At 39.6% G+C, this 144179-nt stretch overlaps 1 protein-coding gene across 1 annotated transcript; it reads left to right on the forward strand.

Annotated features, from left to right (window-relative positions):
- The first annotated feature begins 19015 nt into the window (after positions 1 to 19015).
- Positions 19016 to 71574, forward strand: TRPA1 (transient receptor potential cation channel subfamily A member 1). The gene is made up of 27 exons (XM_045898994.1): positions 19016 to 19126; positions 25475 to 25634; positions 28259 to 28434; positions 33292 to 33399; positions 36501 to 36609; positions 36782 to 36927; positions 37341 to 37477; positions 40134 to 40182; positions 42134 to 42233; positions 42888 to 42988; positions 44184 to 44353; positions 44439 to 44603; positions 46658 to 46772; positions 47659 to 47825; positions 49195 to 49288; positions 53463 to 53522; positions 54475 to 54573; positions 57243 to 57313; positions 57832 to 57994; positions 58782 to 58871; positions 60391 to 60560; positions 62088 to 62217; positions 62615 to 62797; positions 64982 to 65050; positions 68921 to 69031; positions 70619 to 70716; positions 71364 to 71574. Exons 1-27 carry the CDS (start codon positions 19016 to 19018, stop codon positions 71572 to 71574), a joined length of 3363 nt encoding a protein of 1120 aa, XP_045754950.1.
- Positions 71575 to 144179: the final 72605 nt, after the last annotated feature.

Consider the following 144179-nt stretch of genomic DNA (forward strand, 5'->3'; position numbering starts at 1 on the left):
CCTACGTCAGACCCCCTGCTCAGCGGGGAGCCTGCTTCTCCCTCTGTCTGCCTCTCTGCTTACTTGTGCTCTCTGTCAAATAAGTAAATAAAATCTTAAAAAAAAGAAAATATGGGTAATAAGTTCTCCTTCCCACAATAAAAAATAAAGCCAAAATTTTGGGGGCTAATCTCTGCTTGATATTGATTGGTTTCTTCTTCTTTGAGCACCCAAGAGACATCTCCCAAATTTGTGCCATATTTAATAAAGGTAAAAGAGTAATGATAAGGACTTTTTGTTGTTGCTGTTTTGTTCTTAGCATGAGTTGCTAGTAATTTTTCTATGTCACCATTAGCATCCCAATGAGAAATTGGGAGAGGCCTTGTATAATTATATGCATTTGAAGGACTGTTTTTAAATGCAAGTAAAAGAAAGCCTTTATTGTTTTATTAAAAAAAAGCACAGGGAAAAGGGGTTCCAGGATTGGTTCTGTAGCTCCATGATTGTGTCGCAGATGTAAAATCTGTTCATTCTTCTGTGTCATCCTTATATGCCATCTTCTACTCAAGCAGTTTGCCTCATGCTACAAAGTGGTTGCTGCAGACCATGGCATTAAATCCTTACATGACAATGTCCAAAGCTGAAGGAAGGAGGTAAGTAGGAAGAAAAGGGCTTTTCATTATATGATTCTCTCCTATAATCAAGGAGAAAAATTATTCTCAAAAGCCCACTGTTCCCCAGCCAACCTCCTCATGTCTCAAGTTCTAGATGTTCATACCTAGAGGGACTACCATGATCAGTTTAAACATATTATGGCTTAGTCCCTGACATTCATTGAGCAAAACTCAGTATTTTCTTTTCTTTTTTTTTTATTTTTTTATTTTTTTATTTTATTTTTTTTAAAGATTTTATTTATTTATTTGACAGAGAGAGACACAGTGAGAGAGGGAACACAAGCAGGGGGAGTGGGGGAGGGAGAAGCAGGCTCCCCGCAGAGAAGGGAGCCCGATGCGGAACTCGATCCCAGGACCCCGGGACCATGACCTGAGCTGAAGGCAGTCGCTTAACCAACTGAGCCACCCAGGCGCCCTCTTTTTTTTTTTTTTTTAAAGGTTTTTTTATTTATTCATTCGAAACACAGAGAGAGAGAGAGAGAATATGAGCAGGGGGAGAAGCAGAGGGAGGGGGAGAAGCAGGCCCCTCGCTGAGCAGGAAGCCCGATGTGGGGCTCGATCCCAGGACCCTGGGATCATGACCTGAGCCGAAGGCAGACGCTTAACCAACTGAGCCACCCAGGCGCCCCAAAACTCAGTATTTTCAAAGAAAAAAAGTAGAATGGACATCAGCTAGGCAAGGAACAACATCTGTCCTGGGCTGTTTGCTGTGCACCATTGTGAACAAAAGTCTTCACCGAATTCGCTTATGAGATGCCAAATGTAGGTCTTATATGCCAAATATAGGTCATTAGAAATCAATATGAAAAGCAAGATATAAAACAACCTATTTCTTAATATTTTTACTGCACAAACCTAATATCTATATGTATTTTAATGGTAGGCTCATAAGTAAGATCACATTGGAATGCAAACTTGCTCTAGCTAAATGAGTAAATTGGAATGATGATAATATTTGAACAGATATTTTCAATCCTACAATAACACCACCAAGAACCAGTAGAAAGAAATGCTAGTAGATGAATGCAAGTTCATCACCACCATGCAAAAATAATTACAAGCATAGGAACCTCTGATATTTCACCTTTGTACCCCAGAACAACAAGTTATTTCCATGAAATCAAAATAAAAGAACACTGGGAAATGTATCCAAGAACCTCAAAAGTTAGCCCAAAGTCCACTGAAGGAAAAATCAACAAATGAAGATGTAGTTTATATAGTGGTTACTATTCTGGAACAAACACATCTGAGTTTATCTTCTCCCCAAATATTTATTTCACTTGCTAAGATAGTTTTCCTAATGTTTTAAATTTTTCATATGACTGAACACCCTTGTGAATAGGCAACAGCACTGTAAGACAGTGATATGTCAACTTTACAGAAAATCAGACAACATTTGGCAATACAAACACATGACCATAACAGAAGATTAACATCTGTGCAGAAGGAAAATTAGCCGTTCAAACAGGGCATCAAAGTCTGTGGTGTGCAGTGCACCCTTTGTACCTCTGGTTGGCCATGTTGGCCAGCATCTTGTGGGAACATGTTCCACAAGAGGAGATTTTCACTGTTTGAACAGATGGATGGAATTGGATTAGATTATTTCCCTGAAATGGACTGGAATCCTTATTAAAGGATGCTCACTCAAGAGAAAAAATATTACTCTGGAAGTGCAGGGTGCAGAAGAAAAAGTGGAAGGAAGACAACAGGAGGATAAGACAAGAGAGAGGATAGGATGATCCCCTTCTTGTGGAGATTCTTGGATGGTTTTAGGGGGCTCCTTCTTAGTCCAAGCTATTACTTTGTACCACAGTCTTTCCTCTCAGTGGCATCACTTAAAGGGGCAATGCATCACACCCACATGGTGGGGTGCAGGTGGCATTCCCCAAGACATCAGCCTTGGCTCTCCTCTCTCTTTATTCTAGATATGGCCCCAAAAGTTTTTGGTTTCATTTGCATAGTCCTTCTTCTTTCCCCACTTGTTCTTGTTCTTCCCAATTGCCCTGGGAGGTGATTCTTGTGGGCTCCTTTAAGGCTTGCTCATGGGTGTGGACAAAAGACACCAGCAGAACATTGAAGGACCTCAGGAGAGAAAGTCAAGTAGTTCTTTCCTGCTTCCTCCCTCTTTCAATGCTGTCTATCTGGTGGTGGCCTTGTTCCTGCCAGCAGGTCCTCCTCTAGTACTCTGGGTCCCGGTGGGCTCTGGAAGCTCTAGTTCTTCTTTTCTTTCTGCCTTAGCAGGCTATCATGCTTCCCAGTGCATTCTTGCTAACTAGTGGAAGCCTCACCAGCCATTGTTGGTTTCTTTATCCTAACCTGCCTCTATAAGAAGGCCTTTTATTTCTCTACATTTGAATCATCTGGCGTTAATTCTGCTTCCTTCTGGGCCTTGACCACACAGCTGCTGTCTCTTAAAATTGGGAAATTGCCTCTTGATAATACCAGGCTCATATTCTTACATCAAAACAATTAGAGCAGAAAAAACAATTGGACCTTTTAAATCAGTGCTTCCCAGACTTTAGTATGCCTGAGTATCCATTGGGAATCTTGTTAAAATGAGTATCAGGGTATAGTAGCTCTGGGGTTGGGTCTGGGATTCTGCATTTCTAACAAGCTTTCAGGTAATGTTAATGTTGACAGTCTATGAACCACATTTTTGAGTAGCAGGACTTTAGACAGGATGTAGTTACCCACACTTGCCACTCTCATTTATGTTACTTTCACAATACTTTTATTTTCTCCACCAATGCTCGCTCATTTATGATACAATTCTGGCTTGTAATCTTTGTTCTCTATCTATTCATTTTGTTTGATTTCCTTTACTCTGATGATCTCAACCGTCCCTCGAGTTCAGACCTCTCTCTTGATCTTTAGATGAATGCTACCACTCACCACCCAGAAATGGAGTAATAAGAAAAAAAAGAATCCCCTTTTCTCTACACACATTCAACTGCTTAGAATTTTTGCTGTTTCTGTCTCCTATAAATCTTGTCCATCCACTCGGCTCTCTATTTAAATTTCTACTGCCCCCCAACCAAACTCTTATCATCACCTGCCTGTTAGGATTTCCTAACTGGTCCCCCTGTCTTTAAGTTTTGTGCCTTCAAACTATTCTTCAGACAAGCACCAGACTGATATTTTCTAAGAAGCAAATTGAATGTTGTCCCACATTTTTTTTTTTTTTTTGGTATTTCATACAATCTACAGGATAAGAAAGCCCTTAGCAATCTCGTTTCTACCTTCTGATGCAGCCCCTCACCTATCAATTTTATGTTCTGAGAACATTGAAAAACTTACATCAGACTTCCAGTCCCTCAAGCCTTTGTCCATGCTGTTTCTTCTCCCTGAAATGCCTTTGCCACCATCTCTTGACTCGTGCAAACACACGTATGTGCTTTCCCTCCCAGGAGAAGGCCTTTAGGCCAGAAACCATGTCTTGTGATTTTTCTTTTTTCTTTTCTTTTCTTTCTTTTTTATCTCCAGCATCTAGTCCAGAGGGTCTTCAGTAAATGTTAATAAAATAAATGTATCATTTAAAATGGGAGATTAATGTTTGACCATGTATTATAATATTCTATTTCAATTTATACATTAAGATTTATTTTAAATGTCGTTAGATATAAAACAAAACTGTGATATTTCTCTTGATGTTTTCAATAGTTAAGGAAGCAATTTTTAAAGAACAAGGCTAATAATTTTCACCCTGGCTCTCCATTTGGCCTTTATTAGATAATAAGTAGTTATCTTCCTTTGATCTGTGCTTGGAATCTCTCAATGAGGGTGACAAATGATTTGTCCAATGCAGACCCTAATTTGGATTAACTTTGTATCTTACTGAGCAAGTAAGCAATTGTATTTTGTTTCTTTTTCTTTAACCACAACACAGGAAATTTATATCTGGAAGGATTTCCTCTTGGGCAGGCAATCTGCCTGGAAGCATTTATTGAGCACAGTGAGGATGAATCAGACTATCAGGTCTCATTGTTTCCAGATAAAAATAACTTCCATGAGTAGAGCAATAGAGGGAGTATTTGAGACTTGGTGATGCATAGAGATCATTAAATGTTAGAACTGACAACCAAAGATGCTACAGAATCTCTATCTGTGGCAGTCCTTAAAAGCCCTATACATTGACTTGGGAAAGTCACTCCACCATTCCATGACTTTATTGCCTGATTTGTAAAATGGACAAAATAAAGGACCTACGTCATAAGTTGTCATGAGAATTCACTGAAGTAATAAATGTGAAGCACTTAAATGAGATAATAAGTATAAAACCTGGCTCACTGTGTTCATTAATAAATGTTACTATCAATTTAGTAAACAGTGTCCAGTAATTATTGTAAGTATCTTGGTGACTCTGGAATAAAGAAGCATAAAGCATTATTTCCCTTTTATTACAATGACTCAATTAAAGAATCACTCTATAGTCATTTCCCCAAAGGCTCATCATATTCCCAAGAACCACAAAGAAGCACCTTTGACTTTTGAAAAGTCCAAGATTTAATGTTTCTCCACCTGAATGGCTCATAAATGTTTTGTCTTGCATTGTGCTCCTAATGCATTCTCCTATTACTGATCATCAGCATAATAAATAAGCATTTTGTAATGGTGCTCATAAACCCCAGATGATTATGCTGCACTTTACAGTTTAATCAACATTTTCTCATACACTGCCTAATTTGCTTGTAACAACCCTAGGGAGGCTGGTTTTACTATTTCCATTTTGTGCATGAGAGATGAGAAATTCAGAGAAATTACATGACCAACCTAAGGTCACAAAATTGCCAGATGGCCAGTTGGGACTCAAACCTTGGTTTTCTTACTGCAAATTCCATGTCATTGCACGAACTTTTGGTCTCTTGGCCTGGAAAAGATAGGTTTAGCAGAGCATTTGTGGAATCTTGTGTGAGTAGATGGTACTTTGGGCATGGGTTTGCTGATTTCCTACTGGGATGACAACCAACATTTGTAGTGTCCTCTATATTAGTCCATAGCTGTTTTACTTTCCATTATGGAATTACTGCATTTACTTCATCCCTGGTGAGTCCACAGAAAAACAAAACCAAAAATAACCAAATGTAAAAGGCAGGTTATTTATTTTGTTTTTTTTGTAAGAACTCATCATATTGTAAGTTTAAAATAAATGCACTTAATTAAGTTTTTGAGCTTCGCATAGAATATATAGAGAAAAGCGTGCTCCATCTCAGTTTTTAAGAGTATGTGATTGTATAACCAAATACATTTTATAGGTCAATTCCACACTTTTATTTCTTTGAGACTTTGTTATTTCAGATAATGCAGTACTGCATTCTCAGTTTTGAGAGATTTTCCATTCTACCAATTCCAGTTTTGCTAATTTCTATAAGCTATTTTTTTATCCTTCAGAGATTTGGTATTGCATTGAAATGTCTGTTGTTAAAATGTTTATCTTTGATAATAAATAATAACTAAAGCATATTATTGGCTATAGGATTTGAAAAAAATAATTTTTGATTCTGCATACCTTGAAATTTTGTTGTCATAAGTTCCAGAAGTCATCATTCTTGCTAATAGCATGATCTTCTATCATTTTTATATTGAACTTAAAAAAAATATTGTAAGTTACAACACTCAGCATGACATTTTAGTAATAATAATCACATGCATTATCATCATCAAATTTCCCAACAAATTTAAGCAGAGATGAAAGTCTTCCATATGGAGACATGCCAGGGTTGGAACTACAGTAATTCTGTATAGAAATAATCTTTTTTATGTTCAAAGCATAATCATTCATTTTAAAATTTGTCCAATATCATTGTGATAAACATCAAAACCCCTTCCTATCTATAATTGAATCACTTAAACACTAAACTAAGCTGTACTATTATTTATCATAACAAATGTGATGTTATTTCCAAAGTTATTAAAATGCTTAGTATTAACCAATAAATTTAAATGTTCATACTGCTGTTAGCAAGGTCACCAGTGAGAATCTAGTTTCCACACTGAAAAATTACCCTTTGATTCTCATTTTACCATTTGCAGATTTTGCAAAATTAAATTTTTCTAACATTTTGAAATCTCTCATCTCATGGCCTTCTGGATGGCAGGATTTTTTCTCTCTCTCCTCTCTGAACACATCTCACTTTTTCCTTTCTCTGTCTCCATCTCAAGGAAACCAGAAACCCTGAAGCCATTCTACACTCTACTTTCACTCATCTCACCCCCAAATTGTCCTCCAATGTCTGTAGTGTCTATATCCCTGACGTCTAATAAATCCTGCCCCCTCTTTATTTCCATTGCCATGACTCAGGACTTCTTCTTTCTCAACTTTATGGCCACATCTCTACTGATTTTACTTTCTCTACTCTTATCCTGCTTGCTTTATCCCTACAATATTGTTAGAGAGACACACACAAAAAATGGAGTTTTATACCCTACAAAGTGGACAACCATACTACAAAAACCATCCAAGGCCCCTCATGCTCTCTTTTCCTCCTATTCCTTCACAGGAACCCATGTTCTTGAAATATGATCTTGCTCACATGCCTCTTCCTTCACCACTCCAATTTTCTCCTGGTTAGCTGCTACTCATCAAATCAGATGGGCTTTGCTTCCTTCAGAGAGCCATCTTTGACCAACCTTCCACCAAGCTGCAGTCCCAGAGCACCTGCAGAAGGGACTATCAAGAAACAAACGCCCTCTTTCTCCTCAGCACCACCTTTCCCAGCCTCCTTTGCAGTTATTACGGTCATATAACCACAAAGGACCTAGCCCAAAACAATACCCCTGGAGCTGCTCCATGCTTTTTTTGTCTTCCATGGCTGGATACAAATAAACAAGGCAACATGGGAAGCCCTGAGATGAAGATGGCAGAGTCACTATATGAGATACATGAGTCACTATCCTTGGTTTCTGAACTATCACTTGAAGAAAAGTTTCTGGCTGATTAGGAATACCTATCTTGGACTTTGATTAAAGTACCAACTTTTATTACCACAGGTAGTTTATGCTAATACACTTTGTACACTCTAGTGAAAACATCTACTTGTCTAAGCGGGAAGCTCTCAGGGAAAGCCTAATACACTACCTATTACACTTACTACTCAATGAGTGTTTCTAAATAATAATTAAATGAGTGAATAAAAATGCTTTTGGGACAGAAAACAGAATACATCAGACGGGACATCTTTTTTTTTTTTAAGATTTTATTTATTTATTTGACAGAGAGAGCGCATGAGCACAAGCAGGGGGAGCGGCAGGCAGAGGGAGAAGCAGGTTCCCCAATGAGCAAAGAGCCCAATGTGGGACTCGATCCCAGGACCCTGGGATCATGACCTGAGCCGAAGGTAGATGCTTAACCAACTGAGCCACTGGGACATCTTTAATCAAGTTGTCATAGTTGATGTGCAACGTTAACTTAATTTTTAAATATTACAGCTTTTTTTTTTTTAAATATTTTATTTATTTATTTGACAGAGAGACACAGCAAGAGAGGGAACACAAGCAGGGGGAGTGGGAGAGTGAGAAGCAGGCTTCCTGCGGAGCAGGGAGCACGATGTAGGGCTTGATCCCAGGACCATGGGATCATGACCTGAGCTGAAGGCAGATGCTTAATGACTGAGCCACCCAGGCGCCCCAATATTACAGCTTTCATAAGGTAACTTCATAGTTACCCCCTTCAGAAATGCATTTTTCTTCAAATTGTATCTATGATAGACACAGATATATGCTTATAGTATGAGGTATCTATCATATTTTATTTTATTTTTATTTTTTTAAGATTTTATTTATTTATTTGACAGAGAAAGACACAGCGAGAGAGGGAACACAAACAGGGAGTGGGAGAGGGAGAAGCAGACTCCCCGCCGAGCAGGGAGCCCGATGCGGGACTCGATCCAGGGACTCCAGGATCATGACCTGAGCCAAAGGCAGTCGCTTAACCAACTGAGCCACCCAGGCGCCCTATCATATTTTATTTTAGATAATTCTCCTTGGATAGGCCAGTTTTATCCCCAATTTACTGATATGTAGATTTTAACAAGTAAGTGATAATGCTACGATCTTTTATTTACTTTTCTTAATAATCTTTTATTCAGTAGGAATATGGTAATTAGTTTTCTAAAAAAGCTGGATAATTCTCCTAAGCCTACCATTGTTAACTATTTTGATTTGTGGTACTGCATTATAAAGGGGTCATGGCAGGTGAGATAAACCTACAAGCAATAATTAGGTGATTTTTTTTCAGTAGCTAATAATCAAATTTTAAAGCTGAAATTCTGCAATCTTAGTGTTTACCCATCATTTATATAAGATAGTCTAATAAAAAGGCATAATATTGACTCTTAGAATGAACCACCCTTTGTATAATTATATGGAACTATAAAAGTGGGTGCAACCTATTGACTCTGTCAGGAAAAGAACAATTCTTTACTTGGACATTTATACTTGTGTAACATCAGAAACAGGATGTCAATTTCTGTGAATGACGGTAAGCATAATTCTTACTATCTTGTAACTTTCATATTTTTAAAGGATAATGCATAGATTCAGATGTTAGATGAGTCAAGTTTTCCCATGTAAGAAATTAGTAAAATTTTAATACTAATTATATATCTGAAATGCCAGTTTGGGTTTCAACTGAAAGGAATGTAGGCTCTCATTTTACATTTGATGTTATTTAGTTTTAATCTGACCTACTTCCCATCATGCACTGGATAAAAAACTTTATTTTACAACTAATTCAATTCAAATTGTTTAAGCTATTGTCCAGAATTCGTTAAGAAGCTTAAGACTTGGGATCCTAAAAACTTTTTCTCTTCACAGACTGAGATAAGTTAATACATCCTTGAAACAGTAAACAATATCTCTAAATACTAAAGACAGACTTTGAACTACAGACATTATTAGTGTTAGCTACTTAGGAGAAATTTGATAAAATGTTTTCATATTTTAAATACTTTAAAATTTAAATAATTTAAAATATCCTTGGACTAAAAACATTCCATATATAATAAAGTTGTTAAGGTAAATAGCAGAGGTGCTAAAGAAAAAAGAGCTTTCTTTTGTATTCTTACTGCCCTAGTCTAAAATGATCTACATATAAATTGGTTAAGTGCATATCAAGTAAAGTTGTAACCTACAGGCCTTTTATAATCAGTAGGAAGCTTCAATTGTACTTTCAAATCCTATAAAGGAATACTACTACTATGAGAAATCTGCCATTATCTCTCATTCACTGGCAGATATCATGGCAACATTTTAAATTTTGTCTGTTGCCTCAGGTTAAATAGTTAGAAATAAAAATACACAATGTAAAGGTTAATCCCATCATAAAATTTTGGCTATCACTTCAGGTTAAATAGTTAGAAATAAAAATTCACAACATAAAGATTAATTCCATCATCTAAGTTATGGAATAAAAGTTTATAAGAATACAAATAAATTTTGGGGCACCTGGGTGGCTCAGTCGATTAAGCGTCTGCCTTCAGCTCAGGTCATGGGATCAAGCCCCACGTCGGGCTCCCTGCTTGGCGGGAAGCCTGCTTTTCCCTCTCCCACTCCTGCTTGTGTTCCCTTTCTTGCTACGTCTCTGTCAAATAAATAAGTAAAATCTTTTTTTTTTTTTCAAAAAAAGGAATACAAATAAATTTATATACCTAATTTTATTCCAAAATTTGAAATATTATTTGGCGTGAGCCAATTAACTTTTAGCAAGGTGTTCCTTGTCTAGAAGGCCAATTTAATTAGCTTCTTAAATATCTCACATTTTAAATAATCTTATCAGATTTGCATTTTTATTAACTGCTTCAATAATTTCTTTAGACTCTGGTTGCTAAGGGCCCTGGGAATGGTGCTGGTTTAGATCATCTATGTACAGAAATTAGTCTTCAGGGAAGTAGACAGAGCAGAATTTGCTTCAGGTTTCTCTGTAACAAAGCACACAGAGTTTCTCTGATTCCCTGGTAGAAAAGAGCATTTCATAGGTGTCCACAGTAGTGTGTGTGTGTGTTTGTGTGTGTGTGTGATTTATGTCACTATTTATCAATATTGAGCAGTTTTCCATGTGAGACTGGCTGTCACGCGACTAATGACACAGCCTGGTGAGTAGGAGCTCATGAATATTAGTTCCCTCCCTCCCCGCCTTACCCCGATCCTTTTCTAATGTAACTTAAACATTTCAACACATGCTTTATGAAACATTTCTCTTTTCCACACAATTTGGCAGAAACAGGGTAGAATTTTTAAAAATTATGTAAAAAATAAGAGAAAGCAATTGAAATAAGATAGTTGTCTGAGTACACATATTTATTTTCCTTTCCATCTGAAAACCTATGAAATGCCAAAAAAAAATTTTAATAAGGAGTAAAATATAAACAAAGGTATGAAAACAAAAAAGCAATGCCCGGTGATGGGTATTACGGAGGGCACATATTGCACGGAGCACTGGGTGTTATACGCAAACAATGAATCATAGAGCACTACATCCAAAACTAATGATGAAGTATGGTGACTAACATAACATTAAAAAAAAAAAAAAAAAAAAAAAAAAAAGCAATGCCACCTACAGTCTAGAAATGTTAAAGAATTCTGGAAAGATAGAAGGTGGGCAAGATCACATCTATAGAGATACAAATAAAGGAAAACACTGTGATGGGAAAATGACAGGGGAGCCAGGCCACAGGATAAAAGAGGTGGTTTTTAAGCATTCCTCAGAGCAGTTGCTAAAGGGGGAGAAATGTCAGAGTAAGCCTAGTCTATACATCTCCCCTCTCTAATTTGTAGTAAGCAGTGGACAGCAATGGTGTTTCCCAAAGCTGAAAGTGGAGTGTGGGCAATGCGGCCCAGGGAGGCAGGGCAATGTTCAAAAAATAAAAATTTCTTCATTGGGGTGCCTGGGTGTCTCAGTCGGTTGGCTCAGGTGGTGATCTCAGGGTCCTGGGATGAGTCCTGCATAGGGCTTCCTGCTCAGCAGGGAGTCTGCTTCTCCCTCTCCCTCTGCCCCCCACCCTCACCCCTGCTTGTGCGCAATTGCTCTCTCTCTACTCTCTCTCTCAAATAAATAAAATCTTTTAATAAAAATAAAAATTTCTTCATGCAATTAAAAAAATATATTTGAATGATAGACATTACTGGAGAGCAAAATAGTGAACTGGAAGATGAAGTCAAAGAATTTTCCCATGATACAGTGTAAAAGAAAAAATTATATATATGTGTGTGTGTATATATATATATATGCATACCCATATATATGTATGAGTATGAATTCATACATATAAATGAGTGACAGTAAGCTTAAGATGCAGGGAAAGATGGATCAGGAAATGTTAATATGTAACCAGAAAAATTAAACAGAAAGAAGATATATAAACATCTACACATCCAGCTGGAAATAGACACTTAGCATCAATTCCTCCTTCTTTTGCCAAGTGTACTCCAATTGGTGTGGTGGAAATGATCCTTCCCCCATTCTCAGTCCATGCAATTCAGTTGACTCCAAGTATGACTTTGACAAAAGGCATGTAACTCAGATCTGAATAATCCGATCATTATTTTTCTGGCTATGGTGACTAAGATATTGAATTTATAACTTAATTAGAGCCAGTGGTACATCATGAAATTTTGTAGAGCTGGTAGAAAATTCAGTGATTATACCCATAGATATAAATTTGAAAGATTTCAGCCAGGTGCTGCTGTAGGTGAGCCTTCAAAGAAGTGGAGAAATCTCTTGCTCTTGATGTAAAAAAGAGAAAGAGAGGAACAGCTTAAAAAAAAGATTTTATTGGTTTATCTGAGAGAGAGTGAGAGAGCACAAGACAGGGAAAGGAGAAGCAGACTCCCCACTGAACAGGGAGCCTGACTCAGGGCTTGATCTCAGGATCCCAGGATCATGACCTGAGCCAAGGCAGACGCTTAACTGACTGAGCCACCCAGGTGCCCCAAGAAACAGCTTTGATGACATTAAGTCCCGGATCCATCTGGGTCTTAAGCTAGTTCTACTACAGACCTTTTTAGTTTTGGAGCCAATTAATTCTAGTTTGGGTTAAGCCAGTTCTGGTTGTGTTTTTCTATTAGTTGCCATGAAAAGATGCTTAACCTATGTAGAAATAAATAATGATAGGGGCGCCTGGGTGGCTCAGTCGTTAAGCGTCTGCCTTCGGCTCAAGTCATGATCCCAGGGTCCTGGGATCAAGCCCCTCATCGGGCTCCCTGCTCAGTGGGAAGCCTGCTTCTCCCTCTCCCACTCCCACTGCTTGTGTTCCCTCTCTCGCTGTGTCTCTCTCTGTCAAATAAATAAATAAAATCTTAAAAAAAAAAAAGAAAGAAATAATGATACTAAACAAAAGAGAAGAAAATTTCCCAGAGTCCAAGAAAGATAATCACTAGATTAGAAGTGACCACAGAGTACAGCACAAGATAAACAACAGAAAATCCCCACTGAGTTACATGATGGTGAAATTTCAGAACACAAAGAATATAATAAAAGTCCTAAAGGTTTCAGAGAAAAAAGTGAAGTACCAAGAAATGAATGAGAAATAGCTTGACATAAGACACTTTATCTGCAAATATTGGATGGAAAAAAGGGAACAATAAAGTTAAAATTTCTGAGGGAAAATGACTTTGAAAGAGTTTTGTATCTATTAAACTGCTATCTAATAGGAAGCCAAAGTAAGGAGATTTTTGGACATGCAAGGACCTAGGCATGTTACCACCAAATAATACTTTTCTGGCAAAATTACTTACATATAGAATCTAGAAAAATTAATATGAATCCAAAAAAAAAAGAATTACAAAGATTGTGAGAAACAACAATTTACAGTTGTCTAAATATTTTATAAAGTTTAATTTCTTAAAAATCAGAAACGAAAATACTGGGTGTATTAATATGGATAGAAGAGACACTCAGGGAGGAGAGAAATGCAAGCATGCTAAGCTTATTATATTGTAAATGGGGAAGATATAGACAATCATTAACTTTTGAGGTTAACAAAAATCTTAAGTCATTTAAACAAGTAACAACAATATGATATTTTGATGACTTCTCATCAGAAACAATGGAGGACAGAATAATATTTGAAGTCCTTAAAAAAAAATAACTGTTAAACAGAAGTTCTCCATCCAGCAAAAGTGTGCCTTAACATATTTTTCAAGCAGAACTGCCTTACAAAAAATTCCAAAAAAGTCCTCCAGATTGAAAAGAGAGGACACTATACAGTAACTCAAATCTATAGGAAGAAATGAGTAGTGGATATGGTAAATACAACACTATATTTTGGAGTGCATAACATAAGAAAATAACATTTTAAAAACCTACCAATAAATGAGAATGGTTTTCTAAAAGAATTGTTGGACACAAAAGAAGGCAGTAAAGAAAGAACAGATGGTAGAAAAAGATAGGAGATGTAGAAAACAAGTATCAAAATATAAGTATCATAGCAACAATTACATTAAATGTCAAAGACTAAACATTAATTAAAAGGCAGAGACTATCAAGCTGGATAAAAGAGCAATATCTAACTCTACTATATACAGGAAACACACTTTAAAGACACAAATAGGTTAAAAGTAAAAGGATGGAAAAAGATTTACTATGGAAACAATAAATATGTGATATCTGCAATAGCTATCTCAGACAAAATCGACTTTAACAGGAAATATTACTAAAGACAAAAAAATCTTGTAATGATAAAGGAAAAATACAACAGGAAACCAATAATTACAAATATGCATACATCTAAGAACAGAAAATCCCCAAAATGAAGTAAATACTGAACAGAATGAAGAGACTAGACAATTTAACAATTATAATTGAAATGTTAATACGCCTCTCTCAGTATCTGATAGAAGAATAGACAGAAAATCACTAAGAATATAGAAGGCTTGAGCAGCACTATTAACTAACTGGACCTAATAACCTATTGAGAAACTTGACCAAACCACAGAAGAATACACTTTCTTTTCAAGTAATAATCTCCAGGATAGACCACATGACAGCCATAAAACATGTTTCAACAAGTCTACATTTGAATTTAGACAGACTAAAATCATACAAAGTATGTTTCCTGACCACAACCAGATTGGATTAGAATTCAACAACTGAAAGAAATTTGGGGGAAACCCCACATATTTGGAAATTAAACATTACGCTTCCAAAAAATAACTTATGAGTAAAAGCAGCAGCTACAAATGAAAACAACAACAAATTAGAGTTTATGGGATGCCACTAACACAATGTTTAAAAGTATCTTGTAGCTTTAAATGCTTACAGTAGAAGGATGAAAGATCTAAAATCAATAACCTAAGGTTACATACCAAGGAAGTAGAGAAAGAAGAGCATAGCAAACCCAAAGTAATTAGGAAGAAAAATCAGAGAGAAAAAAAACAATGAAAACAATGAAACCTAAAGTAGAAAGACAACAGAGAAAAACCAATAAAATTAAAAACTGGTTCTTTGTAAATATCAAGAAATTTGATAAACCATTAGCCAGAAAAGAGAGATGACACGAATTATCAAAATCAGGAACGAAAGAGGGGACATTACTGCAGGTCCTATAAGAATTAAAAGGATTATAAGGGAATTTTATGAATAAACTTATGCCAAAAATAGACAAATTAGATGAATAGATAAATTTATTGAAAGGCACAAATTACCCAAATTTACTCAAGAAAAGTATAAATTCAGAAAAGACCTATAAAAAGATAAGAAAAGTGAATTGGTAATTAAATATATTCCCAGAAAGAAAACAAAAAGCCCAGACAACCCAATTTATCAGGCTGCACTGGTGACTTGTAACAGAAATCTTAGAAAGAAATAACAATATTATGTGTACTACTTCAGGAAATAGAAGGGAATGGTTCTCAACTCCATCAGTGAGGCCACTTACACTGATAACAGAGCCATACAGAGACATTACACAGAAGAAAAGCTACAGACCAATATTCTTCATGAATGTAAACACCAAATCCTTAACAAAATATTAGCAAACTGAATTCAGCAATATATAAAATGTTGACTTAATATTAGAAAATCAATTAATGTAAAATAGAATAAATGAGAAAAAGCACACAATCACCTCAATAGCTGTAGAGAAAGCATCAGATAAAATTTAACACTCCCTCATGATTAAAAACTCTTAACAAAGTCATCATGGAAGATATGTTCCTCAACCTAATAATAGGTAATTATGAAAATTCTAATATTAACATCATACTCAATGGTGAAAAACAATGCATTTCCCCTAAGACTGGGAAAGAGGCAAGAGTGGACACACTCTCTGGACATCTATTCAACAATGTCCTGGAGCTTCTAACCAGTGCATTATGGTGGAAAAAAAAGAAGTTAAAGGCATATAGTTGGGAAAGAAAGAAGCAAACTGTCCTATTAGAGCAAAAGACATGATCTTATATGTGTAAGTTTCTAAGAAATCCAGAAAAAAAAAACTATTAAAGTTAATGAGCAAGATTAACAAGGTTGTAGGTTATAAGAGCAATATAAAAATTCAAATTTTATTTTTATATTTATTTTTTAAAGATTTATTTATTTGACACAGAGAGAGACACAGTGAGAGAGGGAACACAAGCAGGGGGAGTGGGAGAGGGAGAAGCAGGCTTCCCACTGAGCAGGGAGCCCTATGTGGGGCTCGATCCCAGGATCCTGGGATCATGACCTGAGCCGAAGGCAGATGCTTAACCAATTGAGCCACCCAGGTACCCCTATCTTTATACTTTAACAACAGATAATCTGAAAGTGCAATTAAGAAAACAATTCTGTTCAAAATACCTTAAAACTAATAAAATTCTTAGGAATACATTTAACAGCAACAAAGTATATGACCTGTCCATGGAAAACTGTAAAACCCTGCTGAGAGAAATCAAGAAACATCTACATAATAGAGAAAAATGCCATGTTTCTGGATTAGGAGACTTGATATTGTGAAGATGGCACTTCTGCCAAACTGATATATAGACTAAATGCAATTCCTCTCAAAATCCTTGCAAGCTTTTCCATGGAAATTGACAAGCTGATCCTAAAATTTATAGTGCAAAGAACTTAGAATAGCCAAACCAATTTGGAAAAAGAAGAACAAATTTGGAGGATTTACACTATCTGATTTCAAAATTTACCATGAAGCTACAAAATCAAGACTGTGTGGTATTGACTTACTTATACACAGACTTATCAATCAATGGAATCGAATATGAAGTCTAGAAACAAACCCATATATTTATGGTCATTTGATTTTTGACCATGGTCCCAAGGCAAGTCTATGAAGAAAGCATAGTTTTATTTAACAAATGGTAACAAGTGAATATCCATATGCAATAAAAATGAACTTATACCTCTACCTCACACCCTATACAAAAATTAACTCAAAATGAATGTAAGAGAATAAAATCATAAGCCTTTTTATTGTGAACATAAGCAAAAATTGCTGTATATGACACCCAAAGCACAATCCATAAAAACTAATTAGACGCTTACCAAAATTAAGTTTCACTTCTCAAAAGACACCATTAAGAAAATAAAGAGAAGCCACAGACTGCAAAAATTTGTGAATCCTTCATCTGACACAAGACTTGCATCCAGAATAAAGAACTCTTACAACCTAATATTAAGAAGACAACTCAATTTAAATAAGCAAAATAATTTAATAAGCATTTTGTTAAGAAGATGTATGAATGGCTAATAAGAAACAAGAAACAAAAAACAGTATCATTAGCCATTAGGGAAATGCCAATTAAAACCATAATGATATACCACTATATACACACTAGAATGATTATAATCAAAAAGATTGCTGACACCAAGTTTTTGTGAGGATACAGAGAAACTGGAATCTTCATACAGTGCTGGTGGGCATGTAAAATGGCCCAGCAACTTTGGAAAATGGTTTGGCAGTTTCATACAAAGCCAAACACATACTTACCATATGACCCAGCAATTCACTGCCAGGTATTTAACCAAGAGAAATGAAAATACGTGTCCACAGAAAGATTTGTATGAAAAACTTCATAGCAGCATTACTTATGATAAACTAAAATTAAAAATAATCCAAATACACATCAACTGGTAAACGGTGATAAACTTCAATATTATCCTTCTAGGGAATTCCATTCCATGGGTGGAATTGATGGCAATCTGCAAAATCTATTGATAGATTTTTTTTGGGGGGGGGCGGAGCTTCCATAGTCCCAAAATATAATCATGCCACATTACCTGCCCTTATGTTCAGCCCAGTAGCCCCTAGGTCAAGTAGTCCACAAACCTTTATTTAGCACAGGATGTATGCCAGGTCCTGGAGCCATGAGGGTCTTAAAACAGGTGCTGGAGATTGCCAGGTGATTATGACCATCCAGGGCCTTAAAGAAGCACACAGATTGTCCCAAAACAACAGACCGCTGAAGCTAAGTTTTGGCCTGTGCAAAGTGTAATCAGTTTTTGAAAGAAGTTTTTTTTTTTCTTTCTAACCTTGTAGCCTAAACATAGTTGCTACAGTTTCAAAGCCTCCACTGAATGAAAAGAGAGAAGCAGCCTCTTCAGCTGAGAGGAGACACCTTCCACTCCACAACTTACACCCATGCTGTTGATTAATAGATGCAGGGCAGGCCCATGAAGATAAACCTTTCACAAACAAAGCTGAGGGTAAACAAGCCGGCCGCAGTCAATATGATTTAACCTTTAACCTAACAGTCATTTTTTTAGCCATTCTGAAACACCAAATCGTGAGATTAGTATTGGCATCCACAGGAAATGGGACCTGAGCTTCAAAGGGACCTGATCTAGTTGCTCAAATCAGTGCTAGGATTTAATCTCTCTCCCTATTCTTCTGGAAAGAGAAGTTTTCATTAAAATCTTATTTCCAACTCAAAGAGTCTAAAATGAAAAGGGAAATCCAACCTCAGAAGCTCTTGGGGGGGAAAATCCTAAAAAAGAAAAATCTTGCCAACGGACTCCGTTATTCTCTCCTTCTCAATTCCCCCTCCCTTCCCTCCGCTCCCCTCCACCGCCCGCCCCGGTCCTGCAGGTGGGCGGTTCTTACTGTTTTTATTATAAAAGACTCCAGAGACCTTGGATCCACCCAGACCTGACACCTTGACTCAGGGGGTGCGCAGCCGAGCCAGGCAAGTCGCGCGTGTTCTGGGCCCGAAGCGGCGAACGGGGGACGGTCTCGGCGCGGCCACGAGGTCTGCGTCCCTGCCTCCTCCCCGCGCCCCTCTTGCTTCCTACGCTGCCCGCAGCCCCGGACGCGGAACCCCTTCCAGAAGTTCTCTCGGCCTGGGGGAGAGCGAGTTGCCGGCAGCTCCCCGCGCTCCCTCGCCTCAGGTGCCCGCGCTCGTAGGGAGCAGCTGGTGCAGGTGGCGCCGGGGTGCGGTCGATGAGGCGCAGCCTGAGGAAGATGCTGAGCCTTGGGGAGCAGGAGGAGCCCCAGGGCGCAGTCTACCAGGGCGTGGAGAACGACGTGGACGACTCCAAGGACTCGCTTAAGGTACCCCGGGCGATGGGCGGTGGGGACGGGTCCGGAGCCCGGGCGGGGGGCAGTGCTTAGCTCTGCCCTGCGGCGTTCGGGGTTGGCCAGCCGGCAGCCCCGGGACGGCAGGACGCCGGGCACTGGGGACCTTCTCAGAATTGGGGGGGTGGCGGTGGGCGCGAGGGGCCGCGTTAGTGAGGCGCCCCAGCAGCGCCTGCTGTGTCCTTTCTGTTTGCCTGTGGGTTTGCTCAACCTGCCCTTACCCCTGCGGGGGCACCTGCAGTCTGAGGAGACTTACCCCAAAGTACTGGGCCTGGCGGGACTGGCGGGACTGGCGAGTTCCTCCAGGGAGTGGGGGCGTCAGGAAGGACTGTGGAAGAGGAGGCCCTCCGACGTTGGCTAGGTGGTCTTCGCGAGGCGCTGAGGGCTAGGGTGGGCTTGAGTCGTTTGAGCGGTTCCCGGGACACCCTGGCGTCCGGAGAGGCACAGTGGCCCCGGAGGGCACGGTCAGGGCACAGAGGCTGTTGAGGGCTCAGCAAACCCGCCCCTGGCTTTCCTCACACGGTCAGCGTCAGCGGGAGGAAGGGTCTCTCTCTTTTTTTTTTTTTTTTTTTAAGATTTTATTTATTTATTTGAGAGAGAGCACATGAGAGGGGGGAGGGTCAGAGGGAGAAGCAGACCCCCTGCCGAGCAGGGAGCCCGATGCGGGACTCGATCCAGGGACTCCAGGATCATGACCTGAGCCGAAGGCAGTCGCTTAACCAACTCAGCCACCCAGGCGCCCCAGGAAGGGTCTCTTTTTAAACGTTAAAATATCACGTCTTTCCAACCTACCCCCCCCCCACCTCAAATCCATTTCCTGAAGTGGAATCAAGTTAACAGTGCCTCATGTATTTTCCAGAGCGCGGGGGAGGGGAGTTTGCACAAATACACACACCGTGACTTACAAAATTATATTTTAGAGTACTTTAAAATTCACCTGGAGATGTACCTCACTCTTTTTTGCAGCTTTATAGTATTCCCTTGTGTGAATGTATCATGATTTACCTAATTAGTTCAGCATGAGTAGACACTTAGGTTGTGTTTTTGTTTTATTTTGCTATCACACATGTGATTGTGTTTGTGAGTGTGAGTACAGCTGATTCTGTTAGTATATTAGTGAATATGTATGCATGTCAAAGTCTTAGCAGGACCAAGAGGTACGTACAGCTTTAATTTTGATAGAAATCACCAGATTGACCTCTAAATAGGTTGCACAAATTGCCAATAGTGTGAGTCAGGCATGTGTAGTAAATCACACAAACTGACAAACCAGACTTCTATTTGCGCATACAGATTAAACACTGGCTTTTTTTTTTTTTTTCCCTCCCCCTTAATAATAGCATATTAACTAGGGTCTTTTGGCTTAATCCAAAGAACTGAGATCATGAGTTGACTTTAAGTGCCAGGATAGTGTCTTTGGAATTAATATTATGGACTGTAAGAAAATTTTACATTTCAAAAATCTCATCAGAAATACTTCACTTACCAATGTGGTTTTGTTTTCAAGAGATATTTGCTGAAGGATTTCTGTAACACAGAGTCTCAAACTTCATGTTTTTAATTGTCTTCATTTAGTTTTATGGCCTAAGTCAAGTAGAGCTATTTGTTATTTAAGGATTTTAGAAGCTACAACAGAGCTTGTAGTTGGAAGGGTTTATGTATTTTATTACCTACAGTAATTATAGATCATTCTGTAGGAATGTCAGTGGTGAGACTAATTACAAATCAGTACCATAATACTGTGGAGAGTTCTGATTCTAAGGATTTCCTGATTAAAAACATATGGTATATAGTATTTTCTCCAGCATACACACACCATGTCAGGAATACTAACAAAATCAAAGAATGGAAGAAACCTTAGAAGATGAGAAATGTGGAAAAAGAACCATCTGACTGAGGCCTTTACCTTTTTCCATGACTTTCTTTCAAGAGTTAATACTTTAGCATTTTACTCTTCATTTGTTACAATCTTTCACCTAGCTTCCCTCTTTTTTTTTTTTACCCCATTACTGCTTATATGTATTTCATTAAAGCAACCTAGAACAAATGTATTTGATACCTGTTTTAAAGTGCTTAGAATTAGCTTCTTTAAAAGTGATCTAGTCTGTTATGTTCTGTATCTAGTCATATAGTTTGGAATCCAAAAGAATCTGAAGTAACCCTGTGACAATAAAAAACTATATTGAATGAATATATAATAATTTTGTCTAAATGACATCCTTGGATTACTTTCAGAACTTTAAGAAGTCTCTTCAGGGGGCGCCTGGGTGGCTCAGTCATAAAGCGTCTGCCTTCAGCTCAGGTCATGATCTCAGGGTCCTGGGATCAAGCCCCACATTGGGTTCCCTGCTTGCCAGGAAGCCTGCTTCTCCCTCTCCGACTCCCCCTGCTTGTGTTCCTGCTCTTGCTGTCTCTCTGTCAAATAAATAAATAAAAATCTTTTAAAAAAAAAAAACTTCAAAATCTGACTTAACATGTCATGTACTGAATTCAGACTGTTTAACACATCTGATGAGCTTATATAAAGTACTTAGAGGCTCTTTTGTCATTGTGAATTCAGCAGTACCTTATGAGCATCTGAACCTAGTACTTGTTCTCAAGAGTGTGTAATTGGGTTTGTGTTGACAGCACATCACTGAACAGACCTGTAAATTGTTCTCTCTGGCACTGTGGGGTGGGCAGTGTAATCCCTTTCTTATCACTGGGAGAACATCAAATTCAAGTGCTAAAATACTTCCAAATGTAATTAGACACTTTGATAGAGTGAGACATTGAGAAATAGCTTATTTCTGTAAGAACCTCATTTTTTTTTTTTTTCTTTATTTGACAGAGAGAGAGATAGTGAGAGCAGGAACACAAGCAGGGGGAGTGGGAGAGGGAGAAGCAGGCTTTCTGCTGAGCAGGGAGCCCCATGTGGGGCTCGATCCCAGGACCCTGGGATCATGACCTGAGCCGAAGGCAGACGCTTAACGACTGAGCCACCCAGATGCCCAAGAACTTCATTTTTAATTTATTACTGAATCTGTTTAAGTTTGGAAATGGTTGCATGCTCATTGTTCTATCCTTCATTCACTAAAATTATGTGTAGTTACAAAGAATTTTGTAGTTGAAAAGTGATACATGTGTATTTAAAGACTGTCATAGAAAAATGATTTCTTTGGTACTATTCTGTGATAACAGCAAAAACCAAAGTTCAAACTTCTAAGGGATTTTGTTTTATTTATTTCAACCTGGTATTTATTGAATGAATCCTTTTTGTTGAGTAAATCCTAATATGCTCCATGTTTATTAACTATATTAAAACACATTAAGTACTTTAACACTTAATTTTATTTCATATGTGTCAAACATGACCAGTCATAGCCAAAGGTAGAATTAAAGCAAGTACCTGGATCATTTGTTTGGAGGAGGTTTCTGTATTTTCAGGAAGTAGTTACTTTACGGTGGTTTCTGTGAAAAGCTACTGTCTTGTAAAATGTTTTTGTTTCATGTAATGAAATATTTGATAAGAAATACCTTCAGAAAAAAATCAGGTGTATTATTTGGTCACATACTTGCAAAGCTGGGGGCAACACTGAGAAATAATTTTAGTCTGTATATTAGCATAGCCCTGGAATGATGTTCCATTCCTTTTTCCCACTGATTTTTAAAAAGGTAGTCTGGGGAAATTCTAGTGTGTCCATATGGCCCAACTGTTGCTCTGTAAGAGCTCTGGATTTTCCTTATTTCTCTCTTTCCTTCACTCTCTCTTTTTGGAAAACCTATTTACATATATAAAGTATCATGCAAAACAAGTGCACACATTCAGCACAGACAGTGTGAGGAATGAATTAGAGAGTGTTTCTCAAACTTTTTCTGTGTCTTAGAATCCCTTTAAACTTAAAATTGGTGATTCCAAAGAATGCTTGTTTATGGGGTTAAAGCTAGAGACAGAAAGGCTAGGCTAGAGAATGGCATCTTGTAGCTCTCGTGAAAGCCTCAAGGAGGAGGGTGAATTTAGGAGGGCATCAGGAAGGTGGATTGGAAAGGAAAGAGAGCAGGGCACACTTCATTCAGGTAGACAGCCTGGTATAGCTCAAGGTAAGCACTACATGAACACGGCACAGCATGGTGCTAGAAGAGGCTGGCTTCTGGAATAAGAACACTTGTGTGCAATTCAGGGACATGTCAGAGTTTGGCTACAGCCTCAGTTTTGGCCCAAACTCTGCAATTCAGCTTTGGCAATCAAATATCAAAATATCTAATTCAATGCCATTTCTGGTGTCTTTGGACTGGTGTGTTATCAGTGATACCATCATATCTAAACAATATAAAAATGTTAGCAATAGAATAAGGTATGTTGTTCATATTTGTTGATAATACCTAAATACTCCCTTTCAAATATAAGGAATTCTAGAAGCAACTTTGAATAAGACTCTTGTCAGTCCATTGAAGTGTAATTAATAAATATGATTATAATTACTTTGAAGATTTTTTTTTCTTTTTAAAGATTTTATTTGAGCGAGAGAATGAGAGAGCGCACGAGAGTGGGGTGAGGGGCAGAGGGAGAAGCAGGCTCCCCCCTGAGCAGGGAGTCCAATGAGGGGCTTGATCCCTGGACTCTGGGATCATGACCTGAGCCGAAGGCAGACACTTAACCAACTGAGCCACCCAGGTGCCCCCAATTTCGAAAAGTCTTAATTTTTTGTATAAAACAGATACTAAGAATTTTCAAGTAGGGAACTAGAATAGATTGTCAGTTAATATAGATACTAAAAGAGAATACTTAATTTTTAGAAAAACAGTATACTTTTGATCTAAAATGTTTATGAAAATTTAAATGATGCAAGGCAGGATAATAGAAGCAAGTTCATCACATGAAGATTTTTATAAAATTTTGTTTGCAATAGTAACATTAATATCAAATAAAATTATTTTTAAAGAATAATTTTTAGTAAGTTTATTCTGTTTAGGCCATGAGACTTTCTAGAAAAAGTTCTGTTTGGGAATTTTTCATATCTTGTGAGAATGAATCAAAAGCAGAATGTCAATATTGTCACCCCAAAATTTTACAAGGAAAAGACAATGTCATTTATGATAAATCATCCTCAGTCCAGTCATAATAAAGAATATATAAAGCATGAGGAAGAAAAGAGAGTATTAGAGAAAAATAAGGTATTCAAAAAAAGCTCTCACTTCTCCCCTGACATCAGTGGAAATGAGCATGTGTTTGGAGCTACATTTTCACAGGCCAGTGACAACAGCCAACTGTGCCAAAAACTTACTGAACTGGCTTTCCAAAGGCTATTCTTTTTTTTTTTTTTCCATTTTTTTTTTCATTTTATTCTTATGTTAATCCCCATACATTACATCATTAGTTTTAGATGAAGTGTTCCATGATTCATTGTTTGCGCACAACACCCAGTGCTCCATGCAGAATGTGCCCTCCTCAATACCCACCACCAGGCTAACCCATCCTCCCACCCCCCTCCCCTCTAGAACCCTCAGTCTGTTTTTCAGAGTCCATCGTCTCTCATGGTTCGTCTACCCCTCCGATTTCCCCCGCTTCATTCTTCCCCTCCCGCTACCTTCTTCTTCTTCTTTTTTTCTTAACATATATTGCATTATTTGTTTCAGAGGTACAGATCTGAGATTCAACAGTCTTGCACAATTCACAGCGCTTACCAGAGCACATACCCTCCCCAGTGTCCATCACCCAGTCACCCCATCCCTCCCACCCCACCGCCCACTCCAGCAACCCTCAGTTTGTTTCCTGAGATCAAGAATTCCTCATATCAGTGAGATCATATGATACATGTCTTTCTCTGTTCCAAAGGCTATTCTTATGGTTTAAAATATTTTAGTCTGTCACACAACTCATTCTATGATAATGGTTTTTACCTCAGCTTCGGTTTCTCTCGTATGTTGGTTTTTCCATCATTGACCAGTCAGCCAAAATACATATTCCATGCATCTCCTGTTCAAGTTCTGACTTTGCCATTTACTGGGTGCCTTTGGGCAAATTGTGTAACCTCTCCGTGTCCTTGTGTCCTAGTCCTATTTACTTTATCATAAGCAGGATAAATAGTTTTGGATGATAGTAACCTTTTAACAATTAACTTGTATTGAGGTGCCTGGGCAGCTCAGTTGGTTAAGCGTCTGACTCTTGATTTTTGGTTCAAGTCATGATCTCAGGGTTGTGGTATTGAGTCCCACATTGGGCTCCACCCTCACCAGATTCTCTCTCTCTCCTTCTCCCTCTGCCCCTCCCAACTTAAAAATTACCTTATATTATTAAGTTTTACATATGCTCGTTGGAGGTAACAATTTTTTATATACTTCCAGGTGGTTTTTGAAGGAAGTACATATAGATTTAAAAACCTTATGAAGAAACAAAAGAAATTAAGCAAATATGATGATATGAATGCATCCCCTTTGCACCATGCTGCGGAAGAAGGTCAAGTGGAGCTGTTGGAGATGATCATCAATGACTCCTCTTTCGAAGGTCACAGGATGTTACAATGAATGCATTATAAGTCCATCATCCCATTAGATTCATTGGGAAGAGTGGTATGAAGTAATTTTGAAGGGCAGATTAGTTCCAGATTATAAAGGGCTTGAATATCTCACTCAGGAGTGTGACTTTTCCCTTCAGGCCAGTTTCCACTGAAATACTGCAAAGGATGGTTCAGGGATTTGGGACATTGCACAACATGCAGAGATTTTGTTTATATACATTTTATGTATTCTTCTTTACTATTTCCACTGAGGTCATTCTGTACTTAAATTGCATCATTGAACAAATCAAGGCTCCTATCCAGCTTCGTGCCCACACAGCCATGTTGGAGAAACTCAGCTGTAGTCACATAAGGAAGGGCGAAGCCACAGATTTAAGCAGTGAGATATTGTGATAAGACCTTTATTATTTAAGATGATTCCATCAGTATTGTGGGAGATGGATTGGAAGTGGAAGCCCAATTGAAAAGCTACTTTAGTAGCAAAGAGTCCATGAGGGTTTTGAGATTGCAATAGGGAGAAAGGGAGAGAATCAAGAGCTATTTTGCATGTAGAATGGACAGTGCTTGATAAGAGATTGAGTGTGAGGAGTAAGCAGCAAACAGTTGAACTGACTTTGAGATTTCTAATTTAGGAGATTAGGCTAATAGTGTAGCTATCCAGAAAAGAAGGCATATAAAAAGAACAGAAGAAAAGTGAGAGTGAGGTGTGAATAATAATGAATTTGGTTTAGTCATACTAAGTCTGAAAGGTCCAGAGGACCTCTACTTGGAAATATCCAGTAGACTAGTAGACTAGTAGCTAGTGTTCTAGTAGACTAGAACTCTAGAAGGAAGAGAGCTGCCCCCACAGGGCCATTGTTCATAGAAAGTATCTGAAGCTATGGAAGTACATGGAAATCCTTTAGGGGACCGTGAAATTGACAGCAAAGGTAGCTTAAGGGTAAGGCACTGACATTAAGGATCAGATGGCAGAGGAAAAGCCGGCAAGAGAGTGGTGAAGAAGGCGGTGGATAAGAGATTGATGGTACAGAAGCCCGGGGAAGAGTTATCAGATAGATGCATAATAAGGGTAACTGCACCCAAGAGCTCAAGTAGGAAGATCATAATAACCCTTGTGTTAAAGGGCCTCACTGACCTTTGTAAAAATGATTTCTGAAAACTGATAGAGATAAAAGTCAAATTCAAGTTCTTTAATTAGTGAACGGAAATTTATTATTGTAGGCCCCTGCTTAAGTTTGGTGCTGAATGAAATGCTTGAATGGAGTGACTTGATCAGACAGAATGGTCAAAGGATGAGTATGAGAGAGTGGGAGTGTGTGTGTGTGGGGGGGGAGTGCGTTGCTGAGAATGAGGTACTTGGATGAATGAAAGGAGAGTGGAAAGATAAATTTTAAAAGGAGGAAAATGGTCAGGTGGCGCCTGGGTGGCTCAATCATTTAGCATCTGCCTTCAGCTCAGGTCATGATCCCAGGGTCCTGGGATCGAGCCCCGCATCGAGCTCCCTGCTCCGTGGGAATCCTGCTGCTCCCTCTCCCACTCCCCCTGCTTGTGTTCCCTCTCTCGCTGTGCCTCTCTCTGTCAAATAAACAAAATCTTTAAAAAAAAAACAAAAAAAATGGGCAGTGTGCCTGCAGCATGGTTGCACATGGCCCCCAAATCCTATTCATGACTAAATACTTCCTCCTCCTCAGACATAATAATATCCTGCCACTGATTAAAAAGGCTGATAAAGCAGACAGTCATGTATATTTTAGAATAGATATAAGACACTGCTGTATAAAAGGTTATATTCTTATGCTGAGCTCACAGGGTAAATAGTACAATATGGTGCTTTATAGAAAGAGGTGGAAACCGTGTGTGGCATTAGGGGCACCAGCTCTAATTCCAGTCTTAATGGTTTATTCGTGGTGTGTCTTTTTTCTCATTAACATTTTTTTGAACCATTGCTATGGGCCACTATACTAAGATCTTTGAAGACATGATTTGATATTCTCCCCCCCACCCGAAGCGTTGTGGAGTATTTATGTATTTTAAGCTTCCCCCTCCCTCCCTCCCTCTCCCCCACCCCTTCTTACCAGATTTGAATATAATAACACTGAGGTTCAAAGAGTAAGGCAGTTTTCAGAACTCCATACTGCTTGTGTAACACTGGCAAAGTTTTGAACCTCTAGGCCTCATTTTTCTTTATTTTTCTGAAAAAAAATGGTCATGGTTCCTTGTGGGCTGTTGAAGGGTTGAGTGCAATAATGGTCGTATGGAACTTAGTGTTTCTGGCATATAGTTACGGCTTTTATATAAGCTCAGTATTTTATAACTATCCTCAAAGTCCTAGTGCAGATAAAAACATAGCAACAGGAGAGTCTGCCTCTTGTGGATGCTATAGACAGACCTCTAACTCATTTGACAAAGTCCATGCCGTACTTCAGCATATCCCCTGTAGGTGTCCATTAGACGTTTCCTGAGAACTGAAGCTATATTTTAATGTTTTTGTAAAGAAGGTGAAGCCTATGTCCGCAGCACTTGGCACTGAGCTTTGAAGTGAACAGGCATGCAATAGGTGTTGAATATAGTGCAAGCAAAATCTAACTCTTATTTCGGTGTATTTTTCTAGTGCTGAATGTGATGGATGATTATGGAAATACCCCTCTACACTGGGCCGCAGAAAAAAACCAGGTTGAAAGTGTTAAGTTTCTTCTTAGTAAAGGAGCTAACCCAAACCTCCGAAACAGCAACATGATGGCACCCCTTCACATAGCTGTGCAGAGCTTGCACAACGAGGTGATGAAGGTAAGGCTGCTCCCTGCTCCCCATCATAGCATGGGCCAGGACTCAGGTCCAGTGGTCTCTGCCTGAGCCACTGAGCCAGAGTGGCCAACCTAGCCTACCAGGATGGATGAAATATAGTGATTATAACATTGGTTTTGCTTTTGACCAACCAATGATGATTGATGATGATAGTCTTATCTTTAAGACTAGAGATAAGAAGATTTCTTATATATCAGCATTTTAAGAAAAGTTTTATATGTTTCAATTTCTTAATCCTCATTAAAAGAAACAGAACTATGTACTAAGACTATTATCACTATTTCATAGCTGACGGAACTGAGGCACAGAGAATGAAATAATTTGCCTAATGTCGTATAACTGGTTGAAAGCAAAAATTAGGAATTTTGTTCTCATCTTTGTTTGTGAGTTAATGCTTTACTTTTTTTTTTACCTGACTGATAACATGATAAAAAGGAAGATAGTGATGAATGAATGCCTCAGTGAAGACAGAAAACATAATTGTGACTTAACTATTTTTGTTAGACAACATGCCTTAGTGGATGGCATGTCTTGGCAGAAGACATAATGATACTTTTGGGGGAATTTCTTATTTTTTCCAAGGCTTCAGAGTGTTGTCAAATAAAGGAAATGCTGGTGAATGCCAAAAGGGTGAGTTTTAGGCCAAGGCTTTTAAACTGCATTGCAGAGTCTCTCAGACATATGGGAAGACACACATGGTTACTTAAAGAGCACTGAAACTTACAAATGGATCGGGTTCCACATATTCATTTCTGAGAGAGGCAATTTGGAACTTACAAGTTTTCCTGAGGTAATTACATTGCAAATAATGACTTGGATATTATGCTAAGCCACATATCTTAATTGGTTCGAGTTGCTCTAACAAAATACCATAGATTGTGGGCCTAAAGCAAAAACATTTATTTTTCATGGTTCTGGAGGCTGGGAAGTCCAAAATCAAGGCACTAGCCAATTTGGTGTCTGGTGGGAGCCTGCTTCCTGTTTCACATGTCTGTCATTGCACTGTGTCCTTATAAAGCAGAAGGGCGGGAGAGATTTTGGGGTTTCTTTTATATCCTTCATCACCTTCGGAAGGCCCCACCTCCCAGTACCATCACAATGGGGATTAAGATTTCAACATGGGTTTTGGAGGGACAAAATTAGCTGGCCCATCACACCATACCCAAACCTACTTTGTCTGTAAATCACCCAAAAAAGTCCCAGGGGTGTTCTTGAGCTCCATGCTCCTGTAGCCCAGACACCTTCCTCTCAGCCCCCTGGGTCCTTGGTTCCCTGAAGCCAGGCATAGAGGATGTTACAGGGGCCTGCTTTCTGCTTTCCCACTGTAACTTGTATAGCTAGAGTATAGCTCTGTCATTAATACCTAGCACATGGTATTGTAACCAAAATTCATGTGCTCCAGGAAACAAACTGAGGGTTACAGAAGGGGAGGGGGCTGGGGGGATGGGATAGCTGGGTGATGGGTATTAAGGAGGGCACGTGTGTGATGAGTACTGGGTGTTATACACAACTAATGAATCCTCTAACACTACATCAAAAACTGATGATGTATGATACAGTGGCTAACTGAACATAAAAAAGATGAAAAAAAATATTTAAAAAGATTTATTAAAAAAAAAAAGTTCATGTGGTTTTCTCCGGCTCTGGCTGGTTATCTTTGAAGGAGGGACTGTGTGCAACTAATCTAAATATCTCCATTCCTCACCACTATGGCTCCTGAATAAATGAATGAGTAAATGGGCATTTTGCCTGAAGGAGAAGGGATGAGCATAAGTGTCCACCCCTAAGAAGATGGTTCAGGACTGAAAAGGCCTTTGGCAGCAGGCTATTTGTTTTTTTAAATGTCTGCATTGTTTGTGACCCAGATGCTTATTCTATACCGTTTGCATTGGACCACTAGTGACCCTGGGGACCCCTTTCCAACCAAAGAGGCCTCTTATTTCCTCAAGGAACTCTTGTGCTTCCTCTGAAGGCTCTTTTCAGAAGGAAATGCCCATCGACTTAATTAACCTTGACTCTGAAAGTGTGATTTGGGAATTCAAAGGCAGGTAACGGTTGAAAGGCTATCTTTAATTAGGAATCAGAAATGTTAAGATTAACAAGTACAGAAAGATACCACAAGAAATAGAAAAGAAAGTTTAGAAGTAAGCCCATAGCTGATTTATAAAGTAGATGGGGGGTATAACAAAGAATTTCCTGGTAACACCAGAACAAGGGGAAAAAAAAAAAAAGGGCAGGGTTATAAGAAAATTGAAATTAGTTGCCTCTCCTTTGCTTGACCTTACCAGCCATAACTTCATCTAAAAATATTTCTAAACCCCTCCACTTCACCGGAGATGAAGTGAATGGAAGGAGGAGGAATTTTGGGGTGTTTCTCTGTGCGCTTGCAAGCCCCTCTAGGTCTGCCTCTCCCAGTTATGCCCATGGGTCCAGCCTGTACCCCACCAGCCTTTGCTGAATGTAGAATGCTTCTCCATTGTCTACTTGGCCAGCCTTCCCCCAGACCTTCTACCGCTGCCTGTATGCTTGTAAAGTAAGAAACTGTTGCATGTTCCCTCAAGTTCTTGTTACAGATACCAGTAGTGTTTCCTGGGACACTTGCCCTAGGGTTAGTGGGTGGCCTTGTTTCTCTATAGCCTGTAAGCCTTAGTCCTTAGGGCTTACCCCATAGGTATCCAGTGGTTTGACCCTCCCGTGAGGCTTCCTGGATTTTTACCAAAGGGACCACTGGAGGCCACACCTGCAAACTTCCAGACTTGCCTGGTCGTGAGTGAATCTGAAGTAGGCACAGTTTAGTTGCTCTCTCTGGGATCTCTGCCACATAAATTTTACACAGCTTTATGAAAAATTGTGCTGACGGTAGCAAGCAGTAACACCCTAATAAGTACAGTAAATCTATGATCTCTGATTCTAAGAGGGCAAAGAGAGAAAAATCTCTTACAGACTCGGTAAGTTACTTTACATGGGAATCTAGAGTTTGTTGAGAACAGAATGTGAAAGTGCCTGACGTTCAGAATGAACTTGTGTTCTCGTTTTCTTTCATCCATCAATAATCTACGTGTTCTTACATACTAAAATCTCAAATTAAGTTTGTTTGAGCAGAGCTAATTAGTAAGCCTAATTCATTTGCTGACATATCAAGGCATATTCTATTAACAAGGGGCTCTGTGCATTTTTTTTTTTAAGTCAAGGTTTTTAGGAAACAACTTGTTTAATTTTTCTTAAGAAATTGTAAGTACATATTAGTTTTATCATAGTCTTGTTAGAAGAGAAAAGGCCTCTAGTAGGCCAATTCAAAGATTCTCTCTTGGGGGAGACATTTATATGAGAGAATTATTGTTAGATTTAATATAAAGACTGGTTAAAGATCTATAGATTCTTGGCCTATAATCAGTTGGAAGCCACCAGGTGAGGGGGTGTCCTGGGCATGCTACGAAGGCTCACACGCACAAGTTGTATCTTTCCACAATGTCAGCTTTATTCAATCATAAAGCAAAGTTAATCACAATTCTAAAGCAGGTTCAGGATTCCAAACTCAGTGACGTTTCACCATGTGATTAAACTTGGCTTCTTACACAGCCCCCAGAGCAGGACAGAAGACAAATCACACAACAAACAAGGTAACAGAAGGGTGCAGGAAGTTAACAAATCAAACTCGAAGCCAGTCTGTGGGCGCACAGTTGAGATAAGTCCGGTCCGGGTCAGCTTTCGGCACTCACTGCTTCAGATCAATCGGGCAGAGCCTTCTGCAGCAGTCTGAAGAGTCTGACCGTTTGCTGCCCAAATCCTCCCCTTTCTAAAGGGATTGAATCTGTCTTGGATCTCTGCAGACCTCCTCTGGTTTTGCTCCTTATTAGTTCTGGGGTGTCAGGTGCTGGTCCCAGCGATACCTCCTAACTGCAGTACCTTAGCTGCTTGTGTCATTGCTTGACATGAGAGACTCAATTGTGATCTCTACAGAGGTGACAGGTCTTCAGTTAAATTCCATCATTGCTTAACCATTTTGTCAGGAATGCTAAGTTATTAAATCATAGAAAAAGTTTCTATTCCGGACTAAGTTTGAATTAATTGAGTTAAGCCATACCAGTGTTACATGAACTCTCTTTTCTCTGCTGAAGAAAAATAAAGTTTTTAATTGACATTTCCCAGAATACTTAGAATAGAGGTACAAGACAAATGGCTGGAGGGGAGAAAGCAGCCCTTCCCTTCCCACTCCCTCCTCCCTCTCTCCCTTCCTACCTCCCTTATCTCTGTGTCTCGCCCTTCTTCTCCTCCCTTCTTCCTCTACACTCATATTCTGAATGGCTCCACAGAAGCTGTTAGTTAACATAGTTCATTTAATACAAGTGAGAGGTATTAAGTGAGCTGTTTATTAGTATCCACATTTCTTCTAGTTTCACAACTCCATATTGCCTTAATTGATGTGATCTAGAAATGTCTCTTTCTTTCAAGAGCACATGCATGGGCACATGGAGGGTAGGGAGGGGTAGAGGGAAAGGGAGAGAGAGAATCTTAAGTAGGCTCCATGCCCACCACGGGAGCCTGACACAGGGCTTGATCTCATGACCCTGAGATCGTGACCTGAGCCAAAATCAATAGTCAATCGCTTCACCAACTGAGCCACCCAGGTGCCCCCAAATCACCATTATTTCATCTTTTTTGAGAAAGGTATGTAGTAACTACTAAGTACAGTGTTTGTGCCAGATTCTGTGGGAGAGGGATGAGAAAAGATGAATAAGGACATGGTCCCTAGCATCCAGGAGCTTATAATCTAATGGAAGACAAATTCTTTTTGGAAACTTGAAAGCTAACTGACCGTTATTCCCCTCTTTTGTGTAGGTCTTGACTGAACACAGCAGTACAGATATTAATTTGGAAGGAGAAAATGGAAACACAGCTGTGATAATCGCATGTTCCAAAGACAACAATGAAGCACTGCAAATCTTGGTTTGTATTTTAACCATTTTTCCCCATTTTCTTTCCTTCTTTAGGGTAACATGAATCATTGTTATTTATAGCAGCTCTTGATTTCTCAGCAAAATATAAACTGCAGAAAATGTCAGAAAAAAATAGTTTTTTGTGTTTCTGTATTTGTACACACTCCTTGAATCTTAAATCGATCTGAGGTTGCTTACAGAAGACTCACAGGAAAACATTAAAGAATATGTGAAGAGAACCAAGTGAAAAGGAAGTATAGACAGCAAAAATGAAGGTGAAGCTGCTGGTTAGGCTAGACTACAGAATGTGAAGTAGAGTAGCTTGGATGTTAGTAAAAGTGGACCATAGTTTTTACTCTGAGCTTCTGAATAGTCTGAGGAGAGATAAACATAGTCAACTGCAAACTTACTGTTGGGCTCATGAAATAAAAGCCAAGACACACAGCTATTCATGTTCCCAGGACTAGAAGTTGCTGCCATGGATTCTCAGAAAGGGAGCCCTATGTGACATAATGACCAAGGTCTTTGGCCACAGCCCTAAAAGTAGGGCCAGTCCTCTCTCTGGTGGGATTTCCTGGGGTGGTCCACTGAATCTGGAGATGCCCACCTAAAATGACTGACTCTTACCCTACATACTGTCCCTTCTGAGTGTGGTGTTAGAACTCCAGAAAATAGCTTTCTTTCAACTATCCCTTAATCACGTGCATGTTGCTCAGGCCAGGGTATATATTTTTGCCACTTGATTTTTTTTTTCTCCACTATCCCAGAGAGTAGGAAAATAAAAATAATTTTAGAAATCTTCCTGAATATTTAAGTTTACAAATAGGGTCTAACATGTTAATTAGATGTTTTGGAGAAAAAATACATATTCCTATAAACTGTCATGATTGGACCAAAACGAGGATAAAAATAAATGAATTAGCACTCTAAGAGTCTAGAAAAAGAGCTTCAAATAAAACAAAAGAAAATTGTAATAAAGGAATAGTAAAGTTGTAAACAAAAATTAATGATTTTTGGATTATTTGATAAGTTGAGTTGTTTCTTTGAAAAAGAAGATAAATAGAGCTGGTATGGGCTAAGTCTAAATAAAAGAAAAATATAAAGTGCAAATCACAGAGGACTTTATCTGGATATGGTAGGAAATTTTAAGATGACAAAAGATCAGTATGAATAATCCTATTCTTAAAAAATTGGAAAATCCTTTTTAAAAGGATAGTTAAAAGTAATTGAAATTTAGAAATTAACCAAAAGTTAATTCTCATTTATGTATAGAACCATAAAAAATATTAAAAATGCATTATTAAGCTCTGGAGTCAGCTAATTTTACAAGCTTTTATAGATTTTACAAGTTCTTTAAAACTTTCATGGAAAAAGTTTTCATTTCAGGTAACTGTTTTATAGCATAAGAAAAGAGTGAAAATAACCAGATTAATTTTAAGAAACAAATATAATAATTCCAAAATTTGACAGTTTTCCTCAAAAAAATTTAGACCAATTTTACATATAAATAAACATATAGATGCAAAATCTTAAAAATACTGGCAAAATTGATTGAAATCATTAAGAGTAACACATGGTACCACATTGGCCTTATCCAGGGAATGTAGAGATAGTTTAGTATCAGATTATAGCACATCAGTTGACCTGAGCAAACCAAGCATATGATGATATCCATTTCTTTATCTTTAAATGGATAAAAATTTATCTTTAAGGTATTCTTACAAATCTGTGAGGAAAAGACTACAGAAAATTGGCAAGGGACACATGAAGTTTAATTAATTTCTTTAATCGAAGAGAAACCTTGAAATAATGAGATTCAATTTTTTTTTTTTGTCTCTTAAATTGGAAGGATGAGGGGCGCCTGGGTGGTTCAGTCATTACGCGTCTGCCTTCAGCTCAGGTCATGATCCCAGAGTTCTGGGATCAAGCCCTGCATCAGGCTCCCTACTCAGTGGGAAGCCTGCTTCTCCCTCTGACTCTCCCCTTGCTTGTGTTCCCTCTCTCGCTGTGTCTCTGTCAAATAAATAAAATCTTAAAAAAATTAAATTGGAAGGATGAAAAAAACTTGTTAATTTGATATTCAGGGTTAGAGAAATTTTGATGAATCAAAGAATTTCGTTCACTGTGGGTGTGAATACTTTTTAATTCTCGGAATACATTCCAAGGAGATAATTAAAGCTATTACTAATATTAATGCTAGTGGTACATATATCAGATGGAGAAAACTGGGGGAAAAAAAGTTTGTTCAGTAATAAGGATTTATTGTATAAAGTTTTGTGTATCCAAAAATGGAATATGTACTTAATAAAATCATATTTTTAAAGAATGTAAACTTTTTGAACAAAATGATCACACAGTATGCACATAATTACTTTTGAAAAGAAATAAAACAAAAAAGATTGTCTCTTAAAATGTAAACCAACACTGTCCCTCAAAAGTGAGATTATAGGTAATATTTGCTTCTTCACAGTTTCCTGCTTTTTCAGATTCTTTCCTTTTGTGAAAATAAAAGGCACTTAAAACTGAAGTTCAATGATGTATAAAAAAATGATAGTTGAAAATGATGGACTCAGAGATCAAGGTAACATTCTTTTAGTAGAGAATTTCTACTATGAAAATACCTGATTTTCATTCTTTTAGTAGAGAATTTCCATTAATGAAAATACCTGATTTTCATACTTTAACAAGAGTGCTGGTCTTACCATTTATTAATTTTACATAAATGAGAGGACAGGAATCTGGGAAATATCACTTTATTTATATAAGGTATTGAGCATAGAAATAGGAGAAGTCATGATAATATTTTAAAACACTTCATTAATTCCATTGAAAAATGTGTTAGTTGGAGTATTAAGGTTGATATTTTTATGTCTACATTGTCACTTCATCTTTGGAAAATATAAAGTGTCTCTAGTTCATAATCCTAGCCTCCTTCCAAAATTACCTTCTTGCCTAGATTTCATATCCTACGAAGCTTTTCTATATAGTGTTACCTAGGCACAGAATAATGAAATGGTCTAGGAAAGACCTTTAATTCTTGTTTATCCTTGTGATTTGGGGTTTTACTTGTGTCAGTTGACATTTTTTTGTTTGTTTGTTCTTTTCCTCCAGTTAAATAAAGGAGCTAAGCCATGTAAATCAAATAAATGGGGATGTTTCCCTATTCACCAGGCTGCGTTCTCAGGTGCCAAAAAATGCATGGAAATAATATTAAAGTTTGGTGAGTAGAGGCTTTCATACATTATATACTATAAAGAAACCCATTCTGCTGGATGCTATTTGAAAAATATTTAATAGAGATTATACACAGGCTTTTATATAAGTCTAAATATCCTTTTTTAAAAAAATTGATTTATAATGTTTGTCCTCTTGAATTCTGTTTTCCTCTGAAGGTGAAGAACATGGATATAGCAGACAGTCTCACATTAACTTCGTGAATAATGGAAAATCTAGTCCCCTGCACATGGCTGTTCAAAGTGGTGACTTGGAGATGATTAAAATGTGCTTGGACAACGGTGCCCATTTGGAACTGATGGAAGTAATTGTTCACGTTCTACATGCTGCTTTTATTTAGGGTTGTCATAAATTAGTTTCCAAAATGCTTTATAGCTCTTTTACAGTTAATTCAAATTGCAGCAGGCATTATTTTTTGCTGCTCATGTAGAAGCAGAACAAGAGAATATCCCAGATTTCAACCTAGCCAAAGAATTTTGAGAGCTATCCAGAACACTTGCAAACACAAATACAGGACAGGTGATGATATGGATGATAGTAGAGGTACTGTCAGAGCTGTCAAAAGCTCTCAGACTGCAAGTAAGCAAAATTGCTAGCATGATTCTTACATTAATGCTTGATTTTGTTGACCTGGGAAGAAAAACCTCACAGCTGAATTTAGGTCATATCCTTAAATTTGGACTTAAATATTGATTCTGATATTAAAACTCTTTACAGAATGGGAAGTGCACACCCCTTCATTTTGCTGCCACCCAGGGAGCCACTGAGATTGTTAAATTGATGATATCCTCCTATTCTGGTAGCAACGATATTGTCAACGCAGTGGATGGAAATCATGAGACACTCCTTCACAGGCAGGTTTCCTACCTATCATTGTGTGTACACATTTATAGTCTGCATGTGTTAAATTATACCCTGCAAGGAAAAAGTTAACACTTAGAGTAGCAGAGATTCTATAGTTCAAAAGAAAAGAGCAGAGAGAAAGATCCTGTGTTTCAACTGGAATCTCTATGTTCCTCTGGAATTAGAGTGTTAAATAGAATTTCTTAGAAGAAAATCTCTAGTGGCATGTTCTGGATCATTTCTTAGGCCAGTGGGTATAGGCTCAAGATTAACTTTCTATATGCTCAGGAGATCAACGTACATGCTTTTCTAAGCCTTTTCTTATTTGTTTCAATTCCTTATGTGTGTCTTCTCATTTTTAATAGGGATAATGGAGCAGTTACCTCTGGATGTTCCACTTTTCCCACCTCTTTCTGCTCACCCTCACAATTTTAAGTATTTTCAAACAGTTTTTAGGAAATGGTGGCCAAGCTCCAAACAAGATAAAAGTTTAACAGGAATACACATCAGAGGAAAAAACATCTGAAACTGTAGGCTTACTAGATGCTAGTATGGACTGAGAAGGGAAAGTAAGGAGTAAATGCTTCCTGTGTGAGTGAAAGAAGGAGCTGAGATGAGCCTTCCCTCTCTCTGTCCTTGCCTTTCTCTCCTTCTCACAACTTGGTATTTGCGAATAAAAGATTGGTGATATGAAAATGGCTAGTAAATCAGAATAAAAACAATAGAATAACCTCCAGACTGGAGATTCTCAAATACCTGCATATTAGAATTATGGGGGTAGTTTATAAAATCCCAATGCCAGTTCATAACCCAGATTACATCAGATTCTTTGGGATGGTCTCGGGAACTTTTTAAAACTCTATAAACTATTTCCAGGTTTTAGCCAATTTAGAAACCCCATGATCTGGATATAGTTAAAATGTGTCCATTTGGATCACAGCTTTAATGTACAAGTATGCATAAGGAATTATTTTAGAAAAATAGATCATTTACTTGACCCATATGTGTCCTCAGCCTGGTGACTGCTCTAGTTGGACATATTCAACTTGGACTGGCTGTAGATTTCTTGGACCAGTTCAGTCCAATTCTGATTATTCTAATACTGATCTATAATCCTGGAATGTCCTTCTAATAGCCAATGACATTTGGAGTTTATCTTGAGCTTCAAAGGGAAGTTTGCTCTTTGGGCTAGAATTCTTTTTGTTACCATACGTTGTTCTGACTGAAACGGTAAGCTTTGGAGTAAGGGGAATAGGGTGCCAGCCCTATCTGGCTATGTAACATTCGGCAAGTCATTAACATCTCCCAGCCTCAATGTTAAGATCTACTGAGAATTTGCATTTTTAGCGAACTCCCAGCTGGTGCAAGTGCTGGTCTATGGTCCACACTGAGCAGCAAATCTCTAAACTGGGGAGATAGAAGAATAAATTGAATGGGGCCTTAATGTTTTATTCATTTCCTATAATTGCTAAACCTATTTCATGTAATTTATTTATTTATTTTAAAGATTTTATTTATTTGACAGAGACAGAGATAGCGAGAGTAGGAACACCAGCAGCGGGAGTGGGAGGGGAGAAGCAGGCTTCCCCTCGAGGAGGGAGCCCGATGTGGGACTCGATCCCAGGATCCTGGGATCGTGACCTGAGCCGAAGGCAGATGCTTAACGACTGAGCCACCCAGGCGCCCTATTTCATGTAATTTAAATGTAATACAACCTCTTGTGAATTTGGGGTGAAAATTGATAAGCTGATTCTGAAATTTATATACAAAAGGCTAAGAATAGCTGAGATAATCTTAAATAGGAACAAAGAAAAAAGATCTGCAATAGGAAACAAAGTATTTTTTTTAAGCATTTTATTTGACAGAGAGAGACAGGGAGAGGGAACACAAGCAGGGGGAGTGGGAGAAGGAGAAGCAGGCTTCCTGTGGAGCAGTGAGCCTGATACGGGGCTCGATCCCAGGACCCTGGGACCATGACCTGAGCCGAAGGCAGATGCCTAACGACTGAGCCACCCAGGCGCCTGAAACAAAGTTTTCAATCATTAGTATTAACATTTGTTACAGAGGTGCTTTAATATAGGTTGAAAGTTTTTACTGGCTTTATTAATATTATCCTTATGACTGGCTGTGAAATAATACAAAAGTGACTTCAGTTCTCCCCAAAATTTGTCTTTGGCTTCATGAAACCTTAGGAAAGCTAATGCTGCCTTGTTAACTTTTGGCAAAGAAAGGGCATCTTGAACACTGCAGATGAATTTTAGGTGCATCTTGCATGCAACTGTTTTTATTCCCCATGATTGCAGTGATAACAAACCTGTTCTTTTGTTTTGTTTTAAGCTCTTAGGACAGATGTCACTACTCACTTCACATCCTCATGATGATTTTACAAGGAGAAAATCATTTAACTAAAAGATGAGGAGGAAAACCTTGTGATGTATTTGAACTATTACTATTACTCTGAAAATATGGTCCTCCTCACAACCAATTACAATTTTTTAATAAAATCTTATATTTCAAATTATACAAAATTAATTCTGAAAGGTTATTGATTGCCTAGCATTTTATTATGTTAAATGGTCATTTAAATTGACCTTATGAGTGTAATATAGTAGCTTATTATATTTATATCAGCAGTACCTTAACATGTGTGTCACTCTCTTTTTGCAGAGCCTCACTATTTGATCACCATGAACTAGCAGACTACTTAATTTCAGTGGTAACTATTCCATGGACAGTTTTTTATTTTATTACTATTTCTAGTTGAAAAATCATAAAGTTACAGCCAAGTTTTTTTTTTTTTTTTAAGATTTTATTTATTCGAGACACAGAGATAGAGAGAGAGCATGAGCAGGGGGAGAGGCAGAGGGAGAGGGAGAAGAAGACTCCCCGCTGAGCCAGGAGCCCGATGTAGGGCTCGATCCCAGGACCCTGGGATCATGATCCGAGCTGAAGGCAGATGCTTAACCATCTGAGCCACCCAGGTGCCCCAAAATAAGCCAAGTTTTAATTTGTTGCTTCTCAACAAAAAAGTTTACAAAAAGATGATTGACACATTTACAAATAGAATATAATGTGAATGAATACATTCAGGCCAGACGTCATTGCCATGCAGTTGGTCAGAAGTACCGAAGTGTGCTTTTGATACCTGGATCCACGTTTTTAGTGTTGGGAGTTGGTGGGTACATGGCAGGGACAGTTCTGTGAACCAGTCCTAGAAGAGGGTTAGGCTTTGCAACCCTGCTGACTCTTCCATGCACGAGAAGCTTCGAGGTGGAAGCAGGACAAGTAGCACATGTCGCTTCCACCATTCACTGTAAGCTTCTACCCCAGCTGCCTCAGTGAAAACAGTGAAAAACTGAGAAATTAAAAATACTGTCCAAAGCTTGTTACAAGTGAAAGCACACAATCTTTTTCATTCGAAGAAGTGTACTCAGTTGGCTTTTGAGTTAAATTTTAACAAGTCATTTATACAGATAAATATATGGTGTATTTATTTAAGCCCCACCATATCAACAATGAATGTAATTCCATTTGTAATGTTTATTGTGGGTTTGTTGTCAATAGCAACATTGCAACTGTGATGTTTACATAGAGGAATCCTGGAAAGATTCATTATATGCCGTAGTTTTGTCATGCATGGTTTCCTGCAAATGCAGCCATGTCTTCACCTGGCAAGAGAACTGTGGCAGAACCTCACTAACCAACATGAGATTTTCAAAGGGGACACTGGTGCTGTTGTCCTCTGTATTTGCTGGGTCTGCCCAAAAACAGGGAAATATTCACAGTCGGAGTTTAAGCTATTTTTATTACCTGTCCAAAAGATAGAATTCAAGGGGCGCCTGGGTGGCTCAGTCATTGGGCGTCTGCCTTCGGCTCGGGTCAGGATCCCAGGGTCCTGGGATCGAGCCCTGCATCAGGCTCCCTGCTCCGCGGGAATCCTGCTTCTCCCTCTCCCACTCCCCCTGCTTGTGTTCCCTCTCTCACTGTCTCTCTCTCTGTCAAATAAATAAAATCTTTAAAACAAAAACAAAAAAAACAAAAGATAGAATTCTTTCCATGAACTTTTTTAAGCCTTTGTTTTTGGTCATGTAAAATATTATAACCATAACACGTCATGATAAATACTTTATCATTTAAAATATATATGATTTTTAAATATAAATTTTCTCAAATATTTGGCTAAAATTTTACTTTAGGATCTGAGTTAGTTCAGTTATTTAAGTTCATCTATTTCAGATGAAGTAGATTTTTTTAAAAAGTGAACAACTTCTTGTGAAAGTTTTAAAAATCACATATGCAATAAATTTGGAAGGTTTTTGTATTATGGATATTTAAAAATCTTTTCTTACGTTGAGAACTAAACTATTGCTATAGACCAGAGGATTTTATTTTTATGATTTACATAGTAACACTGATCTGTTGCCAGACGTCAAACAAAAAGTTAGCATGTGAGGATAATTTTTGTTGTTGAAATTGTAAAAGAATGTCTTGATTTCTGATATTACAACATATGAATTATAGGGAAATTCCAAGTAGTTCTGTAGTTATGTGCTTGAGTGCTAGCCATATTATGGATGCTCTATTTTAATGAATTAACATTATTTACAGATTGCAATGTAAGCTAATTTGTTCATAAGCTCTTTGTTGAATAACTTGTTTTATTTTAGGGAGCAGATATTAATAGCACTGATTTGGAAGGACGTTCTCCACTTATATTAGCAACTGCTTCTGCATCTTGGAATATTGTAAATTTACTACTCTCTAAAGGTACTACGAAGGGCCTCGCCAAGCTTTTAGAACTAGTACTCAATTAGATATTAAACATTTATTGGCCATTTATTGTGTGCCAGGCATCAGGTCAGGTGCTGTGAATACAAAGATAAATAGAATACTTTCCCTGTCTAGAAAAATTTTCAGTCCAGTAAGGGTGTGGTATTTAAAAAGATAATTTCAGAACAATAATAGACAACACTTACAAAGCAAGTATTTTATTGCAGGTACACTGCTGAACATTTTATCTACATTCTCTCAATGATTAATCCTGTGATGTAGGTACTGTAACTGTCCCTCTTGTAGGTACTAACCTGATGTGAAGATTACAGAGAAGAGAGCTACTGTCCCTTCTTTTTTCTTGCTATCTAATCTGTCCATCTTTATATTTTATGCTTTAAAAGCTAAGATCTCATGTATTAACATAACAAATCATATATTCTCTACTCCCCCTACACACACACACACACACACACACACACTAAGGTAAACCCATTTTAAATACAGTTTTCTTGTCTAAATAAAGTTTCCTGTAAGTTAATGGTTGACAAAGTTTTAAGTAAAAAAAACTTATTTTCTTAAATTGAAAATCCACCGTAAGTAATGCTTTAAATAAATAAGTAGAAGTTATATTTATATTGTGTTTTATAGGTGCCCGTGTAGACATAAAAGATCATCTTGGACGTAATTTTTTGCATTTAACTGTACAGCAACCTTATGGATTAAAAAATCTGCAACCTGAGTTTATGCAGGTAATATATGTATATGTACATGGATTTCCATAAACTGAGTTGGGTTCAATAGAGAGTACAGTGATTTTGCTTAGTATGATTTTTATTATTATGAAGGCTGATTCTGGAATTTAAAAATTATGTTAAAATAAAGATGCCATATTTGAATATTTATTTACAAGACAGTGGTGATGATTATGATAATGATAACACATTTCACTGGGATTGAATTTTCCAAGTTACCAAGGGTTCCCATATATCCCCATCTATAATGAGTCAGCTTACCATCACTCTTTGAACCATTATGAATTGCATATCAGTGGAAAAGCCAGGTACTTGAGTAAATTAGCAATATTTCAACATCAGTTAAGAAAAATCATTCAACATATTTGACTTGACAGGTTGAAATGTGATCTCCATATTTATATTCACCAGCTCATACTTGCTGAGTGACTATTAGGTGTATCTGAAGTTCATCATATTTTTGTAATTAGATTTTAATATTGTCAAAGTCTTTAATAAAGAATAAAAATACTTTAAATATTTTAAAAATAGAAATTTATTGATTGGATTAAATGCTTATTTGCTCTTTGCTTTTTATTTAATATTCACATAAAAATAAAGTAAATCTGGGCGCCTGGGTGGCTCAGTTGGTTAAGCGACTGCCTTCGGCTCAGGTCATGATCCTGGAGTCCCGGGATCGAGTCCCGCATCGGGCTCCCTGCTCGGCAGGGAGTCTGCTTCTCCCTCTGACCCTCCTCCCTCTCTCTCTCTCTCAAATAAATAAATAAAATCTTTAAAAAAAAAATCAATAAAAATAAAGTAAATCTAATTTCAGCATCTCATCCCTTTTGCCTAACAGAACACGTTAGCATTAAGCTCTTAAGTCTTATTTGGGGGAAAAATGTAAAAGGTGGGCTGAAGTGGGTGGCCTGTAGCAAAATACGTTTAGAAAATGCTCGGTCGAACATGTTAAGTACATTTCTTATTCTTAGGATTTCTCAGAGCCCTTAATACAGTACTATACATTTTAGAAGACTGCATACACCATCATCCATATTTATTTTACTCCAGTACCTTTAAGTTATTTATATTTTTGCCCTCAAGGTATACATATTGATCCTTATTGGGAAATACTGTCCTACAGAATAGTTTGAAAAATACTATATTAGCATGAGAACAGAACCATATTTAGAATATTCATTTTTTTCCATAGATGCAACATATTAAAAAGCTGGTAATGGATGAAGATGATGACGGGTGTACCCCTCTACATTATGCATGTAGACATGGGATTCCTGTCTCTGTAAATAACCTACTTGACTTTAATGTATCCATTCATTCCAAAAGCAAAGATAAGAAATCACCCTTACATTTTGCAGCCAGGTAAGGGTCAGTTTATGTGACATCTGAGCATATCTTCTCTCTGTTTAATATTTGCTTTGAAAACATGAAACCTAATTTTTTCAAGTTACGGGAGAATCAACACCTGTCAGAGGCTTCTGCAAGACCTGAGTGACACGAGGCTTTTGAATGAAGGTGATCTTCATGGAATGACACCTCTCCACCTGGCAGCAAAAAATGGGCATGATAAAGTAGTTCAACTTCTTCTGAAAAAAGGTGCATTATTTCTCAGGTGAGGATATGTGATCAGAATATTTATATATTCTTTTTAATTGGCCATTTTCTGGCTTTTTTTCTATCTTATTTTTAATTATGATAGTTAACTTTCTATCTCACGAAGTACTTTTATCCATCTTATATTTAATCCTCAAAACATTTCTCAAATATTGAAAGGGACATCAGTGTTATTTCTAATTGACAGATAAAGATGTCACGATTTATAAAGTTGAAGACTTCATTTGAGGTCACAGAATAAGTGGCTTTGTGCGAAGTAGTTCTCAGAACCTTTGAAATACAGTTCTTCATATTTTGCTTCATCATGCTACCATCCTTTTATGCAGATACATGTGCACACACACATCCCATACAAATTCAGACTTTTTAATTCAGTCTGATGAATGATGGACATGAAAAGATGCTTTTACACTGCAACACCAGACATGAAGAATTCCTGAATTTCATTATACTTAAAGGAAGTCTAACACAAGGAGCAAAGACAAAATTATTAAGCATTTAAAAATGTAGTATTATTAAATGACATCTTTGTAAAAAAAAAAAAAAAGTTTTATAGAGGTTTGGTGAGCTATTTTCTAATTTTACCAGCACGGAAGCAAAGAACTCATTAGATTAATGTTCAAAAGGCTAATGTTCATTTTTTTTTTTTTTAAAGATTTTTATTTTTATTTATTTGAGACAGAGAGAATGAGAGACAGAGAGCATGAGAGGGAGGAGGGTCAGAGGGAGAAGCAGACTCCCCGCCGAGCAGGGAGCCCGATGCGGGACTCGATCCCGGGACTCCAGGATCATGACCTGAGCCGAAGGCAGTCGCTTAACCAACTGAGCCACCCAGGCGCCCCTAATGTTCATTTTTTTATCAGAGCACCAATCATGCAAAGTAGGGTTGCAGCTGCAAAAGGAATGCTTTGCTCAGTTCCTTCCTCTAAAGGGACACCAGGCAGTGGACATGCAAAGGAGATCCCAAATGGATCCAGGCCAGAGACTTGTTGCTTTTAATTACATCATAATAACTGAAATGGTGAGGTTGCCTTTGCATCCTAAAATAGTTGTTCACTAGCACTGAAATTAAATTGTGTCAGGATCTCATGCTTTTTTTTTTTTTCTATCTCTGATTTGGAAAAATGCCCAGCCTTGATTGTATTTACATCTTGAATTTCTGTGAGAAAGGACAAACATTTTCTAAAGGGATTAAGAAAGCATCTTTCAGGGGAGCCTGGGTAGCTCAGTCATTAAGCGTCTGCCTTCAGCTCAGGTCATGATAGTCCCTACATCGGGCTCCCTGCTCCGTGGGAAGCATGCTTCTCCCTTTCCCACTCCCCCTGCTTGTGTTCCTGCTCTTGCTATCTCTCTCTCTCTGTGTCAAATAAATAAAATCTTAAAAAAAAAAAAAAATCAGAGCACAAGAGGAATGCTCTCTTCAGACCCAACGCTTAGAAGAATAAGTAGCATTAAGCTAAACATCTTAAGACCAACTGTTGTAAGATGATATTATCATTAGCAATACCAGTGGCCATGAAGACTAATACTACCATCATGGAATTTTTTTCTTAAGATTTTACTTTTAAGCAATCTCTACACCTTCTGTGGGGCTCGAACTCACAACCCTGAAATCAGGAGAGGGGTGCTCTACTGACTGAGCCAGCCAGGCACCCACCCCCCATCAAGGAAAATTTTTGATATGATATTCAATTAAAGAATAAAATAAGATTTAAAACAGTGTGTATAAGTACATTACAGCCTTGAAAAAAATATGTACGACACAGACATGCTAACTCTGGTTTTACCCACCCCCAGATGGTTGATAATGTGTTTATGTACTTTTATATGTTAATCTACTAAATTAAAAAATATGTGTGAATCACATTCTAGGAAGGTTATTTAAGACCACTAGGCTTGAAATTAGCTCATTTGTTAGAAATCTGTAATATTTAGTTGCTAGAACTCATTTTGTTGTTGTTGTCATCCGACTCACCTTTCCAATGGGCAGCATCCCTTCCCACGATTCATCTGTGAAGTGAATGCACAGCTTTTTTCTTAACTCTTTAACAGTGACCACAATGGCTGGACTGCTTTGCATCATGCTTCCTTAGGCGGGTACACTCAGACCATGAAGGTCATTCTTGACACTAACTTGAAGTGCACAGATCAGCTAGATGAAGAAGGGGTATGTACTGTGTTCCTCATACCTACCCAGTGTCTTGGCATAGAAGCTTCCAAAATTGCAAGAAAGCCTCCTTCTTAGCCACTCTCTTTCCTTCCTTGCTGCATTTATACTCTTTTTTTGGGTTCTTACTCTGCAGGGGAAAAGAATAAGGAGAATGCCAACGGGGTGGATGCATGTTGAGAACACCTCTTAAGTCTCATAGAGACTCCACAGGCCCATGTAGATAGATGAAACAATTTTCACTATTCCCTGGTGAACCAAGAAAAATGAAGAGGTTAGGGATAAGTTTTCATAAAACTAAGTGTACTGGATTTCAGGACTATCCTTTATTCTGCTATGATGTTCTCCCTCTTTTTATGGAGTGTATTAAAATAAATGCATATTCTTTCATGAAATGATAGAGGGTTGTCACTGCTTTTTGAAATGTCTCTGTGGCAGAATTAAAGACTGGCAACCTTCTAGCAATTTATTTTTTTTTTAATTTCACAAGCCTGTGAAAACCCCAAATCTGGAAATCATTGCTCTAAGACAATAAATCTCTTAGAAGAATTCTGTGTTCAATTCAATATCCTTACCCTGAAAGTTTGTCATTTATCCTTGTGGAATCATCCCACAGCAAAAACAAAATAAAATGAACCACTTTGAATTCCACATATACACACACAGCACCCCTCTCCCTCTCCCTGCTCCCACACGATGTTCGAACTATAAGTTCATTATGCAAAGCCTGATTCTTAACACTGGCTTTGAATTTTATGATTTTGGTATTAACTAGTTAAGTTTGTTAATAATTTATTTTAAGCAGTCCAACAATGAAAGCAGAGAAATAGCCAAAGGATGAACAGCCATTGTTACTGGATTTTCTGTGTTGTATTTTTTCTAAAAGAACACTGCGCTTCACTTTGCTGCGAGGGAAGGCCATGCCAAAGCTGTTGCACTTCTTCTGAGCTCTGATGCTGACATTGTTCTGAACAAGCAGCAGGCCTCCTTTTTGCATGTTGCAATTCACAATAAGCGGAAGGAGGTGGTTCTTACAACCATCAAGAACAAAAGGTATGCTGTCTCCCTATCCCACTGTCATTTAGTGTCCTCTGACATGTGGGATGATAGATATCCTGAGAGGAAACAGGAAAAGAATAAGTTTCAGCTGTTAACCAACATTCCTTAAACATCACTTGTTTACATAAAATATTTAACTCTTTGGGTAGCAACAAACATGTTACTTAACCTCTCCAGTTTTTGGTTTCCATCTGTAAATTATGGGAGCATAGATCGCCTTCATAACACCCATGTAAGACGCATGGGCTTCAGACATGTGTCTAGTCATTGTCTAGCACATTCTGCCCTGATCTGCCTGAATCTGCCCAACATTCTCTTGTTAACAGAAATGTCAAACCTGGATGTTGGTGAAAATAATCTCCAGGGTATATCCATGCTGTTATTAGGGCCATTTATTGGAATTTCTCTTAACACATGATCTTTTGTGATTGTGGATTTTTAAACCATACTCTAGGGAGTTTTAATGATGAAGTTGGAGGGTAGTTTGTCCTACTTTTTGTACATAAACTTTTTGTATAATCACAGAAATGCTCAAGGGGCCAGTGTCACCCAGTCATGGACACACAGGCAAGCCATGTCCTATTCAAGACAGATCAAGCCTGTGTTTTGATCTCAAGATCCCCCTGCTGATCATTTCTTTGAAACGCTAGCCAGTGCAAGTGTGCAACTGGAAGTTTTCTACTTATTATGCAGATATTCTAGATGAATTTTACTGATAGGGTTAACAGAAAATTTGGATACTTTTTAGAAGTAGTCTCTTATGACATAGATCGGATCTTGGAGGTAAATGTCTCTTCTTTACTTCCTGTTGGGGATTTATTTCCCCCTTGGTATCATAAGTATCTTCTTGTTCTGTCCAACTGGATGGTGATGAAGAAAGCAGGCTACACAATCTTCTGGCAGAATCCATGCTTATTAATGTATTTGACACATGTTGTTTTGTAGTTTAATGCAACACATGGTGTATACATGGATTAAATGTTAAATGTTGTGTGTCCAGTACTCTGTTGTTATTGTATATACATGAATGTGACTATCTCTACTCAACATGACCAGCTCATACTATTTCATGATTTCAGGATGAAAAGAAGGTAATAACTTACCTTCTTTAGAAGGCATTTAGAGAAAGAGAATAGTGATTATAACAGCCATCCTGGAATTTGCCCACATTTCTAATTTCCATTAATGGACAAGGATCCTATTAATGGATTGATACTGATTCACAGATTGGTTCCACTGGAACAAATTCAGGTTTCTTCTAAAGATCTAATCTTGAATCTCAACTGGTAGCTTTGTTGTATAGAACAGCAAGATTAAGACCTTGTGTTTGTTTTATTATTATCACCATTGTTATTTTTTACAGATGGGAAGAATGCCTTGAGGTTTTTAGTCATTATTCTCCAAGCAATAAATGTCCAGTCATGGAAATGGTAGAATACCTCCCTGAATGCATGAAAGTAAGCTCTCCAGATAGAACTGCTTCTGGGTATATGCTTGGCATGTAATATAATATGAAGATTTGTTGTTGTAATCACAATGTAAAGAATAGTAATTTTCATTTTTAAAGTAAAGTTTCTAGTTTCCCGTAGGCTATCAATCAGGGAAGTCAGCCAACAAGTATTTAGTAAGGACCTACTTGGATTAAAGAATGCTGTTAGGTGTTGGGTTAGGAAAATATAGGCAACAGATTTTTTTTTTTTAATTTTATTTATTTGAGAGAGAGAGAATGAGAGAGAACACATGAGAGGGGATAGGGTCAGAGGGCAAAGCAGACTCCCTGCCGAGCAGGGAGCCCGATGCGGGACTCGATCCCGGGACTCCAGGATCATGACCCGAGCCAAAGGCAGTCGCTTAACCGACTGAGCCACCCAGGCGCCCTAGGCAACAGATTTTTTTATTCACATGATCCAAGTCTAGAAGAGAGACTACTAATGGTGGTCACTGGCTGAATAAAGCTCTAGGTGGCTTTTTGGAGCCATGCATGTTATTATTTCAAATCTACAGTAGTTGTTAACATTTAGCACCAGGATGCCTCCCTTAAGGACCCAGATATCTGGCTTTCTGTAAAAATCAGATCTGATTACGGGGCCTCCTGCTCACGGGGAAGGAACTGCTGGGCTACTAGCAGCTGCTTCCTTTAGATGGGGCAAACACTACTCCCATTTGGTACACCTCTTCCTTTTGTATACTGCATCTAATGCCTACTGTTGGTTGCCATGTATTGTTATTCTGGTGCAACTGCTCTCCTTATAGTAGAGAGATATTTAGTTGTAGTAGAGATGTAGTAGAGAGAGATGTAGTAGAGAGAGATGTAGTAGAGATGTAGTAGAGAGAGATGTAGTAGAGAGAGATTTAGTTTATGTACAAAAAGTAGGACAAACTATCCTCCAACTTCATCATTAAAACTCCCTAGAGTATGGTTTAAAAATCCACAATCACAAAAGATCACCAGAATAGTAGATAGTAGTAGAGAGATATTTAGTTGTAGTAGAGATGTAGTAGATGTAGTAGAGAGATGTAGTAGAGAGAGATTTAGTTTATGTACAAAAAGTAGGACAAACTATCCTCCAACTTCATCATTAAAACTCCCTAGAGTATGGTTTAAAAATCCACAATCACAAAAGATCACCAGAATAGTAGATAGTAGTAGAGAGATATTTAGTTGTAGTAGAGATGTAGTAGATGTAGTAGAGAGAGATTTAGTTTATGTACAAAAAGTAGGACAAACTATCCTCCAACTTCATCATTAAAACTCCCTAGAGTATGGTTTAAAAATCCACAATCACAAAAGATCACCAGAATAGTAGATAGTAGTAGAGAGATATTTAGTTGTAGTAGAGATGTAGTAGATGTAGTAGAGAGATGTAGTAGAGAGATATTTCTCTATATCTGCCTCTACCCAAACTGTGAAGACAGAAGCCAGCCCAGGGAGAGCCCACATTTCAGAAACAATGGGAAAGAGCTCTTAAGGCTGGCACAGTTTATTCATTTATACTACCTACCTGGCCTCTAAGGACTTCCAAATGTGTAATTCTCTGCTGGATTAAGCATATACCCAGCGTGTGACTGGACTCCTACAACAAGAGAAACACCCATGAACTGTTGAGGATTTGAGTGTATAAGGATGCAGATAAGAGACCTCCTTGGGAAGGTTGAGGTTTGAAGATTGAGACAGATATAGAATAATCAAAAAGAGAGGAAGGATGTCGAGTGTCATTCATAGGGAAAAATATATTCAAATACTGGAGGAGGCAGTGAGACATAGTGACACAGGGGGCATAGGGCCAGGTTCAGAGCCTGATCGTCCTGGGATTTAGTACTGGCTCTGCCTCATGCTGTGCTGCTTTAGGCAAGTCATTTCACCTCTCTGAGCTTCATTTTCTGCTTTTTTTATTTTTTAAAGATTTTATTTGAGAGCGCATGGGCACAGGGGAGAGGCAAAGGGAGAGGGAGAAGCAGATTCCTCATTGAGCAGGGAGCCCAGTGATGTGATGATGCAGGGGATCCCAGGACCCTGGAATCATGACCTGAGCCAAAGACATTTGCTTAACTGACTAAGCCACCCAGATGCCCCCATTTCTGCTTTCTTTACCTCTAAAGAAGTGTTGCTGATCCTGATCTTGCAAAGTGATTACAAAAATTAGACATAAAATATATGAAATATTCAGGATGGTGCTTGGCTTATATTATACATCCTACTATTTTTATACTTCTCCTGTGGTTATTAGTACTATAGCTACTCACTCGTACTATTTTTATTTATTCAGTAAGCACTTAGTTTGTGCTAAGTGCTGTACATGCATTTTTTTAATTTACAATAGAAATTGGAGCCAGTCCAGTCCATAAATTAGCATTTCAGCTGCTTAAATTTCATCAGAGGGCACATAAATATTCAGGATTGAAAATGATCTCAGAATTTCTTACTTAGTAAATCCTTGGAATCTGTCCTAATGAATAATCAGAGGTACAGATTTATATACAGTAATATGTCTGCAGCATTATTAATAATAGTAAAAAATATGTTAGAAATATTCACATATGGAAAACATGGGATAGAACTGAGGAAATTATACCAAAATGTTGATAAGAATTATCACAATTGAGAGACTATGGACTCTGAGAAACAAACTGAGGGTCCTAGAGGGGAGGGGGGTGGGGGGATGGGTTAGCCTGGTGGTGGGTATTAAAGAGGGCACGTTCTGCATGGAGCGCTGGGTGTTATACGCAAACAATGAATCATGGAACACTACATCAAAAACTAATGATGTAATGTATGGTGATTAACATAACAATAAAAATGGAAAAAAATTATCACAATTGTAGGATTATGATTAGTTTTTTATACTATATATTTTCTAGTTAGTTTTCTATAATTTCCTTGTATTTTAGTATTGTGAATTTTTCCTTAAATAGGGTAACTTGGTTTTTCAGTTTAGCCTCACGTGACACATTTGAATAATTTACATAATCCCTCCCCCAGGTACCCTCCCCCCCCCCCAGCCCCGGGCAGCCTAGCTTTATTTTGCCTGTGCTGATGATTATAAAATTCTCAGTCTAAGACTGGCTTCTCTGGTTCTGCTTTGCACACCACTACTGACTAGCTTTGTCTTTATTTTTTTTAATGATGCCTTTTATGACCCTTAGTATCACTGCCTGATCACCAACAGAGATCGAACTTTTTTAAGTCCCCTGGTGCTTGAGGACAGCACTGCCCTCCCAGTGGGGCCTGGGTCTCTGTTTCTCCCCTGCAGAGTGCTGTCCAGTCATCCACCATTGTGTCTTGCAGGTGGGGTTGACCAGATGCCCAGGAGTTTTGGGGTACACACTGGTGGGGTCATCTGAGACTTTGTGTCCAGACTCTGTTCCAGGAGGGCAATCTGACTGAGAAGTATTTTGTTCTCAGGATGATGAATTTGGGCCACCAGAAAGGTGCCAACACACAGATTGGGGGTGACTGAAATTGTTTATGTTAATAGGTACCCCATAAAAATATTTGTCCCTACACACCCTAGAGGTGTGGCTCTAATGATCCCTTAAGCATTCTCTCCTTGTCTAAAGCATCTAGAGGGCCTTCAGTATTGCTGCGTATAACACCTATTCCCCACTGTGCTGTCCATGCTGCTTTGGATGAATACTTTGTCAGTGTTGCTCAGCAAGTGAGATACAGAAACCAACACAGTACTCCATGCTTGAGCAATATGGAAGATGACACCTAGCCCAAAGAAAGACCCCAGTGCTCAGCCATGAGATCACAATTAGAGATAATAAATTATCACTATAAGATGCTGAGCAAAGGCATCCTTTATATATTCTCTAGAAGCCCAGGACATCAAATCTTAGGCCAAACTAATGAAATATTTCTTACTCAAATTTTAGTAAATGTAATTTCATTCTTAAGCATGTGGTACATTTTCTGAATCACTTGGTATTTCTGAGGCATGCAGTGATAGTTGAAACACTTTATATTTTAAACTTTATTCCTTAATGACATGGATTATAGTTTATCTTTGAGGTACTAGAAATAAAGGGAGAGGAAAGGAATATCTTGGGTATAATTTTAGAAAGGGAATCAAATCCTGTCTCTTATGTAGTCTTCTGACTAATATCTTAGCCACTTTTTCTTTCTTAAAGGTCCTTTTAGATTGCTGCATAATACCCTCCACAGGAGACAAGTCTTGCCCAGACTACCATGTAAGTTTATTTTATCATGATAATTTGAAGTTTATTCTAATTCTTTAATGAATATTAAAAACAATGTTACTAGAGTTCCATGATCTCAGAAGATGGCAATTATTGTCTTCATTTGTCATATTATTATATCATCTACTTGTGAGAGGATTTTTCTTCCATTTTCTCCCAATATTTTAATTGTTTCTAATAGCATTATTTAGGGTTGTTTCTAGTCTTCATATTTTCTTTTTTTTTTTTTTTTTTAAAGATTTTATTTATTTGACAGAGAGAGAGCGAGAGCAGGAACACAAGCAGGGGGAGTGGGAGAGGGAGAAGCAGACTTCCCGCCACGCAGGGAGCCCGACGCGGGACTCCATCCAGGGACCCTGGGATCATGACCTGAGCTGAAGGCAGACGCTTAACGATTGAGCCACCCAGGTGCCCCATAGCCTTCATATTTTCTTTAGCAGTACTGCCTGAAGAATGAAGTTCCAAAGATCTAAGTGATCTTTTGAGAGTTCATCTTCTTCCATGACTATGGGTTACAGAAGGTTAGGTAATAGCCTCCTGAGATATTTTTTAAATTAAAAAAAGAAGATTTCTTTCTTTATTTGAGAGAGAACACGAGAGCATGAATGGGGCAGGGAGGGGCAGAGGGACCGGAAGCGGCAGATTCCCCGCTCAGCAGGGAGCCCACCTCGGGGCTCAATCCCAGGACCCTGAGATCATGACCTGAGCCGAAGGCAGAGGCTTAACCAACTGAGCCACCCAGGTGCCCCTAATATAAAAATATTTATTTTTTGAAATTAAGATGAAATAACTTAATCTACATTTCTTCAGACAAAAATGACTCAATTTTATTTGAACTACTTAATTTTCAGCAGAATGATAGCCTTGCATATTTGATTTCTCAAGACCTATTTTGGGGGTATATACTAGACTGTTAATTTTTTCAAAATTTTATCTCCTACAGATCGAGTACAATTTCACATATCTTCAGTGTCCATTAGAATTTACCAAGAAAGTAATACCTGCACAGGATGTTACATATGAGCCTCTTACAACCCTCAATGTAAGTCTGGTATTTTCATTATCAGGTTGTTTCTACATGGGTTCTATAATGTTTTGGTGCAATAGTTCCAGGAAGGGGCCTGGAAAGAATTCCACATTAATAGTTTTAGGTCTCTGTCCCCCATGTGTCCTAACCCTTTATTTTTTAGGGAAGAAAACAGTCATTTTCTATAGTTGCTATGATTTGATCTGCCCTAAAGTTCCACACTCTTGACCACTCTAGTCCTAATGGTCATGTTAAACCTGCCCCAACCCAGAATCCAATAAACCATGGACAACATGGGCTGACAATCAGCACTTGCTCTCCACCTCCGTCAACCTGTATATTTAAGAGTTTCCTCCATGCAAAACCACGGGAAAATTCAAGGCTGACATTTTACAATCATAGCTTCCAAGTCAGCTAACCACTGGGCTCCACAGTAAACTCTGACCTTTCAGAACCTTAGATCCTTCTGGAGGAGTGATCCCAATCTGAAAGCAGGCCCAGCATGCACAGTGTGGACCCAAATTGCCCAAGAGACTTAAGACCAAATCAACTCTTATTCCAAAGAGTACTTTTACATTTCCAGCAGATGGGACAATAAAAACCATGCCAAGATGATCCACTGCAGTCTTAATCAGGGGTCTCAAACTCAAATAGCTACAGAGGAAATAGGTAACAGATGGTCTAAAAGGAGATCGGCTACTAGCATCAACAAGTCGGTGCCATCTGGGAAGGGCAGCCCAGCCTTATAAACACTGGCAACAAATTAACACTGTGTGCAAGCAAAAGAAAACCTATTTGAGGGTTGCATTTCCAAATGTGGCCTAGGGCCTAGATATGTGTTAATATGGTAACCACTAGCCATATGTGACTACTTAAAACTGATTAAAATTAAGTAAAGTTAGAAGTTCATTTGCAGTAACCACATTTCAAGCACTCAGTAGACAATGTGCCTTGTGGCTTTACTATTGAACACAAATACAGGACATTTCCATCACCGCAGAAAGTTCTATTGGACAGCACTGGTCTAGACCAATTGGGAATTTTCATTCACTTTAAATGAATTCATTTCTCTGCATGGAAGCCTTTGGTACAGATCATGGTATCAACCATCACCTAAGTGATATCTAGAAGGCTTACTAAGTACTTGGAGTAGGAAGGATGCAGAGCCCCATGGACTTTATGCCCACAAGGCTGGCCGTGGAAACGACTCTCACATTGGCTTTATGCAAAGCATTTTAGCTCTGCTGGAGTATGTTATGTTTTGCAGTTGTTATTATAGTTCAGACTCAATAGCCAAATGACCTAAAAGTAACTATACTACAGCTATACTTAGAATTTTTGTGTATGTATGTGGAAGTTTTTAAATTGTAATTTAAAGAATAGGCAATACTTCTATCAGGGTATGTCAGGAATGAGAATAGGAGGAAACAAAATCTTTGTAGATTCTAAAAAGTAATAGATTTAATAAAATATAGATTCAGGCAGGACAGAAACCAGTCCCTTGGGCATCTCCCTACAAAGTTAGAACATTCCACACCTCTCTTTCCTCCTCAGGGAGAAGCTAGGAGTTGGGAATTTTCTCTTGATCTCACTGCTTTGTGCTGGGAGAGGGACTGTGGCAAGTAAATGCCATGGATTTTTCTGCTGTCTTTGATGTGGTTCTTCTTGGCTACTGGCTCGCTTGGGGTGCAGGAACCTCTTAACTGGCTTCTGTATTTCTCACAAAGGCAGTTTCCAGGTATTGCTATTAAGTTGATGTCTCTTCTCTCCATGGGTATAGGAGGGCCTGGGACTTCCTGTTCCATCTTGCTGACATCACTTCCTATATGTATTTTTTTTTTTTTTAATATTTATTTATTTGACAGCGAGAAAGAGCAAGAGAGGGGACACCAGCAGGGGGAGTGGGAGAGGGAGAAGGAGGCTTCCGGCTGAGCAGGGAGCCCAATGCAGGGCTTGATCCCAGGACCCTGGGATCATAACCTGAGCCAAAGGCAGACGCTTAATGACTGAGCCACCCAGGCGCCCCCCTATTTATGTATTTCTTGAATAATTAAAAATTAATTTGGGGGCACCTTGTTGGCTTAGCCGGTTAAGCGTCTGACTCTTGATTTTAGCTCAGGTCATGATCTCAAGGTTGTGAGATGGAGCCCCAAGTCAGGCTCCATACTGTGTGTGGAGCCCATTTAAGATTCTTTCTCTCCCTCTTCCTCCTTCCCCTCACTAAGAAAAAAATTTTGAAATAAATACTCATAGTTCCCAATAATTCACGAAAACCTAATAATCTACAAGCTAATTTAATGACTATTTATGTGTACTATTCAAAATTCTTCTAGAGAGATAAGCCTGAGTTTCTTCAAGTAAAGAACAAGCGTGTAGAGCTTCCTTATTTATCTTTAATATCCTTTCCAGTTGTAATTTTGTTTAAGATTAAAATGCTTATTCTATGTCAACTAGTGAGAAATTGAGAGACAAACTGAATCAAATAACTGCATCTGTATAAAATGATTCTCTCTAGCTTGTTTTTGAAAATATACATTCTTGCTGTAATTTTTGATTTTTCGAACTTTCATAAGGAAGTGTTACTTTTACAATATTAAAATAAATTTATAAAACCAGCAAACAGCTTAGTTTGTACTTACTAGTTTAATAGGATTTATTTTTATTGATCTTTCCTTATTTCTCAGGTAATGGTACAACATAACCGCATAGAACTTCTCAACCATCCTGTGTGTAAAGAATACTTACTTATGAAATGGTGGGTATTAAGTAGTATTTCTTTTTAATGCCCCCATTAAGTTTGTTTAAAGCCTTCTAATTAGTTGTTTAGATTTTATTATTTTAATGTTTTACACTTTGAAAAAGACGTGTTGAAGGCAAATTTTGGTATTAAAATGCTGTTCATCTTTGACATTAAATGAAATATTTGGGGGGTGGAAATCCTTATATAAGACATGAAGAAGCACTCCTCCTGGGCCTTGCATTTTAGTGGACGGTGAAGTGAAAGGGGTACCTGAGAAGAGCAATCAACGTGGAAGTCAGAAAATAGGAGCTAAAGTCTCTGTTCTTCCATTACTTGGTGAGAGATTTTACGTAAGTCATGATTTTCTGGGAAGTTGAGATTTCTTTCCCGAAAATGAAAAAAGGTGAATTTGAAGATCTTGGTTCTAAAGTTCAATGAATTTACCAAATAGATTTCTGAGAGAGATTATAACTACTTTTTCCACTTTTTATCTTATGCATTTTTTTTGTTGAAATTGTGATTAATTTTTGTAGGTTGGCTTATGGGTTTAGAGCCCATGTTATGAACTTAGGATCTTACTGCATTGGTCTCCTGCCTATGACATTTCTTGTTATCAGTATAAAGCCAGGTATGGCTTTCAACTCAACTGGAATCATCAATGGAACTAGTGATCATTCAGAAATCTTAGACACCAAGGTATTTTCAATTGGTCTTTATATTTCAACTTTTTAAAATAAAATTATTATCAAAAGTGTGGTTTTTTCCTTAGAAATACTAACCCCATAATAAATCTGAAATATGAGGACTTTATTATAAATAGACTGTAGAATTCATATATGAACAATTTCTCCCAAAATCCTTTGTGGAATGAGAGGGACTATAAGTAAATAGGTCAATAAATGAGTTTGTAAATTAAAGAGAATTGACATGTATGAGATACTAGTTTTAATGCTGGAGTTTAAAACTTTAAAATAGGTCTACAAGAAAGCAGATTTGTGGCTGTCAGGGATTTTGGGTGAAAAGAAGTGTTTCTTAGTGGATACAGGGTTTGTGTTTGGGGATGATGAAAAATTACGGAGCTAGATGATGATGGATGGTGGTGGTAGTTTCCTTCATGTCACAGAATTATACATTTTGAAATGTAAATATACATGTAAAATGTAAAACTTTGAAAATGGTAAATTTTATGTTTATGTGTATTTTACCATAGTAAAAATTTTTTTTATATAGGTCTACAGATTTCATATTCTTTTAGAAATCGTTTGGTAATTTTTGAACCTCTCTTAGAAAGGACATTATGAAATGGGTATGAGTTGTCTTTATATTGGTATCACAGTAATTTTCTGTTTAAAGCAAATATAAACAGTGTAGGAATGAAACAGAAGAAAAATGAAATATTTAATAGTGGAAATTATGAAGACGCTTAAGTATTGTTTTATTTGATATCCTTCATAATGGTTTGTTTTGTATTTTTCTGTTTCAGAATTCATATTTTATAAAAGTTTGCATGATTTTAGTTTTTTTATCAAGTATATTTGGATATTGCAAAGAAGTGGTCCAAATTTTCCAACAGGTACACAATACATTTTGTATCTCTAAAGTTGCAAATATTTTAATATGCAGAACATAAATTGCTGAACTATTATTGAAGCAATATATATCAGAATAAAATCACATAACTTGACAAATGTATAGATTGGAAATACCAAGCATAAACTTTTCAAACTGTAGAAATCACATGATTTTAGATAAGACTCCTGCATTGAATGGTGCGTATTTGATAAATCTGAAGTAAGGATGTTCCCGTTGTACTAGTCCATATGGGTCTGCTTGGCTACAAATGAACTTATGAATGACTTTTCTGTATTTTCTCTGATATAAGTTAGATATTTTGCTAACATAATAGATTTTGAATTTGATACTTTTAGTAACAATTTATAAAGAACTTACTTGGTCCATGACTCCATTTCAAATGGGTTTTTCTTTGAATTGCTTTCTTAATTAGAATGCTTTTCTTTATTGGATAAAATTTCAAGTTATAAAAAAATTTGAGAACACTTTATAGTGTAATTTTTACTTCATACCTTATTTTTTGTTTTAATGGGTGGACCAAGTTCAGATCAGACTCAAGAATTACGTGAGTTATCTACAGGTCCTTACTTTGGCTAATAAATGGCATCAATCTTTTCTCAGTGTGGAGGTTTAAAGTCTTTTATTCACTTTTTGGGGTTTTTTGTGCATCTTTTTATAAGATACATATCTTGTATACAATACCTCATTTTATGTGAAAATTTACTTTGTTACATAAGCACATTGATATGTGCATTAAAGAATGTTAATGATAGTTACAATGCTTCACATTTGTTTGATATACATTGCAAGTACTTATGTGTGTGTGTGTATGTAGTTGCAGTAAATTGTCACAATTCTGAGAAGTAGACTATATTGTTCCATTGTAGCTTAAATGATTTAGGGCATATTATTTAATCTTGTCATAATTTTCATTTTTTTTTTTTTTTTACAGATTATAACCTAAACTATAAAGTTATATGATTTCTCTAACAGAGTTGGTCTCCACATTTTTTTATTGATACTAAAATCATCACCTCTATAGGAAATTTAATGTCCAAAACATGAAATCTTTAAGAGTAGGAAATGACGTCAAATTTTTGCAGTCATTAAGTCTTAGCACAGGCCTCAAACCTCCTTAGAAGCAGCTTTAGTTTATTTGTATCCTGAGAAATTCACATGTATGTCCTTACACAGGCATAAAGGAATTAATTAAACCAACCGGCAGCTCCCCAGGAATTTCCTTAAGAAGGAATGGGCTCTACAGAAAAAGCCCAGGAAATTGTAGAATTTCCTTAGGTATCAGATTCCCAAAGTGTGCCAGGTCAACAGAAAAGGCTGGGCCACCTCCAATACTGGTCCATACCCAGGGCTCTGAGTTCAGTCGAGGATGGCAGAAGCTGGCTCCTCGGTCCTAAACCTCTCCAACTGCAGTGTCACAAAAATGTTGCGTGTGTGTGTGTGTGTAACATGCCAGGTCTTGGTCTCTACATGTGGTAATTCTGAATTCTTTTCAACCCCAGAAGAGGAACTATATTTTGGATCATGCCAATGCAGTTGAATGGATTATCTATACAACAAGCATCATTTTTGTGTTACCCTTATTCATTGGTATACCAGCTTCTCTGCAGTGGCAATGTGGAGCGGTTGCTATATACTTCTACTGGATGAACTTCTTATTATATCTGCAGAGGTAAAGCCAGCTTGAATGATTTCTATATCCCTTAGGTATTTTTAACATTAAAAGAACTATTTTAAGTACCATAAATTTATAATTGGCTCATTCCTTTTCCAATTGTTTTAGACTGTGCAGATACATTTTATGTACTATTAAGGAAAAGGTGAGAGAGGTTTGGAGCTCAGAGTATAGACCAAGAATTCTTAACCTTGGCACTACTGAAATTTGTGGCTAGGTATTTTTTTGATGTGGGGGGCTGCCCTGTGCATTGAAGAACGTGTAGCAGCATCCCTGGCCTCTACTGACTAGATAACCAGTAGCAACACCCCCACCATGTGACAACAAAAAATGTATCCAGATATTGTCAAATATCTTCTGAGTGGCAAAATAGTCTGCGGTCAAGAATCACTGGTCTAGACAAATCTAGGTTAAATGTGGGGTTTAAATTGGAATAAAAGTATTGGTTATTCTTGGCTTTGGTATTATTTGCTAAGCATTTACTTTAGATTAAAACAAAATGAAGAGATAGGTATGGGAAATAATAGTGATATAAGAGACAAAAGAAGTTCAAAAAACCTAATTCTAGAGGGGGAAAAAAGACTAAGCTCTCTTACCTCCCACACTTGCCAATGTTGAGATAAAGTTATTTCATAAAATCTTTACAATAACGAGATAAATATTACAGTATATAAAAGAAGAAAATGAAGGGCTGAGCTAAGTAACTTTCCCAGGATCTCAGCTAGCAAGCAGACATTTTACCCACATCTTTCTAACTCCAGGGACCATGCTTTTCCTACCATATCATCTGCATCACTGTTTACAAGCACAATGTTGTGTGGTTGAGCCCAGCCGCTTGGAAAGGACATGGTGTGGTGGGAAGAACAGTGGTCTGGAAGTCAAGAGGCTTCAAGGCAAGTCCAGGTACTGCCACTCCTTTGGCTTTGCCATTATCAGCGACCTTAGCGAGTTCCTGGACATCTTTTGGGAACTTAGTTTCTCTAAAGTCCCTTTCAGCTTTAAAGTCTCATGATTCCCCCTTTAACAAGCTGTCTTTGTCAAAGGAAATGTCCAAATTGGTGGCTAGATGACACATCCATTATCTGCCTAGCCATTTCACAATTTTGGTTTCTGGGAGAGAAAAAGGAAACCTCAGGAGGCCATGTAAATCATATGGGTGTGCCCTTCAGGTCTAGGAGCTCATTTAGAATCTCCACTGGATGCATCACATAAATCATCTTTAGGATCCCTTTATCAAGCTTTGGTAGCACTTTCTATGATCCTGGGAAGATTTTTCTCTCCTACTTTGTTTGAAGTGATACCTAGTGGTCAAGTAGTAAAACAAAGATAAACACTAACAAGAAGGAAAAAGAAAACCGTTTGACAGTTTGAAAATAAGACTACTGTTCATGATTTCTCATGTCTCCTTTTTGAAAGTAACTGGCCTCAGTTACTCATCTATGAAACATTGTACCTAATGCATGATGAATATTAACACTTTGACCAGAAAAGTAAATACATATTTTAATTGTTAAATTTTCCTAGATTTGAAAATTGTGGAATTTTCATCGTTATGTTAGAGGTAATCATGAAAACTTTGTTGAGGTCTACGGTCGTGTTTGTCTTCCTTCTTCTGGCTTTTGGCCTCAGCTTTTACGTCCTCCTAAGTTTGCAGGTGAGGCAGCTACATTAGTAGTTGATTTTGTTGATGTGAATATTGGGAATACATATTTATACTTAAATCTGAATGGCTTAGAAAATTAATAGTAACATAATTTTTTATCTGATAAAGTTGCCTTCAAATGATTTTTATTGAAGGAAAAAATATCGCCTAACTCAATGACTTTCTTCCATTGTCAAAATGTTTATATATATAATGCATGATGATTTGTTATAGATGCAGAAAAGATCTTGATGATTTTATTGCCAGTTTATTAGTTCTTATCACTTTCAGTAGCTATAGTCCTGTGACTTAAAAAAAGTAAATAAGATTTTATCATTTTACTCTTCAGGAAGTATTTTTTCGTTACATGCATTTTGCATTTCACTTTTACCTTACCATCTTTTCTCAGGATGCATTCAGCTCTCCATTGCTCTCTATAATCCAGACCTTCAGCATGATGCTAGGAGATATTAATTATCGCGATGCCTTCCTAGAACCGTTTTTGAGAAACAAATTGGCATATCCAGTTCTGTCCTTTATACAGATTATTGCCTTTACCATGTTTGTCCCAATTGTACTCATGAATTTACTTGTAAGTAATTTGTCCTTATATTTTCTGTTTGTTGATCATTTGGAGCATTTAGCAATGAAAATTATTCTTAGCCTCCTTCATCTCCCTTCATGAAAGTCAAAAGGGACTATTATAAAATCCATTCATTCAACATTCATTTAGTGCTGGGGGTGTGCCAGGCACAGCATGAGGCCCAGGGGATGCCAGGATGCATTCACTTGGCAGATACGAAGAATCTAGACACTGATCCAGGTGCTGGGAAATGGTGGTGAATAGAGCAATACCCAGTCCTTACATTATAAATTAGTCATGAAGTTAAGTAGTAAATAAATAAATATGTAATATAATGTCATGGGGATGATAAATGCTATGAGGAACTACAACACTGAAGAATAAGGAAATAAAGATGAATGGTGTGTGCTGCTCTGGAGTTGGGGTAGGGGGTCAGAGGTTGGGCAGAGATCTTGGTGGAATGAAGGATTAAAACCTCATCTCTGCCTTTAAATTTCTCATTGACCAGAGATTCAAGTGGGGAAGAGCCTCTCAGGCACGCGGACATCTGTGGCATTCAGGTGCCATCTCTAAACCAGTCACAGGCTAACATCCCCAGCAGACATGAACATGCCCTGCACAGAGAACCTGCTCCAGCCACGAGCATCTTAGCCAATGCAGGCAGAAGTACATCCCAGGTCCATGGAATACCCGAGCTGACATTACAGTGCATTTTTCCCCCCTTATTCATTTATGTAAACATGCACACATTCAATACACTTTTACTGAGTCTGACTATGCACCAGGAATTGTGCTATACAGTGTTTCTGGAAAGAAAAGAAAAGATCGACTACTTAATGTTTTGATTCACTTACTTGATGCAACTCCAGAGTTTTATTTTGATGACCTAGAAAAATAAAGGACAACACGAAGAATAATAAAGAATGACATAAAGCCCACATTTTTCCCTTAGAATCCCTTATGTTTTAGAAGATAATTATCTAGAAGAGGATTTGGCCTAACAGTAGTATATATACATTGGTGCCATCTCTACCTGCACGTCCTAGAAGAAAATCAAACCCAACAGAGCCAAGACTGTCAATGTTTTCTTTCCTTCAAACTCTGCCGATGCCTCTCAGTAGCACCTTCCTGGTCATCTCAGATCATTGGAAGATACTTTAGATTCAGCTCTGCCCTTTCCTCACTTCTTCCAGTAAATATTTGCCTCTTATGCCTACTTCCAGTTGGCTTACACCCTCATGGTTCCTCATCCATATTGCTGCAGTAGCCCAAAGAGGCTATCTTGTCTCACTTCTCTAATCCTTCCTGCAAATTGTCACCACAGTGATGTTCTAAGTGATGTACTTGTTGACTATACATGGTTCTCAGTGCTAGTCTGCACACCCTGGAATATACTCTTTCAGTGCTCATTCACTCAGTAGCTATTTTGTGTACCTACTATATGCCCTGTATGGTTCTAAGCACTGGGCATACAGTGGTGACTTGGACAGACCGAGCCCTTCTCTCATGCAGTTTACTTGACTTTGAGTTTTTGAGAGCACCAGCATCCAGAAGGCTGGTTCAGCATAGGCAGGTACTGATTGTCTAATGAAATAGGCAGCAGCTAATGTAAGTAAGTGAATTTAATTTGGATTGAGTGGAACTGAGCTGACGGGTTCCCCTCACCTAATTCTATGAAGCCATGGAGTTCTAGACAGAGTTACTGTTTTTGTTACCAAAGCCACACCCCCCCTTGCAGTGTACCCCTTCCTGCCAAACCTATGTAAGGTAGACATTTCTGCTTCGCCTCAGTTTGCTATTTAACTTTTCCATGTTGTCAGGTCACTCTTGTTTACCTTAGATGCCAAACTCCTGCAGTTTGCAACCACGTTGCATGGCTTACCCCAGTGACATTTGATATTCTATCACCCCTATCGTCTGCAAAAATAAATTTTTATTTTAATTAAAATGAATTTGATTAATTGCTGTGTCCTAATTTTTTAGGATAACACTCAATGAATCCATCAGCGTGGCTACCATTGTGACAAAGGTATATAGGCTTTGCAGTTTGCTGCAAGATGTGTTAGTCATGTGTGCTGAGGCCACTACTAGGCAATTTACATGCTCACTCCCTCAGTGCAGCCAAAGAGATCTTAATGCATTTTGAGGTGAGCCATCAAGCTGGTAATGACTTGGTGCTATGTTGTACTTCAGATTGGTTTGGCAGTTGGTGACATTGCAGAGGTCCAGAAGCATGCATTGTTGAAGAGGATTGCTATGCAGGTAAGTACTGTATTTATTTAAAACTTCCTGAAATTAGCACCATCGTGAGTATTCATGTATGAGAATAGCTGATTTCTGTGACCAGTTATTTAAAACTGACATTTCGTTAGGGCTGAGAAGCACCACACCTTATAGTGCCTGTCATGCACATTCCCTGGTATACCTGCTGTAGTCAAAGGATCAGAAATGAGGAAGAAATTTTCAGAACAGTATCGGCAGAGGAACAGAGAAATTATCTGGGCCTCTTTTAATGTCAACATGTGGCCAACCAGGTAGCTAGCTGCTAAATAAGAATATGACAGGTGTGAGGTATTCTGTCTTGTCATAGCCCCACTGTTCCAAGGATCTCCTGATATTCTGGCCATAGCCTTACAAGCTTCCCACATCATGTGTTATATTGAAGTGTTCACTGCATCCATGAGATTTTGTCCCTTTGTCACATCCCTTACATTTTTCTAAATAATTGGATGTAAAATTTGCTTGACTCAGAGGCTTCTGGATAGGTCCTTGGCTGTTGAATCTTGTGAGGTGGTCTCCTATTACACAATGCAAAACTATTTCTATGCTCTTATTTGCATTGTCTTTAAATTTCAGATTTGAATGGGAATACTTGATGCTTCAAAAATATCTGATGACCAGTTGAACATACACATTCAGAAACTTAGGCCAGTTCAAGAGAAAGACCAATTCATGATAAGATTTAACTTTATCCTCTTCACTTTTCTTTGTCACGCTGCTTTCTTCTCTCTCACTCATTCAGCTATCCATTAGCATATGTTTATTTCTGAAAAATGCTCCAGTACATGGTATGTGTGGAGCACAATACAACTTAGCATGAGAGAACACAGAACCCCAGCATAAACTCACCCAGTTACTTACTGACTTTAATAAGTAAAATTAATCTAATTAGCACATCAACTGAACATTCAGAGTATAAAATATCAAAATCAACTTAGAACTATCCTTAAACTCTTTTCTGTGACTAAGCTGTACATTATACAGAGAGGGCTTGGCACATTTAAAGAACAAATATATATAAATTAAATGGTTAAAATGTTAGGTACAGAAAATGAATGCAAACACAGTTAAGGAAATGCTACATGAAAAGTTGGCATGTGAGCCAGACAATGAAAGATAGGATTTAGAGGAGCAGCGAGGCCAATCCAGAAGGGCCGTACCCGGCAGGAGCAAAGGGCTGAAGGCAGAATGAGAAGTGGCTAAGGAGGGGTGAAGGGCCACCTGGCCTGGAAGGATGGCTCCTTAGGGGGCACTAAGGCAGCTCAAGACGATTGAGGGCTTTATTAAAAAACAGCACAAGAAAACCTTAGCTTTTTTTTTTTTAAGATTTTATTTTTGAGTAATCTCTGCATCCAACCTGGGGTTCGAACTCACAACCCTGAGATATAGAGTCTCGGTCTCCTGACTGAGCCAGCCGGGCACCCCCGAAAACCTTACCTTTGAAAGAAAGGGCAGTAAATGGTGGAAGTGCTTCAAGTTATTTTGTTAGTGAGTGGGACGTTACTATCAGCTCTTCCAAAGAATGAGAACAAGGTGAAAGTGGTATATAAGATGCTCTGTTGTTATCTCGACTTAGTGGAGAAAGATTAGAGGAAGGAAGAGCTAACTGACCAGTTACTACTGTAACAAAAATGGAGTGCGGGACTCGAGGGAGGTGGGTGAGGAGAGGAAAAGCGATGTATAAACCTCTTCGCAGGCATGTCGTCAGTGCTTCATAACAACTCTTGAAAAGATCAAGGAAAGTAAATAAAAAGAACGATGTAAGCAACAGCCCTACATAAGACTTCTGGGGGAAGCCCACTAAACTACAGTGTCAGTACAGTTGATATGAAAAGCACAATTCTGGGACGCCTGGGTGGCTCAGTTGGTTAAGCGACTGCCTTCGGCTCAGGTCATGATCCTGGAGTCCCAGGATCGAGTCCCACATTGGGCTCCCTGCTCGGCGGGGAGTCTGCTTCTCCCTCTGACCCTCCCCTCTCTCATGTGTGCGCTCTCTCTCACTCATTCTCTCTCTCTCAAATAAATAAAATCTTAAAAAAAAAAAACACAATTCTATACTAGATTTGATCTCTTCCCTGAAACACGACGGCACAAGGGCCTATAAAGGAAACAGGCAAAGCAAGTGCTCCTGTGTTATCTGTGCCTTGTTTTGGATCACGAAGAGCATGGACTAGAAACCCAAGAAGCCATTCTCTTATTTCCCCTAAGTTGTTGTTTAAGCAAATCTCTACAACCATGTACAACTCTGTCAGACATACAACCTGAGTCTGAGGCCACATCAGAACCGGAGCATAAGGGGACGGCAGCAGCCCTTTCACAGAGGGACATTTAGTCTTCTTTCAGACCCTTATAAGTGGGGACAGAGAGGTCCCTGGGACAGCGCCTGCTGGGAGCTGTAACAGTTACTCAAAGACACGAGTCATGAGTATTTTGAGGAGCTTGGAGCGCTTTAGTTTTCAACATGAGTATCCCCGCTTCCGGTTCAGGCTGGCAGCTGTAGACCCCACACATGGACAGACATCTGCACATCACAAAAGGAGAGCCACGGGGCTCTCTTACCTTCAACATGGGAAACCCAGCAGGTGGAGGTGCAGATGAGCCCTTAGCCCAGAGGAGCCATGCCCAGTGGGTCCCAGCAGACCCACCAAGGTTGGACTTGAAGCTCTGCTTGCCTTCCTCCCCAGGACCATACTGGAGCAAGGAAATCTGGCAGGTCCTATGTAGAAAAAGGACAGGGTTAAGACACACCATGTGCTTTGTCTGTTGGCAGGCACTAGACTTGAATAAATATTTTTCAATCACATAAGTGAATGATAACATATGACCTCTGGAAAAAATGTGTATTGCAAGAGGAAAGGAATATTGCCCTTAAGACCCAAGGGAAAAAGGAACCTTGGAAATTATTTATTATAGAAACCCAAAGAAAATATCTAATTGGTGTTGTGAATAAAATACAAGAAAATATAGCTGTTCTTGAAACTGGAACTAGTACATAGCACGTTAAGTGGTGGTAAGTGTTATAAAAATAGGGAAGCAAGACACAGAGCGTGTTGTGTGAGAGAAAGGCTGACATTTTAAACAGGTGGTCAGGGAAGTTCTTACCATCTCACCATTTGTGGGTGTGAACGACTGAAATGCCCATGTATGAAAATGCCTATGGTCTTAGCAAACTCACCTACATGGTGATTACAATAAACCCATCTAAACAACAGACACAAAGGACTATAAAAAAAAAAAAGTGGAAGAGAAAATTTGGCAAACAGAAAACTAAATATCAACTCAAGGTAAATCTGTTAAATGAGACAAAAGATTGTATCTCTGAAAACAGAAATTAGACTCAAGATATGTCGCGGATAAACCATTTTGCACCCGACAGCACAGTGTGAAAAGTCGATGAAGTACTACCCTTCGATGTGCCAGTTGCGGTCCTTTCGCTGGTTCCTGTCGTGGTCCTCCATCTAAGCATGGCTTCCTCCCCTGTCGCAGGTGTGCATCATGCCCGCCGCACAGCCTGGCTGCGTGCATCTTGTCGTACGATGCCCCAGAGTATGGGCCGAGTCGTTGCCGTCTGATGTGCCCACTGTCAGCCACGGTCCCTGAACAATGAACATCTGCTCACTTACACTGAATTCCTTCAGTAAACAGTTTGCCCCAGCTGCAGACTGCTGCCCCTGTCTTGTTAGTGGATGAGCTGAGAGACAGCAAACCTGGCCAGCCCAGCTGCTTGTGCATAAAGCCGGACACAGGAATCAGTTTTCAGTTTGCTGTACTAACAGCAGTTGCTTTTGTGTGGTGTAAACATTCCAGATGCTTATTAATGATTCCTCTCAATAAATCCAAACTGTACTTTAGGTGGAACTTCATACCAGCTTAGAGAAGAAGCTGCCCCTCTGGTTCCTACGCAAAGTAGATCAGAAATCCATCATTGTGTATCCCAACAGACCCAGATGTACAGGGTTATTAGTAAGTACATGTGAAAAATATCAGCATAAATCACGCAATACCATTTGACATTCATTCATTGTGTTATCCCTAAAGGTACCCTTTTATAGACTTTGAGTCACTGTACCTGTGGAAAAGAAGTAATTGTGATTTAAAAAAGTAAGTGCATGATTAACCCACAGTGAGAATGTGATGGGCAGTGTGAGGGAGGCATTTGTCCTACTGGCTCATTCACAACATTTGTGTTGAATGTGTACCACATCCCTTTGAGAGTGGATGGGTGGTTGGGTGGATCAGCTGTACCCTATATCTTTTTTACAGTGTACCTTTTTGCTTTTCCTAGTCACATGCCACTTACATATATGTGAAAAAAATGTGTCTATGCAAATATAGAGCACATAGGTACATATACACATGCACGCACATGCATTGGGAATGTACATAATAGAAAATGTGCTAAGTGTCGAAGACTAAGCAAGCCACTGCATTATAATGGAAAAGGGACCATATTAAGAGAAGTACTGGATGCTAATCCTGATCATGCCTGGGCTTCCTCATCTCTCTATGAATATTCTGAGTTCTTTGCGTGTTAATTTTTCATTGTGTAGTCATGAAATGATAAAGTCAGTCTGAGTATCACCTTAGGCTTTATTCTAACTACACTATTTCCCTGTTCAATTTCATTCATATCCATGGTTGCAACTATTCCTAAAATACAGAAGGCTCAGCAATTGATTCTCTAGCCTAGAGCTCTCTTTGAGGTCCAGGCTCCTATGTCCAGCTCTCTACCTGACATCTTTACTGGTATGTCTCAAGGTACCTCAAATTCAGCATATTCAAAACAAACTCATGCAAAAGAAACTCACAATTTTCACTCCTCACATGTTTCACTCCCCCTGCAGGGAAAGAATGAAGAAGCCTCTTCTCTCTCCAAAGTTTCTTAATGTCAACACCATTTGCTTGTGCAAGATGTCATCCTTGATGTCTCCTTTTCCCCACTCCTGACCCCTCACACCCAGTCACTCCCAAGTTTGGTTGATTAGGCTTCCTGGGTGGCCTGTGTGTGCTGCCATCTTCTTTTGCCTGGACTCCTAAAATTGCCTCATTTCCGGTCATTTCATATCTGCCCTTGACACATTCGTCTACCAATGGTTTAAAAGACACTAAATTTTAAAAATATATATTAAAATAGCATTTCAGAAATGTCCTCATGGGAAACTCAGTTGTGTTGCATAATGGTGCAGTTTTAGAGAACAATTAATCCTATATGGAATACCACCACTTATAATGAGCATTTTTCATGAGAAAATATATGATGATTCAGTTATACCTTTTCATAAACAATCTTCCACTCCAATTTTCTCCTTCTGTATTATCTATACATCTTGTGCTTCATTATGATATGCATGATTCATTTTATAGCGCTTTATAGGTCTGTTTCTGTCAACAGATTGTGAGCTCCTTGAGGGAGCTCAAGCTCAACAGCTATGTCTTAGCTATTTGTGGTGCTAGGATGCCTGGTTCAGTAGCTGAATCATGGGTACACATTCAAGAAATAGTTCCTGAATTGAGTTCAACCTGAGTAACTGTTCATCTTTTATCCCACAGCGTATATTTCATTTTATTTTTTACATCAAAGAAACAAGACCGGAAATTCCAAATGTTGACACATCTCTAGAAATAGAAATATTGAAGCAGAAATATAGGTATGTGTTTTTCTTTATATCTGTATTTGAGAAACTTAAAACTTTTAAATAATGATGTATAGTGTAAGGTTATATTGTATATTTGTGTTTATCTCATATTAAGTCATGCTTTAGTTGACTGATGTCATAGTATATTGAGAATCATGAGAAATTTTTTAGACCCAACAACTTATTTGCTGCAATTCACCAATCAGTTCTGCCAGTCAGTATCTTAAACTGCATTTCCATGAGCCATATGAATTCATACATCAAAGCTTTGAAAGATTTTCAGGATTCCTAGAGAAGCTATGCTGTGTCCAGTGGTTAAGCATGAGGGCTTTAGAGTTAATTTACCTGAGTTTAAAGCCCTATTCAACTGCTTACTAACTCTATGACCTTGGGCAAGCCAGTTAATCTTTCTGTGCAAGAACATTTTAATCTTTAAAATAAGAACAAAAATAAACTGGCCAAGAACTAACAGTACAACCTTAAGAAGAACACTTAAACTTAAAAAATGTGTATTGCTTAGAAGGGTTATGACTACCATGAAGCTAAGACCTGACACAGCCCATCTGATACAGAACACTTCTCGTAATCTAGGCCTCTCCGCACTCAAGGACTGAAAAGATCATTGACAATAAATTCATGAGACATATATATCCTTTTAGGCTGAAGGATCTCACTTCTCTTCTGGAAAAACAGCATGAGCTTATTAAACTCATCATTCAGAAGATGGAAATCATCTCTGAGACAGAGGATGAAGATAATCATAGTTTTTTTCAAGACAGGTTTAAAAAAGAATGGTTAGAACAAAGGAATAGGAAGTGGAAATCTGTGTTGAAAGTAGTAAAGACAAAGACACACAGCCCTTCAGATTAGCCTGCAGTAGGTCTTCCTGGGGGGGGGGGGGGCAGTTTGCATGACCCTGCTGGGTCCAATTTCCAGTTTGACAAAAGTGAGGAAAAGGCAGAAATATGATTCTGATTTCACTACATGTGAAAGGATGGTTCCTGTATTCTTTGTAAAAGTATGTCTTTCTATTTATATTTTATGCCAGTTAGTATGTATAAAGAATATCCTTGCTACTAAATTCAAGTTGCACTTCTCATTATCTGAATGGGTAGAAAACTAATTTGTTAAACACACATTTTAATGAGAAGGACTAGTAAATGTAACTGTTAAGCTAGAATACAAATGTTAATACTGGATTCCTGCTTGATAATTATATAATATGTAATGTATTAGACAATAAAGTATTATATTAGGTTATACCATTTGGTATGCTTTTTTTGTGTGTGTTGGAAGAACCTGTGGGTGGAACACTGTGTACTCTGCTCCAACTATAATTGCCACACCCTTCTTGCTGCTAACACACCTGATGTCACTTTGAGTTGAGACCCAAATTAATAGACCTTATTATATGCATGAATTTTACTATAGATATAGATAGTATATGTTTCTATTTTTGGTTTGCTAATAACCGTAATAAACGTAAAACCTATATAGTCACCCCACTGATTATTGTGTGAGCTTTTTACTATGTTTAGTTTTTTGAGATTTGTAAAAATGCTTCCATCATATATGGAACCAGAGAAAGACACTACAAAAAAAGAGAACTACAGGCCAATATTTCTAAAGAACCAGATCCTCAACAAAATGTTAGCAAACTGAATCCAACAATACATTTTAAAAAATCATACACCACAATCAAATGGGATTTATTGCCAGGATGCAAGGGTGGTTCAATATTTGTCAAACAATCAACATGATCTGTCACTTCAGTAAGAGAAAGGATTAAAAAAAAGACACCTTCAATAGGTGCCGAGAAAGTATTTCACAAAGTACAACATGAATTCATAATAAAAACTCTGGAAAGTAGGTCTGGGAGAACATATCTCAACATAATAAAGAACTTATATGAAAAAGCCACAGCCAACATCATAGTCCATGGTGAAAAACTGAGAGCTTTTCCCCTAAGGTCAGGAAGAAGACAGAGATACCCACTCTTACCACTTTTATTCAGCATAGTACTGGGAGTCTTAGCCACAACAATTAGACTACATACAGAAATAAAAGGCATCCAAATGGGTAAGGAAGAAATATAATTCTATTTGCAGATTATATGATACTATACATAGAAAACCCTAAAGACTCCATCAAAAAATTACTAGAACTGATAAATGAATTCAGTGAAGTCGCATGGTACAAAATCAATGTACAGAAATCTGCTGCATTCCTATACATTAATAATGAAGCAACAGAAAATGAAATTGAGAAAACAACCTCACTTACAATTGCACCTAAAACAATACATTTTCTAGGAATAAATTTAACCAAAGAGGTGAAAGACCTGTACTCTGAGGACTATAAAATATTGATGAAAGAAATTCAAGATGGTGCAGAAAAACAATAGACATTTCCATGCTCATGGGTTGGAAGAACAAATATTGTTAAAATGTCCATACTACCCAAAGCAATCTACAGATTTAATGCAATCCCTATCAAAATACCAGCAGCATTTTTCAATTCTAAAATTTGTATGTAACCACAAAAGACCTCGGATAGCCAAAGCAATCTTGAAAAAGACAAAACTGGAAGTATCACAATTCCAGATTTCAAGTTGTATTACAAAGCAGCAGTAATTAAAAAACACTATAGTACACGCAGAAAAATAGACCCATAGATCAATGGGCTGGAACAGAAAACCCAGAAATAGACCCACAATTACATAGTCAACTATTATCTTCAACAAAGGAGAAATGAATGTACAATGGGAAAAAGTCTCTTCAAAAAATGGTGTTGGGAAAACTGGGCAAGAACATGCAAAAGAATGAAACTGGACCACTTTCTTTCACCATACACAAAAAATAAACTCAAAATGGATTAAAGATTTAAATGTGAGACCTGAAACCATAAAAACCCTAGAAGAGAGCACAGGCAGTAATTTCTCTGACATTGGCCATAGCAACATTTTTGAGATATATCTCCTGAGGCAAGCAAAATAAAGCAAAAATAAACTATTTGGACTTCATCAAAATAAAAGTTTCTGCACAGAAAGGAAACAATTGTTTCCCGTATTGCTTAGAAGGGTTATGACTACCATGAAGCTATGACCTGACACAGCCCATCTGATACAGAACACTTCTCGTAATCTAGAAATCAAGAAAACTAAAAGGCAACCTACAGAATGGGAGAAGATATTTGCAAATGACATATCCAATAAAGGGTTAGTATCCAAAATATATAAAATATATAAAGAACTGATACAACTCAACACCCCAAAAGCAAATAATCCAGTTTAAAAATGGGCGGAAGTTATGAACAGACATTTCTCTAAAGAAGACATACAAATGGCCAACACACACATGCAAAGATGCTCAATGTCACAAATCATCAGGGAAATGCAAATCAAAACTGCAATGAGATATTACCTTACACCTGTCAGAATGACTAAAATCAAAAACACAAGAAACAAGTGTTGGCAAGGAGGTGGATAAAACAGAACCCTTACACACTACTGGTGGGAATTTAAATTGATGCAACCACCGTGGAAAACAGTATGTATGTTCCTCCAAAAATTAAAAATAGAAATACTATATGATCCAGTAATTTCACGATTGGGTATTTATCCAAAGAATACAGAAACACTAAATACAAAAAGATATATGCATCTTATGTTTATTGCAGCGTTATTTATAATAGCAAAACTATGGAAGCAGCCCAGGTATCTATCAATAGATGAATGGATAAAGAAGATGTGGTATATATATATACAATGGACTATTGTTCAGCCACAAAAAATAATGAAATCTTGCCATTTGCAACAACATGGATAGAGCTAGAAAGTATAATGCTAAGCAAAATAAGCCAGAGAAAGACAAATATATGATCTCACTCATATGTGGAATTTAAGAAACAAATGAGCAAAGGAAAAAGACAAACCAAGAAGCAGACTCTTAACTATAGAGAACAAACTGATGGGGAGGTGGGTGGGAGGATGGACGAAATAGGGGGTGGGAAATAAAGAATACACTTATCATGATGAAAAAAAAATTCTTCCATCACATATGCCCTCTTTTCTTTTGATGTCCCCCACAAAGTATGAATCAGTCACATACATCATTGTTGATCTTTTCAAGGTCCTTGTTTTTATTTTCCCCTTCACCCTAATTCTCATGTTTATTCCCTCACTTGCCCCAGGAGATACCCACTCATGAATGTCTTTGGCCATGTGTGTATCCTTGCATTACACTGGTCAGTGTTGGTTCATGTGTGTTTTTGTTTACATAGGTGTTATTATGCCAGGGTTCTTGTTCTCCTTACTTCTTTCCACTTAATGTGTGTATAAGATACAACTGTGGTACCCTCTGTCCACCTAGTGCAAGGATTCTGACAGATGTTACTATAATTTTGTGGACCCCATTGCATGGACTCATCTCTTCTCCACAGGTGGGTGTCTTGGTGGCCTCCACCTCCTGCTATCATACACATTCTCGACCACACACTCAACACAAACAGAGTGCTGAGTGGCAATATGTAATATGAGGAAAGCATTTTTTCATTCATGGTCCAACAGAATTCATACCCTAGAGACAATATTGTATGTTCCTTAATCTTTGATTCAGACAAGATCTTTATCCTTTATTTTCCTGAAAACAGAAAGGCTGGAAATTCACAGTATAGGAACAATCACCAGAATGTCCTAGTCATGAAAACAAATGGTCTTCTCACAGTCTTCCCACTCCTCACACTTTGTAGAGCATTGCACATATTCATTTAACATTTATTGAACACCAAGAATGTAAGAATATGTGCAATATTGTACTACACCTGTTGTGGGGGAATATGGAAATAAATAGGTTATCTAACCTGCTCTGAAGATTACAATTTAATAAATCATTTAATTTTCTGAAATTCTCCCCTCCTTTTTCCCCCAAACACTGAATTCTGCTTTTTCCACGATTTTTCTTACTGTTCCTCCTCTGCTTCCCACTGACTTCTCTCTACTGCCTGCTAGCTAGATGTTTACACCCCTGAGGTCTGTCCTTGACCCTCTTCTCTTGCATACTCATCTCTTTGCCGTCTTGCCATTATCACAACTTCACTTACCTTTGTAACTGACTACTTGATATAATCTCTCCTGCCCCTCCCCCCAAAGTCCAGTTCTGCATTTCCGTAGTTCTTCAAATTAAATACCCATAAATATGAATGGGGGAGTGCAAACTGGTTCCCCCAGGTTTCCTATTTCCTATCAATGTTACCAACATTTCTCAGGGTCCTAGACTTGAAACCGACATATTGCATTGCTTAATCTTTCTAAAGTACAGCTCTCAGCCTTCACATCCATGCTATAAAGCTTTAAAGACTTTCTTTTTCTTTCACAAGCAACCTTATCATCCTAACTTGACTCTTCAGTCTAATTTAGCCTTATCTGCATTTCATCCAAACCAGATCACTATTTCATCCAAACACATCATGGCCTCCCACTTCCCTGCCTCTCACTAGGCTCTCTTCCACCCAGAATGTCCTCCCTCCAGCTCTTCTCAAGCTCAGTTTAAGTGGCACCTGCATCTTGAAGTCTTCCCTAATGACCTAACTGATGATGCTCCCCGCCTCCTCTGAACTGGTAACACTGCATTTCTCCTCTGCCAATTCCGCCTGTTTGGTTTGACTGTGACTCTCTTTCCAGTAGGGTCCATCTAGTGGGAAATAGAGTCCATCTCAAGTTCATCTTTGAGACTATTATCATCAGTCTCAAGTGGCCCAAAGAATTACACCTTGTTTTTTTTTTTTCATCCTTTGTAGCTCCTGGCCCATGTCCTTGCACATAACAGATATCAATGAATATGCACATATAAATTAAATAATAAAAATCAGTGAAAACAATAAATATCACAGGCCTAAAAGATACTGCAAGAAAACTGGTTCAATCTGCCTCAGAAAAGAAGTTTAGTGTCCCTATTCTGTTGACCCTTTGCCCTACAAAAGTTGAATAATACGGCTCTAACTGGCAGACAAGACATTCAAATACCACTTTTCTGCCTTTTCTCCTGTTTCTGTCTTCTGTTGTTGTTGTCATGGTTTTTGACTATGGTTAGTAGTGGGTGAAGTCTGTGCTTTGCAATAAGACAACCTGAGCCTTCATACTGACCCTAATTCCTGTTGATGAGTGACTCTGGATATGTTTCCACATCTCTAAAATGGTGATCAGAGCATAAATTAATTGCTATGGTGTTGGTAGGATTGGAAAATATCATGCATGCAAAGTACCTATGTCAATAAATGCTACTGCAATGTGTTTAAGAGAACGACTTACCCGAGGTAAAGGGGATTATATCCTACTGATTACACATGGAATTTCCTCAGATACAAGCTGGCACTCCCAGGTACTTCTGGATCTCATCAGCCAAACAAATCCTGGAGCCAAAAAAAACTCACATTTAGAGAAAACTAATTAAAAAAATATATTACAGCACTTTTTCTAATTTTTGTTTTTGCCCCAGATTCAAATTGCCAAACATCAACAGAGCACCAACTCTCTGCTAGTCAGAATAAGCCATCGCCATTGTGTATTTTTAAACCATTTTCAACATTTTGATATGAGATTAAAGGACAGTAACAGGAAGAAGGCTTATGAAGTGTTTACTATGTATCAGGTACTGCTCCAAACACTATGTCAACTCATTTGATTCTCAAAATAACCATATGTGGTAGGTACTATTATTCATCATCCTTGTTTCCTAAATAAAAATCAGGAAAAAGGTAATTTTTTCCCTTGGGGATTCTATACCTGAAAGGTCACTGAGAAGATATTTGCAATGTCACATTCATAGGTACATGCTTTTGAAGGTTAGGAGACATGGGGATGGCAGACAGAATGAAATTAGGTGTGCAGCCTCTGAAGTTCGGCTACCTGAGTCTCTCCAAGTCAAATGACCTAGCTGTGTGACTTTGAACAACATACTAACCTCTTGGTTAGGTGGGACTAATAAGAGTACATACCTCACAGAGTTGTGCTGATCATTAAGTGAGTTCATGCAAGTAAAATGCTTGGAATAGGGCGCCTGGGTGGCTCAGTTGGTTAAGTGACAGCCTTCGGCTCAGGTCATGATCCTGGAGTCCCGGGATCGAGTCCCGCATCGGGCTCCCTGCTCAGCGGGGAGTCTGCTTCTCCCTCTCCCGCTCCCCCCTCTTGTGCTCTTTCTCTCTCTCTCACTCTCTCTCTCAAATAAATAAATAAAATCTTTAAAAAAAAAATGCTTGGAATAGTGAACTGGCACTATTCTAAGTAGCACTAAGAAAATACTAGCCACTAGAGAAGAGTGAATCATTTGCAAAGTTCTGGAAGAACAACTATTAGTTTAAAGCATTTTTTTTCTTTTTTATCCAAACTGAAAAATGTAAGAACTATACAAGGATGATCTTAACAATGCAGCTATCATATCCTAGTACAGATTTTCCCCCCAGTTTGATCCCAAATTTCTCAAATCTAATTTCATTCATGTGCTTGATAGGACCTCAGTATCTTCCCAGATTATGAGTGACATTTTTATAAGTTGTAAAAACTCAAATGGGCATTTTTTTTTTTTTTTACTATGACTGAAATAGAGGGGCACAGTGTACCTAGATAGCCCTTTCATGGGTCTAAAACCTGTTTCAAATGATGGTGATTTATAAGAAGATGGTGAAAATAAAACATATCATTTGAAGATTAGATATGAATATGAGTACATATAGGAATTGTCCAGGTTCTCTTTCTGTCTGCCAAATGTTTTTAGGCCACAGAGTTATTTTAAAGCCTGATGTTTAAGGGCAGTGAGAGTTAAAAATGCAGCCTGGAAATTGCATGGATCCTTCCAAAAACAATCATTGGCCAGGGTAGAAAGTGATTTTTAAAAAACCTATCAAGTACATCTAAGAAATGATTAACTTTAAACATCACTACTGCATTCAGCGTATGCAGGCCTATGGTCTGACAGAGGGGCCAGTAACCCTGTAATCCAGGGATCCCAGGTGCCAAGCTGCCACAGAAACCTCCAGAGCAGCACCTGCTTGGCTGCAAGGTCCCAAGTGCAGTTACAGGGAAATTGCAAGAGTCAGGAGCTAGAACACCTCCTGACGACGTTATGGAAATGGTGTCTAAAAAGCCGTCAGAGCTAAATGACAGAGGACCTGTCTCTGATTCTAGGGACAGTAACAGTTCCATTCATTGTGTGGCTTCATGCTGGGTTAAACTTCACACTGTTACAAATGAACCTTCTAGTGTAGAGTCTCTGCACCAACGTCTTTTTTTCACTAACATGCTTTCAAGGAAGAGCCATTTCAGTGGGAGACAAGACAGGAAGCTGCAAGTCACCCCTTGCACTTTCCAACTGTAGATTCCACGCCCCCCCAACACTGCCAAAAAATGCTTTCAAGCATTTCCACAGGTTCTCAGGAGGTGAAAGGAGACTTATCCCAGCGGCCATTCCAGTAATGTCAACAATGAAACTAGCACCCCCTTGAGGTGTGATTGATACTGAGACCGAATGGAAGACCTCATTGACAGAGACCTATGTTTTGTGCAGAAGGGTTTTTTATTTCAGGAAAATCTACAGTGGCAATTACATATAATTTTGCCGATTCTTCTACTAAAATGTATTGGTCACTTGAGAGGGCAGAGGTGGATGGTGGTATTGATTCACAGAAGCTTCAAATGTAGTTGCGGCATTACAGGATTTAGGCTGCCAATAGATAGTACACACGATAACCAGGTGTATAAAATGGTACTTCTTTGTGAATCAGAAGTATTTAGCAGCTTAAAGGAGATCTATTCCCTGTCTAGAACCAGATCTGAAAAAAAAAAAAGGAGTACATTGAGGAATAAAAGTCTCAGAAGAGAAAGTTATCAGTGGTAACTTCAACTGTTCAGTTGTTTTTAAAAATTGATGGAGGGGCACCTGGGTGGCTCAGTCGTTAAGCGTCTGCCTTCGGCTCGGGTCGTGATCCCAGAGTCCTGGGATCGAGCCCCGCATCGGGCTCCCTGCTCCGCGGGAAGCCTGCTTCTCCCTCTCCCCCTGCTTGTGTTCCCTCTCTCGCTGTCTCTCTCTGTCAAATAAAATTAAATTTAAAAAAAAATTGATGGAGAGGAAAAGAAGGAAAATGGGGAGTAGGAGGGTTATTATGGCTCATGGACAGAAAGGGTCTCAGCAGTACCAGCAAAACCTGAAAGACAGTTTCACTTGCACCTTCCAAACCAGCTTCCAAGAATTTCATTTTGAAGCAATACTGAAGCTCAAGAACCTGTTAGAATAACAACCAACTCTTCCACAGCCTGCCACAGAAACAGTTACTCTCAAAATGAAAATTTCTCATCAACACCTGCTGCAGGCATGGTTTCCGGGCAAAGCGGGACCCTAGTTTAAGTCCCCGCTTAAGGACTTCCACAAAGAGAGGGAAATGTGTGTGTGTGTGTGTGTGTGTGTGTGTGTGAGAGAGAGAGACAGACAGACAGACAGAGACAAAGAGAGAGATAGGGGGTGGATATCAAGTGGCTTAACAAAGCTAATTGTTTTCCTATCTACAAGTTGACTCAGTAAAGGCAAAAACACTAAAGGTCAGTTGAGAACCACACGCTGTGTAGACATAGAGCACTGATTCTGGAGAAGCCAAGGCTGAGGAAATGGCAGTGGGAGAAACCAGGAGCTGGGGATGAAGAGGACAGACATCTCTACTTTCGGGAAGACTTAAGCAGACACAAAATCTTTCACAACCAGATGCACCAGCCAGTCCCAAGTATACGGTGATACTGATAGGTGTCCCCAGCCCTGGAGACACGGGATAGGTTCCATGAAGGAATGGAACCAGTAAGCCACAGTGCAGTCTTCAAAAAGGGACTCAGAGCCAGTTCCTCCTCACCATGGTGACCCAGACAGTTTTGCCTTTCAAGTCCAGGGTGCGCTACAGGAACAAGAAAAGTACCGGAGAACTGCAATATTGAACTCCCTATAAAAATGTATGCAGTTACCACCATTCAGTGTCACTGTGAAAACGTTCCCAATTATAAATTTGCTAAAAAAAAAAAAAAAAAAAATGCGTTCACCCAAATTTAAAAAGCCTGGGCAATGTGAAGCCCAATTGTCTTTCTCAGTCGAGTAAAACCCCGGCAGCTCTGGGGCCTTCAGAGCACTGCCATCTAGTGGTCAGCTCCGCCATTCCTTCTCAGCTTGTAAAACAAGCCAGCAGCCGTTTCCTCATCCGAATCCCTGTAGACGGACGGGGCTGCCAGAGCCATGCTGCCACTTCCTGCCTAGAAATGGCTTCCACCCAAGCCGGCCACGGAGACAGGGCCAGCAGCTGACCAGCCAGAGAATCAGGGATTTTCAAAGTTTCTATAAATTGGTGAATGACAGTCCACAGAATTTATCAAACCTTTGAAATGTGGAATATATTCATTTCATAATATGAAGTGTACTACCTATGTGGCAGGTCAAATTTTTCAAAATGTTAAGATTCTAAAGTAGGGGTGTGTGTATGTGTGTTTTAACTAAGAAGAAAAGCCAGTGAGAGAGAAAGCTAAATGCTATGGACTATTTTGAGGTATGTTTGAAACTGTCATGTTAAGTCCTAGAATTTATAATAAGAATCATCAAAAGGCAGTGATTTCCTTGTTATTAAGATAATACCATGTTGGGAGCACCTGGCTGGCTCAGTTGGTAGAGTGTGTGACTCTTGATCTTGGGGTCGTGGGTTCGAGCCCCACCCTGGGTGTAGGGATTACTTAAGAAAAATAAAATCTGGGCGCCTGGGTGGCTCAGTTGGTTAAGCGACTGCCTTCGGCTCAGGTCATGATCCTGGAGTCCCGGGATCGAGTCCCGCATCAGGCTCCCTGCTTAGCGGGGGGTCTGCTTCCCCCTCTGCCCTCTTCCCTCTCGTACTCTCTGTCTCTCATTCTCTCTCTCTCTCAAATAAATAAATAAAATCTTTAAAAAAAAAAAATAAAATAAAATCTTAAAACAAAACAAAACAAAACATAATACCATGTTGGCTTTACTGATGTTCTTTGCACGTGGAGATTTGGCAAACTTCTGCTTTTAGTTTTCCCCAAGATTGGTAAGCCATTACCATTTCAAAGTGGGTACTCTGAAAACAGAATAAAGTAGGACCAAAAAAGGGCTGAGTTGCTTAAAGTAGTCATTCTGTTCTATTTTTAGTTTTTAAGGCTGTTTACCTTGAGAAGCTACTGGAACAGAAACGTGGGGTAGGCCTTCGGGCTGGGCACAACTTTGCCGCTTGAGTAAAATGTTTCCTAAGAGTTAGGTCCTTACCTGCTTGGAAAGGATGAGAGAGAAAAAGTCAGGATGGGTGTTTTGATTAAACCATTTAAAATGGCAATTGCAAAAGTATGATGTTAAATGTTTCCATTTATTAATATTTGCTTTTAAAGAAAGCAGTAATCAGCTGAGGTTTTAAGTTCCCAAGGATATACACATATATCTTCATGTTCTGAAAAATGACATCCTAAGAACGATTTACAAGTGAATATATTGAGTTACCACAGAAGATAACTTTTGAAACATAAACTGATTTGAACAGTGTATTTCAAATGACACAAATCAGAGGAGTAAATAGACAATTAGGACTATACATCGGGGCTGTTATGTTAATATACAGAGTATTGTGTGTGTGACTTAAAAGTCTGTCTTAAAGTAAGAAGGAGCAGATGCTTTTGAATTACACAAAAGAAAGTGTCCCTGATAAAACATAACCACTCTGTCATTAAGTGGCTATCATAACCTTCGAAGGAGATGACGTAAGGCAACACAACCTTGCCATGTAAATATTCTAGAGTCCGCTCCAGACAGAGGCTTCAGCTCTGCACTGCTCATGCACTTGTGACCCACAGCCTTCCCAGATGGATGTAGCCTGTCTGCACTGCACTTTTAAAACAAGTTACAAAAAAAGGCAAACTCTCTGCTCTTTTGGTCCCATGTGTATATATTTTGGCTATTTCAGGATATAAGGTAATGGGGGAAAAGCACCTTTTGTTTCATTTTTCACCATAATGAGGAACACCATTTGACATGTGCACCAATTCACTAGATAAGACAAGAGCAATAAAACACAGGGCTGAAACAGGAAGAAAAGAATGTTTCCTAAGTTTCTCTTGGGCACTGCATTGTTGTTTTATGATATTTTGAAGCTTAGTTTTAACTGACCATGCCTGAGTCCAAACTTTGGAACAGAAATACCTATGAATTCTCACTAATCAACAAATATTCCAGGGGATCAGGGACACCAGAGCATGGATGTATGTGGCACAGGACACAGATGTTTATGGGGAAATGACTAACCCATTTGTAAATTTCCACTGTATACATTTCAAAGACCAAGTGCTATGTAACTGTAGATGATACCTTCAGTATTGATCAATGATAACGCTGACAACTGTAAAAAAAAAAAAGTCAGACTGTTTGCATTTCACAATTATGGGTGGTGAACAGGAGATGGTAAATGTACTAAATCATTTTTCTTAGCAAGGAGTCAATTCTATTCAAATCAAGTAAAAATACTGCTTCATACCTGATGTTTGCAACTTAAGAAATAGAGGTTTGACAATTTCTTTTAAAAATTAAGTAACCACAAACATACTTTAACAGAATAAATACCTATGAATGCACCTAACAGTAGAAGAAAACAAGCAATATCAGAAAAGCTTTCTTAAAAGATAGAAAACATCTAAACACACAAAAATCCAAAAAACACAAACAAGACTACCCAAATAAAATAAAACCTATCAACTGACAACAAATACAAACATCAGCAAAAAGCAAATATTCTCCATTTGAGTTCAGAAATTTAATTACTAGGGAATAATATAAACTAGCACTATAGAAAGATAAACAAAGATAAATCTAAAAATGTAAGCAAGAGTAGTGATCAAATGAACTTAAACACAAAGAACTGAAGGGAGAAATTCTGAAATTAAGCAAAAACAGTGCTTTACACTGATAAAGGTTTTGATCTATCAGGAAGTCATGAGTTATTCGCCTTTTTGTTTCAAATAAGTTACCAAAATATGTCAAGCCATAACTGGTAGAAATGAATCACTGGTAGAAATATTATGGGAGAACCTTATCACACCTCCATTAGACTAATCCCAAGCTCTGCATTTATGAACCATGTGACCCACAAAGGTTATTAAAACACAGTTGTCAAGGGACCAGGAGAAAAGAAGCTGCCAGGCCAAGGCCGGCGGCAGAGACCAGCAGTTGCTAGAGTAACACAGGTGCCAAAACCAGGTTCCAGGACGAGAACAGGGCCTCAGCGGAAAGGTGCGTCTTTGGAGATAGGAGGGTCTATGAACCCTTTGACCATCTGACTCTATTTTGTAGTGTTACCTCCTCACTTGACTCAAGTTAACTTCATCTCAGTCCATTTCCCCCCTCCAATTTCAGACATTAATATCCCATTTTGAATAATGAATTAGTTTTTAAAAATTCATAACCCACAGAACTTGAGTTTGTAGGTAGAGAAAGAAGATCATAATGAAATCTGAACCGATAGTGGGTCTGACTTTCTTCCCCCCTTACCTGGGTTTTAAAGGACAAAATGAGCCTATATTAGTCCGTATGCCCATTAAGAGGCTATTTAACCACCCTATATCCTTTCCCCCAATTAATTCAGCCCCTAGATGTTAGCTGAATGAAACCTGCCCTACTTAAGCTACCTAAATTTAGTCTTGCTTGCTGCTTCCTCCAAAATTGCTCTTCATACGGGTTTATCTCCTCTTCCCTCATCCCTGCTCAAAAGCATACTTGTTTAAACAGTTGGTCCTTACGGTGAGTAGGATAGGCTTCAGTATTTGCTCTTTCACTGCAATACCAAATATTTTTTCTTGACTCTAATATGTTCTAGTGCCTTGCTACTCCAAGTGTGACCTATGGACCAGCAGCAGGGACATCTCCTGGGAGCTTGTTAGAAACACAGAATCTCAGATCCCACCTTAAACCCACACAATCAGAATCTGCATTTTAACACGATTGCCTGGTGATTCATGTGCACATGACAATGGGAGAAGCACTGCTTTAGTGATTCTTTCACGCGAATAGTGCCAGATACATCATTCAATAACGTGTTGAACCATCCCCACTCCAGGTTCACAATGTCCATGGGTCTCTGCTAAAACTGTATTGATTAAACCAAATTTCTTTTTACTTCAGTATTTTTGCAACTTACTCTTCCATGGATACCCCTGTCCCGTGATAACTATTATTATCATCCTTCAGAATTCACAATCTATGGAATACATTTTGAGAAATGCTGGACTAATGGACATAATGTAATGAATGAAAACAAATCACTAATCAGCACATCTTTGGATTTCAGTTTCCTCACCTATTCAATATGGATAAAACTGACCTACTAATGTCAAAGGGTAGTTTGGAGAAAAAGATGAAATAGATCTGAAAGCCCCTTGGAAATACAAGTGTTGACAAAAATTTCGTTCATTTATTTATCCACTGAGCAAATATTTGTGAGTGCCTACTCTGTCCTAGATCTGTGCTGAGTATGGGGGCTACAGCAATGAGAAAAGCAGACATGGTTCCTATGTTCATGGAGCCAAAAATGAGTTCCGGTGAATTAAGGATTAAGATCTATAGACTACAAAGGTAGGCACTAATTCCCTTGAGGTAATCAATTACTAAATCAATCCCATCAGTGTTACTTCGACTCAGAATTCATTTAATTAGCAGAATGCCTTCTCAAAACCACGAGGGAGTTGGAGTACCCACTGAGTAATAATCATAATGATGTTAACATTTACAGAGAATTTATGGCATACAGCCAAGCCAAGCCAGCCCCTGATGTGTAATGTTTAACAATTTCCATGGTGTATATACTCTCACAGGACCAATTCATTTCAAGCTACTGATGAGAAGTTACTGGATGGGGGGATGGAAGGATTTGGAGAACCAAAGGTATACACTCTCAGTCCTTGCGAGACACTGCAAACCAGCTGCAGCCCATCACGATGTAGATCATGCTCAGTAGTTAGCATAAAATAAATCATAACTACCTGATAAGAAATTAGCTGTTATATTCCCCATTTTACAGATGAGGAAACGGAGGCATAGAAAGTACATAATTTCCAAGATCATGCAACTAGTAAATGGTAAATTGGGATTTGAATCTAGTAGAGACATGTGATTCTAGAAGCCCTACCTCTAGACACTCTAGCCCAGTACTGTGGAAAGCTCTGATGTAATTCCTTAGGTTAATGTTAGCCAAATCCACCTCATTCATTCATTCATTTACTCAATAACTCACCAGGAGTAGCCAGTGATGGGGAACACACTATGGCCAAGATCCTCACAGTTGTTTCACTGGAGTGAAAATAGTCTACATGGGGACTAAAACAAATCAACATTTGGATGTAGCTTATATACTCCTGTGTGATAGATCCACACTATCATAGGACAGCCACAAGATGTCCTTGCTTTGGCTTTCCAGATAAACTGAGATACGGCCCAAACGGCTGATCAGGGATTGGGGAAAGAAATTATGATATAAGTTCAGGTAGGCATGTGGATATGTGCGTAGTTCCTGTTATCTGAATGGTAAGGATGTTGCACTGGATTAAGCTAAGGTTCTTCTAGCCAGACTTCAAGTGGCTAGGATGTAACAAGAAAGATTTACCTCAGAATCGAGAAGTTGCGTCAAAATCCAGTCACAAGTAGCTGAAGCCAAAGCAGCCTTGCAAATACATCAGAAGAATGAAGAAAAGCTTCAGGCATTCAGGTATGGAGGTAGCCATAAAAGAAGGTTTGGATGAAACTCTCCATCTTCAGGAAAGCATAAAACTGCTTTATCAAGAAACTGAAATAGGGAAGGAAAAGAGTAAATGGACTGAGTAAACAGAACAGAGATTTTCCTAACACACCTGTTAGCATAAAGGACTCTACCATAAATACTCAGCTTGTTTCCATACCCCTATATCCTGAGAGCAGAAGTTAATTAAACCTTCAGATAAGCTTACTTCTGAAGATCTAGGAAGAACAATAATTTTTCTCTCTCATAAAATGTGATTTTTAATTTTCCATATTTCAGTTTCACTGCTGTTAAGGATTAGGCAAATGGCTTAAAATGAATCTTGATAGTTATAATTTGTAAAGATAGTGTTTCAAAAATATAGATGATTTAAATTTGAATATATGAATAAGTCATATTCTTTTTCTTCTGATTCTAAATAGTCTAAGTTTAGTTATTTTGTTGATTTTGTCATTTAACAAGTTCACAAAAACAAACAGAACAGGAATTTTATATCAGCAATTGGAGACGTGTGAGACAAATTGAAGACACTTGAACAGAGTAACTGGAGACATTTGAAACAAAGGCCATGTCTGTACATGCCCAGAGATGTAATTACTATAGCTATATGACAAACATGAAAGTAACCTAATGTTTACCTAAATAACTTAGTTGGTTTTTAGGGGATTTACAGATGAGGAACTCACGTGTTTAATATAAAGTTCAGAGGCTTCTCCTGAGTTGGGGTTTTATTATAGTGAAAGTTTAAGCTCACTTACAAAAGTGGAGAAATCCTTTTCTTATCTCCCTAATTAATTGGTGAGTTATAGACTTTCTCTTTCTGTTACAAACTTTCTGCCCAGCAACTAATGCATCCAGTCCCATGAGGTTATGAAGCCTGAAGGAAAAGTCCATGCAAGGAGGGCTGGTACCAGTGATGGAGGTCTGGGGAAGACAAACAGAATAAGCTGAGACTGAGCCGCAGGGTGTGCCTGGGTAGACAGGAAACAGTTTTTCAGGACACAGACATCACAGCACAAGACTAGATGCTCAGAAGAGATGGTCTGCAAGCTCCACTTTAATCTGAATACAGAGGGCTGGGAAAGGAATTTAGGAAAACAATATGAAAAAATTTCATTTATCTGGTTAACACTAGATGGCAGTGAATGCTAGCACTTATTAGGAAATAAGAATTGGGTGTCATTAGTAATGACATTATGGACATATTTGGACTATCTTGAGTCTTGACATAGAACAACAACAGCGCAACAACAAAAATCACCTGATCCACTCTTCCCTTGGTTCACTGTTTTTGCTAAAATCAAAGTGAAATATTAAAGTCATTAGTTTCTCCCTTCCCTAAAGATAACTATAATTTTGTCTCAATCTTCTGTGTTACATTCAGTTTCTCTATTCTTCATTTCAGTGCTGTGATCTTTCACATTTATGTGCCTTAATGTAAATTTAGGGTTTTTAAAAAGATTTTATTTATTTGCGAGAAAGCACAAAGGGGGGTGCAGAGGGAGAGGGAGAAGCAGACTCCCCACTGAACAGGAAGCCTGATGATGATGTGGGGCTCCATTCCAGGACCCTGGAATCATGACCTGAGCTGAAGGCAGACACTTAACCCACTGAGCCACCCAGGCAGCCCTATGAATTTCTTTTTTTAAAAAAGCATATATAGGCTCTTTAAAGATAAGGAGCATACTTCATTCCTAAAGGAAGAAATTGTGTTATATTTTTATATCCTTAGGAAGTAGAAGTTTAGCATCTTGGACCATCAGAGCTGAAAGGGGTGTTAACAGTCATGTGGTCCAAGTTTTCAAATGAAATAACTAAGGTTCAGAGAAGTTTAGTAACTTGCCTGAGGTCACACAGCCCAGCAGGGATGAAGTTAGAAATGGAACCAAGGTATCCTGGCCTGCATAGTTTCTTCATTACTTTTGAAGCTCCCAGGCCAAAGGTGCTGACTGGAAGAAGTAGGTTCTCTCCAGGCTGAGGTACTGGGCTGGGGTAATGTCCTGCCTATGGTCATTTCCTTTCAGCTGGCTTCTATGACCTTGAAGCCCAGCAAGATGGGACAGAAGTCCCACGCAGGCTCTGTAAACTTCAGTTAGGGGCAGGACAGTCAAACAGGTGGGATACGAAGGACAGGCTCCCTTTAAGCCACTGAAGCAACCCCCCTCCAAAGGGTGAGTGTAGGTCCCTAAATGTCGCGGCCTTCAGGAGGAAAAGGGTGTCACCAATCCTACACTTAAAGGGGGATGGCAGCGGGCTCTGTCTGTGAAGCTGTGCAGCCTGGGACGACCAGTGGCCGTGCGAGTGGATGCGCGCTGAGCTGGAACACCAAGCGGAGAGTGCGTGGAGGGGGGACCCTGGCTCTCCCCCCGCTGCCCACAGCACCTGAACTGCCACCGCCTCCTGATCCCCGCGTGGCTGACCCAGCCGTGCTTTCCCAGCTGGATGCCCTGCCGCCGCCGCCCCTACCATGGGGCATGAATGCTCCCCAGTTGCGGGGCAGGGCGGCCAGTACCGGTTCTCCTGACTTCTACCTCCGGGAGACCACTTGTAAGGGCGCAGAGTCCGCAGGCCCCCGGGAGGTGGGCGGCGGGCGGCAGGAGCACTGGAAGCAGCCCAGCTCTCCTTCCTTCCAGCTCCAGCTCATCTCCCGCTTACATAAATATACACTTGCTCTTTGAAATGGTGGAGCCATGCTGGTCTGCTGCTCAAAGAAAAAGAATACAAACAAAACAAAACAAAACAAAAAGCCCTCAAACTTGACTAAGCTTAAGAAAACTGCACAATTTAAGGGACTGGGGCCCTTGTGGGAACTCCTTATAACCTCAGATCGTCTGCCAATAAGTATTAGCCAATAAGTACTTGTGGGACATGTGCTAAGTGTCAGGACTGCGCTAGACATGGGAGTTACGGTGGTGTCGCTGCTTCTCTCATGGAGCCTGAAGTTTAGAGGAAAAGCCTGGCATGGAGGAAACAAGTAGTTACGTGATCACATGCTTACACTGGAGATCACTGACAGCCAGGTGCTGAACCAGGAGGCAACTGCTCAATATGCAGGAACGTCGTCAGCCAGTCATGAACGAAATCCGCCGAGGTGGGAGAACTTAGACCACTGAAATCAGTAAATGTCCCGAACCAGTCCTGCCCCCAGAGCCCCTGCTGTTAACCACTGACCTGCACAGCATCGGAGGTAAGTGCATGTCTCTTGTGAGGGTTGCACCTTGCTACTAACCAGGATCCAGTGAGTACTGCCAATTACCAGCAGGGCCGGGGGAACTGGAAGGGGGCCAATGCATCTGACATCAGGGTAGCGTTGCTTCCTTCTCTCCATTAGTAATCGGAGGAGGAAGGATTACTTCCTAGGCCACCTGTGCCAATCAGGTGGCCAAGGAGTGTAGATAGGGCACCTAAAGATAGCTTCTTTCTTGAGCAGAAACATTTGGGTTATGGAGGTTTGAGGAGTTCAAGTAAATGCCCTGGAAGCACTCTCCAGTTTAGACACAAGCCTTCCCCCATCAAGATTTTGCCTGATCTGGGGGTGCCTGGGTGGCTCAGTTGGTTAAGCATCTGCCCTGGGCTCAGGTCATGATCTTAGGGTCCTGGGATCGAGCCCCGCCCCGGGATCGAGTCCCATGTCAGCCGCATGTCAGCTCTGTGTCAGCCCTATGTCAGGCTCCCTGCTCAGCGAGGAGCCTGCTTCTTCCTCTCCCTCTGTTTGCTCTCTCTCTCAAATACATAAAATCTTAAAAAAAAAAAGTTTTGCCTGATCTGTATACCTCCTCTCCTATCAATACTTCACATTTTCTTTAAATTGGCTTGCTTCATCCCCCAAAACAAATATCTTAAAGGACACTATAGACACCACCATTAATAAATCTATATTGTAATAAATAATCATAAAAATAAGTACAATAAAACAAAATGCTATTAAATTCCAACTCTGAGCTTAAGGTTGGCTCAGAGACTAAACTGCAATAAGTGTACAAGATACACTGGAGCCACCTGGCAACATTCTTCTGCAGGTCATCAGAATAATCGAAATAAAAAATGAAATAACTTCGTCAATGCGTGATTTGACATTATTGCATGTCTTACCTGAATATCACTTAAAATTACCTTGTTATCACAGGGATGATGATGATGATGTCATCATATCCTACTGACATTTATTGAGCACTTCATGTATGCCTGGTGCCGTTCGAAGGAACTTCTGCTCTTCAATGGGGATTGGATATTAATGGAACTCTCCTTTATTCAGTTTCTCCCAGTTCTGTTGTGATTCTGCTTTGGCCTTTTTCTACCCATAATGCTTCAGCTGATTTTATTTCTCCAGAATCTGAAGGCAAACACAATTCACTACTGTGATAGTTATCTTCTAATGAGCACAACATTAATCCTTCTAACTGATGGACATTACTTTAAAACATGCCTTCATCCTGTTATGGTTATAAATGCAGAAAAAATTATTTTCCCAGAACTAAAAATAGAATTAAGCTTTCTTGACTGATTCATTCATTCAACAGATAGTTATTGAGTACCTATTACAAGGAACAGCAGGTGGACACAGAGGATGAACTTCCCTGGCTGATGATGTAGCTGGAGTCCCTGAAGTCCCTGTCTCTCCCAGAACATGGACACAATAAATGAGCATGTTGATATCATCAGTTATCTGAAAGAGTTTACTTAAGAGCAGAAGGAGAGCCAGGGGCTGAAGTTCATGACTGAGAGACAAAAGCGCAGCATGGTGATTATAGTTAATAGTAATGTATCATATGCTTGAATGTTGCTAAGAGAATAGATCTTAAATGTTCTCACCACAAAAAAGAAATGGTAACTATGTGAAGAGATGGAGAGGGTAGCTAATATTATGGAGGTAACCATTTTTGCAATTTGTAAATGTATCAAATCAACACCTTAAACTTAAATACACTTAAGCCTTAGAAAGATGGTCCACGGGGCACCTGGGTGGCTCAGTTGGTTAAGCCACTGCCTTCGGCTCAGGTCATGATCCTGGAGTCCCAGGATCGAGTCCCGCATCGGGCTCCCTGCTCGGCGGGGAGTCTGCTTCTTCCTCTGACCCTCCTCCCTCTCATGCTCTCTGTCTCTCATTGTCTCTCTCGCAAATAAATAAATAAAATCTTAAAAAAAAAATTTAAAAAGAAAGATGGTCCATATTTTAACTTCAGACCAGCCAGCCCTCACCCTAGCTAGCCTGGCTGATCAGCACAGAATTTTTCCTTTATAAGTGAATAAATTGAAAGACAGTGCATATTCTATTATTTCATTCTTTCCCTTCTCTCTATACAAGCTCATTTCCCCCAGTATTTTTAATGAAATAGTCTATCTAGATCTCTCCACACCTTTGTTGTCTTCCTATGGTGCAGTCCCACTTATCAACGTGTCCTTTAAAAGGCTTGGATGCAGCCTGAGCTTTGCGGCAATTCCCACACCACATCTAGAGAGGAGAGTGGGCAGGAAAGTGTCTCATCACTATGGGATACAGGATAGAGACATTAAAAGAAACATAAGAAGCAAGAACATAATACCCAGGAAAGTGGACCATTTATAAGAGGGGAAGCCAAAACAGGGTGGAGCTGGGATGACCTTCAGGCCACCTATGAACAGAAGCCAGTATTTTTCTTCTTTAGTGCATTTTATTTTCCTCTTGAACATCTGGTCTATTTCCTAGTGGAAATGGAAATGCAAAATGGGTGTTGTTTTCATTCAGTTTGAAGAATGGGGACAGGGCCATTTTGGTTGTCATAATTGGGGTGCAGGGAATGCTACGTGCATCTAATGAGTATGACGTTAAATGTTCTACAATGTGCAGGACAGCTCCCACAGCACAGACTTATTCCCCAAATGTCCATAGCCCGAGGTGGACAAACACAGGATTAGAGGAGCAATATTTGGGACGCTATAATATGAAATCCGCAATACCCTACAAGAGTCAAAACAATCAGGACAGAAATTGAGAAGGGCTATCACTTAACTGTTCTCTAGAGTTTCCAGAAGACTTGGTCTATTTACCTCCTGTCACTGTGCCTGGATTCATTCATAGATGGAGTTATAAAATTTTAAGATACTCTTAAAATGGGTTCTAGCTACCCACATGGATGTCCCTCGATGCTAGATCAATTTTTCATTAAGAGACTTTTCTTAATTCTTAAACTATCTCCTTACTTTGCATTTCTGTAACTCCACTCTGCATCATATCTGAAAATAGGCAGATTAGTCAGCACTGCATCTGAAAATAGGAAGATTAGTCAAAACCCAAGTACCTTTTCTTGGTGTTTGCTTTAAAGGCAAAGGCTTCAACCACCAATCACAGCTGCATTCTGAATGACATTGTAGCAAAAAGTAGGGCACGAACGCACTTGTAGGTAGCCGGGCAGGGGCCCTCAGCATGTTGGTAATGGTGACCGAGCTAAGGACGTGCAAGGCTTGGCCTCATTGGTCAGGTTGCTCACACTTTGGTTGGCAAGACTGACATTTCTTTCAGTTTAACTAAACAGGTATGGTGGAATGAATTGCATTTCATAAGACTGGGGCTTCGGAGAATTGTCCTCTTTCTCGAATCATTGTCAACTTCACCTTTTTTTTTTTTTCCCGAGGTTATTTGGTAATCAACAGACAGTGAACCACAGAAGAGAATGGGTTTGGTGGGGCCATCAGGTAGCAGTTGTAGGATGTAACATAGGAGGGAAATTTACATTAGAGTGATAATTATCTATTATATATAATTACATATTGTATATTTGTATGTTTATAGCATATTTTAATATTATTATTGTAATTATTTTTTATAATTTAATTTATTTATTTTTAAAGATTTTATTTATTTGACAGAGAGAGACAGCGAGAGAAGGAACACAAGCAGGGGGAGTGGGAGAGGGAGAAGCAGGCTCCCCACTGAGCAGAGAGCCCAATGCGGGGCTCGATCCCAGGACCCTGGGATCATGACCTGAGCCGAAGGCAGACGCTTAATGACTGAGCCACCCAGGCGCCCAATATAATTTATTTTTTTAAAGATTTTATTTATTTATTTGACAGAGAGAGACACAGTGAGAGAGGGAACACAAGCAGGGGGAGTGGGAGAGGGAGAAGCAGGCTTCCCAAAGAACAGGGAGTCCGATGCGGGGCTCGATCCCAGGACCCTGAGCCACCCAGGCGCCCTAGTGTAATTATTATATACAATTCTGTATGATATATATTTCCATTATAGGGGAAGGAAATCACAATTGTGCAGCTGCGATGATAGAGGTTTGGAAGAAATATATAAATAGAGCAATGGGACATAAACATGATGAGGAAATGGGCAGGGCTAAGCCCTGGGGAGGGTAAACACGGCTTGTTTAAAAAACAGAGATGCGGGGCGCCTGGGTGGCCCAGTTGGTTAAGCGACTGCCTTCGGCTCAGGTCGTGATCCTGGAGTCCCTGGATCGAGTCCCGCATCGGGCTCCCTGCTCGGCGGGAAGCCTGCTTCTCCCTCTCCCGCTCCCCCCTCTTGTGCTCTTTCTCTCTCTCACTCTCTCTCTCAAATAAATAAATAAAATCTTTAAAAAAACCCAAAAAACAAAAAACAGAGATGGTCCTTGTAACTTCAGCTCTCGTGGGTGCAAACAGCGTCTGTCCGTCGTGTTCCACTCTGTGGTAGCAGGACGCTTTTTTTTTTTTTTAAAGATTTTATTTATTTATTTGAGAGAGAGAATGAGATAGAAAGAGCATGAGGGGGGGAGGGTCAGAGGGAGAAGCAGACTCCCCGCTGAGCAGGGAGCCCGATGCGGGACTCGATCTCGGGACTCCAGGATCATGACCTGAGCCGAAGGCAGTCGCTTAACCAACTGAGTCACCCAGGTGCCCGCAGGATGCTTCTTTACCTTGGGTAAACAGGAAATTGCAACCAAAGAATGTCCCCGTAAGACAGAGTAACCTGTTCTGCATCACCCTGCACACTACGCATTGCGGTGCTCCTGGACTGATATATAAATACTTCAGAGCTTTAAATAGTAAAAGGCTAGGTCTGTTTATGTCTGCACTGTATACTTGGGAATTAAGAAAAAATTAAGGAAATAATTTACTGTTACAGTTAAAGCCCTGAGTACAATATTTAGGACATAAAATTCCTTCCCTTAAAAAATGCGGGGGGAGGGGCGCCTGGGTGGCTTAGTCGGTTGAGCGACTGCCTTCGGCTCAGGTCATGATCCTGGAGTCCCGGGATCGAGTCCCACATCGGGCTCCCTGCTTGGCAGGGAGTCTGCTTCGCCCTCTGACCCTATCCCCTCTCATGTGTTCTCTCTCATTCTCTCTCAAATAAATAAAATCTTAAAAAAAAAAAATGCGGGGAACTCTGTTGCAGGAACTTTTAAAATGACATACAGAACAGAATGCTCATTCTGCTGTTGAAAAGCTAAGCACACCCTGTCCTTCCCCAACACCTGTGTCAAGTAAATCACTTTGAACCAGAGAAGAAACCCTCCTCTCAGGCTCTCCATGCCTGGATTTTATCAGAGATTCACTTTTTTGTCTCTCAGGAAGAAGTTGCCTCATCAAATGATTGCCCTGTGCCTATGTTCTGAACCTTTGTTCAGGGAAGCAGTATAGAATGCTTGGGGACTTACTGTCCTTCACTGAAACGCCAGAGACAAAAGCTAGAAGTGCTCCCAAAGACATCGGAAGGTGATAGGAAGTGACTGGGACAGCCTAGGCTTCTGATTCTGGATGCAGGGTTAGGTCTGCTCCCGAAATGCCGGTGGCCCCAGACATCCCTACAGCCATGCTCATAGACCCACACTAGCTTGTAGGGGTCTCTCCTGGCAATCTAATAACTGAAACCCATTTGCATGTGTAAACCAACGTAAGGATATTTGATCTAAAGAATGAAGTCCCGGGGTGCCTGGGTGGCTCAGTTGGTTAAGCGACTGCCTTCGGCTCAGGTCATGATCCTGCAGTCCCGGGATCGAGTCCCACATCGGACTTCCTGCTCAGCGGGGCGTCTTTCTCCCTCTGATCCTCCCCCTCTCATGCTCTCTCTCACTCTCTCTCTAAAATGGATAAATAAAATCTTAAAAAAAAAAAGTCCACATGTACTCATTTTTCTAGAAACTTCAGAGAGGTGGCCCAGGTGCCTCAAATGTACCTTTCAGCACAGCCCAATATCACTTCAGCTTTTAGTATTGGAGTACTTTGTACAAAGAAAATACATTGCCTTTTTTTTTTTTTTGCCATTTTTATCCTGTTTTTAATCCAAGGAAAAGAAATCTTCCAGAATAACCTAAATTTTCTTTCTTACATAGTTTTAAAGTACTTCACAGCTATAGGGTTCCTGAAATTTTTTTTTTTTTCTTTTTCATATGACCTCACTGATATGAGGAATTCTTAATCACAGGAAACAAACTGATGGTTGCTGGAGTGGGGGGTGGGGTGGGAGGGATGGGGTGACTGGGTGATAGACACTGGGGAGGGTATGTGCTCTGGTAAGCGCTGTGAATTGTGCAAGACTGTTGAATCTCAGATCTGTACCTCTGAAACAAATAATGCAATATATGTTAAGAAAAAAAAAAGAAGAAGAAGGTAGCAGGAGGGGAAGAATGAAGCGGGGGAAATCGGAGGGGTAGACGAACCATGAGAGACGATGGACTCTGAAAAACAAACTGAGGGTTCTAGAGGGGAGGGGGGTGGGAGGATGGGTTAGCCTGGTGGTGGGTATTGAGGAGGGCACATTCTGCATGGAGCACTGGGTGTTATGCACAAACAATGAATCATGGAACACTACATCTAAAACTAATGATGTAATGTATGGGGATTAACATAAGAATAAAAAAAAATACACTGCTTCTTATAGAAGCACAAACAGCACTGCAACCACCTACAATTCCACTATCTACCTACTTACTAGCGGTGTAAACTTCCGGCTGTTAAACTTTATGAGACTCAGTTACCTCTTCTGTGAAAAGGAGAAAAATAGCACCCTCCTTGCTGGAAATGCAGATTCCTGAGTTCCACTCTTAAAGATTTGGCAGCTGGGTGGGGTGGCCCAGGAACTAGCATTTTTGGAAATTTCCTCCTGTTGTTCTGATGTACAGCCAGACATAGGAACCCCTGATTGATTACAATAGTCCAAGAAAATAAAACTGTTATCTTGGGAAAACCAAAGGTATATTTACATTTGATGTTCACCCAAACCAGGCATGATACTATCCTAATTCATGAAAGGCTTAAACTTAGCATGTACAATTTTATAGGCTGAGATTGAGAGGGAAGAAAGCAGCAAGCTATTGATTGCTGGCAGGATTTCCTCAGCTAATTTGTGGAAAGTGCTTAACCAGTGCTGGGTACACGGTAAATGCTCAATGCATGTTAGCAATTATTTTTAATATTAAATAGAAATTGTATTGATTCACTTAGGAGAATTGTAAGTGATCATTAAAGCAGGGAGTGATCAGCTCTTTATGTAAACAAAATGCCTTTTAGAAATTATATATAAATACCAAAACACATTAAAACCACTGACATGTTAACTTCTTAGCATTTTCCCACCAAGTGAATAGACCTCTTCTTACTCTCGCCTTACTTTTTCCTCTTTAAAACTGGTATCAATCCCGTTCTTTCTGAAAAAAGGAATACTAAAAATTACACGGAAAAGGCATATGTTCTCACTCCAAGAAATTGGAGCTGGACACATCCTTTAGATCATCTCATCTATCCTTGGGACAAACACTGAAAGGGCATATTGTAACACACATCAATTAAACACACATACCTATCATAAAATTCCACAGACTTCTACCTTGTACTTTATTATCGTACAAAATGTATCTGAAATAGCCATGGTTTGAAGGTATAAAATGTTTGGTTTTAGTTGCTGCATTTCCCCAGTTGAGTTTCAAGGGAGTTCTGGGTCTTCTTCAGTTTTCTGCACCTTGCAGGCATCAGCCCACTTCTCGCCTGTTCTTAGCTGGGGCTGGGTGGTACTTCTTAGGAAGTACAAAATGACTAAGTAACTTTTGGTGAAGTCAATCCCTGGCTGGGTTCTTAATGTGAGACCACTTTGTGACCCTGCTCAATTATTTTAACCCTATCTTCTCCCCCAAGGTGTCCCTTAACCAAAGCCAAGCCACTATTAAAACAGGATTATAAATCATGGTTATTTGCCCACTGACCTTTCTTACAACACCAAAAAAAAAAAAAAAAAAAAAAAAAGAGAGAGAGAGAGAGAGAAGCTGTGAGCTCTGAGGGCTCAGGCCTGACTTCGACAGTGTCTCTGCTGTTGATGAATCTTTATGGAAGCCTTATCTTATATTTTTAACAGCAAAGCTTGGGCTCTGTTTTACTGAAGCTGTTTATATATCTAATCAGAGTAGATCAGGAAATGTGGTTGACAGCGTAGGGCTGCCTGAGAAACATAATATTTGCTGGCCAGCTTTAAGGCGACCTCTCAGCCAAGAGCCATGATCAATGAAGTGTGCCTGAGGCCCTGTTTAGATTAAGGGAAATAGCACATTGGTGGCCACATTCATCCCAAGCAAATCGTTTTCCCTCATGCGAGCTGCAGTGAAAAGCTTTCCAATAAACTGATGACAGGATTAAAGACAAGCAACTCCTCATGTGCCCCTCATCTGGCTGTGGGCCACAGGCTGGGAGAATACTGGCTCTCTAGTTTGACCAGGAGGAGGATGGCCCTGCAAGAAAAGGCAGCTCTCTCTCTCCCCTGCCACTAACTAGCTGCATGGCCTACGGCAAATTAATTTCTAGCTCTGGGACTTTGTTTCAATATTTGTAAAAGAGAGATGTATTAGTCAGGGTTCTCCAGAGTTAAAACACATACACACACACACACGGAGAAAGACAGGGATGTACTTTAAGGAACTGGTACATAGGATTGTGAGTATAGACAAGGAAAATCTGCAGTTGGACACCCAGGAAAGAGCCGATGTGGCTTGGGTCCACACGCATTCTTGAGGCAGACTTTCCTCCTCCTCAGGGGAATTCAGTCTTTTTTCTTAAGGCCTTCAACTGACTGGATTATAGATGGTACATACACATTATAGATGGTAATCTGCTTTACTCAAGGGCTCCTGATTTATTTTTAAAGTTTATTTTTTTAAAGATTTTTTATTTGACAGAGAGAGAGTACAAGCAGGGGGAGCGGCAGGCAGAGGGAGAGGGAGAAGCAGACTCCCCTGCTGAGCAAGGAGCCTGACGTGGGGCTCGATCCCAGGACCCCGGGATCATGACCTGAGCAGAAGACAGATGCTTAACTGACTGAGCCACCCAGGCGCCCTAAAGGCTACTGATTTAAATGTTAATTTCATCTGAAACTGACCTTCACAGCCACATCTAGATTGGTGTTTGGCCAAAAACAGGGAACCATGGGTACCGTGGCTTAGCCAAGTTGACACATAAAATTTACCATCATCACAGGCATCATGGTAATACTTTGCTCAGATAGGTTTGAGGAAAATTAAGTGCCAAGGCCAACAAAACACTTGGCGCAGGCCTCAACCACTGACCATGTCCCAAGATTTTAGGCAGATTGACTAATAATTAAAGGTTACATTTTATTTATTTATTTATTTATTAAAGATTTTATTTATTTATTTGAGAGAGAGAGAATGAGAGAGAGCACATGAGAGGGGGGAGGGTCAGAGGGAGAAGCAGACTCCCCGCCGAGCAGGGAGCCCGATGCGGGACTCGATCCCGGGACTCCAGGATCATGACCTGAGCCGAAGGCAGCTGCCTAACCAACTGAGCCACCCAGGCGCCCAAAGGTTACATTTTAAAACAGTAGAAAACCTGAGTTAGCACTGGGTATAGTTCAACATTACCATCTGACGGCACCTGCTTCAGCTACACCGATGAGTCTTTGGCAGTCAGCTTCAGTTGGTGTCCTTGGAGGCTGAAGGATGACACCTTTGTAGCAAAGGCAGGTGAATAGGCTCCTGGACTTTTTTTAAAGACTTATCTTCTGTTCTTGAAAAACAATAAAGAAGCATTGTGGGTACAGTCAACTTCTCATGGATGTTTTCATACCAGCAATTTGGAACATGGAGGAGTAAGTTAAGGGCTCATTTAACAGTCTCACGAAGTGCATACCCCAGAGTTGGAAAAGGGTGCTTAGGAATGTGGCCTCCAACGTACGTCTCTGTGGTATGAAATACGGTGGCAAAGAAAACTTCATTGTTTCCATTTCATGGTCTTATTGGGGGGGCGGGTTGCGGAAACTGGGCAGTTACTGGTGGAATGCTACCTTTCTAAGATTTATTAGGAGTCATAGAGGGCTCTGCAAACTCGGAAGGTACCTTTGTATCCTACAGCACTCAAGCCTGATTTAATTTCATGTCAGTCCTGGAACTGCAACCACAATATGAACTGCAACTTTATAAATTGCTCCTTGGAGGTGGGGAAGTCAGATGGGTGGAAACGTGGAGGAAGCTGGACGATGGAGAATCCACACCCCGAGCGAGCAGATACATTTCACCAAACTCTGTTGTTCTCAGCTGTCCCTCATTTCACCCCCAAATCCCCTTCTTTCCTTTGTGTTTGTCTCCTGCCTCAAATTCTCTTTTTTTTTCTTTTCCCCAGAAGGATGTCAGAGGAGATGTGAGGGAGAAATTGAATTATGCTATCATAGTGCGTAAGGCTTTTGGATTTCCAAAGATTAGTCATCAAAATTCTGTTTGTGAGAAACTCAGAACAGAGTAAAGCCTAATTTACGTCTCCTCTCACAATAGAATCCCTGATGAGAATGTTAAAACAAACGGATGTCACTAAGAAAACAAAGCTAATACTCAGAAGCACAGACTTCTTACAGGAGCTGGAAAACGTGGTTTGGTTTCATAGCATCCATTAAGCCATGCCCTAAAACGAGCAGGCAGCAGACAGTGTTATTGGAAGGAAACCACATACTGTGGATCAGGGCGAATCTCCTAACAGTCTATCCATTCTGTTGCAGAAATTTCGAAATTCTCGAAATTTTGTCACTTGAAATTATTCTGGACCAAACATTTGTGGACAATGTGAGGACAGACTTACCTTGGTGATGGGATGGTCATAGTAGCTTGAAAGCTATTTCCATGCCTTAGGAAACATACGTGTGGTTAATTCTAAATATATATATATACACACACACACATTTTAGAAGAAATGTAGGTAATGCCCTTATACCATTCACTGTACTCATTATAATTCATCAGCTAACACAGATCCACAGCCACATGGTCTCAATGCATTATAGAGAAATATGTTCTTTGTTGCTAATCACATTTCAGATATTTAGACAGATTTCAAGAATGAAACTAAATACTTATATTCACTCTGGCCGAAATTGGCCTCTACATGGCACTGTATTGGGTATTTTAACAGTGAGAGAATGAAAAGATAGAATCACAACTACACATTTACAAACCTCAAGATTTACCAGCATCTACCACCCTTCTGACGAGAGTATGCGGTATATATCTACACATGCACACACCCTCCCTAGGAGCCCCGCTGAAGCTTCATCTAGCACAATCTTCCACTACTCACGTGTTGTGTGCTCATTGCTCCTCTCTTTAACCAGGGGATTTCCTTGTTACCTCTCATCTGAAATCAAACATAGAAGAGTCATGAGAAGTAGCTTTCTTGTCCCAAACTTCAATGAGAGGTTCTAATTGAGAGGTTGCTAATATTATAAGGCAGGAGGCAAATTACATATAAAGTGACTTTCATCTGGCTTTTCTTTTTTGTTATATCTTAATAATCTTTCTATTGTAAGCATCTCATTTTAAAAGTGGGGAGAAGAGGGGTTAATAGTATTACATAAAACCATAAATGAACCAAAACTAAATGAGTGTTGATATAAACTAATTTAAATGCATTTATTTGTGTGAGCTATGCTACAAATAATCCCATTCGAGGGTAAAATTATATTGGGAAAAAATTCTAGTAATGAAAATAACCAAATAAGAATATTTGCATTCTTTGGCATTTAAAAAAATCAACCTGAATGATATAAAAATTAGCAAGTTCTTTAAAATAATGAGATAAATCTCTCCTATTGTGAAAGAAATGGTAAATTTAAAGCATTTAATCAAACTGTATGTAGTTATTAATAAAATGAATGTTGCTAAGTTGGTTCCTAAATGTCAACATTTAATTATAAACTGTTAAAGTCAGAATATTTGGACATTTGTAAATGGATTTGAAATTTTGTCCCCAATTTCCAGTTATGCCCTGTATTTACCTACACATAACATAGTGAAAGGAAAAGAATAACTAGCAAAATTCGAAGCTAACACAATCAGGAAGGTGGGAAACTAAGCTTTGATTTTTAGGAAGTCAATACATCTAAATATTCAATTTCACTAGTACAAGCATTACTGAGTTGACCTTGTAAATGACAAGGAAGAATAATTAAGTGTAGAATGCAAACAAAATGAAAACTTTTCATATACTCATTAGAAATCTTGAAATTTTACTCATAAAATTTAGGTAAAAAGTAGAATAAAAGTAAGCCATCAGAGAAAAATATATTTGGGAGGGATTTGAGGGCTTTTCGAGAAAGTTCTTTTTTTTTTTTTTTTTTTAGTAACAGTTTGGACTCTAACGCTTTAACATGTTTCTGGGATTTACTGAACAATTTCCAATAATATGCTTTTATGAAAATGATATTAAAGATTTTAAGGTTAACCTTGAAAATGTGTTAATGTATTAACAAAGCATAAAAACCTACTACCTTAATTTTGTAAATGTCGTAACAAATCACTAATCAAATATTTTTAAAGTGTCCCTTTTTATATAAGACTTAATTGTGTAGTTTATTGTATAAAAAGTTGGGAGCTAATATCAGGTGCTATTCACTGTTAGGTACCAATGAGAAATAAGGTTTCATTCTTACAGTAATGTACGAATTACGTGTGTGTGTGTGTGTGTGTAGATAAACTTTAAAAATTCTGTGAATGTTTGAGTTTTCCAGCCATGTCTACTGAGATAGAGGGGAGGAAAAACTACTTTTAACTACTTTTAATTGAGCTTCTTTTATTTTATTATTATTTTTAAAGATTTTATTTATTTTTTAGAGGGTGAGCGAGAGAGAAACAGCATGAGAGGGGAGAGGGTCAGAGGGAGAAGCAGGCTCCCCGCTGAGCGGGGAGCCCGATGCGGGACTCGATCCCAGGACCCTGGGATCATGACCTGAGCCGAAGGCAGACGCTTAACCATCTGAGCCACCCAGGCGCCCTTGAGCTTCTTTTATATTGCAGACTCTGTGATAGGACTTTATATCTATTTTGTCATCCAACCCTAAAACTATGAGGTAGCTCTTCCTCCCTTAACATCATAGCTGGTAAATGGACATATGATCTTTAACAATAAGGTGTGCTAAACATTTAAACAAGAATTAATGCCAATCTTTTTCAAACTCTTCCAAAAGAGGACATCATACTGTGAATAATCTCTATTCATCTCTTTCAAATATAGCAAAGTGCTTCAAGTCTGATTTCAAATAATTGTCATGTAAGCAATAACGTTCTTTTGGGACTAGTAATATTTTCTTTTCTTTTTTTTTTTTTTTTAAGATTTTATTTATTTATTTGCAAGAGAGACAATGAGAGACAGAGAGCATGAGAGGGGGGAGGGTCAGAGGGAGAAGCAGACTCCCCGCCGAGCAGGGAGCCCGATGCGGGACTCGATCCCAGGACCCTGGGATCATGACCTGAGCCGAAGGCAGTCGCTTAACCAACTGAGCCACCCAGGCGCCCCGGGACTAGTAATATTTTCTAATGGACAGCCATTCCTTCTGAGATTAGTTTTCATTTTTATTTTATTTTATTTTAGTGACATATCCCTGATTCTTTCTTAGAAAGAAAGGAGGCCACTTTAGATATCCCATTATTTTCTTAAAAGGATTTTTATTACTGATTATATTTATCCTCAGGAGCACTAGGAAACTACTCAGCGGTTGAAGGTGGGATCTGCCAATCTGCCGATCTGCCATCTGGAACTGTGGTTTTTTGTGGAAGTAGGTGGTTGGGTCAATGATCCAACCATCAGGATCAGTTGGACTTCAGTTGGACTTCAGGAAGGGATAAGAGGAAGCTCTCTGGGATCACTTTCGTAAGGGCACTAATCCCATTAAGTCTCCACTCTCATACCTAAGCACCTCCCAAAGGCCTCACCTCCAAATACCATCACATGGGGGATTAGGATTTCAACATATGAATTTGGGGGAAGCACAGATATTCACACTATAGCTGGATCCCCAACAAATAGGTAGCAATCCCCAAACATTACCTGAGAGGCTCTCAAGTTGGCAGCCACTGCCAGTTTTCTATTTGAAAACAAAACAAAAAAAATATCAGGAGCAAGACATTACTTCAATCATTGAATCCATAGCACATCAAGAACACAAGAACATATTTTTAATACCTTAAATTTTTATTCACCAAGGAAAATGCTAGATTAAACATATTAAAGATCCACAAGTCCTAAATATTCCCCATTTTATAGAAATTCTTGTGATATGTTCCTTGTCACCTGGACATTCCAGTTTTGAGGCTATCTGTTGCTGGTAAGCTGTGAACCATATAGCACAAAAATGACCTGAAATCTATAACTGAGAAGATTCAGCTACAATGAAACAATTGATATGTCTGGATACCTATAATCTATAAATAAAATCTTTATAACAAAAGAGAAAATTCAGTAACTATTTAAAAAAGGACTCATTCACCGGAATAAATTCATAATAAAGCGGCCCTCAGCTTGGGCTGCTATAGCAAAACAGAATAGACTGGCTGGTTTAAATGACAGATACTTATTTCTCACAGTTATGGAGGCTGGGAAGTCCAAGATCATGATGCTGGCTGATACAGCTCCTTCTTCCTCTGCTCACAAGGCTGAGAGAGAGAGAGAGAGAGAGAGAGAGAGAGAAACGGAGAGAAAAAGCTCTGGTGTCCCTTCCTCTTATAGGGTCACTAATCCCATTATGATGCTTTGCCCCCCATGACCTCATCTAAACCTAATTAACCTTCCAAAGGTCCTACCTCCCAATGCCATCATATTAGTGGTTAGGGCTTCAACCTATGAATTCTGTGGGAACACAAACATCAGTCCAGGATATCTACCAACTACTAACTCTGGAGGTCTTATCCCTTAAAAAGCTAGCGAAATTAGTTTCTGATTTCAACCAACTTTCTGAATGCTGGCTGCTAAACATTTAAAATTCTTACACTAAGTTTTCTCCATTAGTTCCTGCTTCCCTGTCTAATTTATAAACTTACTACTTCTTAATTAAAACTATCCAATTTTGCCTAATGAGAGCTGTCATTTATTTTTCATCCATTTACTACTGCTAGCATGCAAAATTGAGTCCTTCTCTTTCAACAAATGAAAACCCATTAATAGGCTATACTCATGCTTTACAGAAATGTACACAAAACATCTTTTTTTTTAAACAAATCACAACATATTTAACTAAACTTGGATTTCTCAATGCAAGCCTATGAAAAGGTGAACCCACCTTGAAGTTTCAAATGCTCTCCATGAGGATTGCTCAAACCTTCCTTGACGAAGAAGTGCTCGCACCTGGTCTAACATCTCGTTGGAGCCCATGGGGTCGTGGGACAGGCTATAAGGTACAACAGGGCCTGGGGTGTTCGGTGCAGGGCGGTGGCTGCCAACCTGAGAGCCTCTCAGGTAATGGTTGGGGATCCAGCTATAGTGTGAATATCTGTGCTTCCCCCAAATTCATATGTTGAAACCCTAATCCCCCATGTGATGGTATTTGGAGGTGAGGCCTTTGGGAGGTGATTAGGCCATGAGAGTGGAGACTTTATGAATGGGATTAGTGCCCTTATGAAAGAGATCCCAGAGCGCTCCCTCTTACCCCTTCCACCTTGTGAGGTGACAGCCAGAGGCCTTATATGAGGAAGTGGGCTGTCACTTGACACAGAATCTGTGGACACCGTGACCTTGGACTTTCTAGCCTCCGGAACTGTTAGAAATAAATATTTGCTGTTTATAAGCCAATAGGACTATAGTACTTTGTTGTAGCAGCCTGAGCAGACTAAGACAATCCTGCTCAATATGCTAGGCTTTTACATATTGTCAAGATTCTAAGTAAATGATCCACAGCTTTTGTCCCCAGAATAATTAAGTAGAGGGGAATGAAAAGTGTGTAGTTTCCGGAAAGCTTAGAGGAGATTCATCTCTGATCTCTTCAGTAAACTTAAGTTTTTCACCCTTTTTTTATGCATTAGCCATCTTCTACTCTCCAAGGACACATGTGTTTCTCATGCAAGCTTCAATTCGCATGTACAAAAGGACATTTGTGTGTACAGAGGATATAAGGGCACCCAAACCTCCAATATCCACGCGTGCACAGGGGTCGATGTTTTAATGGAGTCACTGAAGAGCCCACTTAAAATGTCACATTTCATAGAGCTTTCTCCCATCCAAAGACACAAAAATTTGGCTGGATGTATTTGTGAAACGAAAATTGCTTAGCTCACCTTCCCATAGCAACCAAAACAAACCTGGAATCCGAAAGGCTACGAAACTGCAGCTATCCTTTTTAACAATACCACTGTAATGCTGAAGGTGGCACTGGAAACAGGACAGCCTCATAAACATTTGTTTTGCGTAAGTTGCCTCCAGATTCCGCTGGGTGTCAAACCCTTCCGGCCCCGGGCTCCTAGCAGACGGAGCTGGTGGTGCAGACTGGGCAACGCCTCTCGGGGGCCGAGTGGGCAAAAGGGTCAGAAGTCCTGTCACAGCACATTTTCACCCTCCACGCTCCATGTTTGCCACAAACCAGGGAGCAGAGGGTAAGGAACCTTCGTCAGAGGATTTGGTTCCCCCAACGCCTCAGCCATGCTACCGCCACATCATCCGCGTCACATCTCCTTTGGCAAGACTCTCGATGGAGATGATGAGTTCGCAACGGCCCATGCCACAAAATCAGTGTGTGGCTGACTCTTTCCCTGCCCTTCCCGCGTCAGGGTGGCTGCTCGTATGTCATCCACACCATCCCCATCACATCCATCCCCGCACCTCAGGGTGCTGCTTGGGTTCCCTGCTAATGCCTTCCTGCAGTGCCTGCCTTTCATGTTCTGACTTGGCTCGGAATAAAAACGACTGGGCGTCCCCACTCTGTATATCCTGAAACTAAAAAGAATCAATTAAACCAGCCATATTTCCATCAGGGGGGCTACTGCTGTTCCCCAAACAGCTTAGGCTGTCTCCTCATAGTTTATGATGTCAGCAGGATCTCCTGACTGAAATACAGCCTTGAAATCTCACCCCACCCCTCGCCGGCCCTCTGTCTGCGGTATATATTATTCTTGTAGTTTTCAGAGACAGCTGTGTGAATTAATGAACTGATGTGAGAATCAGAGTTGGCCTGGAGCCCCATTTAAAAGTCATGTCGATGACCTCATAAAAACAGCAAAGAATGCTTACAGCTTGCTTGTAAAAGAAAGCCATTTCTTAATAACTTGGAATGCCCACATAATTCAGCGCATATTTTAACCCAAAATGATTATTTCATATGAGAATGAAAATTTCCCATGAAAAAGACATTTAGCCAACCCAGGCAACTATAAACTTTAATTGACATTTCACAGTATGTACCAGCGTGCTCTCCGGGGAGTGTAGAATATCATTGTTGCACCTGCGCTTTACCTCCAGAGTTATAGTATTTCAACCATTAAACATTTTTCATTAAAGCACTTCATATAGAATTAGCCTAATCTGATTTTAACAAAAGTATTCTATATTTAGTTTTTCACACTGTATTAGTCTGAACCGTTAGAACTAGAAAGGCTGGCTTTTTGTTCACTGGCAAAAACAGAAGGGTGGTCTGGGCCCACTCATTTCAAAGATGGCCCTTCCTTTCGCTTGCTGTCCTTTGAAACAAACACAGCATTTACAAACTAAGTCATTCGTGGGTAAATTGTAGGCCTTAAGGAAACCAAGACACGCAGTAAGCTCGACTGGTCGGCAGGATCTTCTTCCTTCCCCTGTGAACAGTCATAAAGAACCCCCCCGGTCCCCCGCCCCCGGAGCAATAGCTCTTCGGAAGCAGGGAAGGATGCAGAATATTTTTGCTAGGGCAGAACTGAGAAAATGTGTAAAATTTTGCATCTTACGGTTTGAGTTTTATAGCTGTTATCTTGCTGGCAATCTTGAGGGAACAGCTGCAGGATTTTAGGATGTGTGACTTAAACAACAAGGAGGGAGGCCTTTCTAAATGCTCCCAGTTAGAATCGGAGAGGGCTGAGCAGCTTAGAAGAGCTCACTCGGAATCTGACGCTAAGGCACATTTAAAGAGAACCACCCCACTCCAGAGAACTTGTTTTCCCCAAAAGGCTACACTCTATTCTCTCTCATTTAGAACACTAATTTCTCCGAATTGAGAACACCAGAAGTGAATAAAAGTCGCTGTTTTTCGACAATGGTTATAAGTTTCTTTCAAATAAACAAGTCCAGGAAATACTTTTTTGATGTAGCTTTTCTGGGTTTATCATTTACTTAAGACAGCTTAATATTGTTTGTTTTATTGACATTTCAACTTGACAAGCAGTCAAATTTAATGTGATATACAGAAGTTTACATCTAGGACACATAACTGATATAGGACAGTTAATTCTGCTAAATGGACACTGCTGTGCTTGACTTTAGCAAAAACAACAAAAAACACTTGTGTGGCAGACAAAGATGGGCCACGGTATTTGTGTGATAAAAGGAAATGAAGTCATAAGAAGATTTTCATTGTGTACATTAAAATAGTAAACTTCTAATAGTGTTTTTTTAAGATTTTATTTGTCAGAGAGAGAGCGCACAAGCAGGGGGAGTGGGAGAGGGAGAAGCAGACTCCCCTGCTGAGCAGAGAGCCCGATGCAGGGCTCAGGGCCTGATCCCAGGATGCTGGGATTACAACCTGGGCTGAAGGCAGACACTTAACCAACTGAGCCATCCAGGCGTCCCAAAATATTAAAGGAGACCTCTTGCCCACGTGGTAGGGCATCAGTCTTACCTGACTTTGAAGAAATCATCTGCTTGCTCTTGTCAACAGAATATCCGCCTGTCGTTGTTGTAAACCACCCTAACTGGTTCTGGAGAATTACTTTCTCTCTGACCCTTTGGGGGGAAAGATGGCCCTGGCTTCCCGGGTGGGGTGTGGCTGGGTGGCGGCCCTCGCTGGCCCCCCCAGGGGCTCAAGATTAAAAAAGGAAATATTAGAGCTCTGACCGTGGGTGGGAGAGAGGTGGTCAAAGCCAGGGCCTCTGTGTCTATCAGCTGGGCTGAGGAGGCTTTGTGCGGCAGGGAGCCGGCCATGGCAGAAAGCAGGTAATGCACCTGCCGCGCGGAGTAGCCATCCTAGCGGTATTTAGTAAACTGCTGTTATCATGAGTGGCTGCAGCGGTAGGAATACAAAGTGGGGTCGAGCCAAGTGGCTAGTTGGGCAAATGAGGAGCCGGGTGGGTGAGCTACACTCACATGAGTTCCATATTTCCAACAGGCCGGTGTGAGATGCAGAGGAAGTGCTCCTTGTTTGCCTGGAATTAATTACTACAGCCTAGTGATGAGGCCCCGAGGGACTGAGTCCCTCCCATTCCAGGTGTAAAGATTTCCAAGGCACTTTTTAGGAGAAGTGGAACAAGCAAGCCCCTACTCCCCATCACACGCACCGGCTTGTGCGCGCGTACGCACGCACAAACTCAAGGAGGACTCAGTCTGGGGAAGGAGGACTTATGAGGAACACTGTGTGGAGCATTAATGTCTCTTCCTAAGTGGACTGAAACACCTGGCTTCTCTTCCCACAAGGCTGAAGGGTGCCTGATGAAATCGTCTCTTGTCTAAAAGGAGCAAAGTCTTTGGGGGGTGGAGTGGGGTGCGTGGAAAGGGCTGGGAAAGAGATGGGTGGCAGGGACATGCAGGGGAAGGCCATCGTCCCATGATCGGTCAAAGAAAGAATTGTCTGTTTTTCTCTTCTTCCTCCCCATCCCCAGTCTCTTGTTCGGTTAAGTTGGGGAAGCCGGTTGAGTAAGCAGTTTCAGCTGGCTGGGAGCTTTGGCTTTAAATAGTTTGTTTGGCTCTCAACTGTGCTCTATCAAACTCTGCATTCCACCTGGCTTTTGCGTTTCCTTAATGGTACCAGTCTGAGTCCATTTTTTAAAGTTGCTTCAATTTATTAAATGTTTTATTTTAGTTCTTCAAATGTACTCCAGTTCTTTTTTTTTACAACTTGAGCCTTGTATGTATTTCAGGCTTCACTCCTCCCCAAGCCAGCGCAGGCAGGAGGGGCCTGGAGTGGAGGTGGGATGGGGCTCCTTCTTCCTTATATCTACTCTTTTGCTGCTGAGTGGGGAGGAGGGCAAAGGAGACCAGATGGTGTCACCCTGCTGGAAGACCCATGATGAGGCTGCCATCTTTTTCATGCCTTCTCCGCAGCCCTGAGTGGTTCATCGTTCCTTCTGTGTATCAAGTGTCCATTATTGACTAGCCCAGGGCCTGAAGGTACACTGCTGGTTCTTCAGCATTGCTGATGGTCTGGGACCAGTCCTAACACCACAGGTCTCTGAGAGAAGTGGCTCAGAGCCCACTCTGGATGAACTTAGTTCTGAGTGCTCCACCTCCAGTAAAACCCTACTCGCTTTGGCATGAGACAGGGGAACAGTGACAGACTCAGCCTGGCTGGTCAACGTAGTCAAATACTGTCTATAAAGGCACTGGAGTCTCCAAAAACCAGAGGCTGGATGGCACATAAGATGAACACCTGCAGGGGTAAAAATGTAATGAGATAGTCTTGTACTAAATCAAGCTGGTCCAGACCAGTGAAAACTGAAAACAAACCCACTAGAATTGCTGCCCCTTTGTGTTGTTTCACTGTTGTGATAAAGAAAACTACAGATGAGGAAAATAGGGAGGAACAGAGAGAGAAAGAAGGGAGATAAATTGGAGCATGAAAAACTGAAAAATAACATAGTGACTTCTCTGACAAGGATTATATTATTGATGAATTTCTTTACTCATGAATAAAAGGAAAAGCAAAGGGAAAAATCCCAGGAAAAGCACATAATTGAGTTGAGTTGACCCAGAGTCCTTGCAATCTCTTTATCTGGACTACAGATTTCAAAGTGTTTAAGATCTCATTGTCTAAAAAGACAACATAAAGAAGGAAGCCATGAGAATGAGCATTATTGCACCTGTTTAGCAGTGAGGAGACATCTGTCCCATCCTTGGGTCTCTCTTTTCTACTCTGCAGTTATGCTGGATGCTACTTGTTTGAATTGCATATGTAGATTTTTCCTTGTAATACTAGTGAATTGTGTAGCTATTGCTACAATAATGTTGCATTACCATCAACCACAGAAATCTCAGACGAAGATGTGCAGGGAAGCGGGGGTCAGCTGGGCTCCGCTCTGCTTGGCTCTGATCCATGCGTGCTTCATCCTCCTCCTGGGACAAGCAGGCTAGCTTAGGCCAGTTTTCTCATGAAGCTGACAGAGGTGCCCGAGGGCAAGCCCAACCACAAAACCACTTTTCAGGCCTTTGCTCATGGTACGCTTGCTAACATTCTGTTGACCAAAGCAAGTCATAAGTGTGAACTCAAATATAAGGGGTGGTGAAAATATTCCCTTTTATTGGGGGAGCTAAGAACTTACATGAAATGTGAGACTGTAGAGATGGATGAATAATGGAGGACATTAATACAATCTGACAAAAATAGGAGTTGAAATTTTTAAAAAGACAAGTGAGAATAAATAGGAAATGAAAACTTATCTCCTAATCCCAACATCCACAGATGACCATGACTAATAATGACATTAGTGTTCCATTATTTTTTCTAGGGATGTAAAAAATTCTTTTACTTTTTTCAAACTTGAAAGCAAACTAAAATATAGTTATGAAGGCTTAAAAAATCTGATGAAAGTATGTCCAAGGCATATTTTGATGTCATTAAATATTCTTAGACAATTTGTTTTTGCTGTCTATATATTAGTCCAGCATAGAGATATGCTATATATTTTTAATCATTTTACTGTTGTTGGGCATTTAGTTGTGGACACTATTTACTTAACAAGTAGTAGGGATGCCCCCTGATGATAAAAATGACACTTTGTGCCATAGAAGCACATAGGGACATTCTGAAGAGGCAGGTTGCACAGTGGGTAGAGAGTGAAAATCCAGGCCTGAAAAAAAATTGTAATACACTAATGTGGATGTAGTCTCAGGAAATCTGTTTCTTCCTTATAAGAGGCAGCAGCTATCTCTTAGCTTTTTAAAAAAATTTTATTATGTTATGTTAATCACCATACATTACATCATTAGTTTTTGATGTAGTGTTCCATGATTCATTGTTTGCATATAACACCCAGTGCTCCATTCAATACGTGCCCTCTTTAATACCCATCACCAGGCTAACCCATCGCCCCACCTGCCTCCCCTCTAGAACCCTTAGTTTGTTTCTCAGAGTCCATAGTCTCTCATGGTTCGTCTCCCCCTCAGATTCCCCCTATTCAGTTTTCCCTTCCTACTATCTTCTTCTTTTTTTTTTTTTTAACATATAATGTATTATTTGTTCCAGAGGTACAGGTCTGTGTTTTAACAGTCTTACACAATTCACAGCGTTCACCATAGCACATACCCTCCCCAATGTCTATCACCCACCCACCCATCCCTCCCGCTCCCCACCACTCCAGCAACCCTCAGTTTCCTGAGATTAAGAATGCCTCATATCAATGAGATCATATGATACATGTCTTTCTCTGATTGACTTATTTCGCTCAGCATAATACCCTCCAGTTCCATCCACATCATTGCAAATGGCAAGATCTCATTCCTTTTGATGGCTGCATAATATTCCATTGTATATATGTACCACATTTTCTTTATCCATTCATCTGTCGATGGACATCTTGGCTCTTTCCATAGTATGGCTATTGTGGACATTGCTGCTATAAACATCGGGGTGCATGTACCCCTTCGGATCCCTACATTTGTATCTTTGGGGTAAATACCCAGTAGTGCAATTGCCGGGTCGTATGGTAGCTCTATTTTCAACTTTTTGAGGAACCTCCATACTGTTTTCCAGAGTGGCTGCACCAGCTTGCATTCCCACCAACAGTGTAGGAGGGTTCCCCTTTCTCTGCTCTCTTAGCTTTCAGTAAATTATATTTTGGATATAAAGAGATGGCCAAAAATTGTGGTATCCCATAAGACAAAAAAAAAACCAAAAAAACCACATGACATCTATATGTATCAACTTAACTCTGTAGTGTTTTGCTTTACACATACTGCCCTCCTAAGCAATAGGGCAGTATGAGTAGCCAGCAATTTTAATGCCTTGGTGATGTTTCCAAGTGGTTTTCTAATGGCCATGCCATCCAATTAGGAAAAAATTTATGCTATTAATAGTTGGTCAGTTATTTTAAAAGGTCGAGGAGTTTTCCTTTATTAAAAATAGCTAAAGACCTACTAATCCATAAGATCTCTCTTTTTATTGAGATATAATTGACATATATTAATTGTAGGTATACAATGTAATGATTTGATATATGTACATATTGTGATATGGATCACTACAGTAAGTCTAGTTAATACCCAAGATCCCTCTATTGTTCATAGAAAGTTGTCTTTCAAAATTTAAATACATCTTGGGAGGAGAGAAGAGTTGATGTCAGTTATTAGTCATTTACAACTTAATATGATTATCAGGTCACTTTGAAACAGCCAATACTGAAAGGGGGGAAAATGCATAAAAACATTAAACCCTAAGAATTTACTGAAAAGAGATAAAGATAGGGCTTGAAACTAATTACAGATTGATTACAAATTTATCTTCATTTGATAATAACACTGACACTGGTAGAACAGTGAACACAAGGGAGCCAGTTACTTTGCCCGGGGCTTTAATGGGTTCTGCCTGTTATTATTGTGTCCATGCAGTTACTTACTCTGGTCACTAGATGGTGCTTTTGTGCACAGTAGCTCCTGGCTTTGCAACCTTTGTTGTGCCCTCCCCAAAAAGTGATTGGAAATTCAAGATAGACCTACTTCCACCTTCTTAACTAATTAGCCTTTAACTTTAATATCTTCTTATGATAAAATGCTTTTTATCAAATATGTTAAAACAATCAGAAAAATGTTCAAATATGCAATCTACCCAAATTTTCTCTATAATAATATAATATGAAACATCTTTCCAAATAAAACAGTCATTTGCCATTAACTGCTGCTTCTCTAAACCAACAGATCTGCTAAAAACAGTGCAATTTGTCAGGGAGAACATCTTAGTAAGGGTCTTGGCTGAAGTTAACCAATGTATCAAAAATGTAGTTCTTAACCTTACAACATAACTTTTTAAATGAAAATCTGGCTGATTTGTTCTTCCTTTTTGCACTCAAGTGTTGGGGTCCAATTATTTTAAGAAATTTTGGGCTCATGTTAAACATCCCTTAAATGAAGATTTTGCTGCTCTCACAGGTTCTGCCTCCCCTGACCCTTCCTCCCGCCCCCTTTTCAAGATCACCGACATAGTGTTTTAATTGGAAACGGACACAGCTTTTCGGTGGTCAGGGAGAATGGAAGCACAGTCATTCTCTAGTGGGGTTGCTACTCAACTGTGACACATTATCATCAGCATTCATGTGGCTTTCTTCACATGGAAGCTTTCTAAGAATATATGAATTAGATGATCTTAGTGACAAAAATGATGCTCCAAACATCTTAAATCTCTGTAAAGTTTTCAATCATTCACAGCTAATTAATAAGACACCTCTTCAGTAGAAAGATAACTGAAATAGTAACGCAAACAACCAAAACTCCACAGGACACCCACAGAGGCAGGGCTAGCTCTGTGGGTCTCCAAAACATCTTGGCTTTTGTCCTTTAGTGCTAAAAAAAAAAAAAAAAAAAAAAAAAATTGTGATTCTCTGTGGTGTATCTCTGTTAAGTTTATCCTCAAGCTGTTAAAATTTCCAATCTGAGTGTATTGTCATGTCACCTGTTGTCAGTACATCTGTTAATTCAAGGTGGTTCTTTACTCAGCGACTTAAGAAACAGAAAAAATTATGAAACACCAACCAGAAGAAATTCTCTCTTTGAGAATGGAAGAGTTGGTGAATGAAAATCAAGAGCAATAATCAGGGCGCCTGGGTGGCTCAGTTGGTTAAGCGACTGCCTTCGGCTCAGGTCATGATCCTGGAGTCCCGGGATCGAGTCCCGCATCGGGCTCCCTGCTCAGCAGGGAGTCTGCTTCTCCCTCTGATCCTCCTCCCTCTCATGCTCTCTGTCTCTCATTCTCTCTGTCTCAAATAAATAAATAAAATCTTTAAAAAAAAAAGAGCAATAATCAATAATAGGATAGTCAGATTTAGCACAAATAAGCTGTTTGATGAATGAATTCTTAATTATTTAAAAAGTTCTATTGTGCAAGTGTAGCTGTTGGGTCCGAATGTGAAGAAGGTGGGTAAGGTATGAACACCACTCTTATCTTCAGACATCGGGTCACTATGAGCAAAGCTTTATCATTTACCTTGCTCCTAGACAACCGTGATTTATATCCCCTCCTCCCTCAACAGAGTGTAGTGAAATCCGTGCTCACTTCCTAATGGTGATCTCGCCAATAAGGGGGAAGTAAGAAAATTTGAGTAAGGAAATATACCTCCCTTTTTTGTTGAGAAAGAATAAAGCATATGAAACGGACAGTATCTAGACAGAATAAAGGGTGTAGGTATTCCTTCAGTTTTCTGAATAAAGCCCAGATCCCCGAGCCTTCCGCAGTCTGACCTCAACTCCTGCATTTTCTCCAGTCACAGCTCGCCATGTGCTTTAGAGAAGTAGCTAAAGCCCCCTCTGCTCCCAGACCTGCCTTGTGCCTGGGTGGCCCTATGACTTTGTTCCTCTCTTCAGTCTCCCCAGGATTCCCATTTCCCACCAGTTTCCATGTCCAAACATATCCATCCTCCAAAATCCAACTCAAATTCCACTTCCTCGTAAAGGACTTCCTGATTCCCCAATGGGATGATCTCTGTCAAGTATAAATCTCTAGAGCAATGTATATGTCCACAGACAAATAACTGTGGCTGTCTGTCTATAAAACTAGCTGTGCTCTACCTTGGGTACTGAGTATTTGTGGGTCTTATTGGATTTCTGGGGATTTTTCTCTCTTATTCTACTGGAAGCTCTTGGCTGGCAAAGGAGGTGACCATTTCCTAATAACTTTGTATTTATTCAACAAACATATGCTCAGCCACTATTGGCCAAATGAAAAGAGATAAATGCTTATTGCTGATCTTAGCATATTCATGAGTGGGCAATAAGTCATACATGAGTGCCTCAGCTAGAGAAAGAAGAAAATGTTGCTGGTTCCTTATTCCCTCACTGTGGTTCTAATATTCCTCCAGCTTTTCTTTGGACAGTGAGGACTCATCCTATGGATTGGAAGCTGAAGTAGATTAGTAAAAGCCATTTAATCTTTCTTTTGATCCTGGGATTCTATGATCCTGTGAGTTTTAAGTTTATAATCAAGTTATAAGAGGTTCTGATATTAGAAACTCCATTAGTGTTCTTGAATGAATGAAGTCGGTAGACAGTATTCTCAAGTATGTTTGCATCCTACATAATGTATCAGTGTAGAGTAGACCTAACCTCCCCCATCTAAGGGCAAGAGCTTCATTTAAAAGTATATTTCTATCTATTACTTGGTAGTTTATTTTCCTTTCTAATATTCATTATACTTACAGAAATTAAAATTGATCTCATTGCCAGAAGAATATTTTTACTACATTTGATCATTTCTTACAATGCTAAGAAGATAAACAGTTGCACAGTTATCTATGTACACAAAAGTATATATATATATATTTTTTTTTTTTTTTAAGATTTTATTCATTTATTTGACAGAGACAGAGACAGCGAGAGCAGGAACACAAGCAGGGGGAGAGGGAGAGGGAGAAGCAGGCTTCCTGCTGAGCTGGGAGCCCCATGTGGGGCTTGATCCCAGGACCCCGGGATCATGACCTGAGCCGAAGGCAGTCGCTTAACCAACTGAGCCACCCAGGCGCCCCCAAAAGTATATATTTTAAAATACTTTTTATATATAAGTGATGATATTCAGAAAGGGCAGAATTATAGTTAGCATTTTGATTTAAAAAAATTTGAAGCTGTTGATCTGAACTTCCTCGAAATCATTTCCATCCCTCCCTCCCCACAATCCTGAGTTTCTGCTTACTCCCCTCAACTTCCACTCCTCAGAAAGGCTCTCACCTTCACACCAAAGGTTTGTTCCCTCCTTCCTTCTCCTGACCCCAACCCCATTAGTCTTCTCCTCTCATCCATGTCTCTTCAACCTCTCCTCTTTGATATATTTTTCCTCTTTCAGATAAGCAGTATCAAGTTCCTCTAGTCTTAAAGATAACAACCACCTTCCTTAAACCTATATTCTCCTCTAGGTACTAGCCATCTATTTCTTTCCTTTTATGGTTAAGCTTCTGGAAACAGATGGAACTCGCTGTCACCTCTTCATCGTCCACTCATTTTCTCAACCAACTGCTATATGACTACCATTCATACCACTGTGCTGAAATCATCCCTGTCAAGGCTACCAGTGACCTGCTGAATCACGAGATGATTCAACACTGTTAGTTACCATCTTGACCCTGTGGACAGTTCTTCTGGAACCTTTGTATCTCTTGGTTTTACAGCCATCACACTCCACTGGCACTCACACATCTCTGGCAACTGCTCTTCACACACAAACACACTTTTTAACTTATAAGGAGAAAATTCGTTTTTCAAGTACAGGGCAATATAATGCAGTTTAAAAAACACTCAAAAATCATACCCATTAAAGCTCAGAATTAATACCTATAACATCGTGTGGTATTTGCTGTCAGACTCTTTTTTTCTCCTAATTGTACCCTTACAACAATTACATAAGTAATATACCCTCTATTTTCCTTTCAAAACAAAAAGGAAATACTGCATTTCAGATAAAGCTAAAGCTTTTTTCATTCACCACTCTTACTCAACGCTATTTCCTTCCCTGCCCCTTCTCCTCAGGCATCCATTACCATGACATTGGCGTATAGCTCTCCAGTTCATTTTAAAATTTTTACTCACACATATATGTAGTCATATATTATTTGGTTCTGTGTGTGTTTTCTAAACTTACATAAATGATAGCATGCTAAAATTTTATTTTTTTTGGCCTTTTTTAAGAGGGGGTCCAACCTTATTATTTTAAGGCCAGTCTATGTTGCTATATAAAAATCAAATTCATACCACCTAATTGTGTTAATACATTTATTCATGTGACTCAGCAGCATTTGATATATTCAATCCTTCAATAATGAACATTTAGATGGTTTCTGACTCTTTGCTATTGCAAAGAAGGCTGTACAGATTCTCTTTGTCCCTGTCTCTTACGCACATGTGAGGGACCTTCTCAGGTCTTCCCAGGTCTTGCTTCAATTAGATATATGCCCTACTCCATGTCCAAAGTTATCTTTCTTTTTTTTTTTAATTTTTTTTTAATATTTTATTTATTTATTTGACAGAGAGAGACACAGTGAGAGAGGGAACACAAGCAGGGGGAGTGGGAGAGGGAGAAGCAGGCTTCCTGCTGAGCAGGGAGCCGGATGCGGGGCTCGATCCCAGGACCCTGGGATCATGACCTGAGCCGAAGGCAGACGCTTAACGACTGAGCCACCCAGGTGCCCCTAAAGTTATCCTTCTGTAATAAAAACCTAATGATGTGACTTTCCTGCTTAAAATCTTCAACTGGCTCCTCCTTCACTACAAAATAAAGAGCATGGTCTGTGGGCCTTATATAAAGCCCTCCCTTATCTTAGCTGGCTTCTGCCCACCTCTCCAAGTTCATCTCCCACCCCTTTGCCATATACTCTAGTCCTACTGAACTACATTCAGGGTTTCAGCATTTTAGAACTGCTTTCCGGACTGTGACACCCTGGTCTCTTATTTCTCTGCATTTGCATGTGCTGAGCCCTGTGTTTCGAATACCCTCCCCCCCCGCCCCCCCACCACACACACAATCTCTGCCTGCTAATTCCTTCCCATGCTTCAAAATTCAACTTAGCTGCCATGCCCTGTGGGAGGTCCACTGTTTCTCTCCTTCTGAGATGATTTAGACATTCTAGACAAAACGTGCATCTTCTAATCACAAACTGCCAAGGTTACTGGTCACCATCTCCTTCCCTTGTGTCCATACATTAGGGTAAAGAACCTACATTTTCTGCCCATAATAGGCAACAGATCAGGCATGAATGTTCTGGAATATACCCCTGGGGTCAATGTTCCTTTTTCATCGAGAACACTGGGATTGGAAGCAAACTGTGTACATTTGGCCAAATTAAAGAGGGGTAAATGCCCTCCACTTTTTTGAGAGAATGAAGTTTTACTTTCTTATCTCTTAAATGACTGCACTCTGTTCTACCCTTTCTCTTGTCTCACGTATACGAGAATGATTTTTAAGGACACAACTCAAAAACTCCTTTTCTCAGTGGGGCTAAGTTACTATTGAAATATCTGTGCTCTGTTTCACACAATCTCCATGAACAAAAGACACCAAAAGCTCACTTGGGCTGAAATGATTTCACAGACTATGAACTCCACTGTGTCTTACTTAGGAAAGGGTTTCCTCCTGCAGATGTGAACCTTAAAAACAGTCATAATGGATCCAGGTAAGTGCATTTCACACATAATCAAGAAAAATTATCATTGGAAATATGGGAATAGGACTGCAGTCTTGATCCTCTGTAAGGTAATCAAGCATACTGCCCTATAAGGATTGCATTTCCAAAGCCTACAGGGAGGCGTTGTGACTATGAGGGGAAAACGGGAGAAAGAAGAAAAGTTTGGTTACTAATTTCAGGGAGAGAAAGTTACATGGTAAGTAAGTAAATAGCTTCCCTTTTTTTTATATACTACTGCTGTCCATAAGGAACTATAATGCGTGTCTACTATGTGCTGGGCACTGTTCTGGACTCAACTGATACAGAGATAAGGGGCTGGAAGCAGGACAAGGAGATCACACTCCAGGGGAGGAGACAAATCATCAAACAGATCATTCAATCTGTGTGATACATGCTGGGAGGCTGACACAGGGCACTTGCTATGAAAACAAAAGGGAAATTTCCTAAATGAGACTCAAGGGACTGAGGCCCAGGGCAGGACCGGGAGAGAACATGCCACTGAATGTGCAAAGTGGCTTGCAAGAGACAAGCTGCTCAATAAATGAGATCTGTCCTCAGGAGCAGACCCCGTGGGTGCACAGCTCTGTGAGAGACACAGCGTCTAGAGGAGGGTTGAAATAGTGCCCACCATTGTCCACCAATCCCCCCCCCCCACCCACGCGTGTCTTCTTGGTTGGGATCACACCAATGTGTAAAATGCTATCCTGGTGACCGAAGCTCCTCCGGGGTTGGCCAGTCTGTCAGCTCAGGCCTTAGGTCCCTTTGTGAGTCCCTAGAGCTCACCAGCAGCGTTCACCTATCACCGTGGGCCTAAGCTTCCAAGGTACAACCGTGCTTGGGGACTGACTAACCCTAGGACTTAGGAGGATAGTTTTTGCTAGTCTGCAGAGATGAGAGGCTCCTAAACACGCAGGTGCCCTTCCAAAGGTGGCTCCCGCTTCTCGTCCCAGCCTCAGCCTCCTGTACTCCCTGCTACTCCATGTGCACCCAGCCCGAAGGCTCACGGCGTCCTGGAACTCGCCCTGCTCTCCGGACACCACGCTCACACGCTGTGTTCCCTATGCCTCCAGGGACCTTTCTTTCCTTTTGCAACTGGGGAAGATCGAGACAAGCTTCAAAGCCCAGCTGACTTCTCTGAGTCAGCTTCAAGCAGAAAGGCTCACTTCTCAGCGTGTTCATAACTCTGGGTCCGTCACTTTGCCAAACGGTTCGATACTGCTAGCTTCACACGCTGAATCCCATTCCATGCTCAAACTTCCCCCTGCCCGAAACCCAGGAGCCTCTATTCTCGTCCGTGCAAGAGCATCTCCACCTGCCCACAGTAGATAATCTACAGCACCCTCTCCCTGATCTCCTGTGCGCTACCGAAGCGAATGAATTCTATCTCCTAAGCATCTCTTGCATTTACTTCTGTATTTGCCTCATCACTGGCACAGATTATGATCTCTGTCCCATAATGTTGCTTTCCTTTTCCACTAAGCTCTTTACCTCTGATTTCCCGTCCCTCATGCTTCTGAGGAGGCACTAGGGCCACGTAATTAAACACGTGGCCTCTCTTGCCTGCTGACCTTGGTTCCAACTTCGGCTTTGCTACTTACTCTTTACGTGGCTTAGGAAAAGAAGAAGCCCTAGTACTTCCAACTCCTAGGCTGATGTGAAAATGTGGAATGCTGTAACAGGTGTAAAGGGCCCAGAACAGATCCTGGCGGGAGCAAGGACTCCTCGAGGGCCCCCAGTTCTTAGTACTCTTCCAGCATTTATGCCGGCCCTAGAATTATTTTCAGGTCTTCTTTTTGCACATCTGATAACTTCCTTCTCCTGGAAAAAAAAAAATGCTTCTGGGACCTTCTGTGGTCTTTGAAAGGTATGGGGTTTGTAAGACCCCCCATGATCTGCTCCTGTGTCCCCTTCTAGTCTTCTGTCTTCTGCTTCCACAAACCCCTGTGCTTCAGACAGGGGAGGGCCCCCCTTCCCTGGGCTCTCTTGAGCCTCCTTTCCTGGTGAGTTCTTTCTCTCCAGGGCACTTCCTCTTCACCCACCTGGCCATTTCTAACTCATTCTTCAGAATCAATCCACAGGCCAAGTTCGCTATCTGAGGAGCCCAAGACAACAAACAAAACAAACAGAATAGTTTCCAAACATGGTAATAAATGTTTTTGATTAGTATCTACAATTATATAGCATTATAAACAGCTTATATGATATGATAGTTATTTGGGACTTTGCTTTTCTCCACTATTGTCAATAGTTCTTCTGAACTGACCACCAAATATCTATATGACATTTGCATTCCCCAGCTGAAAATGACTTTTGGCTTTCAGTGTTTAGAATAAAATCTTTGTTGAATGACAGGTATCCAGAGCCACCCACTAAGATTATTCATATTTCAAAACCATTTTATAATTTCAGGGACACCTGGATGGTTCAGTCAGTTAAGCGTCTGCCTTTGGCTCAGGTCATGATCCCAGTGTCCTGGGATGGAGCCCCGCATCGGCTCCTTGCTCAGTGGGAAGGCTGCTTCTCCCTCTGCCTGCCGCTCCCCCTGCTTGTGTTCTCGCTCTCTCTCTCTCTGTCAAATACATAAAATATTAAAACATTTTATACTTTCAGTAGATTTGGATCAAATAAGGATTAAAGAAATTTGGGGCTGAGACTTTCGATAATTAATCTTTTTTTTTAAATTTTTTTTTAAATTTATTTGAGACAGAGAGAATGAGAGAGAGAGAGCACATGAGAGGGGGGAGGGTCAGAGGGAGAAGCAGGCTCCCTGCCGAGCAGGGAGCCCTCGATAATTAATCTTAATAAAACACATATTTTAGCACCCTTTCTATCCTATCCCTGGGGGCATACAAAAATAATAGAGAAAAAAATCTCTGCCCTTAATTTGCCAAGGCTAATGAGGAGACAGGCACACTGATCAATAGATTCAAAGGAATGATAAATGCTTCAACAGAACACAGGTTGATATGAGAAGGGAGACAGGAAAGAACTGAGCTCTGTCTAGAAGTGAAGTGAAGGTAGATTAAGGAAGGACACCTGGGGCTTTTCATGTGCATTCAAGGAAGAACTGAAGACAGAGGCTAGGTGTGAGGCATGGAGACCATGGACCTCATAGCACAGGAGGATGGAAATGCTTGGAGATGTGAGTAGACATGGGTGAGTGACAGGAGGTAATTTTAGAGAAGCATGTGGAAGCCAGAGAGGAAGAGTCTTGCATGCCGTGTTTGAAAATCTGAACTTTATGCTATGGATAATCGTATTACATTGAAAAGTTTTAAAATATACAAACATGACCGTATTTATGTTTTTATGTTATTTTTTGCTTTTTATTTTTTACATGTTTTATTTATTATTTATTTTAGAGAGAGGGAGAGGGAGGGGGAGAGAGAATCTGAAGCTGACTCTGGGCTGAGCGCAGAGCCCGACAGAGGTCTCGATCTCACAACTGTGAGATCGTGACCTGAGCCAAATCCGAAGAGTCAATGATCAACTGGCTGAGCCACCCAGCTGCCCCCGTGTTTATATTTTTAAAGGAACGAATTGATGCTGATGGTGTTAAGTGCTCGAAGTGCCATTATTTGAAGGCAAAGTGAGCAATTAGCAGGTTGCTGTTAGAGTCTGGGCAAGAAGGGAGTTGGTGAGACTACATATTAGAATGAACTTAATAGGGAGTAATTAAGTAATTTCACAATAGGAAAGACTCACTCTTTGTAGAATGGTGTGTGACTGTATCCATAGATCTAAGGGAAATGGTAATATGACTTCTAATGTGTATTTCTAGTATGTTCTGTGTATTTCTACAATTAACTATTTCTGGAGCATATCAATTCTGAAATTAGATTGTAATATTTTTATTTTTTGCTCCAATGCTGTATTAAAAGTATAGGACTTGGGTTTCTAGAGCAGGCACAGATTGATCCTTGACATAAATGGACAGTCCCAACTTCTAAGACGCTGATGACAGAAGAGAAATTCTAAGTAGGCATCTTCTTTGGTATTTGTTTACCTTAGCTATGGAGGCAAAGTATGGGATGAGTAGGGAAGGACTCTGAGATACTTTCTTGGGTGGAATAGACCAGGCAGGAGTTATGACTATTGCATTGGCTCTTCTGCATGAGAGTGGGCTTACTTGGTAGGTTCTTTGAATCTGTTCGGTAGAGTTGATCCTTAACTGAAATACAATGCAATGTAGAATGAATACATATTCAGATGGAGACTTAATGGGAGTAGCATGTACCCTGGTGGGGCTCAGACAGAGTCATCTGGTCTCTTCAACAGAAACCTCAAGGTCAACTCCTTCCTTAGCCCTCTGGCACATGTAGAGATGCCCCGAGTGTACTGAAGTCAGACCACCTCCGCTGAGCTAAGAAAACTTCTCCATACTCACCGGCTAAGTCATCAACCAGTTGTCTTTGATTATCTCAAACCTGAGACCTCTTCTTTTTCTATGTGCTCTGCCACTAATCTTGGGCATGATTTCTTAAATAAGTAAGCTTTCTTCCCATGTCTAATGTCTTCGTTAGCTCTCTTAGGATAACAGGTCTTAAGACACATAGTTTGGTCCATCTATCTATATAAATGTAAGTATGGCTGATTCCAAAGCTGTTTTATGGGACTAGTCAGGTGACACTTGAAGTGTGCAGAAAAAAACCCATCTTCCTCACTTTTGAATGTTGGGTCCTAAAATTCTGCTAAAAAATATGCATCTACTTAGGTTACCTTCTTTTGCATGTCCTCCTGGGAGGAATACCTACTCTGCACAGAGAATTCATGCACCAGCCCATGATCCTTTATGAAAAATGCAAACTCTGGAGCCCACTGGGAGAGGGGAAGAGGATGAGAGCTACAGAGAGGGAAAGGGAAGCAGAAAGGAAGCGAGCAGCAAAGTCATGAAAACTCAACATTTGTAGAGATGCCCTAACTACGTGTTTTGTTCAACATTACCTGTGAAGAGGAATACAAGTTCTTTCTCAAGGCCCTCTCTCACATCTGAAGACAAACTAACACAGTTCCCTTAGCAAAATATTTATCTGATAGAGACTGAGTCATTCAAGACACGATTACAGCGGAAGAGAGTGAGTTTAAGATTTAATTGTAAATTCCTGACCATCCCACAGTCCAACAGGTGGGGCCCATGGAGATTAGATCAGCTTAGAAAAATAAAGATGTAGCATTTTGTTGCACAGTTAAGCAGTATGTGAGTAAATGAGCAATCCTACTCTGCCTGTAAGCATAGCCCCAGGGCTAATGAGATCCCGGCCAGGATGCACCTTAGAAGTCCTGGGGCTCAGCAACTGGGACTCATCTGCTGTTGCAAGCCTGTGGCCCAGCTTAACCTAGGTGAAATACTGGGCATCTTCTTGCCCTTTGGGCTCAGCGTTTCCCCCTTTTTCCCAGCTTTATGTGATTTTTCTTTCATGCTTGCTCCCCACCATCACTGAAGACCTGCTCTGAACCCCTCATCCTAGTTCCCTATCTGCCTCATAAGCATGCCTCTTCCTTAAGGACTGATCTTGCTCCCTGTATCCTCTCTCTTTTTAGAAGATTTAATTTATTTATTTGTCAGAGAGAGAGAGAGCACACAAGCAGGGGGAGTGGCAGGCTGAGGGGGAAGCAGGCTCCCCACTGAGCAAGGACCCTGGGATCATGACCTGAGCCCAAGGCAGACGCTTAACTGACTGAGCCACCCAGGTGTCCCACTCCCTGTATTCTCAAATGGTGCTTAGGATATTGGTTTTCCCAGGCAACCTAGAGACTGCCTCAAGCCTAAGAAAATACTGCTGTTTCCTGGGCAACCTCACCACCCCACCTTGTGGCAGCCCAAATAAGACAAACATGAGCAGCACCCGCCTTGAATGCTAGAAAACGGCTTACTGAGTGTTTGGGGGCCAAGACGACCTTCACGTTAGTTCAGATTAGCCACAAACCCATCTTGTCCCAATTTACTTTTGCTACATGCACCACTAGGCCCACTACTGACGGTTATGACTGCTAAATAGAAAGACAAATGCTAATCAAAGAGTCTAGATTAAATGGAGATCATCTAAATTAGGACTTTAGGGAAAAGGTGCTAGTTGTAGGTGGGTGTTTATTTCTTTAAAAGCTCAAAATGTTAATTTGCTTTATTATTCAATGTGTTTTGATTTACACAAATCCATGACTGGGGAACAGCAATTCATAACCATTGATAAATCACAATCATTTATGAATTTTGTGGCAGGTGATTTGTTAGTAAGAATATGGTTCTGGAGTTTAGAAATTGCTTTTTGTAATGAATTTGAGGAGCTTTCGGTTTATTTCTGCAACAAGACTATTTTCCCTTATACTCTGAACTGCTTGCTTGGATGGACTGAGAAGCAGAGGAGTCACCGCATGAGAAGCAATGCTTGGGTGTAGACGGGCCAGCCTTGAGGGTCACAAGGAGTGCAGTGAAAATGCTCAAGACTGACAGTCTGGAACATGCAGGCAAAGGACTTCCACATGGTTGTGATGCTTTGGCGAATGCCGCTGAAGTAATAACAAAGATCCACCTACTCTGAAATTGCTTTCCTATAGGCAAATTTCAAGAGCTTTAGTTACCATGATCCTGTAACAGATACCACTAATCAATTACGAATAGAAATTATTAGTTGAAAGTATACCACCATGTGTAAGGAGCCCCAAAGGAGTCACAGTATTCCTATCACAGTACTCCCTGCAAAAGCTTTATTTGACCACCTTTCTTTAATAGCAAATTCCATTTGAGGTCTCTAGAGGGCCTCTTCTTGATTTTGTCAGAGTAAGTAGCTCTTTCCAACTCCAAGGCAGGGAGCTCACTGATGTTAAACATTAGCTATGGTTTCTTTTGTTCTGTGTCAAATCTTGTCTGCATCATCTCATTTAATCTTTACAAAGCTGTAGGATCTAAATATTCTATTGCCCCCATTAGGATGATGAGAAAACGGAGGCTTAGAGAGATTAAGGAACTTGTGGGTGGTTGTTCTGCTGATAAAGGATGGTGAAACCAAACACTGAGATTAGTTCCTGTCTGCCTCCAAAGCCTGAACCTACAACCACGGTACTTAGTGGCCTTTCTGTGGCCCTGTGAGTTCCAGTGGTGTTATGAGGTGCTCTGTCTGCAGAAACTGCTCTTATCCCAGGAATAAGGAACCGACCCTATGCAAGCGCCAACTCAACCTTGTAGCTCTGCATGCCCTGCAGATGTCTTCCTGGAAGGCAGAACAGGAGCCAGCCGGACTACTTAGCTTGTTTCAAAGGGCTCAATAATGATTGAGACAGTCCTCGCCTCTACTTGCATGGGAGGCCCAACGGGGCCAAACATGCCTGATGGAGGTTATAAAGGTGCCTACATTGGAAGCCCCAAGAAAATCTGGGTGCACCAGACACCTGAAACTCAATTAGGTGTCTGTTTGCTAATGGCCTGTTTCCCTCACTAGAATGTGAACCCCATGAATACAGCGATCTTCTTGTGTCCCAGGGACTGAGAACTGTGTCTTTCAGTGAATAGACATTCAGTCGATATTCTCAAAAAGTGGATCCTTTGTTTCCTCCACGAGAAGGGGAACTTGATTCAAGTCCTTTAAGTTAAAATAGCAGAAAGAGCCTTTTAGTCATGTACAATTACACCACCCAGGGTAGAGTGGGTGATGGGCACCAGCAGGCACATAACTGGACATGTGGGTCGGTGTCCAGGCTGAGAGCCAGGAGCGGAGACGGGCAGGGCACAGCATGGAGCAGGGCCCACGGGGAGAGGCAGACCCAGGTTGGGAGGCAGAACGGGGAGGAGACCTGAGGTCACAGAAGGCCCCCATGCCCCGAATAGCACCACATTCTGAATCACCCGAGAAAAGGAAAAGTTCCCAGGGTCCCTTTGGATTTCACCTCATTCCCTGGGTAGGAATAGAAGGAATGAGGTTACCAGAGAACTCAGTACTAAAATGTGATAATTGCTATGTAGTGGGTCTGTTGTACGCATCAGGCACTGCTCTAAGCATGTAATATGGACAGACTCGTTTAATCCTCGCACCAACAACTGATTTAGAGAGAGGCCAGATCTTCTAGGTTAGCCAGCAAGCAGCAGAGCGTGAAGCCAGGCTGCCTGGTTCAAGGACCACCACTCTCCGTGATGAGGCCTCAGGCTGGTAATGGCATCTATCCACACAGTGCTGGGAGGGGGCTGGAATCAGACGAGATGGTGCTGGTGATTGCAGCCAGTCTGTCTCAGTAATGGGTAGTGGATGAGAAAACAGGGATTTTATACACAGGATGAAAATTAAGTTTTCCTAAAGTACTCACACAGTCTCACAAAGTCTCAAGAACATGACTACCCTGTAGGGGTTCTTCCCTTTTTGGGATAAGATACAGAGAAACAATTACACAAGGTTCTTGGGCTACCTGCCTGGGTCAGGGGTGTGTCTTTGTTGAACCGATGAGCACCCACAGTGTAACCAGTACCATTCTAGGTAAAGGGGACACTCAGGAGAATAAGATGCAGGGCCTCAGCATCCTCTGAGGGCAGTGGGGCAGGCCTGCCCCTCACACACACTGCCTCAGGGCGATAGAAAAGTGGCAAGTTCATGAAGACAGCACCTTGTTTCCAAGAGGCTCCTATCACAGCAAAAATAGGAAAAGAAAAAGTTAACTCAGAAACAAGAGTCTTTACCAAAACCTGCCCTTTGAAGGGCTTTCTTCTATTTCAAATACACCCCAGACGACACACACACACACACACACACACACACACACACATTCATACCACCCCCCCCCCAAAAGTCACTTGGCCTAATATCTATTTTAGCCTGAAAAAAGGACCATACCTGGGTAGATTTAGAAATCAGATTACCTGTAACAAATACAAAAAAGGATTTTTCTTTTTATAGAAAATATGAAGTTAAACTTTAGAGCTCAGTAATACATAGTTAAAACCAAAACCTGTTAGAACCACTCTTTTTCCTTCCAAGGCGCTGCTCAGAATCCTCTGCCAGCTGGCTGGGGGATGTGTGTGAAAACTGTAATCTTTCGGGAGTTGTCCCTACATCAGACATTTTTCTCAGCATTGCGGGCTGCTCACGCCACACCGCCCGGGCACCTGCAGGATCAGTTTGCACAAGGAGCTTCCCAAGCGCATGACGTAGCTACCCTTCTGTTGTTCCCAAAGACCAACATCTGTCAGAGATCAGCATATGCATCCGTGTATTAAAGCGCTCACTGTTCTAAGGCCCTGCACTTAATTTTCCCTTGGGTAAACAGAGCCAATAATGGATAAATACTCAAGGATCAAATATCCTTAAACTATTGGAGAGAGCTGTGAGCACAGACTTTAATCCACATCAGAAGTGAGAAAAAACAGAGAGTGAAAAACTATGACAGAGGCTCTCCAAATCATGAGTGAGGAGCCTGGGAGGGAGTTCATGCCGCTGGTCATGCGATGTCTTAGGAAGCATGTCGATGGCTGTTGGTGGGGGGAAAAGGGCATCTAGGGGCTCTATGGTTAAGTGTATTTAAATGCATCTCAATATTAAATATGGCATGATCCAAACAAACGATCTTTGCGCTCTTCAGAAAATAGCCTAGGGTCTTCTTGCTGACGGCCTCTGAGCTAGGCCGACCCCACACCCTCTGTAACCAGACACCAAAAAGAAGTCTAGCAATGTCCTACTAATTGCATTTTGAGGCAAGTCCCAATAGGAAGGTGAACTTTGGACAGCCTGACAGTCTTGGCTTTTGAGTCCACAGTTGGCCTTCTAATGGCTGAGCCAGCCCCGCAGGGAAAACACGCAGCTTGAGTTTATCTTTCAAGTATAAACTTCTGAGGATGAACACTTCAGACTCTCAGGAATTCCAGCCTGATGCACGGGCATGATGTAGTTCATAATTTCCACACAACTCTTTTCCTTTCAAAGAAGTGCTCTAACCTTTGAGATAATTTTGCCTCAAAAGATGATCTTATCCAAACTTTATCACCATGCACAGCACACTATGATTTTCTGATTTGCTTTAAAGGAAAAAAAAAAAAAAAAAAAAGACCATCCGGCATTCCAGATTAGAAATTTTCTTTTTGTTACTTCAAAAAGTTGGAGATGTTTTCTTGTTACTTTAAAAAAGAAGTCCATAAATCTCTTTTGCCATGCACTGATACTCATCATAATCTTGTATCTATCTTACGTAAACCACTGGAGTCTACTTTTGAATTATCCATATTCAGAAACCTCAAAAAGAGGTTAACTATATGGCTGAAGGCTACAGCAGTAAATTGCCAGTAGGAAAGCAGAGAGGGGAGTTCCCAGTAAGATGCTCCTCAGAAACCAGGCTGACACGACCCACAGAGGAGCCATACAGATGTCTGCACTGGATTGTTCTCTATCTCCAAAATAGATGCTCTACACAGGCAACCTCCATATGCCCTTTCTAGAAGCTGAGGTCTCTGCTCTTACTCAGCCTGGCCAGAATAGCACCTGCATAACCTTCCTGGTTGACAAATCAAACTATTACCTGTACTCCAGTCAGAGAAGCAGCAAAGCAGCAAAGGATTTGGTCCCACACAGACCTGGGTTCCCAGCTACCTCCTCTATAAGAGTGAGCTGTTAGCATGGCACCAAAGAAAATGGGAAACACAGAAAGCAGAACCTAAGAACTCTATCCCATTTGTTTTTCCAGTGCGTTAAATAATGTCTAAGACTTGAGAAATCAATGAGGGAATACAACACATAGATCCTCTGAATAATAAATGAGCTGGATAGATAATCAACTGTATTAAAACTGCATTAATAAAATTACCAATAACCAAGAAGGCAGCAACACCTATAAATAAATAAAATTGCCATCGCTCTTAAACACTCTTAAATATTCCCCATTCTTATTGCTTGTGTTTTTTGCAGAGGGGTCCTTTCCATGTATGTAATGAAGCAAACAGACACGCCTGCCTGTGTAAGAGGCAACGGCAAGAGGACTGTATCATTTTTAAGCCCACTCAACAAAATTTCTCCTTCTTTAATTGCATGGCTCCATGGATTTGTTGATTTCCTTCCTGGAAAATTTATTTCTGTTCTTTCATCTTCCTTAGAACCAGAGATTTTCTCATCCAAGTTTGCATGTACTTTCTCATGTAATATTCACAGTCTACAAGTTGATTATTATTATTTTAGGAGGAGCAAAGGAAAGGCTTAGCAAAGCTAGGAAAAATGCATGTGCACAGTATGTAGAAATAGGCTTCTAACCCACAGGTATCTGAACCCTACGTCTAGTGTCTTAACACATCCTGTTTTCCCTTCCAAAGAAATGGGACTCCTGCCTTCTCACCACCAAGAGCCTCTTGTGAATCTATTATCTGTCTCCTATCGGACCCAAGTTTTGATAAAATTTTGAGCAGCAAGCAAATGATAAAAATTAAATGATGACTAATTCCTCATTTGTAGTCCTAGAAAACATGTATTAAAATACAAGTGTCTGAAAAAAAAAAATACAAGTGTCTGACCAACATATTGCTGAGCTGATAGAATTTCAGTCAAAGGGTTTTCCAAAAGACATTCTTATTCATCCATTCAACTCCTGGTATTTAAATGTTTCATTTATATTGTTAGGCTTTTTGAAATATCAAAAAGAGCCATCCTGTGGGCCTCTGGGCCCCTGGGGACCACTTGTCTCTAACCTGCCATCGAAAGACACCAGATTCGGTGTTTTTCAATCACCGAAGCTGGAGCTGTGATCTGTTCGTGAGAAAGCATTACCTTGAGTCAGAAATCCTTTCATATACCAGCCTAAATCCCTCCCAGTCCAGTGTAAACCCATTTCCTCCCCTGGCCTCAAGAGAAATGGGAACAGCTGCTGATAGTCTTTTAACTCCCCGTGGGACCCAAGCTGGTTCGTCTTTATTGTCTGTGCGCCACACTGCAAGCCATGTGGGGCAAATTCTTGATGAACTGTAGGTTTCTTATCCCCACTCTCATTTCCCAAGCTATTTTGCAGGTTCCCTTTTTGTGATGAAAGTAGGGATTTCGATTCTGGGGGTCCAGATGGTCAAGCTCCAGGCTTGGGAAATATCTTACAGGGTGGCTCGTGGTCGTCATGTAGCGCCAGGCTGGAGACGAATGCACATCTGACATCAGGGTAACTGAGACTAATATCTGTTGCTGCTCATTCCAGTTGCATGGAGTACTTCTGGAAATGCTTGCCTCGGGTCACAGTCCTGTTACCAGCTGGGGTCCAAATACAGCAGATGAAGGATTCATATTTCCATCTAATTCATTGTAACGATGGCTTTTATGAAGCATCTGGAATTGGGCATACTACGGGGATTCCTAGAAAATCCATTCTGAATAATGACAGAACTGTTTTCTGTTGATCAATCAAATCTTGTGCCCAATCAGGGCATTTTCAGTTCTCATCAATTCCGCTTTTCATGTCCCACTAACAAATAAAAATATAGATATAAAAATAACATTTGACCCTACTCTTACAGAGTCCTAGGGGGAGCTCCAGAAAGGGATTTGATCTATCTCCCTATATCTCAAATAATCCCCAATCCATGTTTTCCAGACAAAATCTTTTTCTTTTCTTGTGCTGCTTTGAGTCTCCAGGTTGGAAACATCAAATAATGGTTGTAACAATACTGGGAATAAATTTTGATCTTTTATGAAGCTACTTTATAGAATCAACTTCCCAAATCGATTGGCTGTCTTCCTAAGGAAATCAAAACAAAATGAGTACTCCTCAAATGCATTCATTCTAATTTCTAGGAAAAAGAAAGAAATCACCCAGAGGTAACATCAGTGGCATTAACTTCAGTCAACCCAGATTCTTTAAAGTCGAGTTTCCAGTAAGAGCTGTATACATCCAAGGGCAGCTGATAAGTCAGTTCTTTTAAAAAGCTTTTTAGAACAAAGCTGCCCTTCCTTCCACAACCTTAAATTTTATGACAATTCTCAAACATTTTTTTGCCACTTTTTATTTACCTTTGGCTTCCGAGCCTCCACAAAAAGCTTTCTACAGTCATTCTCTTTTAATTATTATAATAAGTATCAACTGGAAGAGATCTGCAGGAAACGGAAGCTAGAAGTTGGCTTTCCTATTGAAAAGTGACTTCCTAAAAACCAGGATTCAGAATGGAAATCCAGAAGTGCAGATTGATCGAATTTTCTGAACTTTCTACACACCTCCCCCCAATTTTTTTTATTTCAATTCTACTTAACATATATGGCAAAATTGGTTTCAGGTGTAGAATTTTGTGATTCATCACTTACATAGAACACCCAGTGCTCATCACCAGTGCCCTCGTTAATTCCCATCACCCACTGTCACCCTCCAGCAACCCTCAGTTTGTTCTCTAGAGTTAAGAGGCTCTTATGGTTTGCTTCCCTCTCTCATTTTTCCTTCCCTGACCCTACAGGTTCATCTGTTTTGTTTCTTAAATTCCACATATGAGTGAAATCATATGGTACTTGTCTTTCTCTGACTGACTGACTTCACTTAGCATAATATACTCTAGCTCCATCCACATTTGCTCCGTTGCAAATGACAAAATTTCATTCTTTTTGATGGTGAGTAATATTCCACTGTGTGTGTGTGTGTGGGGGGGGTCTGTATCCAGCACATCTTCTTTCTCCATTCATCAGTCCATGGACACTGGGGCTCTCTCCATAGTTTGGCTATTGCTGATAACGCTGCTATAAACATCGGGTGCAGGTGCCCCTTCAAATCAGTATTTTTGTGGCCCTCTCACAAATATTTTGAAGGGGTAAATCACAAGTCTATTTACGTTGCTAATTCCATTTAATCACGAACAGAAAGTTTATGATGTGAGTGTTTTTATTGAAAATTAACAACTTCATTTCTGCTACCAAGTAAAATGAAACAAGGATAACTCTCTTGGTGCATATATAATTTTCTGATGCTACAGGGAGATAAGCCCCAGGGACTGGGTACTTGAAATAAGAAGTGCTGTCCTTTCAGGACTGTGCTGGATTGAATGGCGCCCCCCATCCCACCCCAAATATATCCATGTCATATCCATGGAACCTGTAAGTGTTAACTTATTTCTAAAAAGAGTCTTTGGAGATGTAGTTAAGAGGAGGTCAACCTGGCTTATCTGGGTGGGCCCTAAATCCACTGACAAGTGTCTTTATAAGAGACAGAGGAAAGGCACATGGACAAAAGAGAAGGTGGTCATGTGAAGACAGAAGCAGAGATTGGAGCTATGGAACCTGAAGCCAGACACCTGGAGGAGAAGGGGATGTGACCATGGAGGCAGAGATAGGAGTGATGTAGTCACAAGCCAAGAAACACCTGGAGCTACCAGAAGTGAGGAGAGGCAAGAAACTGAATCTCCCATAGAGCCTTCAGAAGAAACTCATCCCTGCTGATGCTTGATTTTGGACTTCTGGCTCCCAGAACTGTGAGAGGATAAATTTCTGTTGTTTTAAGTCACCAAGTTTGTGGTCATTTGTTACAGCAGCCATAGGAAATTAATAATTTTTTTAAAGCAACCATCCTAATAACCAGATTTAATTGTACAGCCAAATCTATACAAATTTGTACATGAATCAGTAAAGCGAATCAGGGTGGGAGATTCAACTGCAGTTTAGTCATTCATAAAACAAATATTTACTCAACTCTTATGTGCCAAGTTTCAGGGATAAAATTGTGAGTGAAAATTAACATAGTCCCTGCCCTCCCCGAATTTATGGGCCAGTGGGGAGATACAGACAGACATCCAGTGAATAATCACATCATCAGATGGGAAACTCAGACTGTGGAGAATATTTCAGAGGAACACCGCATGGTTGGCTGTATCATTATTGTGCTTATTACATCCTTGTTGGGCGATTACATCCTGGTTACAACCTCAGGCTCAAGGGAGTCTTTCCCTGGGACTCTTCCACTCTGTCCGGTCTCTGCCTCCTGCCCAGTTTTTCTCAGTCACTTTTGGGAGAATCTCTTCTCCCCACACTTCCAATATTGGGTTCTCCAGGATTGCAGTCTTATTCTTTTTCTTCGTCGTCTTTTTAAAGATTTTATTTATTTATTTGAGAGATAAAGAGGGAGAAAGCATGAGTAGGGGGAGGAGCAGAGGGAGAGGGAGAAGCAGGCTCCCTGCTGAGCAGGGAGCCCAACACAGGGCTCGAACCCAGGACCCTATCATGACCTGAGCCGAAGACAGATGCTTAACTGACTGAGCCACCCAGGTGCCCCCCCACTTTTTCCTCTTCTCTACATTCTCCTACGAATGTAGGAATGCTTTGGCTTCAAATATGTTATATACATGATAGTTTATATATACATAGATACACACATATGTATATATACACACAGACACACACATACACATATATATGGTCATATATATTATACATAGAAAATATATAATATATATGAGCTATATACATTTACATATTGAATATATGTAACATATATGAAAATATCATCTCTATCCTGAATGCATATCCATATATACCCATTTATCTCCTAGATATTTCCACTGGGATATCTCACTAGCAGTTCAAACTCAACATATCCATAACTAAATTCATGCTCTTCCCCCAAACCTGCTTCTCCTCTTTTTTGCCTATAGGAATGAATGCGTCACCTTCAGCCTCCCATCTAGTCATCCAAGCCGGAAGCCTGAGGACCATTTTATACTTCTCTTCTTTCACATCACAGCCAGTTACCAAGTCTTAATCCTTCTACTTCTAAGTCTTTCTGATATTAGTCTTACCTAGCTCCTTCTCCATGCCCTTGTCTTCATTCGAACTTCTATTATTTTTCACATGGATCCTGAAATGGCCCCTTAAGGCACCTCCTTGCTCCCAGCCCTGCCTTATAATCCCCAACTCAAATCCATCACGCCTCCAGTCCCTCTCCGACACGGCCACCAGAGTCATCATTCATAAATGCAAATATGATTTGCAATCAAACATGACTCACCCTCACCCCCAGCTGAAACTCTCCTGGGGTTATTATTAACCTGCCTCACAAAAGCTAAACCTTTTACCAAAGGGGCTTTTAGTGCCCTACGGAAATGTTAGTTTTACTACATTTTTTCTTTTCCCTATATATTTATAACTACTAGTCAGAGAGATTTTAATGCTTGACAAAAAAATTTAAAGGTCATAGAACAATCATAATTTCTTTCCATCGATTATTAACACTGCTTTGTATGATTTCAGCTCATACGGTCATTTGATAGACCTGCACAAAGAAGGACTGCCTATATATATCATTGACTTGACTATGCTTGCTTTTTCTTGATAATTAAGTAACAGTCACGAATGATTTGAATAACTAGACAATACAAAATATGTGATGGCAAATATAGAAAATTAATAAAATTAAAATGTTCAGCAGTGTACTCACATAAAAAATCACATTTTTTAAATGTTAGGAAATAGACAATCATCATCTAGCTCCTGTAGAATTCTGAAGGTTCCATAGGAAGGTTGTGGGCATTCCTGGTATCTTCCCTAGCTACTCTACTAATGTAAAGATACTTTGTCAATGAGTAGATGAGATTAGGCAACATATAAAAAGAGACATTTCTTAGTTGTACAAGTTAGAAATCCTTTCAGGGCTTCTTAGTACTGTCAAGATGGTAAATATACTGTTAGCTCCCTCCCCAAAAATCAAACCTGGAGCCATCATAGAAGCTAAAGAGAAGCATAGGTTCCAGAACTAGAAACATCAGGGACGACAGCAAGCAAAGATCATGGTAACCTCTTGCTGAAACTGCAGGTTGTCTTGAGCCCATATGTGTGGGACCTGGGCAACCGCAGGCCGGAGCAGGAGGGAGCTGGAGTGGTATGGAAAGGACACACTGGAGGAAATCACTTAATTTTCTCTTTCCTCATGCCATACTGGCTTGGTCCGGTCATTGCCAATCTATTCCCTAGAAATGGGCAAATACAGCCCAAAGCACCAGTACTGATGGCCTTTGATACAGAACACTTCAAAAGCCCTGTGTGTGTGAACAGTTAATGGAAGTGGTAGTGGGTACCAACAAAGCAGGTGCCCTGCGCACGTAATTCTCCAATCCCCTTCCACCCAAACTAACATGGCTGGTAGAACACCACCTAAGGAGACCACCTTTTCCTAGTACTGTGTCTTCCTAAGGTGGAAAAGTGAGATCCTGCCCAGGAGAGTTGCTTGGTGCAGTGGCAGCAATGAGAATCATCAGTAGTGGATTTGGGTTATCTGGGCCTCTCCTCCTTGAGCTAATCCTCGCCCTTCTCTTTAAGCTCAACAGAACTGATAAAATTTAGGGTATGGACTTCAGTTCCTTCCTCATACACTTTTTTTTTTTTTTTTTCTGGCTGAGTGCCTGATACTGCAGGGAATATTACAAACCCAAATAATTCAGAAGACAAAAAAAAAAAGAAAGAAAGAAAAGAAACATAAGCCACTGAAGCAAAAAAATCAATGTGCCTGATTGATTTACTATGTTGTAATATAGAGCAAAGAGAAAGAGGGAAGATTCTAAAAGCTTACAGGGGGAAATAATATATCATCAACAAAGGAACAAGATTTGTAATCCATTTACTAATAGCAATACTGGATGCACAATACAGTAATATTTTACTAGATTAAGGGAAAGTAATGTTTCCCAGAATTTGATATCAAGTTAAAATGTCACTAAAATGTGAAGATATAATAGAAATATTCAATGACATACCAGGGCTCAGAAGATTTTCCACACAATGATCCACCTTGAAAATACTCTTAGAGAAAGTATTCAAATATATGAAGAGAAAAATTTAGTAGGTATTTTATGAGTAAATGTAAAAGACTTATAGATTTTATTGTTTTTGATAAGAAGCACAACGACAAGAACCAAAAACAAAAGAAAGTCTATCTATTAACAACCTGTAAATAAAATATTATCTAGATGATGATATTTTACTAGACAATATCATTATGATGTGGCATTGGAGGAGACAATGTTCCAGGTTATCTTTTTGAACTTGATGAGTTGAAGAATTCAATAAAAGTGACTAAAACTGAATATGAATTTGAGTCAAGAATAACTACCACAAGGACAAAATTGGAAAGTATAACTTTTAAAACTATAGAGGAACACTTGAACATGTGTTTTATGTTTTACGGAAAAAAATAGAGAAAAAAGAAAAAGAGAAAAAGAACAAGGGAAAATACATAACAAGATGAAAGAAATCAGTCCAAATATAAATTACAGTAAATGCATATGGGTTCAGTTCACCAATTAAGAGACAGTAGTTCTCAGACTGGTTTAAAAAATAAAACCCAACAATATATTGTCTAAAAAGGATAAATTTAAAACAAAAGACAGAGAGAGGTTGAAAGTAAAAGTAAGGAAAAAGCCTGGCCAGGCAAAGATAGATCAAAAGACACTCATAGCAGCAATCCTAACACAGAACACAAGTGTGTGAGATGAAGGTGAATTTTATATACTGGGAAAAAAAAAAATATCATCATAAACATTCATGGACCTAACAAAACAGCCTCAAAACAGAAAAAAGAAAAGCTGACAGAACTTCAGGTAGGCAAATCAGCAATTACAGCTAACAATTTTAGCACATCCCTCTCAAACTAATCAGTCAAGTGACCAGAAATTAAGCAGAGATTCCAAGGATATCAGCAATATAATTAACAAGCTCAAGTTGTTAGGCATATATAAAACTCTATACTGAATGGAGAATATACATGGGATATTTACAAAAGCAAACCAGGGGCACCTGGGTGGCTCAGTCTGTTAAGTGTCTGACTCTTGATTTCAGCTCAGGTCATGACCTCAGAGTTGTGAGATGGAGCCCCATGTTGGACTCTGCACTGAGCATAGGTCCTGCTTAAGATCCTCTCTTCTCTCTCCTTCTGCCCCTCCCCACCTCTGAAAAAAAAAAAAAAAAGCAAATCATGCATTAGCCACATAATGGGCTCTAAGTTTAGGCCTAAATAAATTCTAACTGATAAGTAATATTTTGTTTTTCTTTCTTGTAATATAATAAATTTATATTAGGCATAAAACAATAGATTTATAAATAAAAATTTTTATTTATTTTTAAAGATTTTATTTATTAGAGATAGAGAGAGAGTGTGCACACACACGAGTGGGGTTAGGGGCAGAGGGAAAGGGAGAGGGAGAAGCAGACTCCCACTGAGCAGGGAGCCCCACACGGGGGGCTTGATCCCAGGACCCTGAGACCATGACCTGAGCCGAAGGCAGACACTTAACTGACTGAGCCACACAGGTGTCCCATAAATTAAAAATAGGAACTAAATAAAGTATTTCTAAATAACCCTTACAACAAAATGGAAATCACATAGGAAATTAATGGCAGAGAGGTTTCCATCACTAACAATCAGGTTTTTGGACCAAATTCCAAGCCTGACCCAAAATAAATTCCCACTTCTTTGGATTTATCAGAGCATAACTACTTTATGAAACTGGTTGAAATTACCAAAAGCTATAGCAAACAGTCTCCTTTTATTGGGGATGATATCTGAAGGTTACATCCTCCTACCAACATGCTTTGAAAAAGATCAGACCAGTGTTGCAAATAGATACATTGTAATCTAGTTCCCACAAGAATATTTAAGACCTTTCCCTTTCTTTGGGTTTTTTATAGAAATTCCTAGCTCTTGATGGTTCAACACAATATTCCAGATAAGCTATAGTCCTGCAGTTTTTATATTAAATTAATAATAGCAAGTAAAAACAAGTTTTATAAAAATCAACAACAAAGATGCATGTAATACTTGAGAATTTGGTGATGTGTAAGACTCACAAGGACACTTTTATTCTTTGTGTAGAGAATGAAAATAAAAAGTATAAAAAGAACATTTAGAAAGAAAGCAATGAGAAGAGAATAAGAAAAGAAGTGGAGGGAGGGATGGGAGGTGGGCAGGATCCAGAAATAATTAATACCATGGAGTGGGAAGGAGCCATGGGACAGGAAGCAGGTGGTAGGTAGGGAATATTATGTAATTCCTAAATATTATTTTTTAAACAAAAGCTAAAAAAACCCTAACTAGCATAAAAATCCCAAAGAGACCTGTGTTTATGCATTTGTCCTTCTTACTTTCCTTCCTTCTTTCCTACCTGTCCCCCTCCCTTTTGGACATAGGAGGTTTGGACATTCGTGACCTCCTTTGGAGCAAAGGTCCCTTTCCTTACACTCATGTTAGTGCTTTCTCTAAGGGGGTAGATTTAACTTCAAAATACAGTTTAAAACTGTGGACTTGACTCTGTCTGCTGCAAATCCAAAAATGGAGTTTATTGTGTCCTTAGTTTCCATTTGAGAGTTTGGCTTCCTGAATGTGAACCTATGGTACCACTTACAGGTTACCAAGCCAGATAAATGGAAGGTCTTGGTTTCATTGGTATCATTAAAAGCAAAGCAAAGACTGGAGACACTTATGATTTCTTGAAAGGCAGTCAGTAGGCTACTTTCACGACAGCCACATACAAGTATAAACTAAAACCTGCTGTGATTTCCTTCTCAAATAAATACCTGCTGAGAACCATAAATCACCCATATTTTAGTTTGACTAAGTACGTGTATTTTTTTCCAAGGGCTGATAGGGGTAGAAGAAACGGCTCAATTAGTATCTGAAAGGAACAATTAAACCCAGTGTTAACCTTCTTAATGTATTGTAGACTGTGTGTTGGACCTAAATATCACCAGAATTTATAAGCTTTATTGGATTCATTTCTATTTCCAAATTGTAGAGCCTCTGTATCATTAACTATAGGTGCCATACCCTAACTATGACACCTTCCTTGTGGCCTGAGTTTTTGTTTTTTGTTTTTGTAATGTTTAAGAACCAGGAAGTGATTTCAGTACAGAACTATGGGGGAAAAGTGATTTAATATTATTTTAAATATAAATTATATTAATATACTATAATATATACATAAATATAAATATATGTGATTTCTTCCTCACCCAACCCATCCAAAAGCCCTCCTAGCTATCTACTCTTTGAGGGTTATTTGAACTTTTAAAAAATGATGTGAGAGAAAAGTCCTTCCCAATTTAACAAAATTATCTCTTGATGATGGTTATTTGTGATTATCTGTATGGACCACATCCTGGGCTGTCCTAGGTCAAGGAAAGCAAATGATTTCAAACATAGTCCCTAGAGTGACCTAAAATTCCAAATAAAAACAGCCACTCTCTCTCTTTTTGAAAGAAAGAAGGTGGATTTTTCCCTACGTGCTCCCCCTTTCCCAAAGAAAGCAGACAGAAGGGCAGGTAGATCCAGGATGTATCTTTAGGATATTAGTAACCAGAGTCAAGGCAGGAAGTAAACCCTGAGTTACCTCACAGAAAAGCAAGCCACTTGGGTCTCTCTAGAACACATTCAGCCTGAACATGGGCAAACTGTGGTTTGGAACTTTTGCTTGTCCTGATGATGAGCAAGGAGCATAGCACAGGTAGGAACAGCCCTTCTTGATTTGTCTCATCCTGTTTAAATCAGTACCCCAGAAAAAAGTCACACGGGGGAAAACTCTCTGGACACTACAGTGTAAGTAAAATGAACAAGTTTAGGAGTTGGCTCTTCTTACTACCATAAATTAGATACTCTCAGTTAAATGACAAAGGGCTATTTCCAGAATGTGTGGTATGCTACTTCCAAGTGAAAATTTTTATTGCTCTTTAAAAGAGATGAAGGAGGGGTGCCTGCGTGGGTCAGTTGGTTAAGCGTCTGACTCTTGATTTCAGTTCAGATCATGATCTCAAGGTGGTGAGATTGAGCCCTGCCTTGGGCTTCACACTTGGAGTGCAGCCTGCTTAAGATTCTCTCTCTTCCTCTCCCTCTGCCCTGCCCCCTGCTCACGCTTGCATGAGCACACCCTCTCTCTCAAAAATAAATAAATTTTAAAAAATGAAAGAGACTAAAGAAAGTACACAAATACACCCTAGCTAAAGGACACTTCATGTTCAAGATTATAAGCCATGTGCATTTCCTCCTGACATAGATCAGGGTGTGGTCAGTCTAATATTGACAGTTGTATAATCAGTGATCTTGAAAACTGTCTTTACACTTTGTTAGAGAAGATGGGAGCCCATGTCCTCCTCTGAGCACACAAGACCCAATTCTCCATCATGTTAATGAAACTCTCCTGGTCTAATTTAGAAGACACAGTGAAATCCATCCCCCTATTGTACTGTAGCTCCTTTCAGAATTGTATTCATTCTGCCATTACTTGCCTTAAACTTCTTCCTTCTACCTTTCTTGGAATCCCCCTTTACCTGAAGTTATAGGTTGTGTCCCCGTTGTGACAACTTATTACTTGTTTCCCTTTTCCCCAAGCCATTAAAATTGTGTTATTTTCTTAATATATTCACATATATTTGGCATGTAATAAAACCCTGCTGAATTGCCCTTGGAACAAGTTATGTGCAGTCTGGTGCAGCTCTATATTCTCGGTTGCCCCTGCTGCCCATGATTTGAAAAGGAAGTCTGTAACACAGAAGGATTTCAAGGCCAGATCTTACGTTGAATTAAGGAAAGAGTACAAGAAGACATTTCTCACCAACACGCAGTACAGGAGGAATGGAAGTCTCCTCTAGCTTTGGAAAACCATGGGGAAAGTTTGATAAGAGAAGCCAAATCGATCCTGGGCAAGTTCCGTTGCTGTTCTTTCATTGAAACAGAGAAGAGGGGCACCTGGGTGGCTCAGTTGGTTAAGCATCTGCCTTCAGCTGAAGTCATGATCCCGAAGTCCTGGGATCCAGCCCCTCTCTGGCTCCCTGCTGAGTGGGGAGCCTGCTTCCCTTCTCGTCTGCCCCTCCCCCACTGCCTGCCTCTGTGTGTGTGTGTGTGTGTGTGCGCGCGCTCTCTCCCTCAAATAAAATCCTTTAAGAAAAAGAAACATGGAAGAAAACAAATGGATATTCTTTGTAAATTTAATTTTTTTCACTTGAAAATATTACCTTAATACTTCGATCGCTCAACCAGTATGAAAAAGTAACCACGAAAACCGTCACTTCTTTAATTCTTTTATATGGCAAGACAACCTAAAAAAATAGTTCTCTGAATTTGAACAGCTCAAATTCCCATGAACAAAAGACAAACAGGCCAAAGAATTTAGAGTTCTTAGCTTTTATTATTTAAAACGAACCCCTTGGCTTGGTCTATACACCGCAGTAGAGACTGAGCTAATTTAATGGCACAAGCAAACAGGTTGCATTTGTGTGGTGTGAAGGGGATGAGTTTTCAGAAAAAGTTGCTCAGAGTGGAAATCAAGTATAAGGAACACCTGGCCTGACTCCCAGCCACGCATTAGTTAGAAACTGGAGAAAGAACCACTTTTAAAGCACTAATGAGCCCCAGGTGAAAACGCTGTTAACTAGAAGCCTCCTTTTTTTTCAAAGTTTCAGTGTCTTGATTGACGAGCAAATTGTTTAGGATTCCTAATTTTCCATTACATTAAAACATAACCTTTGTTTTTCCTCCCAACTAAAACATTTTTGTCTCTGGCTACCACAAATGCCTATCATTAGTTACAGAGAAGGCCAGCTTCTATTTGGGGAATCACTGAGGGAGACAGATACACTTAAGGTAGTTTGAGTCCACAGAGTGGTCATGATCCACAAAAGTAAAATGAGGAACACTTTAGGATTTAAGGTGGCTAATTAAGCACATGCTGTTACATTTTCTTACATTTGCAATATTGCTACATTTGACAAGATTTAGAATCTTCCAGTAGCTTAAAAGAAACTGCCTGTTTAAATTTGGATATTAAAATGTGAAAATATTCAGTTACTGTCAACTGTCAGGTGCTGAGAACTACCCGCTCTAAAGAAAAAGAACCAAAGTGTAATTTATTGCATACCATCCCTCAGTCAGCATATATTTATTATGCACACTGTGTTATGACCTACCAAGAAGAAATAAAAGTATATATAAGGAATTCAGTCACACTCCACATTTTTAAGAGTGAAGTTATGTAGACACACGGCAATATTTTGAAATTTGGGGGGTTTTTTTTGGTTTGACTATTATTTATTCAAAAAATTACTTACTGAATACCTGTCATGTGCACTGGGCAACACAGCAATGAATTAAACATATGTGGTTAGTGTGTTCATGGAGTTCATAATCTAGTGGTGTTGATAAACACCACAAAAAGCAACATCGAAATTATGACCAAATACACCATAAAGGAAATGTTTAGGGTACAATGAGAGTATATATATCTGATGGACCTAATATTGACAGGAAAATCAGGGAGGACTTCTGTGAGGAAGTAACATTAAATAAAAACCTGAAAAGTAAACAGAAATTAGCCAGGTAAAGAGAGGAAAAAAGAACCTTACACATCACAGACAAGGTCCTGAGGGAAAGCAAACTCCTCCTGGATTAGGAAAAAAGACAGCAATCTCTGTAATGGTTGGCATTTCCCTACCTTTGTCACTAAATGTGCCAAATGTCTGATAAACTTCTGGCTTAGTCAAGTCATCATTTTAACCATCAGTGGTTATCCTATGCTAAGTAACGGTGTTTTTAAGAATTATAGAGATGCAGAGAGTTGTTGTCTCTGAAATAAATGGTCCCATATAATTGTGCTTGAGTCCTTACATGTGATGCATCTGGTTTTCCTGTATTCTTTTTTTACCATCAACAATCACTTTTGACTTCGGACAGTGTTTCTGCTTTTAGTTTCCACTTCTGTTTTTATCTTATAATCTGTTGTGGTCTGGAAATCTAGATAATATAAATAGTTTTGCGATTATATCCAAAAGAAAAATAAATGTCAAAAGAAAAGAATAATCAGGCTCTGAGTAAGAGCATAGACTCATAAATAAAGTCCAGAATCCTTAAATCATGACCTGTAGAACATCTACCCTGATGTTTTGGAGATCTTTCTGAGTCCAGGTCTGTGTGGGTTCTTAAGAAGTCATGCCAGTCTTGGTGAGTCTAAGCGTCCCATAGAAGAAATATTGTAGTTCATTCCCTGTATTTGTTTTTTTTTTTTTAAGATTTTATTTATTTGAGAGAGAG

This window comes from Mirounga angustirostris, unplaced genomic scaffold, assembly GCF_029215605.1.
Source record: "Mirounga angustirostris isolate CCGP_5_RB_7025 unplaced genomic scaffold, mMirAng1.0.hap1 SCAF_4, whole genome shotgun sequence".
NCBI lineage: Eukaryota > Metazoa > Chordata > Mammalia > Carnivora > Phocidae > Mirounga > Mirounga angustirostris.

Excerpts from the sequence above, each read along its gene's own strand:
- TRPA1 (XM_045898994.1), top strand. The coding sequence starts at position 19,016 with ATGAGGCGCAGCCTGAGGAAGATGCTGAGCCTTGGGGAGCAGGAGGAG. Across the intron at positions 37,478-40,133 it reads CATGAGACACTCCTTCACAG|AGCCTCACTATTTGATCACC; the intron begins GCAGGTTTCCTA and ends CTCTTTTTGCAG. Across the intron at positions 42,989-44,183 it reads TGCAACCTGAGTTTATGCAG|ATGCAACATATTAAAAAGCT; the intron begins GTAATATATGTA and ends TTTTTTCCATAG.